General features: G+C 50.3%; 11 protein-coding genes across 22 annotated transcripts in view; 6 read left to right on the top strand and 5 right to left on the bottom strand.

Moving 5' to 3' along the window:
- Nucleotides 1–3,974, bottom strand: part of BEST2 (bestrophin 2) — a gene marked incomplete at its 5' end in the record, with an annotated part of 4,088 nt that extends 114 nt beyond the window's left edge. The window contains 9 exons of the mRNA XM_079770219.1: nt 1–427; nt 1,178–1,332; nt 1,517–1,597; nt 1,683–1,835; nt 2,001–2,078; nt 2,352–2,506; nt 2,606–2,839; nt 3,596–3,690; nt 3,823–3,974. The exon at nt 1–427 is cut by the window's left edge and continues 114 nt beyond it. Coding sequence (XP_079626345.1) covers nt 4–427; nt 1,178–1,332; nt 1,517–1,597; nt 1,683–1,835; nt 2,001–2,078; nt 2,352–2,506; nt 2,606–2,839; nt 3,596–3,690; nt 3,823–3,974 — 1,527 coding nt within the window. The 3' untranslated portion in view covers nt 1–3. The remainder of the gene's footprint in view (nt 428–1,177; nt 1,333–1,516; nt 1,598–1,682; nt 1,836–2,000; nt 2,079–2,351; nt 2,507–2,605; nt 2,840–3,595; nt 3,691–3,822) is intronic.
- Nucleotides 3,975–7,390: 3,416 nt separating this feature from the next.
- Nucleotides 7,391–15,491, bottom strand: GET3 (guided entry of tail-anchored proteins factor 3, ATPase). Of its 2 annotated transcripts, XM_079772627.1 has the most exons (7): nt 15,327–15,491; nt 14,364–14,511; nt 9,446–9,594; nt 9,215–9,365; nt 8,394–8,501; nt 8,119–8,316; nt 7,392–7,708 (listed from the first exon to the last, which is right to left on the bottom strand). In XM_079772627.1, the coding sequence occupies exons 1-7, from the start codon at nt 15,485–15,487 to the stop codon at nt 7,577–7,579; spliced, it is 1,047 nt and encodes a 348-aa protein (XP_079628753.1). In that variant the 5' UTR covers nt 15,488–15,491; the 3' UTR covers nt 7,392–7,576. The 2 variants fall into 2 exon arrangements, with proteins under 2 accessions (XP_079628754.1, XP_079628753.1); XM_079772628.1 differs by lacking the exon at nt 14,364–14,511 and having other exon boundaries at nt 7,391–7,708.
- A 1,756-nt stretch (nt 15,492–17,247) lies between these two features.
- TRIR (telomerase RNA component interacting RNase) lies at nt 17,248–20,569 on the top strand. The gene is made up of 3 exons (XM_079771864.1): nt 17,248–17,657; nt 19,750–19,827; nt 20,136–20,569. Exons 1-3 carry the CDS (start codon nt 17,319–17,321, stop codon nt 20,241–20,243), a joined length of 525 nt encoding a protein of 174 aa, XP_079627990.1. The 5' UTR covers nt 17,248–17,318; the 3' UTR covers nt 20,244–20,569.
- Nucleotides 20,570–24,754: 4,185 nt separating this feature from the next.
- TNPO2 (transportin 2) lies at nt 24,755–41,064 on the top strand. 7 transcript variants are annotated; one of them, XM_079771860.1, is made up of 25 exons: nt 24,755–24,883; nt 26,388–26,499; nt 27,807–27,882; nt 27,969–28,118; nt 29,925–30,031; nt 30,134–30,267; nt 30,347–30,428; nt 30,503–30,625; nt 30,733–30,851; nt 31,901–31,961; nt 32,061–32,226; nt 32,406–32,558; nt 34,837–35,062; nt 35,256–35,427; nt 35,794–35,880; nt 35,959–36,066; nt 36,152–36,310; nt 36,798–36,885; nt 37,070–37,168; nt 37,708–37,803; nt 38,109–38,214; nt 38,482–38,581; nt 38,661–38,735; nt 38,859–38,985; nt 39,065–41,064. In XM_079771860.1, exons 2-24 carry the CDS (start codon nt 26,401–26,403, stop codon nt 38,964–38,966), a joined length of 2,694 nt encoding a protein of 897 aa, XP_079627986.1. In that variant the 5' UTR covers nt 24,755–24,883; nt 26,388–26,400; the 3' UTR covers nt 38,967–38,985; nt 39,065–41,064. The 7 variants fall into 7 exon arrangements, with proteins under 7 accessions (XP_079627986.1, XP_079627985.1, XP_079627983.1 ...); XM_079771859.1 differs by having other exon boundaries at nt 24,801–24,883; nt 26,268–26,499; XM_079771857.1 differs by having other exon boundaries at nt 24,879–25,005.
- Nucleotides 41,065–42,196: 1,132 nt separating this feature from the next.
- FBXW9 (F-box and WD repeat domain containing 9) lies at nt 42,197–47,885 on the top strand. Its single transcript, XM_079771863.1, has 10 exons — nt 42,197–43,196; nt 44,397–44,536; nt 44,615–44,740; nt 45,639–45,751; nt 45,835–45,926; nt 46,768–46,916; nt 46,998–47,111; nt 47,243–47,332; nt 47,414–47,479; nt 47,562–47,885. Exons 1-10 carry the CDS (start codon nt 42,788–42,790, stop codon nt 47,634–47,636), a joined length of 1,374 nt encoding a protein of 457 aa, XP_079627989.1. The 5' UTR covers nt 42,197–42,787; the 3' UTR covers nt 47,637–47,885.
- Nucleotides 47,886–48,414: 529 nt separating this feature from the next.
- Nucleotides 48,415–48,790, bottom strand: GNG14 (G protein subunit gamma 14; the record flags this gene model as incomplete). The annotated part of the gene is made up of 2 exons (XM_079771866.1): nt 48,415–48,616; nt 48,698–48,790. 2 exons carry the CDS (start codon nt 48,788–48,790, stop codon nt 48,491–48,493), a joined length of 219 nt encoding a protein of 72 aa, XP_079627992.1. The 3' UTR covers nt 48,415–48,490.
- A 4,570-nt stretch (nt 48,791–53,360) lies between these two features.
- DHPS (deoxyhypusine synthase) lies at nt 53,361–57,558 on the top strand. Of its 3 annotated transcripts, none has more exons than XR_013813562.1 (9): nt 53,361–54,031; nt 54,639–54,803; nt 55,049–55,170; nt 55,252–55,348; nt 55,430–55,516; nt 55,968–56,113; nt 56,206–56,309; nt 57,125–57,250; nt 57,340–57,490. XR_013813562.1 is itself a non-coding variant. In XM_079771774.1 (9 exons), exons 1-9 carry the CDS (start codon nt 53,825–53,827, stop codon nt 57,433–57,435), a joined length of 1,110 nt encoding a protein of 369 aa, XP_079627900.1. In that variant the 5' UTR covers nt 53,366–53,824; the 3' UTR covers nt 57,436–57,553. The 3 variants fall into 3 exon arrangements, 2 of the variants coding, with proteins under 2 accessions (XP_079627900.1, XP_079627901.1); XM_079771774.1 differs by having other exon boundaries at nt 53,366–54,031; nt 56,008–56,113; nt 57,340–57,553; XM_079771775.1 differs by lacking the exons at nt 53,361–54,031; nt 54,639–54,803 and having other exon boundaries at nt 55,098–55,151; nt 56,008–56,113; nt 57,340–57,558.
- WDR83 (WD repeat domain 83) lies at nt 57,453–62,044 on the bottom strand. The gene is made up of 9 exons (XM_079771776.1): nt 61,911–62,044; nt 61,707–61,827; nt 61,520–61,625; nt 61,226–61,274; nt 61,028–61,154; nt 59,620–59,687; nt 59,411–59,519; nt 59,212–59,326; nt 57,453–57,725 (listed from the first exon to the last, which is right to left on the bottom strand). Exons 1-9 carry the CDS (start codon nt 62,011–62,013, stop codon nt 57,576–57,578), a joined length of 948 nt encoding a protein of 315 aa, XP_079627902.1. The 5' UTR covers nt 62,014–62,044; the 3' UTR covers nt 57,453–57,575.
- A 159-nt stretch (nt 62,045–62,203) lies between these two features.
- On the top strand, nt 62,204–63,660 carry WDR83OS (WD repeat domain 83 opposite strand). The gene is made up of 4 exons (XM_079771777.1): nt 62,204–62,392; nt 62,507–62,612; nt 63,085–63,182; nt 63,276–63,660. Exons 1-4 carry the CDS (start codon nt 62,343–62,345, stop codon nt 63,340–63,342), a joined length of 321 nt encoding a protein of 106 aa, XP_079627903.1. The 5' UTR covers nt 62,204–62,342; the 3' UTR covers nt 63,343–63,660.
- Nucleotides 63,661–77,862: 14,202 nt separating this feature from the next.
- Nucleotides 77,863–91,865, top strand: MAN2B1 (mannosidase alpha class 2B member 1). Of its 2 annotated transcripts, none has more exons than XM_079771173.1 (24): nt 77,863–78,089; nt 78,806–78,908; nt 79,070–79,243; nt 79,592–79,785; nt 80,239–80,371; nt 80,575–80,720; nt 81,136–81,252; nt 83,556–83,638; nt 83,723–83,843; nt 83,923–84,001; nt 84,204–84,313; nt 84,684–84,791; nt 85,095–85,211; nt 85,878–86,105; nt 87,143–87,240; nt 87,322–87,439; nt 88,545–88,663; nt 88,754–88,855; nt 89,058–89,145; nt 89,323–89,403; nt 89,867–90,097; nt 90,767–90,922; nt 91,031–91,133; nt 91,630–91,865. In XM_079771173.1, exons 1-24 carry the CDS (start codon nt 77,931–77,933, stop codon nt 91,737–91,739), a joined length of 3,078 nt encoding a protein of 1,025 aa, XP_079627299.1. In that variant the 5' UTR covers nt 77,863–77,930; the 3' UTR covers nt 91,740–91,865. The 2 variants fall into 2 exon arrangements, with proteins under 2 accessions (XP_079627299.1, XP_079627298.1); XM_079771172.1 differs by having other exon boundaries at nt 83,553–83,638.
- Nucleotides 91,866–101,810: 9,945 nt separating this feature from the next.
- On the bottom strand, nt 101,811–125,682 carry LOC307099161 (putative KRAB domain-containing protein ZNF788). 2 transcript variants are annotated; one of them, XM_079770358.1, is made up of 4 exons: nt 125,554–125,682; nt 106,075–106,201; nt 105,822–105,882; nt 101,811–104,461 (listed from the first exon to the last, which is right to left on the bottom strand). In XM_079770358.1, the coding sequence occupies exons 1-4, from the start codon at nt 125,554–125,556 to the stop codon at nt 102,811–102,813; spliced, it is 1,842 nt and encodes a 613-aa protein (XP_079626484.1). In that variant the 5' UTR covers nt 125,557–125,682; the 3' UTR covers nt 101,811–102,810. The 2 variants fall into 2 exon arrangements, with proteins under 2 accessions (XP_079626484.1, XP_079626485.1); XM_079770359.1 differs by lacking the exons at nt 101,811–104,461; nt 105,822–105,882 and having other exon boundaries at nt 105,895–106,201.
- Nucleotides 125,683–136,303: the final 10,621 nt, after the last annotated feature.

Genomic DNA, 136,303 nt, shown 5'->3' with positions numbered 1-136,303 from the left:
GTCTCAAGCTAGATTCTCCTCTTCCTCGCCAATGGGGCTGGGCAGCCAGGGCGGAGCCGGCCCTCTGGGTGCGGGCATGGGCACTGTGGTGAAGGGCTCAGCGTCCAGCCCGGGGGCTGGCGGCTCTGGCCCAGTGTGGGGCTCGGGTTCCGGCTCTCGAAGTCCGGAGTCCAACAGTAGGTCCCCACAGTCACACTCCGGGGCTACGCCATCCAGGGCGCTGGTGCCCGCGCAGCTGGCGGCTGTGGACGCCTCCGACACGCAGCTGTTCTTGCGGCGCAACAAGGACAGGCGCCGGCCCAGCAGGCTTCCTGCAGCCATGCCCGGACCCACCGGCAGGAGGCGCTGCAAGAAATCGCCATGCGCCTCGCCAAGCGGCAAGTCCGCGCCATCCGGCCGCTCAAACTGCATGTCCTCCTTGGCCAGCCTGTGGGACGGAGCGTGGGTCAGCACTGCTACCTCGCCCCTCTCCTTGGTTGACAGAGGTGGGACCGAGGCCCACTGCTTTTCCTGGCTCCACTCACCCGTTTGTCTCACTTGTCCCAAAAGACCTTGGCCGCTCACCCAACAGCCAGGCCTTATCCTCTGGCTCTGGCTCTGGCTCTGCTCAAATTAGGCCTCAAAGCCGTAGTTGTGGCATCGTATTGCCTCTGACCACCCATCCAATCCTCACACACCTTAGCCCTTAGCTCTGACCCCAATTAGTGGCCTGATCCCAGACCTTGACCCCAATCACTATCCTCATAGACTTTATTATTTTTTTAAAAGAAGCAATAGTTTATTTCTATCTCACTTTATATGTGTCTAGAAATTTGTTTTTTTTTAAGTATATTTTTATTTATTTCAGAGAGGAAGGGAGAGGAAGAGAGAGATAGAAACATCAGTGATGAAAGGGACTCATTGATTGGCTGTCTCCTGCACACTGGACCGAGCCCGCAACAGGGTCATGTGCCCTTGGCCGGAATCGAACCTGGGACCCTTTGGTCTGCAGGCCGATGCTCTATCCACTGAGCCAAACCGGCTAGGGCTATCCTCATAGACTTTAGCTCTTAGCCCCAAATTTCCAGCTTAGCCGTTAGCCCTGTTGTGGGGTCCCACAGACGCCCCCCCCCCTCAATTAGTCCCCACAGTGCCATGAGCCTAGCACCCAGCAGGCCCCGCCCACCCGCTGGCTCACGTGATGTCGAAGGTGGAGCCCTGGAAGGAGGGCTGCAGCCTCAGGAAGGCGGTGGCCGCGGTGTAGGGGGCCCGAGCCTCCGCTGCGTCCCAGTACACGTCCCTCTCCAGCACGGCCAGGTCATCGTACATCTCGTCCACCGCCAGCATGGACACCTGCAGCCGGGGACACCGCGCGAGGTGGGGGTAGCAAAGCACCGGCGCCGAGGCGTGGGCCCGCAGGAGTGTGATGCCAAGGAGACAAGGATGGTTCAGAGGCGAGGCCTGGGCAAGTCGTGGCCGGGTTGACTGAGGCCAGGGCCCCTTGGGGAGCCTGGGTGTGGGCTCAAGGGAGTCTCACCTGGAAGTTGCGGTCGATCAGAAAGTTGGTCTCAAAATCGTCGTCGTCCTCACCAAAGGGGTTGATGAGCTGCTCTGCTACCTTAGTGGGGAGAAGGGAGGTAAGCAGAGACCTGAGAGCCCCTGCCCGCCCCACTCCCGGAGCCCAGGCTCAGGGCCCCAGCCACCTTGAGCCAGCCGGCATAGAAGAAGAACTGCAGCAGAGTGAAGACGGGCACAAACAGGTCAAGGTTGTGGTCTTTGTAGCCCTGCGCAGGGTCTAGGAACTGGCGACCGATGAGGCAGGCCAGGAAGTAACTGTACACTGCGATTGTCACCACCTGGGGGCAGGCAGTGGCCAGGTCAGGGCTCTCCTGGCCTCGGGTTCTCGGAGAGACCAGGGCTAGCATCAGGAGTCCCTGTGATGGGGCCCTAGCTGGCCCTCCATTTCCCCTTGAGACCAGTGTATCTGAGGACGGATCCACGTGGAGGCGCTGCGGGATTACCTGGGTGTAGACGAGGGGTATGCTGATCCAGTCGTAGTGAAAGAGCATCGAACACTTGCCCCGAAACACAGTCAGCTCCTGGGGGCAGATGCAAGTTATGGGCGGGCCTGGGGATTAGGAGTGGGGATTGGGATGGAGGTGAGTGGTCACCGTGCGCATCGGGCAGCGCCAGGGAGAGTACCGTGTTTAGTGGTGAGTGTGCACCTGGGGTGAGATAGCCGTGCACCTGGGGCTGCTAGGTAAGGGTGTTTGGAATCAGCCTCGTGGGAGGCGCGTGGCGAGGTCTGACACAGTTCCGGGGCGGGTACAATTTCTCTGGTCTTTTGTGTGAATGACCAGCTGGGAGCCCACCTCCAGCAGCAGTTTCAGGGCGCTGTTGTCACGGATGCGGCCCTCCCGCCGGGCCTGTGCCGCCAGGTTAGAGAACCAGACGCAGGGCACCCAATACTTGTTGTAGGATGAGTTCAGGTTCTCAAACTTCTTGCGCTCCTCGCGGGTCATAAACCCTGGAGGGGTGAGACGGAGGAGGGGGGCGGGTCACTCGCCCCGCCCTCCGCCCTCCGCCCTCCGCCTGGCCCAGCTCCCGCTTCCAGCCCGGGCCTCACCGGCCTCCACCACGTGGTCTATGGTGGGGAAGCGCTTGAAGACCGCGGTGCTGACCGAGCGCAGGATGAGGACTGCCGAGAGCCCCGCGTAGCGCATGAGCGTGCGCCGGTAGAGGCGGCCGCGCTCGTCGCGTCCGTGCACCGTGCCCGACACGATGCACATGAGCGCGTCGGGCAGCGGCATGCAGAGGTACTGGTTCCACCAGCGGTGCACCACCAGGTTCACGTAGAAGCCTGCGGCAGAGCCGGGAGGGGGCGCTCGGTGGGGACACGGGCCAGGGGTGTGTGGGCCCGGGGTGTGGGGAGAGGAGTGACACAGAGCCTGCATCAGCAACACCCTGCCCCCGCGGGGCCACCTGGGCTGGGAACTTGGGGGTCTAGCCCTGAGGTCAGAGTGGCTCGGGCAGCGGGCTGGGTCACTCTGGCTACTTACTTGGGAGTCACCTGAGATGGGGCCTAGGGTCTCAGTACGGAGGCAGAGGCAAAGGGCCCACGGGCAGCCTGCACCGAGGCCACAGGTCGCCCCTGAGCCAGAGACATAGGAAGGGGGTGGGCACAGGATCTATGTCCTGGCGTAGCCGGTCACCCCACCGCGTGGGCAGAGAACATGGAAGGAGGCTGGGAGCCAGGCTTGCCAGAGAAATACTTTCTAGGCTGGACTTGAGGGGACAGATTCCTGTGAGGTCCCTGGAGGAGGCTCCTGGGGCCGGGACACGGGAGGGGAGGGGGCACTAGTGTCTTACGCAGACACAGCCGAAGGCCCCGAGGCGACCAGGGGTAAGCATGTGGGTGACATGGGATTCTCAGGGGGCACTGTGGCCAGGTCATATCCAAGGGGCCACGTTTGTATAAAGGACGCAGAAATGGGGGTCTGTGGGGCTGGATTTGAGGGGCGTCTCAGCGAGGCAGGAATGGGGGTGTCTCCAAAAGGCATGAATGGTTTCTCGGGATGGGGGGGTCGGCACAGGGAACTCTGGAGCGCGAACACACCGAGCACGAAAGAGACGGGGATGAGGCTGGCGTACTGGTCGCAGTAGATGACAAGCTTCTCGAAGTAGCGCTTGTGCCCTTCGGTCAGCACGAAGCTGCGGGCAGGGGTGCGGGGTCACGGGCGAGCTCCCTCCCGAGCGCGCGCTCTCTTCCCGCTCCGGTCCCCGCACCCCGGGCCCTCCCTCCCCCCCCCTCCCCCCCCCCCCCCCCCCCCCCCCGGGCCTCACCGATAGGCCGCGCTCAGCGCCATGTAGAGTCCGAGGAAGCAGAGCAGCTCCCGCCACAGGAGCTTGTAGATGCTGCCGCGCCACAGCAGCAGCAGCTGCGAGAAGCCGCCGAAGCGCGCGTTGGCCACGCGGGCCGTGTACGTGACGGTCATTGCGGCGCCGGCCGGGCTGGCCAGAGGCGGTGGGGTGGGACCGAACGCCCACCTGTGGCGGAGGAGCGGGGAGGGGGGACCGGAGGGAGGGCCGGGGGCTACGGGCGGGGTGAAGGTGTGGGTATGACTCAGCTCTACGTGTCCTCCCCTGCCCAGCCACCTCCTCAGTCCGGTCTCCTCCCAGCCTTGCTCAGTCCCGTCTCTCGCTGCCAGGCCTCCCCAAGCCTTATCCGGCCACCCACCCCTTTCTGGACTCTGTTCCCCTCACCTTGCGCCTACCTCCTCAGGCCGTCTCACCGGCCTCCACATCTCAAACTCTTGAGTCAACCGAGGTGCCTTCTATCCCATCCCATCCCATCCCCTTACCTGGGCTCCATCTACAGCTTCCCCTACTCCCGGAGTCCCCAGTGCCTCCGTTTCTGGGTTCTCAGACTGCCCCACCCCCATTCCTCTTTCTCAGATCCCACCCGTCCCACCCCCCTCCCCTAGCTCCCAGTCTCTGCCCTTCCTCCCGCCCTGCACTCCCTTTTGAAGCCCTAGGAAGCCATCCTCAAGCCTCCAGGCCCCCAGGTTCCCTCCTGCAGCACCCCCCACCCCCACCCCAAGCTGGCCCCTTCCCCTGCACAGCTGCCCCGCCTCTCACCCTACCCACTTAATTATCCTTCCCCTTCTTCTGGGTCTCCTTGATCTTTCCTCTCTTCATTCTCCAGCCTTCCAAGCTCTCCACCCCATACCTTGAGGATTCTGATGGATCGCTGCCTGATTCCTGCCCACAAGCCCACCTGTCCTCAGGGTCCCCTATTCCCCTGGCCTGGGCCCTTCTCACCTGGTGGCAGGCGCAGGACACAAGATGGGCAGGTGGCTTCGACGTTGGGTGTAGCTTAAGCCAGACCCTGGAGTGGGAGGGGGCTGAGGAATGGGCGTGGACAGGCCCTCCCTGGCCCGCACCCCTGGGCTGCAGCCTCAGAAATGTGTAGAAGTCTGGCCAGTTAGTTACCTGGAGCAGGGGGAGAACTCCAACCAGGCCTCCCTCGATCCTCCTTGTCTCTCTCCCTGGCAGTCACTGGCAGGTCCAAGGGATCTTGGACCCAGAGCTGGGGGAGGGGGCGGGGACTGTGTCCTTCCCAGTCACACACACACACAACACACACACACACACACACACACACACAGCCACACGCCATCCCACAGCAGGTGGTAGCACACATTTACTCCTGATCTTCCCTGCACGAAGATACACCCGTGGTCACACAACGGATGTGGGAATGCCTGCCCTCTACACAGCTGCACACGCTCCTGGGGGGCCTTAGATCTATCAGTGTTGCAAGGACACACTCATACAACAGTGACCCCTCCTCAACAGTCACAGACCCTCAACAGTCCCATCCAGACAGGTCATACCCATAACCCATGAAACGCGCCTGCATTTGCACATGGATGAGACACCCCTCTCTAATGCCCCCTTAGTGTGGGGTGCAGACACCCTCCTCCCCCATAGACGCACCTCAGATCTCAGGCCCTCTCAGCATTGCCGTGAACACACAAGCTTGGGGACATAAGAACATGTCCCCACATTTGGCATGGATGCAGGAGAGATGTCCCCCCTTCACACACACACCTACAAAGTGGACACTCCTAGCCTGGCACAGGCAGCCTCCCTGTCCCATTCCTCAAACACGCAGCCTGGTGTGGGAGGGATGAAAGCTCTGAGGTCCAGACCCTGGGCCCCTCCAGTCTACCTTGTACGCTAGGAATGTGGATAGCTTTACGCGGCTCCACCCGGAAGCCCTGCCAGCCAGGACACCTTGTTCCAAGCCTGGCATATGTCTGCCCCGCCTGGGGTAATTAGGAACTGGCCCAGGCTGGCTACCCTCAAACCCGCTTCTCGCTGTCCAGCTGCCGGACAGCCCATAAAAGTGGATGCAGGTTGGCACTGCTAGCTGTTGGCTCCGGGGTGGGGTGGGGGGCAGGGGACAGGCTTCAAGTTGATGCAGCTCCATTCCTGTCCAGAGGCCCCCCCTCCCTAGGATGTATATTTATACACACTGCAGCCAGCTTCTCCCCTCCCCGTGCCCATCTCCCTCCTCCAGTTCACAGGGTCCCCACACACTTCTGACTGCCGGACGCCCGCTGGGCTAGGGGCAGGTTGCCCAAGCTAGTTCCCAGGCTTAATTGTAACAACGAATAGTAACAATTGTAAAGACGTTACTTACTTCACCTCCCTGAGTCCTTACAAGCAGGCTTATGAAGTTGGTGTTCGTCATTCCCACTATCTGGTAGGGAAACTGAGGCTCAAATGACACCAACCTTTGACGGCACAGCTGGGATTTGAACCCAGGTGGTTCAGCTGGGAGCCAGGGGTCTTTGCCACAGGCTGCACTACTGTTTGTTTACAAATGCACCCCAACATGCCCACACCCGCTTGTGCACACCCAGTACAATCGAGTCCAGGACACGTTTGGGCTTGTGGCTGGGTTCCCTTACATGCACGCACATCCTCACACACCCAGACCCTGGGTGTGCACAATTTGAACACTTCCTGACTCATGCGTGTCCTCAGGTACCTCTTGTCCATTTCCTCCACCCCCACCCAGCTCTAGCTTGGAACCTGCAAACACAAGGTCATGCCAGTGCTGGGTCCCCCAGGTGGGGATGAATGTGGCTGTCCAGGCAGCTGCAGAGTGAAGGGGATAAGGGGGCCCACTGGATGCCTTCAGGGTGCTGTGCCAACTGATGCTTCCAGGGTCAGGTGAATTTGTCCCGTGGCTCTGTGACTGGCCACACTTGCCTCCATTTTAGAGATGAAGCTCAAACTATAGGAAAACGTGAGGCCACTCAGTGAGATGGCTCTAAGTTAGGATAGGACTTCAGGGATACCTTCAGCCTGAGTCCTCTACCATCATGTCACCTAATCTGTTCCTGGTTGTAGTTGTGCTGGGTGCAGTGGATTCCATCTCACGGGGGGGGGGGGGGGGGGGGGAGGGCTAGGAATTGGGGGGTGGAGACTGTTAATCCCTAGTCTGGCCAGCCCAGCCTCTGCCCAGGGTGCCCACTAATTTCCAAACCAAACAGCAGGCAGTACTGGGCCACTGCCTGCCTAATCCGCCCCCCACCTGCCTGAGGTTCTCCAGTGGGCCTCCTGGTTCCCACACCCATTGAGCCTCAAAGGAAGGGGGTATATGCCAATTCAGGCGTTATGGCAGGGACACCCCTACCCCTACAGAGCTAGAAAAAGCATCCCCTTACTGAAGACACCCACCTTCCAAAATTGCCATGATAAACACACATCTTTGTTAGTCTGTTGTGACTGCGTCCCTCTAGCTGTGACATCTTTGTGCAGTGTACAACTGTTCATGGAGGCGCTGACTCCAAAATCCTTGTATCAATACCCACAGTAGTTTAAGATCATTTTATTGAGAAGCGAGAGGCGGGGAGAGGTGAGGGGTAGCTACAGCCACCCCAGCCCCACCAGGGGGAACAGACCCCCTCCCCGCCTCCCACCTCAAGTGGCTCCCCCTGTACTATGGGGGGGACTTTGTGCAAACTCTACCCCGGTGGGGTGGAGTGGGTGGAAATGGTAGCGGCTGGGGCTGGCAGCAGTGCTACTGGGTGCTGGGCGGCTTGTAGGGCTCCAGGAGGAGGGCAGAGAAGGTGTTGACCTTGTCCGCCCCCCGCACCTCATGGGGAAGCAGAGGCAGCTTCACAATGTGGAAGTCTTCATACAGGTCCTCCATCTGTGGCCAGGGCAGGGAGCAGAGGACATTGGTCAGGGGGCTGGCTGCAGGCAGGGACAGAATGTGGGTAGATCCAAGGGGTTGAGATGGGGGCCTCCTAGGGTCAGTCTTCATAGGGTCACAGGTGGGAGTGGTGCCAGTGAGGTCAGAGTTTCCAGGGTTGGACCGCTGGCTCCCCAGGGTCAGAGGTATCCAGGCCAGGCCAGCCATATTCCTTCATGGCCAGAATTAGGGGGAAGGGACTGAAGTAGGGGTGAAGAGCAGGAGGCTCGGGCAAAGGTCAGAGGGAGGATGGAGCAAAGATTCAGAGCGCAGAATAAATGACCGGGGGTGCCATGGTTAGGATGGGCTGGGTCCCCACTGCCAAGATCAGAGGTTTGAGGGCTGGGTGGATGGCTGGGCATGCACACCTGGTCCAGGTACTTGGCCTGGATCTTATGGCGGGCCTCACACATCTTGCAGGGCTTCTCAGGGTCTGGGAAGACGAGCTGGTTGACAATGATGTTGTGCGTGTCGATCTTGCATTTGGCCAGCTCTTGGATCAGCCGCTCCGTCTCGTACAGAGACAGGAACTCGGCGATGCACACACAGATGAAAGTCGTCTGCTCCTGCAGGATGTGAGAGGACAGTGAGGGCCAGGTGCTGGCCCCGGGGCCTCTCACTGTCTATGTGCACCATGACTCACAGGATCCTTGAACTGCTCGCTGACAGAGCGGATGACAGGCAGCGTCTCTTCCAGCTTGGAGGCCAGCTGGTCTGCGTTCATATCCCCTAGGCCCAGCATGTTGCACATCTGGGGGGAAGACATGGGAGGGCTTGAGGCTTACCTGGGGCCATTATACCTCCTAGGTTGGGGGCCTGCTAACCACCTCCCAGTGGTTAAAAGCCTGGGCCCTTGAACAGACCACAGGGGGCAAATCCCAGCTCTGCCTCTTTTGGGGGACTATAGCCAGGTGGCTTGACCGGAATGCTTAGTTTCCCCATGTGTAGGCCTTACCTCCAAGGGCTGGTATGCTAGATGAACTGAAACATGTCACGTGCTCCGAACAGTGCCTGGCACAAAGTAAGCGCTCTACAAATGTGACTGATCTGGGACACAGGTACCCAGAGGGGGATCACACACACCACCTTGGAGGTGGGATGTGTGTAGAAGTGGGGTTGTCATGTGATCATGCTAATAACAACAGGGACACCTGCATGCTCTCCATTTGACAGACAAGGAAGGTGAGGCCCAGAGAGATGAAGTGACCTGCCTTAGGTCATGTTAGAGTGCAAAACATTTGAATCTGGGCTGTCTGGCTCTGGAATATGTGCTTTCAAGCTGTCTGGGGTACTCAGCAGGTAGGGACAGGGACACCAAGTCCCCTATAATGAAGATCCCCTCCCCCCCATTGGGAATCGTGGACCCAGAGGAGTTGTGAGAAACGCTTTTGTCACTGCACATCTGGTGGCCTGGGGACTGGCTCCCACTCAGGGGACACCTGGATGCCCTGGGGCCCTGCCTGCCTGTGAGATGAAGGGGCTGATCTGGTTCTTGATCTGCATGAGGCGGCCTAGGCCCCGCTCCACGATGGTGGGGAAGTTGAGCAGCCTCAGCGTGTGACCCGTGGGCGCCGTGTCAAACACCACCACTGAGAAGTTCATGCCCTTCACCAGCCTGTGGGGAGATGAAGGTCAGGCCCACTCTGCTCCCTCTTCCACCCCAGTCCCAGGCAGCACTAGCCTGCTGGGCCTGACCTCATGACCTCTGCATAGCTCATGGCCTCGTCAATGCCTGGGAAAGCGCTCATGGCCTCCTGCATCATCTTCTTGCCCATGCTCAACATGTTGTCCTCCTCGAAGAACTCGTCAGGCAGCTCTGCCACTCCAAGGCTGGGGTCAATCTCCTGGGGGGGGGAACACAAGGGATCGAGACTCAGGCTGCTACTGCTACTCCAGGGCCTTCTCACCTGGGTGGGCACCAGAGCCAGGGGAGCCCGTAGCGGGCCCCAACCTCAGCCCTGCATCAGCTCCCATCAGGGAAGAGGCTGGGGAGGCCCCCAAGGTGCCATGGCCCTCCCTCAGGCATTAAGGTCTTCCAATTGCACAAAGGGCCAAACAATTTTAACCTTCTGCACTCAGATGTCGAGTGTGACGCGACACGGTTAGCATCGTTAGCAGCTCGTATGTCGAGCCACACTCAACACGTAGTTTCACCGCGGGGGGAAGGGGGATTTTTGTCTATTTTTCCAGTATCTTTTCTTGTTTTCATTAGCATGAAAGGACAAGTAAAATGTAAATGCCGTCCCAACTGATGCCAAAAAAGAAAAAATGAAAAACCGATAACGCATGTGAAATTTATTAGGAAACTATTACATGATCTTGTTGGAGAATTCAGAGATGGTACACTAACTTCCAGGGGTAGATTATTATCCACTAACGTAGAGCAACGTTTAGATGGAAAGCTCCATATAATCACACCTCACCCTAACAAAAAACACAAAGATTGTGTTGTTTGTTCTAACAAAAAAATCAAAGGAGGAAGAAGAGAGACGATTTATATTTGCGAAACATGTGAGTGTTAACCAGGTCTTCATGTGGGTGAATGTTTCAAAAAATATCACACCATGAAAAATTATAGAGATTAAAATTACTCTTGGAATGTATCAATAATTTGAAATATAAAAAAATCCAAATAAATAAGTTTGTATGAAAAGAAACTCCAGTTTTTTATTCTACTGCCGTGCTTTGTAAAATCTGGGGTATTTAAAAAATTAAATCCCGAGTAGAATAAAGGAATCGAGAAAAAAGCAAGCGAGTGCAAAGGGTTAAAAAACAGATGGAAAATTGCAAACTGGGATCAGTGTCCACAGAGGGAAGCCAAAGCCCTCCGCAGGGCTTTCACCGGCCCCTGACTGCTTCCAGATTTCCTCTAATGTGAGTCTTCCCTCACCATCTCACCTAACAGGGCAGACACAGTCCTCACTGTCCCGCCTTCCTTTCTCCTTAACATCCAGCCTCCCTTCACATGATATGCTCATCACATTTCTCATCTGTCTCCCCACCCAGAATGTCAGCCCCATGAGGACACCAGGAACTGTCTGGCACACAGGACGTCCTCAACATAGATGTGGAATCCACAAAGATATGATCATCCTTGGGGACTCTGGCCAGTCCTGGACTCGATGCCTCCTTCTCTCTCCTCCTCCTATGTCACCTCTTCTTGGTGACTTCACAGGTCCTGTGATGAAGTCCCCCTCACTGGCCTCAGAGGTCCACTTCCCTGCATAGAGCTTGTGTATCCACTGCCCCACCTATCACACCCAGTCACACCCTTGATGGGTTATTCCTAGACACTGGGTCACGTCTGAGCTCACATACCCCATTCTCTGACCTGGGCCTCCTTGCCTCCTGCTTCAGTTATTATTATTATTTTAGAATATATTTTTATTTATTTCAGACAGGAAGGGAAAGAGAGAGAGATAGAAACATCAACGATGTGAGGGAATCATTGATCGGCTGCTTCCTGCATGCCCCACATTGGGGATGGAGTCCACAACCCATGCATATGCCCTGACTGGGAATTGAACCGTGACTTCCTGGTTCATAGGTCAATGCTCAACCTCTGAGCCACACCGGTCGGGCTATTATTTTTTAAATATGTTTATATTGATTTCAGAGAGGAAGGGAGAGATAGAAACATTAATGATGAGAGAATCATCTATTGGCTATCTCCTGCAAGCCGCCTACTGGGAATCAAGCTCGAAATCAGGGCACATGCCCTGCCTGGGAATCAAACTGTGACCTCCTGGTTCATGGGTGAATGCTCCACCACTGAGCCACGCCAGCTGGGCCTGCTTCAGTTATTTAAACCTCTTGGGCCACCTCATTCCCTCTCCCCTGACCCCAGTTCACTGTCAGTGTCCCTCTTGGCTGGCACCCTTATCCAGCCCAGGCTCCATAGGCTGCCTCTACAAACACTCCCCCTTCCCTCTGTGGTTGGCAAAATCCCCATCCTGGTTATTCCTGGGTCTCTGATGGCTACACTGAGGTGAACACGAGAGGAGCACACCTGACAACTCCCACCTTGCTCCCCATTCCTAATCACAAACTCCAATGGGCACTCAACAGCCAGACAATCCACTCTGGCGAGTGTTTATGTCACATCTTATGCTCCTCAACCCCCTTCTGTCCCATTCGCTCCTTGCTCTCTGCTGAGACTTGTGCCTCACCTGGGCCTCAGAGAGAAAGAAAAGCCATTGGCTGTCAACACCCTTATCCCATCCCCCCAGGAAATGCCCCAGTCCCTCCACCTTGCCTCCGCATCCCTGGCCCTGGAGGAGTCCATGTAATAGGTCTGTGCGCTGTATGTAGCTCACTCCCACCTGAGGGCAGTCCTCTCTGTCAGCATCCTCACTCCTTCCTGCAACATTACTGTCCCTCCCTGGTAAAGTACTTGCATTGACAAACATGCTCCAGCATCTCCTTTCTCAAAAAAGCCCTCCTCAACCCCCCTTCTGTCTCCCTCTAGTGATGGCCCCATTTCTCAGCCCCCCATCACGGCGATCAGTCTCCATTTCCTCAGCTCACCCATTCCAGACAGGCTTTTGCCCCCACTCACCAGCGGTCTCTCTAAAACTGATGTACCCGCTGGAGCAGACAACCTCTTTCTGCCCAAGCTCCTTTGTCCTCCTGGCGCTCAGGAGACAATAACCTCTGGCTCTCCTCCCACCTCCCTGGTGACTCCTTCTCAGCCTCCTTCACTTCTGGACCCTAAATGCTGACATGCCCTCAGGTTGTTTCCGGGCCTCTCTGTTCTCTCATTTTCTCCTTTACTCACACAGCTTTAAATACCACCCTTGGGACAATGACCCCCAAATCACTATCAGCTTCCTCTGAGCCCCAGGCTCACATAGTTAAGCCACTGTCCTGGTATCCCCACTGAGATGTCCAGTGGGCACCTTGGATTCACTGGGGTCAAAATAGAATTCTTGACTTGTCCCTTCTAAACCTGCTTCTCTCCTAGTCTTCCTCATCCCAGCTGCTCAGGGGCCAACCAAGAGATGTATTTAGCCCTAGACCAGTGGTCGGCAAACTCATTAGTCAACAGAGCCAAATATCAACAGTACAACGATTGAAATTTCTTTTGAGAGCCAAATTTTTTAAATTTAAACTTCTTCTAACACCACTTCTTCAAAATAGACTTGCCCAAGCCGTGGTATTTTGTGGAAGAGCCACACTCAAGGGGCCAAAGAGCCGCATGTGGCTTGAGAGCCACATTTTGCCAACCACGGCCCTAGACAGTTTGGCTCAGTGGATAGTGTCGGCCTGAGGACTAAAGGGTGCCAGGTTCGTTTCCGGTCAAAGGCACGTACCTCAGGTGCAGGCTTGATCCTCGGCCCCAATCAGGGAGTGTGTGGGTGGCAACCAATCGATGTGAGAGAGACACATTGATGTTTCTCTCTCTGTCTCCCCCCTCCCTTAAAGTAAAAATTTATTTCTTTCTCTCACCCATTACAACCAAGCAGCTGTATTGCTTTATTTCCAAGAGACATCCCAAAACCAACCTTTCTCCCCCAACACTCTGCTTCCATCTTAGTACTGGCTGCCATCATCTCTTGCCTGGTCACTGCCCCAGGCTCCTTGTTAATTCCTTACTTCCAGCCTCAACTTATAATCCACTAGAGGCCCAGTGCACAAAATTCGTGCATGGGGGTGGGGGGGAGGCAGGCGGCAGGAGGGGGGTATCCCTCAGCCCGGCCTGCACCCTCTCCAATCTGGGACCCTTTTAGGTATGTCCAACTGCCGGTTTAGATTGGGCCCGATCTAAACTGGCAATTGGACATCCCTCTCACAATCCCGGACTGCTGGCTCCTAGCCGCTCACCTGTCTGCCTGCCTGATCACCCCCTAACCGCTCCCCTGCCGGCCTGATGGCCCCCAACTGCCCTCCCCTGCAGGCCTGGTCCCCCCCAACTGTCCTTCCCTGTCAGCCATCTTGTGGCGGCCATCTTGCGACAACATGAGGGTGGCCATCTTGTGGCAGTGTCACATGAGGGTGTTGTGCAAGGGCGTAAAGCCACCTAGGCTTTTTTTTTGTATGTTTTCATTTGATTTTTTTTTTTTTTTTTTTTTTGCGACTGTCTGAAATTTCTATAACCTTGCTCTGGATGCAGCAGGGCAAGGCCTCAAACCGTTCCAAAATGTTCTCGCAAGCACTGTAGGAATGCACAGGGTCACCCCAGACCCAAGCACGCTGGAGGCTTGCAGGGCTTTTTTTTTTTTTAGGCTTTTATTATATAGGATTCTCCGCTTGGCAGCCACAGGCAACTTGTCAAGGCTATGACATTGCCCTGCTCAAAATGAACAGCTTCCTATTAAACTTGGATTCAAGGCCAAACTGCTCCCAGTGACCTACAAAGTCCTACACCACATGGCTCTGACTGACCTCTCCGATGTCTCCCTCCCCTTGCTCACTAAGCTCCAGTCACTCTGGCTTCCTTTTTGCTCCACAAGCATTCCTCAGTTGTTTCCCTGTGGGTATGTTGAAGAAGGGGTGAAATTGGAATGACAAAGGATGTAGACGGGGCAAAACATTGTAGCGGATGGTAGATGTTCACAGGAAAGACCTGAATGGGCCTTGGCCAGAATGGGGAGCTGAGCCTTGCTCTACTCACCATGGCAAAGAGGTTGTCATAGCCTTTGACCTTGGTGGGCACCTTGGAGAACTTCTGGTCAAATGCATCGGAGATGTTGTGGGCTGGGTCCGTAGAAATGATAAGAACACTCTCCCGCCCCTTGGATAGCTGGACTGCTAGGCTGCAGCTGGGCAAGGAAAAGGTCAAAAGGCAGGGAGTAAGGGGTCAGGGTCTGCTCCCTAGGTCTGCATGGGGAGACGTGAGGCTCAGAAGCAGCGGCCCTGAGAATAGGGTAATTGCGGGATCAATCCTCAATTTCTGTACAGGGGCCTTCTCAGACCTTATCTAAGACCACTCCAGCGAGGTTCAGTCTGGCCTGATGCCTGCTTCTTGTTTGCTGGCACAGAATGGCATGGTCCAGCTGTCCAGCCAGCATCACTAAGGGGTCCTTTGCACACCCTCAACGCTAAGCTAATGGGTCCCTTGAACCTCCTACTACACTCGGGATGGTTCAGTCCCATTTGTTCAGGATAATTTGCCCCCAGGAATCCCTCCCTCTCCTACCGGTTGACTGGAATAGTCTGATCACGTACCCTCTTTCCCTCCCTTCACCACAACCCCACCCCCACGTGGACACAGAATAGCAAGTTTCACCAGACTAGGATCGTTTGTTCCGGTGCCCGTCCCCGGACCCTGAGCTCACTGGGGTATGGCCCGGCAGACGGGGACATGTAAGTGCTCTCCCGGCCCCTGGGCGCTGGGTTCAGTGTGATTCGGCCCTTGAGCCCTAACGGGAATGGTCCAACGCAGAGGGTGCCAGGCCTGAATTCAGGAGGTATCTCCCATTTGCTCCAGGGAGCTTCTGGAGAGAACATCCCGGAAGACCCCGGCGCACCGCCCGTGGCCCGGCTCGGGGTGGGAAAGCCGGCCCCTGGCCGTCCGTCCCCTTCGCCTAGTGGTACACCCCACCGGTCTTCCCGGCTCCCGCCGCGGCCTCCTCACCTGCAGGTGGTCTTGCCAACGCCACCTTTGCCCCCGACGAAGATCCATTTAAGGCTGCGCTGCTCGATGATGTTGCTAAGCGTGGGTTCCAGCGGCTCCACATCAGGCGCATCCTCGAACTCCTCCGCTTCAACCCCCCACCCGGCCACCCCTGCCGCCATCTTGGAACCGGCTCATGTGATCAAGCGGAGCGCACCACGCCAAGCACCTACAGGGGGAATTCTCTGTCATACCTCCATCAGGACTAGCAGCCCGAGGGAAGTTCCTCTTACCCTGACTTTTAGGCGCCATAGAAGCTATATTTCCAATGTTCTCCTTTTCCAAGGTTTACCTTGTTGATCTCTCGGTTATGTTTTCTCCCAGATGCCCCCTGCTTAATTAACATATTGGTACGTTCCAGAATACTCCCCCTCACTGATTGGACCCCAAGTCTTGCAGCACTCTTTTCATTGGCTACTTTTTTTTTTTTTTTTTTTTACTTTCACCCAGCACTCGCATGTTCCGGTAGTCTCCAACCTCTCCTTAGCAACCAACCAAACACCCGGTCCATACCCTTTCCCTGAAGTTAAGATCCCAGATTCGCCCGCCCTGGCCTGACTCTTATCTATAGGCTCAACCTCATGTCGATCATTTCCCCCAATTCTCTAAACTGGGTCCCCAAATCGTCTCCTGTCCGTCTCCTTTGTGAGCCACCTGGGCTCCTCACGCAAAGCAAACAGACAAATTGATTAGTTGACTGCAGACGTATCCTGAGGCTGCGAATGAGGGAGAACGACTCCAGTTGTGTGCAAGGTCCGCAGATCCTTGTCCAGTGCTCCCAGAACCCCCATGCTGGGCAGATCAGAGCAGGGATCACACTTGCAACTGCGCTCCTTGTGTTTCCTATTCCCGAAAACCTTGCAGTTTGCTCCCCATGGAAGGGGAGACTCCAGTTTAGCGAATCCCCCCTGTTGGATCTCGGCAATGGACAGGAATACAAGCTGGGTACCAGGCCCTTGACGGACACTTTGTGTGTGTGTGTGTGTTTAAGATATTTTACTGCTCTGGCCGGTGTGGTTCAGTTGGTTGAGACTGGTTCCATGTACCAAAAGGTCGCCGGTTCCATTCCCAGTCAGGGTAGCGGGCTCTATCCCTGGTTGGGGGTGGTGGTGGCTGGAGGCAGCTGATCATATCGATGTTCTCTCTCTCTCTCCCTTTTTCTCTAAAATAAATTTTAAAACTATTTTTATTGGTTTTTAGAGAGAGAGAGGAAGAAACATGGATGGGCTGCCTCCTGCACGCCCCCTACCGGAGGCTCCAGCCCACAATCCGGGCAGGTGCCCCGACGGGAATGGAACTAACAACCTTTCCGGGGGACGGGACGACGCTCAACCAACTGAGCCACACTGGCCAGGTCTTGGCGGACACTCTTGATCATAAGCTGGGGGACTCCCGTTTAGAAATCCCAAATTATACCCTGATTCTGAGATGGGACCCCCAGCTCCACGGAGCTCCCAAATGAGAGCTCCATCCCAGGGACAGGTAATCAACCCAGAACAACCTCATTTCTCGTCCGGAGATCCAGGCTAGATTTGCTCTCTAGACTTAGTTAGGGACCTATGTTCCAAGGTGTCAGTTGAGCACACAGCCTCAAAAGGGATCCCTCTCCTCACTGAGATGATCTCTGGAGCCAAGAAGGGGGTCCTAGCCACGGAAAGCTATGCCCCCCAGTCTCAAGCGGAAACCTCATTCCTGAGAGCCAGCTCCACCTTGTCTCCGTAATGCCCGCCCGAGTCTAGCTGAACGTAAAAGTCCGCGGAGCGGAGCCCGCGGGTCCGCCGGCCAGTTTTTACCCCTCCTTCGCTCCGCCCCTCAGGTTCCGCCTCCACTGCTGACGCTTTTAGGGCCAGACCGCTCTTCCCGGCATGCATTGCCTGGGACCTGGCTAGTCGGGCGCCAAGCGCGGGCCGGAGCGGCCTTCCCGGAATCCTTTGCGCAGCACCTGGTGACAAAATGGCTGCCCGAGGGAGACGGGCGGAGCCTCCTGGCCGGGAGGCGCCGGGCCCCGCGGCGGCCAGCGGCGGCGGGAGCCGATGGGCCGAGTCGGGGCCTGGGACATCGCCCGAGAGCGGGGACGAGGAAATGTCGAGCCAGGTGTCGGGCGGCGTGAACTTGTTCGCCAACGACGGCAGCTTCCTCGAACTGTTCAAGCGGAAGATGGAGGAGGAGCAGCGGCAGCGGCAGGAGGAGCCGCCTCCGGGCCCGCCGCGATCCGATCAGCCAGCTACCGCCGCCGCCGGGGGTCCCGGGGATCCGAAGAGGAAGGGCGGCCCGGGCCCCACGCTCAGCTTCGTAAGGAGCCGCGGGGGTGGGGGAGGGCGCCAGGGCCTTCCTTGGCCGGGGGAATCGGGCCCGAGAAAGGGAATCGGGAGCCAGGGCCACCCTCCGGCCCCGAGGAGGGTTACATCCAGGTCTCTCGCTGAAGATGCGGAACCTGGATTCCCCACGAGAGAGGTTTGGGGGCGAAGGTAGAGCTTCCCCGTAGCCTGCCCGTGAGAACCGGGAGCCGGGAGTGGGGAAACCAGGATACCAGGATTCCTGTTTGAGTGGTGCCATAACTGTGGATACTGGGACCATCTTCCGCTACTCGGAAGGGGAGCAAATGCAGATCTGGAGCCTCAGATGTGTGGATTAGAAACTCAAACCGCTTACTGTGTGACCTTAGGAAATTTGCTTAGCTTCCCTGAGTCTCATTCGTCCAGTGTCCGTTTATTGAGCACCTCACCTTGTGCTGGGCATTGTGCTAGGTGTTGGATATGCCCTGGTGAACCTGACAGACAAGATCGCTGCTTTCCTGGAGCGTCTGTGATGACCTACCTTTATTTTTTGTATTTGGAAAAATGGACATCTCTTCTGATGTGATGAGAATTCAATGAGGCCATCCTGGAAAAGTATCATGGGGCTTGTCTGATAGAAAGGGCTAAACCAGTTGTTCTCTTTTTACTTTTTTAAATTAAAAATATATATATATATATATATATTTTTTAAACTAGGAAAAGGAGAGAGAGAGAGTTAGACAGACAGTGATTTGTTCCACTTATTTATGCATTCATTGGTTGATTCTTGTATGTGCCCTGACCCAAGATCAAACCTGAAACCTTGGCGAGTTGGGTCCATGCTCTAACCAATGAGTGACCCAGCCATGGTCAGTCCTTCTCAATTGGAGATGATCTTCCTATTTAGGGAAGCGTGGAGACATTTTTGGTGTCAGAACTGGGGCAGAGGGAGCTGCTGACATCTGAGTGGAGACCAGGGACAGGGATGTTGCTCAACATTGTTCAAATGCCCTCCTTGAACCCCCACTCCAAACTCCCCAGCAAAGAATGATCCAGCTCCAAAAGTCATTAGTGCGAGATTGAGAAACTTTGGGTTAAATAAATGGCATCTCTATTGATTGTTCATTCTGAGCTTGCTTTGTCTCTGGTGTTGAGATCAAGTCCCTGTGGTGTGGGGGAAAAAAATACCAAAACTTGAGAATAACGGACTGGGGGTCAAGTTTCTTCATCCACCAAAAATGGGTGTGAGAGTAGTCCCAGCTATGCAGGTCACTTAATGCCTGGTTGATGGGTGGAGAGAGAGGATGATGCCTTTCAGGCTTGTTGCTGCCTGTGGGGCACAGAAAGCATCAGTCAATGGGAGAAGATGGAGGACCAGGACAAGAGCCCGGAGTGAGGCTTCTGTTTGAGGAAGGGGAAATGTCAGGAGCTGGGTTGGTGTGAGAACTGTGGAAGCTGAGTGGGAGTAGTAGTCCCTGCCTTTTCATTTATTCATTGAGGGGCTGTTTCAGAGCACCCTCAACGAGGCCAGGCCAGATTAGGTTCAGGGGACACACTGTTGCTTGGTGGTTAAGGGTGCTTGGACCCACTCGACCCTAATTCAGTCCCATTATTTGCTGCCAGCATGACCAAGGGTACAGGCCTCTCCTTCTCAAAAATGTTTCCTCATGTATACAATTGGTGTGGTTGTAACTGTGAAAGTGAAAGGAGGATGCATGCAAGGGCTTGATACATGGCACAGGACTTGGCATACAGTAAGTGCTTAATAAAAGGAGCTGTTGTTACCTGCGCGGTCACTGCTAGGGGAGGGTGAGGCTTCAGCATGGAGAGTGAGGACAGAGCCTGTCCCCACTGGGGTGGGGGTTCTTCTCGCTCCCTGGGAGGGCATCCTGGGGGCCCAGGACTGCCTGGGTATCATGGGCCCAGGGCAGGCGCTAAGAGTCGCGTGTGCTCCTTTCTGATTGCTGCGCAGGTTGGCCGGCTGGCGGAGCTGGGCGCGGCGTCAGGACGGGCCACCGGGCCGGGCTAGGAAGGTGTAGTGGGCCTCAGCGCCGCCAAGGGCGGGCCCGACTCCTGTAACCGTTGCAGTCTTCTGTCCCTTCACCCAGGTGGGCAAGCGCAGAGGCGGGAACAAACTAGCCCTCAAGACGGGAATAGTAGCCAAGAAGCAGAAGACGGAGGATGAGGTGAGCAGGCCAGGTTTGGGGGCTACCCATGCGGCCTTTCCTTAACAGCCTCAGCACTGGCTAACCAGCCCTGTCCCTCCCTATCTAGCATCTGGACCTTGGATGTGGGGGTACTGGGTGGGGGAGGAGGGCTTTCAACAAGGTCTCCAGATAACGTTTGACTCTGAATGTCTTTACCTCAAATCCAGGACCTCTGGGTGGTGACACTGGGGTGGGTCAGCTGTCTCAGGACAGTCCTGACCCCAGTTCCTGGCCTCCCTGGTATCCCCTTCCCAACCTCCTGTGTGCCCCTGCCCCCCTCCCCACAGGTATTAACAAGTAAAGGTGATGCATGGGCCAAGTACATGGCAGAAGTGAAAAAGTACAAAGCCCACCAGTGCGGCGATGATGATAAAACTCGGCCCCTGGTGAAATGACCCCCTTCCCCCGTCTGCCCACGGCCTGGGACTCTCTGCGATGTACATAACTATTTAATGCGGCAGCGGCGGCGGCGGCGGCCCTTCCCCCCAAGGACTTACACACAGAAGGAAACCAAGATGCTTCCCGCAGCCGCGGAAGATCCTCCAGGACTCTTTTTTACCTTGAGCACTTGCCTCCTGAGACTTCATAGAACAGTGGTTTACTGTCCCCTCTCTTCCCACCTCCTTGCTCTCTCTGGCTCTTTCTGTCTTCCTTTTCTCACCCTCCCCTTCCTCCCCTTAGCCATCACTTCTGGGAAGTAAAGAACTTGACTTAGTGCCGGAGCTGTGTGCTTGGTTTGCCTTCTTTGCTCCTTCCAACCTAAAGCCTCCCCTGCTACACTTTCCAGAGTCTGGATCTGGCCTGGCGAGAGGGACTTTGGGGTCTGGGGAGGATGGGGTATGCCCCGTCAGTAGGCCTGGACTCTTCCTTAGACCCTTTCCCCCCCACCCCTGACTGTACCCCCCACTGTTGCTCCTGATGTTCAGTCCCAGTTGGCTGGGCCAAAGCTGTTATTCAGCAGACATTGAGTACCTATTCTGTGCCTTGGCTGGAGCCACAGCAATGAACAGAACAGATGATGCTTGCCCTGCCCTTGTGGAAGGAAACAGACAAAAAGGGGAAGCCATTTTTGGAGGTGCCTGTGAAGAAGTACAGGGTAGAGGCTGGGGGAGGGTGTCTATTTTCATTGACATATGATCAGGGGCCTGAGCGAGGTGAGGAAATGAGTTCTAGTTGGAGGGATCAGCCAGTGTAAAGACAGGCCAGAGAGTGCCTGGCCCTTATGGGGAGCTTTGAAGAGGCCCATATGACAAGCCAGGTGAGTGAGAAGGGTAAGTGGATTACATATAGAGCCTTGTGTGTTAGGGTGGAAACTTGGGACTTTATTCTTAGTGAGAAGAAGCCTTGGGGGGTTTTGAGCCAAGGAGCAACACAGTGTTTTATATTAACAGGAGAGGCTGGGATTGACCCTGCTCGGCTGTATATATGATCAGGAAAAGGAGTACATAGGAGAAGGAGCACACGGGCTTGTTTGTCCCACCTTGCAGGCATGACTATTGACATGTTAGGGAACAGGGTGTCCTAAAGGAAGTCTCATTTCCCTAGTGCCCCTCTAATGCCTCCTGGCCCCTTTGTTAATCCTGGTGGAGCTGGAATGTTTTATGATGCCCTTGCCTTCCAACCTCTTCTCAAACCTCATAGACCTGGGATTCCCCAACATGGCCCAAATACTGAGCAGCTCAGCACTCCAGTCTATCCCATGGCCAGGTTCCTGTAACCCTTCCATCAGGGGAAGACCAGGACTTGGAGGATCGTGGTGGCCCCTGGGACCTGTGGAGGAAGGACAGATAGCTGTGGTCCTTCCTGGGAGAGGGCAGAGGTGGTACTTGCCTGGCTTCAGACTGCCAGAATCCAGCCTGTGGGAGTTGGGGTGGAGCACCACAACAGACAAAACTCCCTGTCCTAGTGGAGCTAACATTCTAGTTGGGGAAAACAGACGAGCGAGAAACAAACATAGGACACATCAGATGGTAATACATTTGGGGTCGGGTATGAAAGGGGGACTGATATAAGAGTGGCAGAGATGGCAATTTTAAGTAGGTCATGGATGGCCTGCCTCCCTGAGAAGGTGGCATTTGTCCTGAGTTCTGAAGAAGGTGGGACTGGCAGTGAAGAGTCTTTGGAAGTATTCCAGGTGGAAGGAGCTGCAGGTACAAAAACCTCAAGCTGAAACCATCCCTGACTTGAAGAGGAGAGAGCAAGCAGACTTTGGAACAGGAGACATACCCTCTCTCATTTTCTGCTAATACACAGTAAAGTCATTTTTTATTTTGTTTATAATCCTCACCTAAGGATATTTTTCCATTGATTTTTAGAGAGTGGGAGAGGGAGAAACAAACATCTGTGTGAGAGAGGGACATCGACTGATTGCCTCCTGCAGATGCCTGATCAGGGCCTGGGCTGGGAAGGAGCCTGCAACTGAGGTACATGCCCTTGACCGAAATTGAACCCGGACCCTTTAGTCCACAGGCCAACACTCTGTTCCCTGAGCCAAAACTTCTAGGGCTGGTTTATTTTTTACATTGACCCACAGTGCTTTCCTTCCTACTTTGGGGATGCTGAGCTGACCTAGGTGTGACTAGTGGGGGGAGGGGACATAGCCCACGGAGCCACCTCTACAGCCATGGGCATTGGTTGGATCTTTAAAAAGAAACTCGTGGGAGAAGTAGGTCGCCTCTGCAGCAGCTCAGCTTCTATTCCGAAGTGTCAAGCGGCAGGAGAAGCTGATGGAGTCCTGGCACCTCCCTTAATGGTGCTCACCAGCTCTGACCTGGGGAAAGTCTGAAGGGGGAGGACAATAAAATTTCAGGTTTTGGTGAGTCAAATAGTTTGGCTTCAAACTATTCTGATGCCTGTTAGCAGTTTGATCTTGGGTAAGTCACTTAGCCTTTCTGTGGTTCAGCTTTTTCATCTATAAAATAGGTGTAAAATGCAGAACCATCTCTAGAGTCAGGTTCTAATGTTCATGTAGTCAATGGTAACCCTGACATTTCGAGCAGCTGTCATTGCTTTCCTGGGTGAAGCAACTGGCCTGTGTTTGGTGGTCGTGTTTGAGAAATGCTGACCTTTAAACGCTGGTTCAGTGAGATGAGATGCACAGGCAGAGAGGCTATTGTAAAGTGATAGGCGTTTGCCATCTCAGATTCATGGTTGGACATCAGCTCCTTGAGTGTCTTTTTGCCCTAGAGCTTCTAGATGAAGTAAGTTTGCCATGCACATGGCTGTTGTGAGAATTACATTTAGAAACTGCCTGACAGACTGTAGTAGGTGCTTAAGAAATGGGGTGGGGCCCTAACCGGTTTGGCTCAGTGGATAGAGCATCCGCCTGCGGACTGAAGGGTCCCAGGTTCGATTCCAGTCAAGGGCATGTACCTTGGTTGAGGGCACATCCCCAGTAGGGGGTGTGCAGGAGGCAGCTGATCGATGTTTCTAACTATCCCTCTCCCTTCCTCTCTGTAAAAAATCAATAAAATATATATTAAAAAAAGAAATGGGGTGGGTAGTCCCAATTCAGTATCAAATCCACCAGCTGGGGAGGGGAAATTTACCAGTACTGTGGACCATACAGGTAGCAGGGGCCACTTTATTCTGCCCCAATCCCCTCTCTCGAGGCTTGTGCAGAGTCGCTGGAAACTACGTGTTAAAAGGGAGGTGAACCCTAACAAATTCTCTCCTGCATCTCTTAACTCGCTCCCCACCTGGCCCTTTTCTGGGGCAATCCCCAACCCTGAGCAGAAAATCCCCACCGTTCGTTACTCTTTCCGGTAACCTATACACATAGTGCCAGCCCCTCAACCGCACTCTTCTGTTTAACGCCATCTCCAGGCCTCTACAAATCCCCAGGTTTTGAGTCTCAGCTAGAGCCATAAACCGCGGGTGCCGGGAGGGAATTGTAGTTCCAGATAATTGCCGGCGCTATGGAAGGCCACTGCGCATGCGTAGACAGCGGCTTCTCGCACGTGTCTCTCAAGTCGGCTATCTCTCCAAATTAGCCCGCTATGGTGGGAATCCAGGCTGCTTCTTCAGTGGCTGGAGCCTCGAAACCTTAGGGCCTGTCGGGTGGAGCTAGGCGCCAGCCGACCTTTCCCAAGCCAGTGCTCGGCAAGAGGGGTCTTAAGCACCTGTTCTTCATGAATGAACGGAACCAGGACTGACTGTCAACGGAAAGTGGGCTGAGAAACCTATCCCCTTCCTCCAGGCTGGGACAAAAATTGACCTTGTGTCTCTCAGGGCAGGGCTGGATTGTCCTTGGAGCACTAGGGTCTCCAGCTCTTTCCTGCTCTTAAGAGGAAGAGGGCCCCACTTTGCCCTATGCCGGCGCAAACATCACAAAAATGTCTTCTTTATGACCCTGCCCTCGTCCAAATTTCGTGGGCCGTTCCACTTCATTCAGCTTCAAGTGGGGAAAGGGATTAGGGCGTTTTGCTCCAGTGTTTATTTTATTAGTTTATTCATTAAAAATTTTATATCCTTATTTTTTTCATATCCCTGTAAAAATTGTTAAACTGGAATTTAATCTGGGGAGTATATAATGTAGCAGAGGCGTCTATAGGAACTCCGCCTGTCTCCGGCACTCCCTTTGTCTGGCTTTTTTTGTGTGTGTCTCTGGGGTATAAAGTCCACCCCCGGCTGTTCCCTCTCAACTTGAGCACACTGACTACTCCTACCAAGTACCCTCTGGATGGGGAGAGGGAGGCACAGTTAAATTCTGAGAGGAGGGGGTGACAGGCACAGCAGCTGGCTCTGGCGGAGCGGTCCGGTGTCTACTACACAGCCAAAGTCCCCAGGTTCCATCCACCAAACTTAGCGAGAGCTTCCACGTGAGAGCCGCTGAGGAAAACGAGACGATGGGAGGACCGGCCGGCCAGAGAGGCCTAGAGAGGCGCGCACTCTTTGGTCACGTGACCCAACTCGGCGGGGCCTGGGTCTCCCGGGTGCAAGGCCACGTGCGACAGCTGCTCCTTCCGATTGGCTTGGTTGGGCCAATTTGAACAGCGTACGGGAGCCGCCGCGGCTCATCTAGGGCCGCGTTTGTGTATGTATGAGTGTGTGGTTCTTTTTTTTTTTTTTTTAATTCCCTTGCTTTGGCTCCCTCCTTCCGCGCGAGTCTCACGAGAAGCCGCAGCACAAGGCGCCGCCGCTGCTGCCTCGGGCCGGGTAAGTGGGCCTCACCCGGAACCGGACCTGCTCGGCTCCAGCTGCTGTTGACCCCCGTCAGGGTCTGTGCCTGTGCCTGTGCCGCGTGCTGCCCGGGCGTCAGGGCCGCGCCTGACCCGTAAAGGCCGAGAACCTTGGGTTCTCGGGTTGGGCCCGATTCTCGAGGCAGCAGGAACGGGTGGCGGGGGGAGGGAGAAACCGAGCCGGGCTTAGGGGGTGGGGCCTCGGAGCCCGGTCAGCTCTTGGTGCCGAGAGAATCCGGCCAGTGGGGCGCCTAGGGTCGGGCTGGAGATCATCTGATTGGGGGACGTCGCGAGGATCGGGTGTGTGCGGGGTGGGGGGTGCTCTTTCGGTGGGGCTTGGTTGGGTCTGATTGGGAGAGGCCGCATGGAAAAGTTGGGGGCTCTGATAGGGAGGGTCGTCAGACTTCGGCCTAGAGGGCTTTTCTGGGTCTGACTACAAGGCGTCTCTAGGATCCGTTGGGGGGAGTGCCCCGGGGGTTGTTCGGCCAGGCCTAATTGGGGGGAATCCGCAGGGATCTGACGAAGGGGGTTTCCGGCTCGAGATGGTGTGGGGGCTTGTCCAAACTTGATTGGGGGAAGCCGCGGAGATCCGTCGGCAGGAGATACTGCTGACTGGGGCGGAGGGCGGGAATGGGGGAAAGGCTTGGCCAGACCCGACCGGGGGAAAGGGACAGGGACCTACCTGCTTCTGTCGCCGGGAGGGCATACTTCACTGGCTCTCTTTCGGAGAGGCAAGCGGGCCTGATTCAGGGGAATCGCAGGTCCAGCTAGGCCTGAAACGGCTGAGCTTGGATTAGGGCAGGCGGCCGGGATCATGAATATCGGAGCGCCTTGGGATGGTGCACCTAGGGAGGCTCAGGGACCAGACCCCCAGACCGCAGCAGAGGAGGCGTCAGGATGTGGCGGAGCTTGAGGTCTCAATTTCGGGAGAAGGGAGATCTGCTTGCACTGGGGAGACCACGGGGCCCGGAGGTTGTCGAGGTCTGGGGCAGGATACCTGGTTGGAGAAGTGGCTGGACCCTCGAAACCTTAAGGCCTGCATCCGGGGGCGGCAGACCCCTCTCCCCCCCGCCCTCGCCACCAAGGTTCTGCCCGCCGGGTGATGATCCACCTGGCCCAGCCACTGCCTCCCATGCCCCATTTCCACATCTCCCTGCCTGTTCTCCCAAGCTCGCTACTGTGCCACCGTGAATGGTGCAGATTGCTGAGACCACCCCCCCCACCCCACCCCGCACTTAGGTTGGCTGGATTGGCAGCAGCATCCTCTGGTTACACTTCGGCGGCCAACTCTCGGGTCTCAGTCCGGTCTCACACGGAGCTGCGGTGACCCAGCCCTGACCCTAGCCCCTATCCCTGCAGCTTGCCTTGCACCATGGACTGGCAGCCAGACGAGCAGGGTCTGCAGCAGGTCCTACAGCTGCTTAAAGACTCGCAGTCACCCAATACAGCCACTCAGCGAATCGTGCAGGATGTATCCTTCCTTCTGGGCCTGGGGGAACTGGGCAGACATCTGCGTCCCCTGAAGGCCACAGAGGATGGGGCCCATCCCCCAGTCCCCAGGCTTTCTGCTGGCCTTGGCAGAGAATTAAGGGTTAGAATTTTTGGGTCCCATTTCCAGAAGAAATGTGACTCTGGGGTTGGGGGGATGACACCTCTAGTTGGGATTCAACTTTTGTTTAGGTTCATGGTTAAAATTTTTGTTTCGATTGGTTCTTTAAAAGACTTTTTTAAAAAGTTAAACTTAAAAATTTTTTTTTTTTTATTGATTTCAGAGAGGAAGGGAGAGAGAGAGAAACATCAATGATGAGAGAGAATCATTGATCGCCTGCCTCCTGCACACCCCCCACTGGGGAGAGCCTGCAACCCAGGCATATGCCCTAACTAGGAATCAAACTGTGACCTGGTTCATAGGTCAACACTCAACCACTGAGCCATGCCAACCGGGCCTATAAATTAAACTTAAAATACTTAAACCATTGGCAAGTTTCCTTTTTGTTGTTGTTGTTAATACTCACCTGAGGATATTTTCCCATTGATTTTTGGAGAGAGTGAAAGGAGGGAAGGGAGGAGGTTGAGAAAGAGAGATTGATTGGTTGCCTCTCCACCAGGGTAGGGATCGAACCTTGCAACCCATGAATGTGCCCTTGACTGGAAATCAAACCCGTCTGTGTGTTGGCCAACGTGCTCTCACTTCTTTTCTTTTTTAAAAAAATATGTTTTTATTGATTTCAGAGAGAGAGAGAGAAACATTAATGATGAGAGAGAATCATTGGTTGGCTGCCTGCTACACGCCTCCTAGTGTGGATCAAGCCTGGAACCCAGGCATGTGCCCTTGACAGGAATTGAACCCGGGACTCTTCAGTCCACAGGCCGATGCTCTATCCACTGAGCCAAACCAGCTAGGGCAACACTCTCACTTCTGAGCCACACTGGCCAGGGCTCGGATTCCTTTTTTTTTTTTTTTTTTTTTTTTAAGCAGACAACATTGGATTGCTAGTAAGCAGAGCTGCGTAGCAGCTGCCACCTTCACACACAGAGCCAGGTCTGCTAATCCTTTTCCTGCTCTGGCCAGGTCTTCAAGCGTGGTGGGGAGCTCAGGGATGCTCCCTCACCTCCTGGGTGAATTTGACATGCCTGAAATACTGCATTGTTCTAGGCATGGGGATTGACAGGTGGCTGCCTGGACCCAGAGGTCAGAGGTTCTGTCAGCTACATGGTAGTAAGGGGACCCCACCTGGGGAAGGCCCTCGTCTCCCAAGTCCCTTAACAACCTGACAGAAACTCAAACAACTGAACCAGTTTCCCGACTTCAACAACTACCTGATCTTCGTCCTGACCAGACTCAAGTCAGAAGGTATGATGCCCTCGATGCCCCTCCATGCGGGCTAGACCCCCACTCTCTCCCCTGTGGTCCTCTGAGCTGCAGCTCTCATCCCCCAGATGAGCCTACTCGCTCTCTCAGTGGCCTCATCCTCAAGAACAATGTGAAGGCGCATTACCAGAGCTTTCCGCCGCCTGTGGCGGACTTCATCAAACAGGAGTGTCTCAACAACATCGGAGATGCCTCATCCCTCATCCGAGCCACCATAGGTAAGGGGGCGGGGGGCCGCAGGAGTCAGCCTGTGATGACGCCCTGAGCCCTTGCTCTCAGCCAGGAAGCATCTCAAAATGTTAAGGCTATTGATTCACCACGGATGGTAGAACTATTACTATTGCCATTTTGCAGATGAGGAAACTGAGGCACAGAGAGGTTAAGGGACTTGTCTGGTAAGTAGCAGAGCTCAGAAGTGACCATTGCAGGTCCATGCTCTGAACCACTCCTTCCTGAAATAGCCATTCTTGCTTCAGAGGCAGTCATCCAATGTGGAGGATTTTATGTAAGGTCCTGAGGGTTTAGCAGATTAAAATCAGAGCTCCCTACCCTTGCGGAGCTTCCTATCACTAATGAGTTAGCTTTGCCTTGGAGACTTCCTGATTCCTGGAAGGCTGCCTGAGGGAGTTAACCGAAGGATGACCACAATTTTCCAGCACTTTATCTTAAGCCTTTTTACTGTTGATAAATACATCCCTACTATTTGTTACTGACTTACATTTCTCCCCAGTTTTATTGAGGTTAGTTGACATATAATGACTTACGTTTTTGTTTCTTTAAAATCTTTGTCAACTCTTAAAACTTGCTTTTCAAAGGGTGTTGTATGGTATGTAACGATTTTAAGTGAAAAGACAGATGCGCTTACCCTAAGGGAAGGTAGTCTTAAAATGAAATAAAGACAGAAAAATAGTGTTAAGTTTGAGATAGATGCTGAGGCCTACCACAAGATCAGCCCTTGCTTTTGTTAAGAGACCCATAGCCCCAACAATAAACCCTCACTCCACACATGCCAGCAGAAGGATCTGAATTTACCAAGTGCATTCTGGGTGTCAGGCTCTGCTCTGAATACTTGATTTAAGTCACTGAAGTTTCCCAAGAGCCCTAGTAGGCTGGTGGTCTTTGTCCCCATTGAGGCACAGAAAGGTTAGGTGATGTGGCCAACGTCACACAGACAGGGATGGGACTGGGACTGCATTCACAGTCTACCTCAGGGAGCACCTTTACTAGCAGAGCTGTAAGCCCGGGTCATCTGGAGTGCTGGCACTGGCAGCAGCTTCCTCTAGGAAAGACTGCCACCTGCTGGCTTTAAATATCTCTGCACTGACATCATCCACATTCAGCCCAGCTGCCAAACCCCTGTACTGCCTTCATACTTCATTCAGATGCCTACTGCAGGTTGTACTTGGGTTTCTAGTGAGCAGTACAAGCTCTCAGGAAGCCATGTGGCCCTGTTGGACCTGCTCCCTGCCCCTCCCAGCCCTCACCTCCTTCTGCTCAGGCCCTGTGGTTCCTTATCCATCTGTAATCTCTCCAGGCATGCCCCTGCCCCCAGGCCTTTGCACCTGCCATTCTCTGCCTGGGATGCTCTTTACCCAGGGACCTGGATGCTTCTCCCTCGTTTCCTTCAGGACTTTGCTCAGATATCAAGATGTCACTTGGAGGAGACTCTGGACACCCAGTTTTAAGTTGCTACCCCCGTCCTCAGCCCTTGCTAGCCATCTTCTCTGCTTTATTTTCCCCTTTAGCTCTTGGCATATAGCCTCCCAGGTTGCTTTGCATGTTTATGTTGACCTTGCAGCCTCCCTCACTAGACAGTCAGCTCCTGTGGGCAGGGACTTTGTATTTAGTTCTGTGCTGCATCCCGAGACCTGGAACAGAGTTGATTTACAGTAAGGCTCAGAGGATCTCTAAAGGTGTGTGTGGGGCTCACAGGGAGAGCATCCTAAGAGTGGCAGGGAGAACTGGGGTGCCGAGCAAGCCCACCTGCACCCAGCCTGAGGCAGCGTCCTTTCCTGGCCGCCCAGGCATTCTCATCACCACCATCGCTTCCAAGGGTGAGCTGCAGATGTGGCCTGAGCTGCTGCCCCAGCTGTGCAACCTGCTCAACTCGGAGGATTACAACACATGTGAGGTAGGCCGCAGGCCATGCCAGCCCCCCGACCCCCACCCCCACCCCAAGTGGCAACCGGGACTGGACCTAGACCCGCATCCATGTATGTTCCTCACTATTCAGGGAGCCTTTGGAGCCCTGCAGAAGATCTGTGAAGACTCGTCTGAGCTCCTGGATAGCGATGCCCTCAACAGGCCCCTCAACATCATGATCCCCAAGTTCCTGCAGTTCTTCAAGCACTGCAGCCCCAAGATCCGGTGGGTGCGGCTCCCCAGGGCTCTGCCGGGGGCCTGGAGTAGGCAGGGCGGGGGTGACCACATGCCCACTCCCTGCCAGGTCCCATGCCATCGCCTGTGTGAACCAGTTCATCATGGACCGGGCCCAGGCGCTGATGGACAATATTGACACTTTCATTGAGGTGGGCTGCCAGGCTGGGGGTGAGCAGGGTGAGGGCCAGGGTCCCTGCTGTGGCTGACCCTACCTTCCCTGCAGCACCTGTTTGCCCTGGCTGTGGACGATGACCCTGAGGTGCGGAAGAATGTGTGCCGTGCCCTGGTGATGCTGCTGGAAGTGCGGATCGACAGGCTTATCCCCCACATGCATAGCATTATCCAGGTGTGCACACCTAGGCCAGCCCGGGTGGGTGCAGTGGGGCTGGGGGCACAGCGGGTGTCACCCCTAGCTAGGCAGGGCCTTCAGCTTTTCTCACCCCACTCCCCTAGTATATGCTGCAGAGGACCCAGGACCATGATGAGAATGTGGCCCTTGAGGCCTGTGAGTTCTGGCTGACGCTGGCCGAACAGCCCATCTGCAAGGATGTCCTGGCCTCCCATCTGGTTCAGTGAGTGTCTCTCCTGTGTGCTGTCCCACCCCAGCCTCCACCTCTCCGATTTCAGTTTACTTTCTATACCTGCATACATTTTTGTTTGGTTTGTATTGATTTCAGAGGGGAAGGGAGAAGGAGACAGAGAGAGAAGTATCAATGATGAAAGTGAATCATTGATTGGCTGCCTCCTGCTTTTCCCCTACTTGGGATCCAGCCCACAACACAGGCATGTGCCCTGATCAGGAATGGACCTGTGACCTCCTGGTTAATAGGTCGATGCTTAACCAATGAGCAACACTGGCTGGGTGCCTGCATATATTTTGCAAGTGATATGAATGTAGCTTTAGTGACTTAAAGGTTAATTAAGTTATAAGTGGAATAAATGAGAAATCAAGAGAGGCTTTAGGCATAGTTGGGTCCCGGTGCTCAAAGGATGTGAAAGGCATCTGTCTAGTCTCAGATCTACTTCCTCTCCATTGGCTTTGTTCTCAGGCATGACCTTCCCTCCTGGCTGTGGCCTTCTACAGCTTTACAGCTTAGGAACCTCTGAAAAAAGAATTCCCTCTTGACCAGTATCTCCAGCAAAACTCCTAGGGTCAGCTTGGATCACTCACCTATCCCCAAGTCAGCGAAGACTAATCAAAGTTTCCAATCCCAAGGTACATGGGCGCCAGCTGATGGGGCTGGCTGCCTTGCCTGTTTGCTCCCCTCACCTGCCCCATCCCAGGGAAGTTCCTGGTGACTGGGCCACATGTCCCTGCCTTAGGTGAACTAGGGGTCAGGCACTGTTCTAAGCTTCGCAGTGTATTCCGAGGTGTCCAGGTCTGGGTCAAGAGCCTTCCTGTGGAGCCAGGAGTGGTGTCAGCTCTGTGCCTGTCACAGTGGCTGAGACTAGGTTGGCGTAGCTCCCATTAAGGGAAATGAATGGATGCGGGGCCAGCAGAATCACTGCGCTGTACAGTCCGCCCTTGACACTCCCATCTGTTCCTCTGCTTCCCACTTGCCCAGGCTTTCAACCCCCCCAGGGCACCCTGCCTCCCAGTGAATAGCCTCTCCCCCAACAGGTTGATCCCTATCCTGGTGAATGGGATGAAGTACTCGGAAATCGACATTATCCTGCTCAAGGTCAGCTGGGCTGACCACCGGGCACAGGCAGGTGGGTGAGGGCGGTGGGGGGTTGGGGCTGGGGCTCTGGTGGTGCTTAGTGGCTTGTCTGGCCCACAGGGAGATGTGGAAGAGGACGAGGCAGTCCCCGACAGCGAGCAGGACATTAAGCCACGCTTCCACAAGTCGCGCACTGTGACGCTGCCCCATGAGGCCGAGAGGCCTGACGGCTCTGAGGATGCTGAGGATGACGATGACGATGATGCTCTATCTGATTGGAATCTGAGTGCGTGGCCCGGCAGGAGGGGGGGTGGGGCGGTAGGGCTGGGAGGTGAGGAGAAGCTTACTTGGAGCAGATTGTGAAGATGATCCTAATCGTGATCTCTGATCTGGGGGTATGGTTGAGGAGGCCCTGCCTGATGGGCTTCCCTGAGCCTGCTCCCCCAATTTCCCTTCCTGTCTCAGGAAAGTGCTCGGCGGCTGCACTGGATGTCCTGGCCAATGTCTTCCGGGAGGAACTATTGCCCCACCTCCTTCCCCTGCTCAAGGGCCTCCTCTTTCACCCTGAATGGGTGGTCAAGGAGTCGGGCATCCTGGTGCTGGGCGCCATCGCTGAAGGTGAGTGCCCTTGCTGTCCTGACTGCCTGACCTCTGACCCTTGTGCTAGCATGAGATGGGCTGGCCTAGGCGGAGCTGCCTGGGGGCAGGGAGTGGTAATGGACATCATCTCTGAGTTCTCTCCAGAGCCCTGCTCAGCCCCTCCAGACAGATCTGGGATTTGAATCTTCCCCGCAGCCTATGAACCTGAAAGGAACCCCAAACCCTGAAATGCAAACCCTCTCCTTAATTCTCATGGACATGCAATTCTATGAGGTCATAGGCATAATTATAGCTACAGCAATAAGTCACTTCCGCAGTGCATGTCCCGTGACAGGCAGCCTGTTCTATGGGCTCAGTCCGACCTGATGAGATGGGATTTATAGATGGGGAAGCTAAGGTTCAGAGGGATGTACATCACCTCCCCAGTTACCCAGGGTGCAGCTGAGCCTCCAACCTGCTCCCTGGCCGTGGGGCTGGCCTGCCAGAATGAGAAGTGTGCTGGGGTGGTGTTTCTCCAAATTTCACACCGTGGGCTGTTACTGATGGGCTTTCGAGCGCCCTTTGTCCTGATGGAATGTACAGCTTGAATGAACCAGAGGGCTTTTCGAGTCTGTTATGGGCATCACTTGTGACCACCTCAGCATCCAGGCCTGTCCTAGAAAATAAGTTCAGCCCTAGCTGGTTTGGCTGAGTGGATAGAGCGTTGGCCTGCGGACTGAAGGGTCCTGGATTCGATTCCAGTCAAGGGCACATGCCTGGGTTGTGCGCTGGATCCCCAGTGGGGCACACGCAGGAGGCAGCTGATCAGTGATTCTCTCATCATTGATGTTTCTACTTATCTCTCCCCCTCCCTCTCTGAAATCAATAAAATTTTTAAAAAATTAAAATAAAAAGTTTAGGAGCCCTCACCCAGGAGATCTTTCAAAATTTATCCAAGGAGAGGTTCTCTCACATTCATGAGAAAGAACTGGAGAAACTAACCTTAAGCCAGTAAAAACAGATCTTTAAAAGACTTATTTGCCACTGAGCCACACTGGCTCAGTGGTTTAGCATTGACCTATGAACCAGGAGGTCAGGGCACATGCCCAGGTTATAGGCTTGAGCCCTAGGAGAGGTCATGCAGGAGGCAGCTGATCGATGATTATCTCTCATCATTGATGTTTCTATATCTCTCTCCCTCTCCCTTCCTCTCTCTGAAATCCATAAAAACATACTTAAAAAAAAAGAAAAAGATAGCCTTGGCCAGTTTGCCTCAGTGGTAGAGCATCAGCCCGGGGACCAAGGAGTTTCAGTTTGATTCCCTGCCCTGGTTGGTAGGGGCTTGTGAGGGAGGCAACCAATGGATGTGTGTCTCGCGTTGATGTTTCTCTATCTCTATCTCTATCTCTATATATGCCTCCCTGCCTTTTTCCACTCTAAAAATCAATGGAAAAAATAACCTCAGGTGAGGATTAAAAAAAAAAAAAAAAAGACATACTCATGGTTTTTTAAAAAGGGAGGATGAAAAATAGAGAAAGAATTAACACCAACATTCAGGAAAACTTTCAAAAGAAACCTTTGTGGTCACTGCTGCCCACAAAGCCTGAGTGAGTGTGGAGTCCAGTCACCTATGAATTAATGAGTGACCGTGTTGGGGTGGGGCTGATGGCAAAGAAAGGTTTGCCATGTTGTGCCTTCCCCTCCTGACCCTACTTTTCACTGACTCAAACTTTTTTCATTACTGATTTTAGAGAGTGGAAGAGAAAAACACTGATTGTTGTCCCACTTATTTATGCATTCATTGGTTGATTCTTTTTGTTGTTAATCCTCATCTGAGGATATTTTTCCATTGATTTTTAGAGAGGGTGGAAGGGAGGGACGAAGGGAGGGAAGGAGGATGGGGAGAGAGAGAGAAAGAAATTTCCATGTGAGAGACACATCAATTGGTTGCCTCCTGCACCCGCCCCCAACCAGGGCAGGGAATCAAATTGTAGGAATTCAACCTACAATCCAGGTATGTGCCCTTGATCGGGAATCGAACCCATGACCTTTGGTGCACGGATTGACTAACCACTGAGTCACACAGAACAGGGCCATTGGTTGATTCTTGTATGTGCCCTGACGGGAGATGGATCACATAACCTTGGCATATTAGGACACTGCTCTAACCTGACCTACCGGGTCAGGGCTCTGATCTGGTTATTTAACCTCTGAGCCTCAGTTTCCCCATCTAACAGGTTGGGCTGATCCTCTTCCCTAAGAGTGGGTGTGGCTGGGCCCAACTGGACTCAGGATTGTCCCTGTGCTGTCCTTACAGGCTGTATGCAGGGGATGGTACCCTACCTCCCTGAGCTGATCCCACACCTCATCCAGTGCCTGTCGGACAAGAAGGCCCTGGTTCGTTCCATTGCCTGCTGGACACTGAGTCGCTACGCTCACTGGGTGGTCAGCCAGCCGCCAGACATGCACCTCAAGCCTCTGATGACAGAACTGCTCAAGCGCATCCTGGATGGCAACAAGAGGGTGCAGGAGGCAGCCTGCAGGTGACCCCTGACCCCTGGCCCCACAGTCCTTACCTCCTGCAACGCTGGCTGCCATCTGGGAAGTGATGACACTCATTACCTCTGATATTTGCTGATTTCTAACGTATTCGTACTGGCTGATCCCGGGTGCTCTATCTGCCTCTGGCCCAGCCCCCACCTGTAGATGCCCACTGAGCCCTTTCCTCCCTTCTAGTGCCTTTGCCACCCTGGAGGAGGAGGCCTGCACAGAGCTGGTGCCCTACCTCAGCTATATCCTGGACACTCTTGTCTTTGCCTTTGGCAAGTACCAGCATAAGAACCTGCTCATCCTCTATGATGCCATCGGCACCCTGGCTGACTCTGTGGGCCACCATCTCAACCAGCCGGTGAGGCCCCACAGCACCTCCCTCTTCCCGATTCCCTGCTTACCTCTGGCATCCAGGGACCTGGCGGCGACCCCGCGTTGCACGCCAGGGACATGGCCATGACCTCAACAGGTAGACAGACCTGGCCCCTGCCCTCTCCCTTTCCCAGTCTAGTGGGGGAGACAAACAGTTAGGAGACAGTGTGGTAAGTGCTGTGCTGGGGAGCTCAGGGGCCTGCGGGTCCCAGGAGGCTGACCCAGGCTCCTGAAGGGGCAGTGGTGGATAGATTGGGGCTTGGGGTGGGTGAGAAGAACTGGTGGTCTCGCTGGATGGTTCCCAGAGTGCCACCTCTGCCCAGAGAGCCCCAACTTCCTGCTCCCCCTCCAGGAATACATCCAGAAGCTGATGCCTCCGCTCATCCAGAAGTGGAACGAGCTCAAGGATGAAGACAAGGACCTCTTTCCTCTGCTGGAGGTGGGTGGGCTTCCGGCTCCCTCCCACAGTCCTGCCCCACCCCACCTAAGTTCACCTCTCCTGCCTTCCTTCCACCAGTGTCTGTCATCTGTGGCCACTGCCCTGCAGAGTGGCTTCCTGCCCTACTGCGAGCCTGTCTACCAGCGCTGCGTCACCCTAGTGCAGAAGACACTGGCCCAGGCCATGGTGAGCACCCCCCTGCCCGCTCCTCTGCTGCTGCTCCAGCCCTGGCCTACCGCCCTCACCTTCCTGCCCTCCCCACTGTGCCCAGATGTACACCCAGCACCCTGAGCAGTACGAGGCTCCCGATAAGGACTTTATGATCGTGGCACTAGACCTGCTCAGCGGCCTGGCCGAGGGCCTGGGTGGCCACGTGGAGCAGCTGGTGGCCCGCAGCAACATCATGACACTGCTCTTCCAGTGCATGCAGGTGGGTGGGCACCCTGTGCTGACCTCTCACAGTGATGACACCGAGCAGCCCGTGTGGGCCACCCTGGGGGGTCGGGGTCCCCAAGGACATCAGGGAAAGGGGCCTATTAAAAAACTTGTAATTCTTTTAAAAAGGGATTTAATTAAGACAAGAGTAAAAACTCATTTTCAAGGCAACAATGTAGAAAACTTAGAAGTAGAAAATAGAAAACGTGAGAGCACAGCCCCTTCACCATCCCCCCAGCCCATGTGTCAGCAGTCACATGTGCCTTTCCTTCTGCCCCAGTGCCCTGGGCAAGGCACTGGTTCACATGGCCCCTGAGCCCTGGTGTATGTGGGGGCCCGCAGCCTTGGTGCTGGGAAGTGGAAGGGTTAGGCTGTGTTCCTGGGACTGCTCCCCTAGCTGCCCTGAGCTGAGGGATTAGTTGGGACCCCAGCTGGTTGGGGGAGGGGAGCCACGCCATGCTGACCCTGCTCTGACCCTCCAGGACTCGATGCCCGAAGTTCGGCAGAGCTCCTTTGCCCTCCTGGGAGACCTCACCAAAGCCTGCTTCATCCATGTCAAGCCCTGTATTGGTACGACACCCATCTCATCCTCACCTCACAGCCCCAGCCCTGGCCTCAAGTGATGGAACAATGACCAGGGAGGACTGTGACCGAACTAGGATGTGTTCGTACTGTCTGATGGGGCCTGCCCAGCCCGGTCCGGGAGCTCACCCTGCAGGTCCTCCCGCTCAGCACCCCTCTTTTCCCCCACCAGCTGAGTTCATGCCCATCCTGGGCACCAACCTGAACCCCGAGTTCATCTCTGTCTGCAACAATGCCACCTGGGCCATTGGCGAGATCTGCATGCAGATGGGTGAGTGCCCTGCAGGTGGGCAGGCCCTGCCCCTCCCCATTGACCTGTTCCTGGCCTGGAGCCTGGCTCTGAGTGACAGGTCCCCTTGAGAGGGTGCTGGTGCTCCTTGAGGAAGGCTCCCATGGGCCAGGGGCAAGAGGGTACCTCTGAGCATTTTCATCAGAGATGGGCCGAATGGCTGAAAGGCCATCTGTGATTGGCTTCTGTAAAGAGGCAGGACAGGAGTCTTGTTCTAATTGGACGATTTGCCACCTCCCCACCCCAACTGCCGTTGGCTAGGATTGGTAGGGAGACTGTCAGCTTCCCCTCTCCCCGCAAAGGAGCTGGCCATCTGGCCTCACCTTGGTGTTCATCAGTGACTCCAGGGAAGCTTCTGGTGTTTAGAGGGTGTGGATCTACCTCTGGTTGGCTATGGGTCCTGGCCCAGGAACCAGCTAAAAGTTTTTTTGCTCGGTCACTGGGTGTGATTGGCCAGTGTCTAGATGCAGTTGGAGTGGGTGGGGTGGGCTGTGTGTGGCTCTGACTGTCTGGTCCCCCAGGGGCAGAGATGCAGCCCTACGTGCAGATGGTCCTCAACAACCTGGTGGAGATCATTAACCGGCCCAACACACCCAAGACCCTGCTGGAAAATACAGGTGGGCGCCCGGTCTGGGCTGCTGCCGCCCCCTTGCTCGCCTCCGGGAGGTGGGCTTCTTGGCTGGGAGTGTAGTTAAGTGGCCTTGGGAAAGAACCAGGGAAGGCATCTGGAAGGCCCTGGAAGGGGTTCTGGGAGGTGAGGCAAGAAAGATAATGCTGGCCTCCAGGGAAGACCCAAGCTGGGCCGAGCTCCAGGCCCTGGTGGCTGGCAGGAGCTATTCCCCTGTGGCCCGTGGGACGGGGCTTGGTGCCTGGTGCCAGAGGCCCCCCCCATGTACTGTCCCGGGGCCACTCGGGGTTGCAGGTCGCCTGACGCGTCCCTCTGCCATTCCAGCCATTACCATCGGCCGCCTGGGCTACGTGTGCCCTCAGGAGGTGGCACCCATGCTGCAGCAGTTCATCCGGCCTTGGTGTGTGCTCATCTGTGTGGGGCCTGCCGTAGGGTGGGCCGGGCGGCTGAGTGGGTGGGACAGGCCCAGTCCGTTCCCTTGCCTGTGCCCACCCAGCCCTGCTCACCCTCAGATGCACGTCCCAGCCCCATCACCCTCTGACCCCCTGCTTCCTCCATGCCCCGTAGACACATGACCCACCCCAGCCCCTCCACCCACTGCTCCTGTGGATGCCCCTCCTGCCCCACCCCTGCCGGCTGATTCCCCCCCTGCTCACCTTCCCCACAGGTGCACATCCCTCAGGAACATCAGGGACAATGAGGAGAAGGACTCAGCCTTCCGAGGCATCTGCATGATGATAGGCGTCAACCCCGGGGGCGTCGTGCAGGTTGGGGCGGCTGGGCTCTGAGGGAAGGCACTGGGGCTGGGCTCGGGCGGCCCCTCACATAGGATCCGTCACATTTCAGGACTTTATTTTCTTCTGCGATGCTGTAGCCTCCTGGGTGAGCCCTAAGGATGACCTTCGGGACATGTTTTATAAGGTGAGGCTCCTGCTTCGCCCTGATGGAGTCCCAGGAGGCAGCAGGGGGAAGGCTCTCTGGGGAGAGAGGCTGAGTTCATCTGCTCTCTTCTGGGTGTCCCTCTCCAACCCCCCCGACCCGCAGATTCTCCATGGCTTCAAAGACCAAGTTGGGGAGGAAAACTGGCAGCAGTTCTCAGAGCAGTTCCCGCCGCTGCTCAAGGAGAGGTTGGCTGCCTTCTACGGGGTCTAGAGGAGCATTGAGACTGCCGGTGAGGAGGCTGCATGTAGGGGCTGGGGCTGTCATCCGGGCCGAGGGAGCACAGGCCCTGATTCTTCCTCTCCCTGCAGGTTTCTGTCTGTGTCGTCATCGGAGGGGTGGCTGGGGAGCACACCGCGTCCAGAAGTTGCCGTGCCCTGGTCGAGGGGGGTTAGGGAGGAGTGAGTGGGACCCAAATCCAGATGCCTTCCCTGCCCATCTACCTGCCATGCCTGGCCTGTGTGGCCGGCCAGTGGTGGGCAGGTGGGTGGGGCCTCCACACTCATCCTACAAATGGGAGGGGGGTGGGACTTCTTGGCAGCAAGGGCCCCTTTCTCTAAGTGAGGTCACCATAGGCAGCCCACGTGGGCCAGCCATGTGGGAGGGAAGACTCAATACGGCCGACTGAATCCAGCTTAGGATGAGGCAGGGGGAAAGCAGGCGGGGAGGGGGGGGTCCCTGTAGAGATGCGTACACACACGTACACACGTGGCTACACGCATGTGTGGGCGCTGCAGCCAGCTAGGCTGGGTCAGCTGCCCCACCATTTCCCTGACTGCATGGAGACAGTAGAATTAGTGAACCCCTGAGTTAACCCATGAGGCCTTCCGTGTAACCTGCATCTAGAGTTTAAGACGCTTCAGCCGTTTTACCAGAATTGATGATTGGGGAGGGCTGGGTGGGTTGGGGTCCTTTGCTGGGAACCCAGGGCGGGATAAGACGATGGTCACCTTGGGGCTGCCCTGTCAGCACACACACACTTTGGACCTGCTCAGCACACTTCCTGCCAGCTCTATGGCAGCCGCAGCCCCATGTCCCTCCCCTTGTCTCATCCCAGCCAGAAGAGGGGACCACTGGAGTGGCCAGGGCTGGCCAGAGGTCTCCCTTTCTCCCTCCCTTGTGCTCCAGTGACATGAAGACACTGGGCTGGAGCCTTTTTCTGGAAGAGAGCTGCAGTGGCCAGAGCTGCTGACATCTACCCCTGCCTCTCTCCATAAGCATGTCCATTTAAAGGGCAGTCTATTTCTCTGTGCTCCTGAGAGCCCTCCTCAAGTTCCAGGCCCAAGTTTTTAAAATAAGGGCTGGGGCATTTAATTTTTGTTGATGAGACAAAAGCTTATGCTTTGCCAGCAATAAGGAAAGCAAGGGCTTAGAGGAGGGGTGGTGAGGCCCTGAGTCTTCCTGTTCATCACTGTTCCCAGTGGCCCCAAAAGCCCACCAGATTGGGGCAGTGATTCTAGGAATCCTGGGATTGGCCAGGGATGTGGTCACAGCGAGAGAGGATCCCCTAGGACCAGAGGGAATGTGATTCTGAGTTGGCCTAGAAATGAAGCTGGGCCCTGCAGCCCCCCTAATGTTTTCTTTTTTCTCCTCCCCTGTTTTTTACTTTAGGGGCCCCTTTAGGGGCTTTGGGGGGGTCTGATAATTCCTGCATTTTGGGGCCTGCTCCATCCATCCCACTGGGTTCTTGGACCCTACCCCCATCATAGTCCTGTCTTCTCAGACAGGTCAGGCCCTGCCTCTATTCCAAGGGGCACTTGGTGCACATTCCATAAACTCAGCTGGTTCCCCCTCCCCCCTTGAAACTCCAGCAGGTCTCTGGAAGCCATTTGTAAAAAAGAAAAAAGAAAAAAAAATTTAATACCATTTAATTTCCTGGTAATTCCAATTCTTTGGAGCATCCTCTGCTGGGTCTTGGGGTGTGTGGATTGGCTGGCTGATGGGTTTGGAAACTCCTCCACCCAGGATGAGGGTCTCCAGTTGCCTTCAGGGAAGTGGGAGTCTGGTTCATTGTCTTATTTTTTTTTAACTATTTAATTTTAATTTATTTTTGGTTGATTTTTGCACAACGAAGTTGTAGCTTCTCAACCTTCTCCCCTGCCCTGGGCTGTGGACCCTGACTGGCCTCGATCCACAGCCCCACTTGCTCCCATGTCCCTCCTTTCCCTTCACCCTCTTCCTCCTGCGGGCTCCAGGGTCTGTCCATTTGTTACTGTGCTGTGCTGGGGATTGGCGCCGAGGTGGCGTGAGATTCCACTTGTGTAGACCTTTGTTGAGTAAAGATCAGTTTCTTGTGAAACCTTGGTCTCCACCTGGTCTCCTGTGTCCTTGTCTTTGGCAGCAGAGATGTTGAAGGGAACTGGGAAGCTTTATAAATGGGGGTGCACAAGATTCAGGAAATAATTGGAGTGGGGGAAGGAACTAAGCAGTAACAAGGCATATTTCTTGGGAGCCTCAGTTTTCCTCCCTGGAGAATGGTTAGGTTAAACGTAAAAGGTAAAGATTAAATGTAATAACAAATACATGGGAGTGCATTCTCTCAGCCGTAATTACAGCTCACTAAATGTCCTGAGCTCACTAAAGGGGAACCATTAATAGAGCTTAGGTTCAAGATCCCCCCCTGCCTTAGACTGAACTGAGTGGCAAGCGGCAAAGCCTTGCAGGGCTGTCGTCTTTGGCCGACTTCCACACTGGATAGCTGGGCATGTGTTATGTACAAAGTGCTAAGGTCCCAGAAAACTTCAGTGTTATGTTCACAGATTCCAAAGAAATAACCCGGATGACTGGCTGTGAAAGACATGGGTTTATTAGGACTTACATGCGTACCTGTGGTGGCCAACCAGTGGCGATGAACTAAGTCCCATCAGCCTGTGCACGGGCAGCACCAGGGGCGGCTGGCTGGTGCTTTATAGAGTACAAAAAAATCGAGGGGGACATGTCTGAGATCAAAGCACTAGCTGTTTACAATTCAGGCTCACATCTGAAAGCAGCTTCTCTTTGGCTGTTCTTAGCCTGAGTTGCTGGCCAAGTTCCCAAGGTCTCACAGTCCTCTTACAGATGGCCTTCACTATATTTCCCACAGGGTGGCAGGGGGAGTTGGAACATGGGGAGGGCCCATGTTCCCATTTTCCATATGGCAAGTGAGACATTTTTGTAGAAAGCTCAGCCCAGCGCCAGGCTTGTGGGTGATAGGTAAAATAGTTAGTTACTAAGGCAAATGAGAAACTGCTCCGCTCTGGAGATGGGCAAGCCTTAGAATAAAATGTGGCAACCTCAGGATGGCCCAAGGATCACCTGCATCAACCTGGGGATAATGCTGACACATCCGACATTAACCCAAATGTATACATCTTAGTGAGGGGACATAGAATATAAACAAGGAAACAGTGACATGTCCCATAGAGAAAAATACAGCGGGAGGGGAGAGCACAGTGGGGAAGACGGTCGCAATCTTACAGTAGGTACTCTGGGGAGATAATGTTTGAACAAAGCTTTGTGCATCTGAGGAGTCTGGCGGAGGGCACAAGTGTTATGTGTGAGCGCTGCCTGGCTCAAAGGCTGTCAGTCAGGTGCTATTTTTGTCAGTATGATTCAGAGTACTGGTCCACCGAAGCCTCTGCAGTGTAACAGCGCGTTTCTAGCTACGGAAAGAGAGAGGAGTTCGAATCGCTGCCCCGGACAACCCGGAAAAGGGGCTTCGCTTTTCTAATCTTGGTGTCACCTGTGAAAGGTGCCTTCCAGAGGCCGCGTTTTTCAAACCAGAGTCGGCTGGCCTGCCTCGGCACCACCGGAGGTGCTTGTTTTAAAAACGCAGGAGCCAGAAATCTGCATTTGCCAGTCCTATGCAGCTCCAGAACGAGACCGCAGGAGCGAGGAGGTTGACGGTATCCAGCCAGTTTCACGCGAACCGCTCACTTCCGGTCGGCGCCTTGACGTCATCAGGCAGAGCCGAAAGTGCCCTCGCGCTGCCTAGGAGACAGGACGCGGGGGCCTGCCGCTGACAGGGCACCACCGGCCGCGCCCACTCGGTCGCCATGGAGCTGCCCCCAGGGCCGCGCGACGATCCCAACGCCTGGGACGATGACTCGGACCCGGAGCCGGAGCCTGACCCAGACGCGCAGGCCGAGGCTTACGTGGCCCGCTTGCTCGGTCCACCGAAACTAGGACTGGCACCCCTGCGCGACCCTCCGCTGTCCGCGTCCGCCCGGTCCCCTGGCGCCCTGGAGCCGCGGGCCGCGCCCAAGAGCCGAGCCGTGGGGGTCCCGGGCCTGCTGAGCCTTCCCCCGGAGCTGCTACTCGAGATTTGCGCCTACCTGGACGCGCGCCTCGTGCTCCATGTCCTGCCGCGCGTGTGCCACGCGCTGCGCGACCTTGTGCGTGACCATGTCACCTGGAGGCTACGCGCGCAGCGCCGCGTACGCGCACCCTATCCAGTGGTGGAAGGTGCGCACGCGGGGGGCCAGGGTCGCCCGCCCAGGTCAGCTTTAGGGCCAGGGAGGGTGTATCTGGGATGCTGTGAGCACAGCCCCTAGAGCAGACTTCCTGTCTGTCGCAGCTCCTGTGGAGGCTGAGGTAGTTACTGGTGGTGCCGAAGTCCCTGAATTCTGAGTGGACCATGAGGCAGACATCCGGGGTCCTGAAGCTGTAGAAACCTGTCTGGGGGTGTGGGGTCCTGTGAACTCAGGATCCAGCGATCATCAGGCTTGGGTTCTGGTGGTGGTACAAAGGCCCTGATCCCTGGCTGGGGGTTGACACAGGGACTTGAAAGTCTCAGATTGTAGGAATCTGCTTGGGGCTCAGGGTAAACCCAAGAATCTTCAGGTTCTGGGTCAAGATGCTTAGGCAGCAACTAGTGATTCCCTTACCCCTAGAGCCCTGACCTAGGTGGTGGTGAGGCAGGGACTCTTGAACCTGCAACTCTTGAGCCTAAGGTAGGGTTTGGGGGTTAGGAATCTCTGATGCCAAAATCACAGATCCTCAAGCCCAGGGTCTAGCCTGGGATCTTAGGTAGGGTCTTGTGGTCATCACCCCTTCCCCCGAGGTCATTGGTCCCTCGGGGATAAGACAGCTTGGTGGCCTTGAAGTGATGGGACGCTCCCGAGTAGCTTGATAAACAGAGATGCCTGGGCTCCATCCATATCACTGAATCTCTGCACCTAGGGCTTGGTTTCTGCATCTTGACAACTCTCCCAGGTTTATAGTTTGAGAAGAAACACTCTCCTGGGTCTGGTTTGGATGGCTGAGGCAGAAAGTCCTAGCTCCTGTGCCCAGACCGAAGGATTGAGGTCAGACCTCAGTCAGGGGTGAGGAAGGACCTTAATGTCCTGAGGCTGCTATCTCCCAGACATGGGTTGGGTGATGAGGCCTGAAAAGGTGGTCTGAGACTCCACTCCCCCAGTTTCTGGAAACAGAGGTGACCTGCGGGAGGGGAGAGAACACTGGGGACCTGCTTCGAAGGTGGGTGAGGCAGTGGTCCCAAAGCTAGAGCCTGGGCCTCCTTGGAGTGGGGGAAGGGATCCAGATGGGGGGTTTCTCCAAGTCTGGTGCTGGTTGGGCTCCCTGGGAACCAGGGGCAGGCTTGGATACCTGGTGTGGGTAGCAGAGTTCCTGCCCACCAGAGACCCCACTTGTGGTACCCCACAGAGGAGGACTTTGACTGGCCGGCGGCCTGTATTGAGCTGGAGCAGCACCTGTCACGCTGGGCGGAGGATGGGCGCTGGGCTGAGTACTTCTGCCTGGCTGATGGGCACTTTGCTTCCATTGACTCAGTGCTGCTGTTCCAGGTGAGATGGGGTTTGGTGAGAGGCCAGGCAGGGGTGGGCCAGGGTGACCCCAACAATATCACCTTACTCCCCTCCCAGGGTGGGACATTCTGTCTGTCGGGCTCCCGGGATCGCAATGTCAACCTGTGGGACCTGCGGCAGCTTGGGGTGGAACCCAGCCGGGTTCTGGTCAAGGCCCTTGGCACCCAGAACAGCACCCACAAGGTAAGGCTGTAGGAAGCATGAGGCCTAGGTGGGGTGCTGTGACTAAGGGCTTGGGTTTTAGCACCAGACCTGACAGATGACTATCTTACTCTGCTATTATTAGTGTGATTTTGGGTGTGATGTATGACTTCTCGGGGCCTCAGTTTCTACTTCTGTCCAGGGTCAGTTAGGCTGAATGAAATGAACAGCCATTAAGAGCGTCACTCAGACTTGGATACACAGTAGGTGCTCAGTAGATGTCAGGCATGCCTTGAGAGGCCCAGGGCAGGGTGTTAGGAGGCTGCTCTGAGCATGACTGTCGTCTTGTGTGAAGTGGCCATGGAGAGGCACCTTCACCAGTCAGTGGGGTGATCTAGGCTGGTGGCCAAGAGCTTGGTCTCCGAGCCAGGCTGCTGGGTTCAATTCCTCATTCTGCTGTTTCCTGGCTGTGTGACCTTGGGCAAGGAACTCAACCTCTCTGTGCCCTCAGTTTTCTCATTTGTAGAATGGGACACTTGACAGTATTCTCAGAGGGTCTGGTGAGGAATAAATCAGTCATCAGCCAGCACTCTGTAAATTATCCCCTGAGACAGGGACTGTTTTTATGCCCATTTTCCCAATGAGGAAACTGAGGGAGGGGGCGTCATTTACCCAAGCCATGGAATGGAGGCCCTATATTTAATCTCATTGTGATGTGGCCTCAAACCATCGCAGGTTCTGAGTCTCCGCAGAACTCGATTTGGGAATATTGTTGGGTGAGGGGGTATGTGTATCCTGAGCTCGGCAGAGGGACAGACCTGCAGACTTCAGCTCTAATCTCTGCGGTTGCTCTGGGTTCTTGGGTTGGTTGTCTTCCTCCTCTGGCCTCCCATCTAGTTATCTGTGAAATGAGGACGGTCACATGGATCTGGTCCTACAGGGTTGGGTGTGGTCGCTGGCAGCGCTGGACCACCGAGTGTGCTCCGGTTCCTGGGACAGCACGGTGAAGCTCTGGGACATGGCAGCTGACGGGCAGCAGTTTGGCGAGATAAAGTATGAGGGGTCTTGAGGAGGGGCGGGAGGGGGGCAGGGCTCTGCCTGGCCACCGCCCAGCCTCGTGCTCTGTGTGTCCCCAGGGGCAAGGCGGCTGTGCTGTGCCTTTCCTACCAGCCTGACATCCTGGTGACTGGCACCTATGACAAGAAGGTGACAGTCTACGACCCCAGAGGTGGGCCAGGGGCCTGGACTGGGGAGAACAGGGCTGCCTGGGGGTCCCAGGGTCATGCTGGGGAAGGAGGCACTTGGGCTTCACAGCCTGGCTGGGTGACAGGCACGTACGCCGATGTTAACCCCTCAGAATGGCCTGTGCTGTGCTGCGGGCAGCAAAGGGGACTTTTGGGTGGGGGTGGAGTAAAGGACATAGAGGGTACCCGGCGGAGGGCCTCTGAGCCGGAATCCCGTGGGGTGGGAGGCAGACGGCCCCCGAGAATCCTGGCTTTCCCACTCCCTAGCTGTACGACCCCAGTCAAACTTGAACCTCAGTTTTCCTACCTGTAAAATCAGATAACAACTCGAGCCCTTTAGGGTTAATGGGAGGAGATGATAATAAGAACATTGGTGGCTTGTTAGTTTCATAAAATCCCTAGAACAAACATTGCCCGGCATATAAGTCTTTTCTGTTATTTCTTTATTCTTATGTTGTTTAATTGAAGGGCCAGTGCACCTCATCCAGGCAGAGCTGAGTGGGGGTAGGGGTGGCGGGGACTCTGCTGGCATTAGTTGGCATTTTATGCTGGGACTTGCCTGTCTACTCTGTACTGGGAGCAGATGGGACAGGAGGAGAGATGTGGGACAGGAGATGGGGTGGCACAGGCCTGGGGGCCTGGGAGGCCTGGATTCAGCTGGAGCAGGAGAGGAAAGACAGGTCATTTGTAGGATAGGGAGTGGGGGCCGGAAGCTGACCAAGGGTTTTGCCATAGACCACAGAGGCCCTGGATCCTGGGGTTGGCTTGGGGGTGCCTCTGAGGGGCTCTGATGTCACCTCCCTCCCTGGCCCATCACCCACAAAGTCGGCCCAGCGCTGCTGAAGAGCCGGCGACTGCACTCCAGCGCGGTGCTGGCGTTGCTGGCGGATGACCGGCACATCATCTCGGGCAGTGAGGACCACACGCTCGTTGTGTTCGACCGCCGGGCCAACAGCGTCCTGCAGCGGCTTCAGGTGAGCCCTCCCCAGCGTCCCCAGGGAGCAGGGCTGCGGCATGGCCCAGCCTGAGCTGCTCGTCCCGTGTCCCTCCCACAGCTGGACTCCTACCTGCTCTGCATGTCCTACCAAGAGCCCCAGCTCTGGGCTGGTGACAACCATGGTCTGCTGCACGTCTTCGCCAACCGGGACGGCTGCTTCCAACTTGTCCGGGTCTGCCAGGGCCTTTGCCCCTGCCAGCCCCCCTTCCTGAGCCTCCTCCCTACCCCTAGACCCCCCGTGGCGATGGGTGGCTGGCCTGAGGAGAGCCTTGTCTGAGTGTCACCTGTCCCTCCTTCCTGCAGTCCTTCGATGTGGGCCACAGGTCTCAGATCACAGGGATCAAACACTCGCTGGGGGCCTTGTACACCACGTCCACTGATAAGACCATCCGGGTGAGGCCCCATGACAGCCCCCTCCCACTCCACCCCCACCGGTGGGGGGCACACCTCTTGACCTTTGTTGCGCGTCACCAGGTTCACGTGCCCACAGACCCACCAAGGACCATCTGCACCCGAAGCCACGACAACGTGCTGAATGGGGTAAGGCCCTATGTCACGTGCCCTGCCCCACATGCCCTGCTGGCTGCCTAGAGCGCCCCTGAGTCTTCATGTCCCTGCCCAGATCTGTGCTGAGGGCAACCTGGTGGTGGCCGCCTCTGGGGGCCTGTCGCTGGAAGTCTGGAGGCTCCAGTCCTGAGCAGGCAGACATGGATATGGATGTGGATCTGCTGGCCGGCAGGCTGGGTCAAGGCCTCTGTTCTCGGGGGTGGCCCTCCCCTTTTCTGGTGCTGCCCTGGGCTCAGGCCTGGGGCACAAGGACTCCAGGCTACTGTTGGGCAGGGTCCCTGGTCTGTGCTCCATGTTCCAGCCCACCCTCAGGTCCTGTTTACAATTGGACGCCTGCTTTCCCTTGAGAGCGAAGGAGAAATAAACCTGATGTACTGGTGCTGTGGCCTGGACTGGTGCCTGCTTGGGGCTAGGATGCTGGGGATGCCCCCAAATTCATCACCATCCACCCAGCTACCCTGGCCTCTGCTGTGTATGTCCGGGCGCGCCTGTGTCCACCCAAGTGCATTCCTGGGATCATGTGTGTCTGTGCATCCCTAGGGAGGCGAGTTAGCTGGCTGTGTGTGATGTCACTGTAACCCCATCTGTGACTGTCTGCATGCCCGTGAGTGTGCACGTGTGAGAGGAAGAGGGAGATTCTGGAGGATGTGGGCACCTGTCTGTGTGATGACACCTCTGTGTTTGTGTGTGTTGTGGATGTATCAGTGTGCAGTGGCGTGTAGAAAGGAGCTGCCCCTGAATGTGTTTGTGCAGAGGGAGAGGGGACGTGCTAAGGCTAGCCCATAGGTGTGGGCAGGGAGTGGTGAGAAAAGTGTGTCCTCTTCCGTCCAGAGTCCAGGGGGTGTGCCCCTGTGGCAGTGACCCCGGAGTGGGCCGGGCTAGGTGCCCCTATAAGCCTGTAGCTCCCCACTGCCCCCCACTGCAGCTCACCAAGCCCTGAGGAGCCTTTACTTCATGTTTATTGAGGGGCCCTCGGGGCCAGTATCATAGGATGGCGCAAGGCTTCTTCTCCTTGAAGGGGTTGGTAGCAGCTGGGATGCCCACCAGGAACGGGTCGCTCTTGGCCTGCTCCATGCAGAACTGCAGCAGGTCAGCGGCTGCCTTGGACACCTGCAGGCCAGCTCAGTCAGCCAGACCGTGGCTGTCCCTCCGTCCCCTCGCCCAGACGTGCCCGTCTGGCCTCAGCCTCACCTTTATGCGATCGATGCCAGCCTCCATCCTCAGCTGCTCCACTGCCTGGCGGGCCTGCCCGATGTCGCAGCCAATGGCTTCCCTGCTGGACATCTGCGGGAGGGGGAGAAGGGCCGAGGGTCCCTGCACCTCTTCTGGTGTCCCCTGAGAACTGGGATAGGGGTGGATGCTCCCCACCCATCAGAACCACTTACCTCAGCTGAGGACTCTGGCCGACTCCTGGCTGCTCAGGTCTCCTGTGGCCCTGCTCTGCCTCTCTCCCTCCCCCCCTCCCCACCTGGCCTCTCCAGTCCCCTCCTCCCTGACCCCCGCAGAGACTTTGAAGCCAGGACACTCATGGAGTGAAATGTCACCAGTGACAGCAGCAGCAGCTGCCTCAGCCCAGGGGCTCCGTGCCCAGGAGGCCTGGTGGGCACCCTGTGGTCTGTGTTACCTCGGCGGAGGGAGTGTGTGGCCCTGGTCTCTCACTGACCTGCTTAATTCACTGCTAACTGGCCCCAACACCCCTCTTTTACCAGCCTCTGTACCCCAATGTGCAGTGTCCCCAGGCTCAGGTGCATCCCTGTCTCTCCTCTCTATCTACACTCACTGTCCCGTGATCCACAACATGGATGACTCAGTCCACGGGCTTATGCTGATGGCTTCCTTTGCCCCAACCCAGCCCTTCCCTGACCTCGGTCCACATGGGGACCCTCCAGCCTCCTTGGTCCATCCCACCCATCTCTCTGGTGTCTCTCACCTACCTAGGCCAATGCTGGATTCTGGATTGCCTTCTCCCCAGACCTTCTGCCCCCGGATTCACCCCATCCACTAAACTGCCCTGGCCCAATCTCAAACTCCTTTATTCCTCTCTTTCCAGTATCCCCACTTCTAATCCTTTCTCAAGTGCCAGCCAATGAACCTTCAAATTAGGTCCTGAACCTGGACACTTCTCTCCACCGCCACATGGGTCCCATCTCCATCCTTGCTCACTTGGACCAGTCCACCCTGGTCCACCCCACCCCACCCCCACCACTGTTCTCAAGGCAGCCAGTGGGAAATGTTAAAAAATAAATCAGAGTAACATGGGTGAACCAACCTCGAGGGCATTATGCCGAGTGAAATCAGCCAGTCACAAACCGACACATGATTCCATTCATATGAGGTCCCTAGAGGAATCAAATTTATAGAGACAGAACGTAAAATGGTAGGTACTAGGGGCTGGGATAAGGGAATGGGGAGCTGGTGTTTAATATGATCAGAGTTTGGGAAGATAAAAAAGTTCTGAAGATGGATAGTGCTTGCAACTGTTTGCATAACCATGTGATGTGCTTAATGCTGCTGACCTATACACTAAAAATGGTTAAGATGATGAATCTTATTTTTAGTCTCTCACTTCCTTTTTTAAAAAAGATTTTAAATTGATTTTGGGAGAGAGAGGAAAGGAGAGGGAGAGGGAAACACTGATGTAAGAGTGAAACATCAATTGGCTGCCTCCTGCGTGCCCCCTACTGGGGATAGAGCCTGGAAACCTGGGCATGTGCCTTGACCAGGAATTGAACCGGCAACCTTGTGGTGAACGGGATGACACGCAACCAACTGCCACATTGGCCGGGGCCCTCACTTCCTTTTTAAAACTCTCCAGTGGTTTCTCAGCCTCTTAAGACTAAAACCCACCCTTCTTACTCCAGCCCATAGGGTCCTGCCTGGTCTGGCACCTCCTGCCCACTCTGAATTCATTTATCAACTTTGCCCTCCTTCATTCTTCATGGATCACACGGATGCCCTTGAATTCGTTTGTTCGTTCATTCATTCATTCATTCATGCATTCATTCATTATCTTTGCTGAGATTCCAATATGAGTCCAGCACTGCTTAGGGTAAGGGGATCAGCAGTGGAACCAGACAAAATCCTGCATTCATGGAGCTGTCGTTCTGGTCAGAGACAGGCAACAGCAAACACAATGTATTAAGTGCTATGAAAGACAACACAAGTAAGGTAGGGGCAAGACTGGGTAATTGGGGCAGGCCTCCTGGAGGAAGTGATTTAAAAAATTTTTTTATTTATTGATTGATTTTAGAAAGAGAAAAGAAGGGAGAGGGAGGGAGGGGGAGAAAGAGAAAGAGAGAGAGAAACATTGATTTTTTGGTCCATTAATTGATGCATTCATTTGATTCTCGTATGTGCCCTGACTGGGGACCAAACCCACAACCATGGTTCATAAGGACAACCCTCTAACCACCTGAGCTACCCAGCTAGGGCTGGAAGCGACATTTTGAAAAACATGTTATTTATTTTAAAAAGAGGGAGGGCCGGACCAGTGTGGCTCAGTGATTGAGTGTCAACCTTTGAACCAGGAGGTCACGGTTCGATTCCCGGTCAGGGCACATGCCCGGGTTTCAGGCTTGATCCCCAATAGGGGGCATGCAGGAGGCAGCCAATCAATGATTCTTTCTCATCATTGATGTTTCTATCTCTATATCCCTCTTCCTTTCTCTCTGAAATAAAAAAAAATATATCCAAAAAAATAAAAAAGGGGGGGGGAGGGAGGGAGAGAGACTTGTTCCCCTTATTTATGCATTTATTGATTGGTTCTTCTATGTGCCCTGACGGGATCAAACCTGAAACCTTGTGCATTGGGAATGTGTTCTAATCAACGGAGCCACCTGGCCAGGGTGGAAGTGACATTTTGAACTGAGGCCCAGAAGAAAAGGAGCTGGGGAAGGCATGTTCCAGGCAGAGAGAGAGCAGCAGGTGCATTGTCCCTTGGTCAGGAAAGAGCTTGTTGGGTTCTAGAACAGTGAGGGGCTCAGTGTAGCTAGAGAGGAGTGAGTGAGGGCAGTGGTGGGAGATGCGGGAGGGAAGTCAGCAAGTGCCCTTGTAGGCCACGGTGAAGGTGAAAGCCCAGATTCTACTCCCAGGGGGAAGCCACTGCTGTTAGAAGGAACGATGCACCTGGTTTCTGTTTAAGGCGCTCTCTGGCCACAGCTTGGAGATGGACTGGAGGGGAGTGAGTGCAGTGTGGAGGCCGTGGAGGCTTTGGGGATGATGATAAGCACCTGGATACAAATTCTGATGCATGTTGTACACTTGAAACTAATGTAATAATGTAATGCTATATAACAATTAGACCTCAAAAAACAAAAAAACAACAACAATTAGACCTCAATTCTAAAAAAGCCACAAGAAAGCTCTTGGACTTGGGACCTATTTTATAGTTAGAATTTGGTGGATGTGCTGGGGCCGTGGTCGGCAAACTGCGGCTCTTTGGGCCCTTGAGTGTGGCTCTTCCACAAAATACTATGGCCTGGGCGAGTCTATTCTGAAGAAGTGGCGTTAGAAGAAGTTTAAGTTTAAAAAATTTGGCTCTCAAAAGAAATTTCAATCATTGTACTGTTGATATTTGGCTCTGTTGACTAATGAGTTTGCTGACCACTGTGCTGGGGGATAGGTGGGGGTGTGAGACAAGGGGAGCCATCAAGCTCAGCTCCCCAGTTTTTAGCCTGGTAGGTGAGGGTTGTTTGCTGAGATGTGGGAGACTGCAGCATGATCAGGGTTAGGTGGAGAAAAAGCTGAGGTGGTGAATGTGAGATCCAAGCAGGGAATTTCAAGAATGCCCAGGAGGATGTTTCTTCTTCCAATTGAGTAGGCTCATTTCCAGCCCCAGGGCCTTTACACTGGCTGTTCCCTCCCAATGGGGGGCAGGGGGAGAATGGCCTCCCCCCATAAGTTCACATATGGGGCCTTTCTTGGCCTTTTGCCTTTGGCTCAAATGTTACCTCCTGCCCTAACCAGTTTGGCTCAGTGGATAGAGCGTTGGCCTGTAGACTGAGGGTCCCAGGTTTGATTCCAGTCAAGGGCACATGCCCGGGTTGTGGGCTCAATCCCCTGTAGGGGGCGTGCAGGAGGCAGCTGATCAATTATTCTCACCATTGATTTTTAAAAATATATATATTTTATTGATTTTTTACAGAGAGGAAGGGCGGGATAGAGAGTTAGAGAAATATCGATCAGCTGCATACCCCCTGCTGGAGATGTGCCTGCAACCAAGGTACATGCCCTTGACTGGAATCGAACCTGAGACCCTTCAGTCCGCAGGCCGACGCTCTATCCACTGAGCCAAACTGGTTAGGGCTCTCATCATTGATGTTTCTCCCTCTCCCTCCTCTCCCTCCTCTCCCTCCTCTCCCTCCTCTCCCTCCTCTCCCTCCTCTCCCTCTCCGAAATCAATTTTAAAAAAGTCACCTCCTTCGTTTCCTTCCTCAACCACCTGTCCCTCCAAGGCCACCAAACCCTTCATCCACCCCATGCTAAAGGCTCTTGCATCATCCTGTTGAAATCCTGAATAGCACGTAGCACTATTGTTAACTTTCTGTCTCACCAAACTGTGGGCTCTAGAAGGGCAGGGTCTGCACCTTATTCACTGCTTAATCTGCACCAACACAGACTCCATAAATGTAGAGTGAGTGATTTAAGGGGTCCACTCTGGACCAGACCCTGTGCACAGTTAGAAGGACCCATGAGATACAGTCCCCACCCTTGAGGGTCTCAGTCTTGCTGGAGGGAAAGAGATGTCAGCCCGGGATCCCAGAGGAGATCCCTTACCCAGAGGAAGGTCAGGGCAGGCTTCCCAGAGGAGATGACAGCTGGGGCTGCCTGGGGAAGACTAGAGGGCTGTGCAGCATGTGGAGGCTCTGGAGACTTGCGAGGTACGGACAAGGATGAATGTCCTATTTGATAAGAGATGCTCAGTGGCAGGAACTGTCTGACAGTTCCCGATGACTTGAATTCTGTCCAAGGGGACGTTGAAGAAGCCATTCTCTCACTCCAGGGGACAGCAACGAAAAGGACAAGCGCCCGCAACGCGGTGGGTCTCCAGTAGGCGGCGATGAAAGTAGTCCTTCCTGTGAGGCGCGTCGCGAAAGGAATAACGGCTCTAAGCGGCTTCCGTATTTCGCAACAGGCCACGCCCCGGACTAGAGGCCTCGAGGACGGTCATGTGACTAAACATCTTCCGGTCTATCGCTCCAGTTTTTTTCCGAGCCCTGTTTCCTGTGCACTCGCAGAGAAGCGCGTGCCAGGCACAGCGTTTGCGGCCACTGAAGGCCTGGCTTGGGACTGCTCTGAGCTGAGCGCGGCGGCAGGAGCATGGAGGGCCCCCCGGAAGGGGAGGCGCCGGCGGCGGCGCTGGCCGCTGTGCTGAAGCACAGCTCGGCGCTGCCGTCCGAGAGCGCCCAGGTCCGGGGTTACGATTTCAACCGTGGCGTGGACTACCACGCGATGCTGGAAGCCTTCGGCACCACTGGCTTTCAGGCTACCAACTTCGGGCGCGCGGTGCAGCAAATCAATGCCATGGTGAGGCTGGGCGGGACTTCCAGGGTTTAGGGGGCGTGGCCTCTAGTAGCACCAACGCAGTGCAGTTCCTGGAGAGGGCGGGGCTTACCTGAGAAAGAGGCGTGTCCTCCGTTGGGGCGGCCCAATAGTTGGAGAGAGGTGGGCCTTACCGGGGGTTGGAGTTTCTGTGTTAAGGAGGGGAAATTGCCCCCGCAGCAGCGACATCCTAACTTCAATAAGGGGGCGGGGACTGATTCTAGGTAGAGGGCGGTTTATAGTCTTCGTGTGTGTTCTGAAATGGAAGGAGCCTAGGGCTAGAGCGTGCCCTGGAAGGAGGAATTGGAAGAGCCTAAGTCAGGGTAGGCCCTGGATTTGCTCCTCCCAGGGGAAAGGCGGCTGAATCCTAAAAGATGCTGATTCCCGAGTGAGGCAAAGCGTGAGTGTGTATGTGCCCCAGAGCCAACCTGTGAAAGGGGCGGAGTTGCACTCCCTCCCCTGGTTCCTGGTATAAGTGGTCCTTTTTCTCTGAGTGGGCAGGGCTTGGGAGCAGAGTGTAATTCTGAAAACCACTGGGGTCCTTGGGCTGGAGTTTGGGTTCAGAGGTTAATTTGACCCCTTTTACACACAGATAGAGAAGAAGCTGGAGCCTCTGCCGGAGGATGAAGACCAGCACGAAGACCTGACCCAGAGCCGCCGCCCACTCACTGGCTGCACCATTTTCCTGGGCTACACGTCCAACCTCATCAGTTCAGGCATCCGTGAGACCATCCGTTATCTCGTGCAGCACAACATGGTGAGGAGCTGATGGGCTGGGCTGTGGCCTTGACCTCTCTGGGTCTCAATGGGCAATAAGATTACTGGTCATTTTAGTGAGATAGGGAGATATGGGTCAGTTTTAAGCAGAGGGACAGGGTTGAGTTTTGTTTTGCAGCAGACATTCCTGTAAAGTTACTAGATGAGGGTTGGGAGTTTGGAGCCCTGCCCAGAATGTGGGCAGGGTCCTCCTATCTGGGCCAACCTCATTGCATGTGGCTGCAGGTGGATGTCTTGGTTACTACGGCTGGGGGCGTGGAGGAGGATCTCATCAAGTGCCTGGCACCCACATACCTGGGCGAGTTCAGCCTCAGGGGGAAGGAGCTACGTGAGAACGGGATTAACAGGTGGGGGGCCTAAGTGGTGTTGGGCAGGGGAGCTGGACTGAGGGTCCTGGGGCCTGATGCCTATCTGCCTCCTGTCTCCAGGATTGGGAACCTGCTGGTGCCCAATGACAATTACTGCAAGTTTGAGGACTGGCTAATGCCCATTCTGGACCAGATGGTGCTGGAGCAGAACACAGAGGTGGGGTTGGAACAACCTGGGGGGCTAGCCTGGTGGCAGTAAGGGAAGGCACCATTGACTGGAGCTGATGTCCCCTCCCAGGGTGTGAAGTGGACGCCTTCCAAGATGATTGCCCGCCTCGGCAAGGAGATCAACAACCCAGAGTCAGTGTATTACTGGGCCCAGAAGGTGAGGAGCTGGACTTGTTTCACCTTCAGAGTTACCTAGGGAGTCAGTGCTGTTCTCATCACCTGCACTCTTAGATGAGGAATTTCAGACACGGGCTAAGCAGCTTTTCTGAGGTCACACAGCTATTGAGTGTGGTCCTCATTTCCTGGCTCTACTCCTACACCACCTGGGAGCAGTTGGGCAGTGCTTAGCAACCCCCCCGGGGCCTGTCTTAGGGTCCACTGCCCCTCAGAGGCTATCAAGTCCAGCAATGGGAAAAATAACACAGCCTACTATTCTTTGTGTGCTCGGGTGGGTTTTCTTATAAATGCTTCCTCATCTGTGAGGGAGGTACTGTTGTTACTGTCATTTTACAGTCATGGAAACTGAGGCCCAGAAAAGTTAAACACCATGCCCAGAATCAGGCAGAGAGGGAATGCTGCCAGAATGGGGACTTGCCTATCCCCACCAGGATCTGACTCCTGCTGCTGTCCTGTCCTGCACTCCCCCAGAACCACATCCCCGTATTGAGCCCGGCACTCACAGATGGCTCGCTGGGCGACATGATCTTTTTCCATTCCTACAAGAACCCGGGCCTGGTCTTGGACATCGTGGAGGGTGAGGTGCTGGGGCCAGAGTAGTGGGGAGGGGGGCGGGCGCGGGGGGAGGACTGGCTGGGCCCGGGGCCTGATCACAGTGCTCTTCCCCAGATCTGAGGCTCATCAACACACAGGCCATCTTTGCCAAGCGCTCTGGCATGATTATCCTGGGTGGGGGTTTGGTCAAGCACCACATCGCAAATGCCAACCTCATGGTGAGTGGGGATGGAGCACCTGGTCCCTAGTGTGGGGGTGGCATTTGGGTCTGCCATGTAGAGATGTCTGTGTGCTAGGCCTAGGCCCCGTGCTGGAGACACAGCCATGGACAGGCCAGGATCCCTGCCTTCCTGAGACTGATGTTTTAGTGGGGGGAGACAGACAGTAAGTTAGGTGGCAGTCATTGCCATGGAGAAAAAGGAGGGGTGACAAGATGGTAATAAAAAGGCACACTGTTCCAAAAAGGGAAGCCTTTCTGGGAAATGTGACCTGTGAGTAGAGCAAATTTAGTAGATGCTCCCTTGAGCCATGCGGTTGCCTTGAGGAAGAGGTCCCAGCAGAGGGAACAGCCAGTGTAAAGGCTCTGAGGTGGCTGAAATAAGTTAAGGAACAGCTAGGAGGCCTGTGAAGGGGAGAGAGGGAGGTGAGGTGGGATGGTGAGAGGCAAGACTTGCAGGGCCTTGAGGGCTGTGACTCAGGTGCTCACGGGTGCCCTCTGGCTGCCGCAGGGGGAACAGCTAGGGCCAGGACCAGTGTAGGAACCAAGGCAGGGAAGTGATTGGGTTCAGAGGTCTTCTGAAGATAGAGTTGGTGGCATATGTGACAGGGTTATTGCTATCTAGTGGGGCAACACTACCTATCATTTTACTAGTAACTCTCCAACCCCTAACTGCCCAGCATTGATGGAGGGGCCCCCAAGGGGCCCTCCTTTATCTAGGACACATGGCTCAGCCTCTCTAGCTGCAGTGCTCTGCCTCTGTATGTATGTGTGTGTCTGTCTCCTGTGATTGGCTGACTCTGCCCCCCCCCCTAGCGGAATGGGGCTGACTATGCTGTCTACATCAACACGGCCCAGGAGTTTGATGGCTCTGACTCTGGTGCTCGGCCGGACGAAGCTGTCTCTTGGGGCAAGATCAAGGTGGATGCAGAGCCTGTCAAGGTGAGGGCCAGGGCCAGCCAGCCTGCTGGGGTGTAGGGTCTCCCAAGCTGTAGCTTTGGGTTCCATGGTTACCTGGGTCCCCTCCACAGGTCTATGCTGATGCCTCCCTGGTCTTCCCCTTGCTTGTGGCTGAAACCTTTGCCCAGAAGGTAGATGCCTTCACACCTGAGAAGAACAAAGACTGACAGCTGTGGCCCTCCCCCTATTTATTTGTTTTCAGACCCGGCCCCTCCCCCACTCCTTGGTCAGTAGCACATCTGGAATAAATGGTCTCAGTGGTCCAGAATCTGCATCTGTGTCCTTAGTGGTGGTGGGTCCCCTGGCCTCAACCTGTGCCACCCTCAGTCTCGTAGGCCTCTTCCCGCCAGCAATGGATGCTGCCCCCCATGGCAGTCAGCAGGCAGGGCTCTGTTGGGTGGTAGGCCAGTGACTGCACCACACCAGGACCCACCTGTAGGGCCAGCGCCAGGACACCCTGTGGAACAAGAGGGAGGGGAGCAGTTATCAGTGAGCCTCCCATCCCCTGACCTTCAGCCATCTGCTTCTAATGCAGTGGTTCTCAACCTTCCTAATGCTGCGACCCTTTAATACAGTTCCTCATGTTGTGGTGACCCCCAACCATAAAATTATTTTCGTTGCTACTTCATAACTGTAATTTTGCTACTGTTATGAATCGTAATGTAAATATCTGTGTTTTCCAATGGTCTTAGGCGACCCCTGACAGCAGTTCTCAACCTGTGGGTCGCGACCCCTTTCACAGGGGTCGCCTAAGACCATCGGAAAACATAGATATTTACATTACGATTCATAACAGTAGCAAAATTACAGTTATGAAGTAGCAACGAAAATAATTTTATGGTTGGGGGTCACCACAACATGAGGAACTGTATTAAAGGGTCGCGGCATTAGAAAGGTTGAGAACCACTGTTCTAATGGCGTTCCATTCACTGCAAAACTAGTCTGCCCAAAAATGAGCCCCTCAGTGGCTCTGCCCTTCCAGGTGTTCAAGCCAAAACCTTGGGAAGTCTTTTTCACACCTCTTTATCTGTAAATCCTCTTGGTTCTGCCTTTAGACCAGTGGTCGCCAACTGTGAGGTCCGAAAGGTTGGCGACCGCTGCTTTAGACTGTATTCAGAGGCCACCACCCCGCCCTGAGCCAGTTATGTCCGGCTTTCAGCTGCCCTCCCCCTGCCGCCATGGGGGCGCTATTGGTCTACTTGGCAGCATCAGAGCTTGCACTTCCTTCCTCAACCCACAGACACAGCAGCTCCCCATACAACTGTAGACCACGGTTCCTCTTTACATTGAAATGTCCCCTTCCTCCAGTGTGACCTCTGCTCTATCAGATCTTCAAGAAGTAGGCAGAATATTGGCTCTTTCTCAGTCCCCCGAGTGAGAGCTGGCACCTCAAGTTCCCAACGTCCCCCAGTTCCCTCCATCCTCTTAAGGGACTCGTTTCCCCTGGCCAAGCCCCAGCACCCACATCTTCTCCCATGAGACTCTAGCCCTGGAACCCCTAAGCCCAGCCTGTCTGTTCTCAGCCTGATGCCACCACCAGGCTGGGACATATCAGGATAGGGCTCACAGGGCTGTGAGCTAGAAACCACAGGGATGCTCAGAAGTAGCTCAGGTTTCCTGAACAACTACAGCCTCATCCCCCCCAGGGTTAGATGTCGCTGTTGGTTCCCCCACCCTCAGGGTCAGTCCCAGTGGCTCAGCCTGGCATTGGTGGCCCTGCCTGACGTGGCTCCTGCTGCTGCCACTGCCATCCTGAAGTGCTGCCATTTCCTGACCAATGCGTGCCACACTTTCAAGCCTTAGCACACACTGTTCCCTTTGCTGGAATGCCTTTCCTGCCCTCCTTCTAGCCACTGTTCTAATAGCACTCCCTTTTTCAGGTCTGGGAATGACTGAGGTAAAGACAAAGTGGGGACAGAGTGCAGTGTGGGGGAGAGGCTCACCTCCACAAGGTCCCAAAAGAACACCTTCCCATCCTCGGAGCAGCTGACTACATGCGTGTCACGCTCACTCAGGCAGCAGTCCAGCTTGTACTCTTGGTTCTTATGGCCTGTGTACCTGGGGGTGGATGGGATCAGTGGGGCCTTGGGCCTTACCAGGGGCAGAGGTGGGGGGAGGGGCCCCACAACCCCAAGGACTCACTCCCCTAGCAGCTCCCCTGTGTCCTTGTCTAGAAGCCTCAACGTGGAGTCCAGGCTGGACATCAGGGTGCACTGGCCATCCCGGCTGAAGCAGGTGCAAGTGATGGGGCCTGCGGGGAGGGGAGAGGTGGATAGGCAGGTGGGCTGGGGCCCCTTTGGCTGCCTCTGCCTCTGCCTCCCCTGCCTGGCCCACAGCCTGGCCACACTCACTGCCCACGTAGTCTGAGAAGAGTTGTCCCATCCTCAGGTCATAGCGTCTGACCCGGCCATCCACGGAGCTACAAGAGAGGGTGGATCCAATTAAAGTTTCAGCTGGGGCCAGTGGCTCCATGGCTCTAGGTAACCTCAGTGTCCCTCTACACTTCCACCTGGCCAGGGCCCTAAGGACAAGGCTGAGCCTATCCTTTCTGTGCACCCCTCACTGTCATACTCCCTTCTCAGGGCTAGCCAGTTTTCTCAGCGGTTAAAGTGTTGATCTTTGGACTAAAGCAGTGATGGCAAACCTATGACATGCGTGTCAGCACTGACATGCATAGCCATTTCTGATGACACACGGCCGCTGAGGTGGCCGCATGCCAAGGATGAAACATTTGCTGCTCCTGAGGATGAAACATTTGCGAAATAATGTTTTTTCCTCAAAGTGACACACTACCCGAGTTATGCTCAGTTTTTTGGCGAAGTTTGACACACCAAGCTCAAAAGGTTGCCCATCACTGGACTAAAGGGTTGAGGGTTCAATTCTGGATCAAGGGCTCATTCCTCACTTGTAGTTCCCCCACCCCTGTAGGGGTGAGTTCAGGAGGTAACCAGTTGATGTGTCTCTCCCACATCGATGTTTTTCTCTCTGTCTCTCTTCCCTTCCACCCTCTCTAAAAATCAACGGAAAAAATATCCTTGGGTGAGGATTAACAAAAAAAGAAAACATACACTGAAGTGAATTCGTGAATGGAATTCTGAGGCACTGGCTTTGAGACCCAGACCCACGGACCAATCAGGAACTACCCAATTCGTTTCTGATAGGCACCGAGCATCCTCTCTGGGCCAGATTCTATAGCAGGAAGGGATGGCTTGGGACACAGCTTCGACCAAGCCAGGAGAAATTTCTGGAGCCTCACTGACTGAGGGTAATATAGGAAGTCCTTCCCAAGGTGACATCTGAACTGGGACTTGAAGGAGCCAACCTTGTGGGAAGATGCATGGGAACGGCCAGTCAACAGGCTGGACAGTCCAAACTCCCCCCATGGTGGGAATGGCACTCTCTTGGGCTGTGGCAACACTTGAGCAGCTCTGCATGGGAATTTTTTCTTTTTTAAATATCAACTCTGTAGGCAGGAATTTTTCCTTATTTCCCTGTCATATTCACTGCTACATGCTCATTGCCTAAAAAAGTGGCCTGTGGGAGGTGCTCAAAAACACTTGCAATAAGTAGTAGAAAGGCAGTCCAGGCAGAGGAAGAGCAGTTGCAAAGCATGCTTGGCATATTTACCTGAAATGAGGCTGGGAATGCATAAAAGCTGAGAGGTCAGGGTCTTGGAAGGCACGGTGAGGAGAGTGGACTTTTAAGCACAGAGGCAGCTATGATACGCAGGGGGAGGGGCAATGATCTAGCTCCACTCACCCTGCCAGGACCTCATGGTCTGACACCTTCACACTGGACACACCATCCTTGGCTTCGTCCAGCTTCTGCACTGGGTCCGGCCTCCGAGAGCGGCAGTCCCAGCAGCGGATAGTGGAATCGATAGAGCCTGTGAGGCCAGCAGGTAGGTGAGGTCAGGTTTTGGGGGCAGGGGCTCCCCTGCCGAGGCCACATACTCACCTGACAGGATGACTGTGGCCTCTTCATTAAACTGCACCGTATTCACCTTCTGAGAAACAGAAACTACCACTCAGAGGTGGCAGGTCTTTGAAGGATTGGGATAAAGACAGGGTTCCCAGTGCAGATTAAAGTGAGGACAAAGGGGAGGTGAAAGGTTTCAGGGTACTGCAAGGAAGGGGCCTGGTGAGTGCGCTGTAATATGTGTGTGGGGAGGGTAACTGTCACCCCTGCACACTAATGCGGGTCCCCTCCGCTATCCCTGCTCTAATGAGGCTTCTTTCTGCTCGTACTCACCCCTGCGTGACCCCGGAATTTACGCACGACCTGCCCAGACGCCACATCCCACAGCACCACCGCCTTGTCCCCGCCGCCGGAGCAGAGATTGCTGTTGTCAAAGGACCTAGAGGGCAGGGGAGGGAAGGTCAGCATCGACCTGGGATCCCCGCCTCAATGCCCCTTTCCCGGCCTGGCCCCGGCTCACCCGGCCGCGTCCAGCACCTCGTAGCCGTGGCCGCTGTACGTCCGCAGCAGCGTCCCCCGCAGCGGGTTCCACAGCTTCAGGGTCTTGTCGCTGCCGCACGTCAGGCAGTAATTGCCATCCACTTGGGAAGACCAGGCGGGGGTTACCGGGCTGCTGACCTCGAGAGGCCACAGGCCGACTCGGAATGAAGATGAGGGCGCTCACCATTAAATCGCACGGCTCGCACCGCTCCCTGCCCGCAGTCTAGCGTCTTCAGCCGTTTCTGCGGCAGCACCGGGCCAAGCGGCTTTGGCTCAGGGAAAGACATGGCTCCGGGATGCCTTCCTCGCCGCCTCACATCGGTCTGGACAGAGGTTTGCGAGCTTCTCTGGCTTGGTGCAACCTTATTATTGTCCCTACGGTCTACTTCCGGTTTCCCACTTCCGGACTCAAAGTTTCGGCTTTTTGGAGGTAATGTTGGGAAATACCATTACTGCAGGCTGCCTCTAGGTTCCAGGCTTCTCCCGCCACCACCTGGCCCCCCGCCGCTAGGTACGGAAGCGCGAGGGCTGCGGGTGTGACTGTAAAAAGCACCCTCGGTTTCCACGCCGGAAGGGGCAACTCCGGCAGCGGAACAGGGGCGTTCTCCGCCTCGCTATGTCCACGAACAATATGTCGGACCCACGGAGGCCCAACAAAGTGCTGAGGTAAGGACCCCAGCGTCATGGGAACGAGGCTCGGACTGTGGGTCGGGGCGCAGGGAAGCGCTCGTCCATCCGGGGGCGGGACGTGAGTGCCCCTGACCCTCAATCCCGCCGCAGGTACAAGCCTCCGCCGAGCGAGTGTAACCCGGCCTTGGACGACCCGACGCCGGACTACATGAACCTGCTCGGCATGATCTTCAGCATGTGCGGCCTCATGCTTAAGGTGGGCAGGCTGCGTGTCTCCGCTGGACTACGAGGCCAGGGGCGGATTCGGAATGAAGCGGGGCCGGCGCGGAGGGGGCGGGGCTGGGGTGCGCTGGACGGAGGAAGCCAAAGCCTCGGGGGAAGTCAGGAATCCGGGTCAGGGTGGGTACGTGGGCGGTTGGTGTGAGGGTGGGGCCAGACTCCAAAGCAACTTGGAGGGGATGGAGAAAGAGAGGGGTCATTAGCATGATGGGCTAGGTCGAAGTCTAGTCTTTTTAGGTCTGAGGGTGGGGTCAGAGGCACTGGCCCGGGGGTAGGGCAAGAAACGCTGTACCTGGAGTAGGCTATGGGTGGATGAGACAGTGACACCTGGGGGTTAGGGGGACAAGGTTTAAGCTGCCCCAGTTGAAACCAGTGGGTTGGAACCAGTGCCTGGGAATGCCCCTTGTCTTCCACTGACCTAACCCGCCCATCTACCTACCTTTCCCCAGCTGAAGTGGTGCGCTTGGGTTGCTGTCTACTGCTCCTTCATCAGCTTCGCCAACTCCCGGAGCTCTGAAGACACTAAGCAAATGATGAGTAGCTTCATGTGAGGCTGGGCCTAGAGAAGGAGGGACTCCTAAGTAAGGGGAGGGAGGACCCAAGCCTTCCCGTCTTGACTGACACCTTTCTCCGGTCTCAGGCTGTCCATCTCTGCCGTGGTGATGTCATATCTTCAGAACCCTCAGCCCATGACACCCCCTTGGTGACTGATGTCAGCCTAGAGGGGTCACATCCTGGACCTCTCCATACACCTCCCTCCAGGGCTGGTCCTTAGCTGCTCAGCCTCCTGCCCGCAGCTGCTGGCTGTCCTGGGTGAGGTAGCCGCAGGGCCTCCAGCTGGATGGAAGGAACTTGGACCTTTCCGTGGGGTCCCACTTCTACTGGGGCAGGGAGGGGAAAACCCTAGATATACTCCTGCCTGCCTTCCCCACCCTGGGTGCTGCTGGGGGAGAGCTGTCCATGTTTCTAGGTATAAACACTCATTTTCTTGTTGAAACCAGTTCGTAATAAAGATTTGCATTCTGGCTGTTCTCTGAGACCTCTCCTTCTGTGCACTGTGGGTGATCTCCTAGAAGGGCTCCAGTTCCTCCACTTACTCAGGCCTGGGGTGAGGCCGGTCTGGAGCCTTCTGCTTCACTTGCTTATTCACAACCTTCATGCCTTAAGTCAGCTGCTGGAGACAGGACAGTGACCCTCACCTCTGGCAACTCAGCAGGTGGCCCTGCTGATCTGAGGAATCTGGGCTTTGATTTTCTTTTTGTTCTTATTAATCCTCACCCCAGGATATTTTTCCATTGATCTTTTGAGAGAGTGGAAGGGAGAAGGAGAGACAGAGTGAGAGAAACATCAGTGTGAGATGGGGGACAAGCCTGCAACCGAGGTACATGCCCTTGACCGGAATCGAAACTGGGCCCCCTCAGTCTGCAGGCCAATGCTCCATCCACTGAGCCAAACCAGTTAGGGCAGGGCTTTGATTTTCTTATCAAAGGAGTGAGATAATGTCATTGAACTAGATGGACTGATAGGGAATTAGGCACGAAAGACTGTCTTCCCCCAGAGGGGAAGAGACTGTTCCAAGACTTGACTGCTGTAGGACCTGAGAGCTGACCTGGATTAGAACGGGGAAATTGCTTAGTAAACCTCCCCCACCCCCCGAAAAAAACCTTTCTGATTGTACTTGATGTTCATTCTGACACAAATCACCCCTCTTTTGCCTTCTGCTATGTGCCAGTTCCTGGGACAGATTGTCCTGACATGTTCAAGTATGTGAAGTAATTTCCCATACCTAGCAGCATTCACATATCCTATATAATAAAAGCCTAATATGCGAAGTGTCCGCTTGTCCGGTTGGCCTTTCAACCAATTGAAGCGTAATATGCTAATGATGTGCTAAGGCTGCTCAACTGCTCACTATGATGTGTGCACTGACCACCAGGGGGCAGATGCTCTGGTAAGTTAGCTTGCTGCTGGGGTCCGGCCAATCAGGACTGAGCAAGATGGGCTGAACATGCCCTGGAGCCCTCCCACGGCCCCTCCCCGCTGGCCAACCTCCCGCTGGTGGGGTCCCTCGGCTTGGCCTGCGCCCTCTCACAATCTGGGATCCCTCAGGGGATGTCGGAGAGCTGGTTTTGGCCTGATCCCGCAGGCCAGGCCAAGGGACCCCATTGGTGCAGGAATTCATGCACCAGGCCTCTAGTTAGTGTATATGACTATTCCTCCCTTTACCCTGTACAATTCTTTGGCACCTGCCAAGCAGCATGGGGATCAATTTCAACTTGCAGCCACTCAAGACACACCTCTATGTCAGTTTCCCTTTAAAAACCATTATTAGAGAGGAGTGGCAGCTTTCTTTGGTCTTTCCCCACCCTCTGCTTATGGAGGTAGGTTTTCAGTCTTGGGGCTTTTTCCTGGGTGTGTGTATACTAACCATTGGCAAGCCAGCCAGGAGACCAAAGAAATGGGCTTTGGTAAAGGGGGTCGACCTGGCCATTGACCTCTATGTGGGGAGGGATGAGCTGTATGCTAGACACAAGTGGACTGTGCATGAGTATGGGGGCCACTCTGAAAATGCTGGCTGGTCTCATACTTGTTTAAGGAACTGCACTGTTTAAGGACATTTATGGATGCAACTGTAGGCTGGTCACAGATGCCCACTTAGAGGCAAAAGACAGGGTTAGAAAGGAAGAACTGAAACTAGAAAAAGATGTTAGAATGTCTACACCTCTGTTAGCATAGGGACTGGCAGATAAAGGCGGGTGGGCGGGCAGAAGCTCCTTTGAACAGATCCCACCTCTTTTTTAGAAGCCATATGTTCAAGTGTGTCTATATATGTGTTATTTTGGTGTCGTAGTTTCTACCTTGGAATGGTGTTGCTAACTTGTAAAACAGCTATGTTTAATTGGTTTAATGGAATTAAGTGCTTCTATAAATTAAGTATTGGGTATTCTAAAATTCTCAGAGATACAGAAATTAACCCAAATGCTTTCTCAGAATCACATGATCTGGGAACATATTTGTCATTAAAGCTAGTTTAAGTGTGTTGGTTTAATTAAAACAGATATGTCATGCCCGGCTGGTGTGGCTCAGTGGTTGAGCATTGACCTATGAACCAGGAGGTCATGGTTCGATTCCCGGTCAGGGCGGGGGGATTGTGGGCTTGATCCCCAGTAGAGGATGTGCAGAAGATTCTCATCATTGATGTTTCTATCTCTCCCTTCTTCTTTTAAATCAATAAAAATATTTTATTTATTTATTTATTTATTTATTTATTTATTTTTCAATATACAAAATAAATCTATTACCAGGTTATAGATAAAAATAATTAGCCATTTACATGCAATAAACATTAATATTTCAAGAAAAATGATTTTAAATATAATAATGTTACCAAAGCTGTACTAACAGTATAATATCACAAAAGTTGTAGGAGATATTAAAAATCTGCAAATAATAAGATTACTTCTAAAATATTTTTTTTCCACTGGCTCTATTTTTGTTCATCAGTTTATATTGTTCACTAGAGGCCCAGTGCATGAATTTGTGCAGCGGTAGGGGTGGGGGTGGGAGGTCTGGCCGGCTCACCCACCCCATGGGGCTGATTGGGCTGGGTCGGCTCGGGGAGGGGATGTGGGCAGTTGGCTGGCTGGCCCCACCCCCTGGTCGAACTCCTGGTTGAACCCCCTGTGGAACTCCAGGTCGGGACAATTTGCATATTAGCCTTTTATTATATAGGATTATATTCCACAAATGAGTGCAGTCATGTGATATTTATCTTTCTCTGACTGGCTTATTTCACTTAGCATAATGCTTTCTGGGTCCATCCATGCTGTTGCAAATGGTAAGAGTTCCTTCTTTTTATAGCAGTGTGGTATTCCACTGTGTAGATGTACCACAATTTTTTTAATTCATACATCTGCTGATGGGCACTTAGGCTGTTTCCAAATCTTAGCTATTGTAAATTGTGCTGCTATGAACATAGGAGTGCATATATCCTTTCTGATTGGTGTTTCTGGTTTCTTGGGATATAGTCCTAGGAGTGGGATTACTGGGTCAAATGGCAGTTCCATTTTTAATTTTTTGAGAAAACTTCATACTGTCTTCCACAGTGGCTACACCAGTCTGCATTCCCACCAGCAGTGCAGGAGGGTTCCTTTTTCTCCACATCCTCACCAGCACTTGGTTTGTTGATTTGTTGATGATAGCCATTCTGACAGGTGTGCGATGGTATCTCATTGTTGTTTTGATTTGCATCTCTCGGATGATTAGTGACTTTGAGTATGTGTTTATATGTCTTTTGGCTTTCTGTATGTCCTCTTTCGAAAAGTGTCTATTTAGATTATTTGACCATTTTATGATTGAATCGTTTATCTTCCTTTTGTTAAGTTGTATGAGTTCCCTGTAAATTTTGGATATTAAACCCTTATCGGAGATTACATTGGCAAATATGTTCTCCCATGCAGTGGGCTTTCTTGTTGTTTTGTTGATGGTTTCTTTTGCTGGGCAGAATCTTTTTTTCTTTTTTTTCGCTTTTTTTAAAAAATTGCTTTATTGATTAAGGTGTCACATATTTGTCCTCATCCCCCCCATTCCCATCCCGCACCCCTCCCCACGGATCCCCCAACCCCCTGTTGACCTTAACCATTGGTTAGGCTCGTATGCATGCACACAAGTCCTTTGGTTGATCTCTCCCCCCTCCCCTCCCCTCCCTCTGAGGCCCAACAGTCCGATTGATGCCTCCTTGTTTCTGGGTCTGTTCTTGTTCATCAGTCTATGTTGTTCATCATTTCCCCTAGATGAGTGAGATCATGTGTTACTAGAAATATACTTATAAGAACCGAATGTGAGACGAGCAATAATAGTTATGCTGACAGGCAAATGAATCAGTCTGTAGTGAGTTTCTTTCTGGACCAACAGTTCTTTTGAGACCCAATTTCAATGTCCACCAGTTCCTTATGTGTACATGTCGGCACTGACTTTTCAGCTCTGGATGGTGGACAAATGGTGGTAATGCAGGTCCAACTCCCTCTGGTTTGGTCTCGCCCGGATGCAGGGGCGCGGCCTCACCCAGACCCGTGACCCAGCCTCACCCGGATCCAGGGGCGCACGGCTTCACCCGGCCCCGGGATCCGGCTTCACCCGGACCCGGACTTTTTTTTTTAATGGAGCGCTTCACAAATTTGCGTGTCATCCTTGCACAGGGGCCATGCTAATATTTTCTGTATCGTTCCAATTTTAGTATATGTGCTGCCAGAGCGAGCACTGTGCAGCAGCTTTTTATTTTGATGTAGTCCCATTTGTTTATTTTCTCTTTAGTTTCCATTGCCCTAGGAGTTGTATTGGTAAAGATATTGCTACGACATATGTCTGATATTTTGCTGCCTGTGGATTCCTCTAAGATTTTTATGGTTTTGTGTCTTACATTTAAGTCCTTTATCCATCTTGAGTTTATTTTTGTGTATGGTGTAAGTTGGTGGTCTAGTTTCATTTTTTTGCATGTATTTGTCCAATTTTCCCAACACCATTTACTGAAGAGACTATCTTGACTCCATTGTATGCTCTTGCCTCCTTTGTCAAATATTAATTGAGCATAATGGCTTGGGTCGGTTTCTGGGTTCTCTGTTTGGTTCCATTGGTCTATATGTCTGTTCTTGTGCCAGTACCAGGCAGTTTTGAGAACAATGGCTTTGAAATATAGCTTGATATCTGGTATTGTGATCCCTCAACTTTGTTCTTTCTCAGGATTGCTGCGGCTATTTGGTGTCTTTTCTATCTCATGAATTTTTGGAGAGTTTGTTCTAGGTCTGTGAAATATTCTGTTGGTATCTTAGTAGGGAGTGCATTGAATCTATAGATTGCTTTCAGTAGTATGGATATTTTAATGATGTGGATTCTACCAATCCATGAACACAGTATATTCTTCCATTTGTTTATGTCTTCCTCTATCTCTTTTTTCAATGTCCTGCAGTTTTTTCGTCCTATAGTTTACCTCCTTAGTTAAGTTTATACTTAGGTGTGTTACTTTTTTTTGTTGCAATGGTAAATGGGATTGTTTTTTTAGTTTCTCTTTCTGTGAGTTCATTATTGGTGTATAAAAAAGCCATAGATTTCTGGGTGTTAATTTTGTATCCTGGCTACATTGCCGAATTTATTTATTAAGTCTAGTAGGTTTTTCCCCCTGTTTTAAAAATATATTTTTATTGATTCCAGAGAGGAAGGAGAGGGAGAGAAAGGTAGATGAGAGAGAATCATTGATTGACTGCCTTCTGCACTCCCCCTATTTGGGATTGAACCTGCAACTAGGGCATGTGCCCTTGACTGGAATGGAACCTGGGACCCTTCAATCTTCAGGCGGATGCTCTATCCACTGAGGCAAACCAGGTAGGGCTCAGATAAGTTTCTTTTTTAAAAACATATTTTATTGATTTTAGAGAGGAAGGGAGAGGGAGAGATGGAAACATCAATGATGAGAGAGAATCATTGATTGGCTGCCTCTTGCACGCCCCCTACTGGGGCTCGAGCCTGCAACCCAGGCATGTGCTCTTGGCTGGAATCAAACCTAGGACCTTTCAGTCCATAGGCTGACCCTCTATCCATTGAGCCAAACCAGCTAGGGCTCAGATAAATTTCTTATCTCTCCTTCATTTATCTCCTCTTCTGGAGAATTCTCTGTTCTTTCATTTGGGTGTTGTTTCTTTGTATCCTCATTTTGGCTGTCTGTTTGGGTTTGTGACTATGTTTTAGGGAGATCCTCTAAACCTCTCAATCTCTAGCGCAGGACAGTGTTAAAGGCTGTTTCTGACTAATTGGATCAGGCAAAGACTCAAAGCCTCCAGACTGATAGGATTCCACCTGAATTGCCTCCCAGGCAATGGTCCTCAGGTGTGGCAAGAGTTTTTTTTCCAACAGGCAGGGGCAGTTTTCCAATAGGGTGTGTCTACTGTCTTCCCCCCAGGCAAGGCAAATGTCTATGTGGGAAAGATGTCCTCCTCTGTGTGAGGGAATGACTCAGCCCAGGAAACTTGAGGTGTCTGCCTTCTCAGCTCTATACCCCAAGTCCTCAGTCCTGGGTTCTGTTCTCATAGCTCCAGTGCACTTCACCCTCCCTCTGCTGGAGCACAAGTTGGGTGGCTCCACAGGGAATTTTGTGCATTGGCCCTTTAAGAGGGTGCCTGAATTTTCAGCTGTTACTCCCTGGCAGACAGCACCCTGCTGCTTTTCACAGCTAGATGTTATGTGGATATCCTCCTCAGTTTTGGTGCTCTTTATTAGGGGACCCAGCTTGTGGATTAGACTACAGAGTTCTCAGTACCAACCCCCCACAGCTGAGATATCTCTCAGGAACTTCAGTTGCTGTCTGTGGGCGCTGCCCTTTCGTGCCTCCCCCTCTCCTTCTAGTCTCTATGTGGTCTCCACTTTCGGTCTTTGGATATCAGGGTTCTCTCCTGCAAATTTTCCGTTGATTATTCAGGAAGTTTTTCTATATTTTAGTTGTAATTCCAGTTTGTTCCTGGGAGCATGTCTATGCATCATCCACTTACTCTGCCGCCATTTTTAATCTCTTAAAATCACAATCTTAATGCCATACAAGTTGCCCCTCTGTTTTTTCTATTAGTAATAAAAATATTTTTTTAAAAAATCAAACAGAACCCTAGCCGGTTTGGCTCAGTGGATAGAGTATCAGCCTGCGGATTGAAGAGTCCCAGGTTCGATTCTGGCCAAGGGCACATACCCGGGTTGCGGGCTCGCTCCCTAGTATGGGGTGTGCAGGAGGCAGCCAATCAATGATTCTCCCTCATCATTGATGTTTCTATCTCTCCCTCTCCCTTCCTGTCTGAAATCAATAAAAATATATTTAAAAAAATAAAAAAAACAAAAAATCAAACAGATATGTCTTTAGAGTTATCAGAATTAAGTATGATACCTTTATTTTACCTAGGCTTATACATTTGTCAGCAAAAGTAATAACTTAGCCCTAGCCGGTTTGACTCAGTGGATAGAGTGTAGGCCTGCATACCAAAGGGCCAGGTTCAATTCCAGTCAAGGGCACGTACCTTGGTTGCTGACTCCTTCCCAGCCTGGGACCTGGGTGGGGCTCATGCAGGAGGCAGCCAATCAATGTGTTCTTCTCACATTGATGTTTCTCTGTCCCTCTCTCTTCAACTCTCTCTAATCTAAAAAAAAAAAAAAAAAAAAATCAATGGAAAAATATCCTTGGGTGGGGATTACCAACAATGACAAAAAAGTAATAACTTAGAATATGGGCTGAATAAAAAAAAGGGGGCTGATTGTATCTAAAGTCTCATGAAATTTTTGTGGGTAACCTAAACATAATTGTTAACTAATAAATTAAATAGATGAAGTAGAATAAAAGTTTTTTAGGTGAGACCTTTAGCAGTAATTGTAGAAGGTTTGTGAAAATATTTTTTGAAAAAAAATTTTAATATGTGGTCAAGCTAAGATTAGTATAGATTTAATTAAGTGGATTTAAGCATCAAAAGTAATAGAGTTTGGGTCTCTTTCTGTTAAATGGACAAACTTTTCTTGGACTGTGGGTTTGCTCCTGATCTTGTAATAAGTTTTCTGTTTTGAATGCACAGATTCTAGTTTTATCAAAATAATTTTCTGTGTTTTATGTTGTCTTACCATGTCTTTGATTACTTAAGAAAATGGAATCTTTTCAATGTAAAAGCTAACCTTCTGTATTTGAAATGCCCTAGCTGACTTCATGAAAACTCAGCCACAAAACAAACAAACAAATCTCTCTATATATAAAAGCCTAATATGCAAATTGTCCCTGCGGGAGTTTGACTGGGAGACCAATTGCTCCAGGAAGCATCGTGGAACGAAGGAAGACCCCGGCCAGCAGCCAGGGAAGGGAGGCCCCGGCGGGCAGCCGGAAGGCCCCAATCGGGCCTGATCGCTGGCCAGGCCTAGGGACCCTACCTGTGCACGAATTTCGTGCACCGGGCCTCTAGTAAATGTATAAATATTGTGGTATATGTAGATGAAGCCCATTCTACTTTTGCAAAAATGACCCATTAGTGCTATACTTTTGCCATCTTGATGTTCTTGTAATGTGGCAATTATCAGCTTCTCAGTCAGGAAAATTAAGATGGGTAAACATCCCTGGCTGGTTTGGCTCAATGGATAGAGCATCGGCCTGTGGACCAAAGAGTCCCGGGTTCGATTCCAGTCAAGGGCACATGCCCAGGTTGTGGGCTCGATCCTCAGTGGGGGGCGAGCAGGAGGCAGCTGATCAATGATTTTCTCTCATCATTGGTGTTTCTATCTCTCTCTTCTCCCTTCCTCTCTCTGAAATCAATAAAAATATATTTTTTAAAAAGGGTAAACAATGGGCAGTTTCCCTCTGGGATGCACCCATACCTTTCCCTCCTCCCTCTTCTCCCAGGATCAGTCCCTTTGCTTTTCTCTCAACTAAGTTTCAAGGGCCCTTCTTTTGCTTCTGTTCTTATTTCTTGAGTCTATTCAGCCCAGCTGGCTCACTTATACTACCTCCAAAACTTTCTAAACTCCCTTATAATTTGAAAAAACAAAACAAAGGGTAAACAATGATTGTGAATTAAATAAACAGTGGGATTAAGGGAAACCCAAGACAGTTGCTGGGTTCTTCCTGGCTCCCTGGTAAGCCCCATTTAAAAAATATATATTTTATTGTTTTTTTTTTACAGAGAGGAAGGGAGAGGGATAGAGAGTTAGAAACATCGATGAGAGAGAAACATTGACCAGCTGCCTCCTGCACACCTTCTACTGGGGATATGCCTGCAACCGAGGTACATGCCTTGACTGGAATCGAACCCGGGACCTCTCAGTCCGCAAGCCGACGCTCTATCCATTGAGCCAAACCAGTCAGGGCAAGCCCCATTTTTTGTTATCGCATTCCTCCATGCACCATAGGGCATTTAAGCTGGACTTTTATGTAAGTGCCACTTAGTATGGGTTATCAATATGTTCTTGTTGTTGTAAGTATATTTTCTGGATGGGTTGAAGCCTTCCCTGCCACAAGGCTGATGCCCTCACAGTAACGAACTATGAGAAAATGTGTTTTGCACTTGGGGTATATATGTTCCAAGTGCTTCTTCAAGGCTATGTACATAGCCCCACTATATGCCATGCGATGGTGGTTCACCGTTTTCCTTCCTGATCTCTATGAAATGGAATCGTATTGATGATATAATGCTATCCTATGCAGATTTGCCTCTGCTGCAGGAAACCTTGCAGGATTTACTGGACCATCTGCAACAGAGAGGATGGGAGTGAATACATAGACAATTCTAGGCCTGGGCACTGCAGCAAAGTCGTTTGGAATCATATGGTTGGATAAGACCCGCATTGTCCCTGAGGCTGTCATAGACGAGGTGCAAGCCTACCCAATACCAAAAAATGTGAAAGAGGTGCAGCCTTTTGTGAGAATTTTGGGGTACCGGGGAACATTTATACTCCATTTAGCACATATCCTTTGCCCATTATATCGTCTAGTTAAGAAGGGACATATATGGTATATAGAGCATCGGCCTGTGGACCAGAGTCCTGGGTTCAATTCCAGTCAAGGGCACATGCCCATAGAAACATCAATGATGAGTGAGAATAATTGATCAGCTGCCTCCTGGCATGCCCCCTACTAGGGGGTTGAGTCCACAACCCGGGCATGTGCCCTTGACCAGAATTGAACCTGGGACTCTTCAGTCCGAAGAGTCATATATGGGGAGCCAAACAACAAGCTGCCTTTGAGAAAACAAAAATACTGGTCCAACAGATTAAAGACCTTGGAATCTCCCAGGCCAGGGTACCATTTGAATCAGATATTTCAATTACCCCAGAAGGCATGTTCAAAATCAGCAAAAGAAGCAAGTGCCCCATGGATTTTGGTCCCAATTGTGGAAGGGGGCAGAAATCAGATAATCTTTGATAGAAAATAATGATTGTCAGTGTATACAGCCCTTCATCAAGGGGTGGATAGATAACATGACCCACCAACTTTCCTCTGCTGTGGTTCGGACTCCAACGCTGACTTAGTGGCATGCCTACCTACAGCAGAGGAGTGCTTTGTCAAATAGGCCATTGTCTGTAGAGATGCAGCAACTCTTAGGTTCTGTTAAATATGTTGAGCCTCCAAATGCTCCTTCTCCCATCCCTGGATTGGACCCTGCAACCTGGGAAGAAGGACTAGGGGAACTTCTTGCTGGCACTTGGTATGCTAATAGCTCTAGGTAGGGTAATTCACCTACTTTGACTGCAGTTGCATTCAATTTCCCATTGACACTCTGGGTGGAAACAGGAACAAGCCACAATAGTCAGTGGGCTGAATTAAAAGCTGTGTGGTTGGTATCACACATTTTAAAGGGACTGATTTTATTTCTTGGATAATGGAAATGGAGGAGTGGATGATGATGAACAAACCTTTTTGGGGACAAAGAGGTGTGGAAAGATATCTGGGCTCACAAGAGCCCACGGAAGATCTTTGTATCGTCCATGTCCCTGCCCATAAGACAGCTCCAGGTACTCAGGAAGCAGATGCCTTGGCAAAAATACATGCCTTAGCAACTGACCCGTTAGTTGATACTGCAGATTGGGTGAGCTGGAAGAGTGGGCCCGGTAGTGCCCAAATAGGATGGTGCATAGCCAAGGAAGCAGGGCTGCCTTTAACATACAGTGACCTGGTCAATGCAGTTATTTTTTTCCACTAGAGTAAGAATTTTATATATATATACTAGAGGCCCAGTACATGAAATTCATGCACTCAGTGGGGGGGTCCCCCAGCCTGGCCTGTGCCCTCTCACAGTGCAGGAGCCCCGCGATAGATCACCCCAAAGAGGTAGGCCCCACCCACCCATCCAGGGCTCCTCGATGGATTGCCCCAAAGAGGCCGGAGCTGGGGGTCCCGCCTCTGCGCTGTGCATGTAGCGTCAAGCCCCCGCCCACCGCGCACACCTGCTGCGCATGCAGCCTCCTGGTGATCGTTCCTTACAGCGTGAGGCCGTCACAGCGTGAGGGCGTGATGAACACATAGGCTTTTGTTATATAGAATATATATATAAAATTGATTTCAGAGAGGAAGGGAGAGAAAGATAGAAACATCAATGATGAGCGAGAATAATTGATCAGCTGCCTCCTGGCATGCCCCCTACTAGGGGATTGAGTCCACAACCCGGGCATGTGCCCTTGACCAGAATTGAACCTGGGACTCTTCAGTCCGAAGGCTGACACTGTATCCACTGAACCAAACTGGCTAGGGCTCAATTCAGTTATTGAATGCAGATTCCATTTCCTAAATAACCCACAGGCAACTGGGTTTGTTAGAATGGGAAAAATGGGGTCCTTGCCTGGACATCGTGGCTCAGTGGGTGAGCATCAACCTATGAACCAGGTGGTCATGGTTTGATTCCTGGTCAGGGCACATACCCGGGTTTTGAGCTTGATCCCCAGTGTGGGGCATGCAGGAGGCAGCTGATCAATGATTCTCTCTCATCATTGATGCTTCTATCTCTCCTCTCTTCCTCTCTGAAATCAATAAAAAAAAATATATTTTTAAAAATTGGGTCCTTAACAGATTAACTTACTAACTGGAAAACCAATTTTGGCCAGTATACAAAGGTGTTTTCCCAAGTGTAAATACTCTTAAATGACCAGCAGTGGGGCCTATTGCTCTATATGCCGGGCTGGGAGCTCAAACGAGGCACCCAAGATGGTTAAGGTGTGAGAAACAAAGAACACAGTAATAGTCTTGATGCTTGTCATGGACCAGTGGGCCATGATATTGAAGGCACCGGGCCTTATTGTTCCTGGAACATTTACTGGAATCTGCAATGAGGTACTACCCTGCGATGGGTTGGTTACTTCATGCACCTGGGGGAGAGGAACTGCTCAGTCTCCCGTAGGACCCTGTTATCCGCATGCAGTCAGGAGCCATGGAGGCAGGCTATACCCAGACTGGTACATGCACCATTGAAAGAGGGGAGAAGGTAGGAGTCCTGATCTAATATAGTCCTCCCCCATTCACCTCCTTATCTGTTGGTCAGGAGGAGCACCGCTTCTTCCTGACCAACAAATATGGTTTACACAGCCTGGCCAGGTTCCAAACACTGTGGCTACATTAACATCTAAAGATCAGACTGCAAGTATAATTCTCACAGATCTCCCAATTCAGGTCCCTACTAAATATTTGTCTTCCTTTTAAATCTTCACCTGAGGATATTTTTCCATTGATTTATTTTTATTTTATTAAATATATTTCTTTATTGATTTCAGAGAGGAAGGGAGAAGGAGAGAGAGATAGAAACATCAATGATGAGAGAGAATCATTGATTGGCTGCCTCCTGCACGCCCCCTACTGGGGATTGAGCCCACAACCCAGGCATGTGCCCTTGGTTGGAATCGAACCTGGGACCCTTCAGTTCGCAGGCTGACGCTTTATCCACTGAGCCAAGGCGGCTAGGGCGATTTTTTTTTTTTAGAGAGCGTGGAAGAGCGAGGGAAAGACAGAAATATTGATGTGGCTGTGAGAGAAACACATCGATTGGTTGCCCCCTGCATGAGCCTGACCAGGGCCCAGGCTGGGGAGGAGCCTGCAACTGAGGTAAGTGCCCTTGACTGGAATCAAACCTGGGAACCTTCGGTCTGCAGGCCGATGCTCTATCCACTGAGCCAAACCAGGTAGGGCTAAATATTTGTCTTTCTGACCTTAGACTTCCTGCTGTTCCTGTAGCAATCAGTTACAGGCCTGTGTATGTGTGTGTTGGGGTTTGGGGGTGAGGGGACCTGTGCCATTATCCAAGCTGAATGCTGTGTTCTTATACCAGATGAATCTGCTAATATTTCTTCTTTGTTAGAAAGAAGAAATTTCTTAAATGCCTTAAATGACCCAGCCCAAACCTAGGTGACTTACTAACCCACCGGTTTAGGTCCTGACAGAGGGGAAGCATGATGGAAAAAGTTACTAATAGCCCTGGACGGTTTGGCCCAGTGGATAGAGCGACGGCCTGTGGACTGAAGAGTCTCAGGTTCGATTCCAGTCTAGGGCACATGCCTGGGTTTCGGGCTTGATCCCCAGTAGGGGGCGTGCAGGAGGCAGTCGATCAATGATTCTCATCATTGACGTTTCTATCTCTCTCTCCTTCTCCCTTCCTCTCTGAAATCAATAAAAATATTAAAAAAAGAAAAAGTTACTAATACTTGGACTGCTTCTTTTAACTCTTTTCTTGTATGTGTCTGTACTGTTGCTGCTGACTATGTCTCCAATGAGGTCAATTGGCAACTAAGAGAGCTACTTCCCTGCTACTGAAGCCCCTTGCCGACCACTCAGGGCACCTTGGGGAAGGGGGTCATGTGAGATTGTAAGAGCTGGTCATGAGGGGTAGAGTGTGGAGGAGAGACTGTGCCATGAAGTTACCACTGCTGGACCCGAGCCAGAAGGGGGAGATTGCTTACTGCAAACCTCCCTTAGACACTGTCTGACTGTATTTGATGTTCATTCTGCCATAAACCAGTATCTCCCCTTGCCCCTGCTATGCGCTGGTTCCGGAAACAGGTTATTGTTCTGACCCGTTCAAGCATGTGAAATAACTTCCATACCTGGTAGCATTCGTGTACTAGTACCTATGACTGTTCACCCCCTCCCCTTACCCTATATAATTCGTTGGCACCTGTCAAACTTCCTCTTAGGTAAGTTTCCCTTAATAAGCTCCATTAATTATTAGACTAGTGGGAAGACTCGTTCTTTGGTTTTCCCCTGCCCTCTGCTTATGGAGATAGGTTTTCAGCCTTGGGGCTTTTTCCTGGGTCTGCGTGTACTAACTTCTCTCAAGTAGGCTGGATGTCTCCCATTCCCAGCGCTCCAAGGACAGCTCCTTTACCCTACGTCTCCATTCCCATTGGACAGAATCGGACCCCATCAAACCCTCCCTGCTCCTAGCCCTGAAGGTTAATGTAACGCCGGAGGACCCCAGGCACACTTTCCACCTCCTAGGCAACCCGGCACTGGGAGGAAAACCTGAGACCTCTGCACTCACAGGGACAAAGGGGGTCCCCAAGTCCACACGAAGGCGGCGAAACGTTCCAGGCTCTTCTGCCAAACCAAGGGTGGGACGGGCCAGTGCCTCTAGGAGTATCCAGAACCACGGCCTCAATCCAATAACAGGCCGAGTTGCGCCCTAGCCCCGCCTCTACAAGCTCCCATTGGCTAGGCCGCAATATGGGGGCGGGGCCTTTGCTGGGCCTGTGCGAGCCGGGAAGTGGCTTTAGGCAGGGGTGGCGGCGAGGCGGCGGCGGCGGAGCAGCCATGGGTGCCGACGCGCGGCCTTTGGGGGAGCGCGCCGCCGGCGGCCGGGGCGCAGCGTGGCCCTGGACGAGCTCCGGTGCACTGTGCCCACCGCTCCCACTTCTTTCCTTCCTTTTTTTGTTTTTGGCTGCGCCCAGCGTTCGGGCCGCGGGATACGAGGTGAGCGGGAGTCCGCGAGCGGAAATGTCCACCAGCCAGAGGGAAGCCCCGAGTAGGGTCTGGAGGGGTGGGTGGGTCTGTTCTGGGGTTGCCTAGTTTATGGTTGCTAATGTGACTGTGTGGTCGGAGTGCGTGCTTTGTGTCAGTGGGAGGTCTGGCTCTGCGCGTCTGAGAATGGGGCTGCCGGTACCTGCTGTCCTGCTTCTGTGGGTCAGTTTGCCTGGACTTTGCATGCATTGAACCGTGCGATTGGGCGTGTGCGTGTGGGGGCTGGGGGGCGGGTGCTGGTTGAGAACTGGAACTCGAGTCAGCCGGCCTGGAGTTCCAGCCTGGCTCTTCCACTTCCTGTCTGCGTGACTGTCACTACACTTCTCTGATCTCAGCGCTCTCATCTGAAAACTGGAGATAATAGTGTCCCTGTCCCGCAAGGTGGCTGCTTGGCATTTATAAATGCGTAATAAATATTAGCTACTACTATTGTTTCCCCAGGGTGTGAATGAGAGCTGCCCTGAGGAGTGTGCCACTAGGGAGTTGTATCTGTCAGCGCAACTATGTGTGTGTCCTCCCTGGGAGTGCCTGTCCCGACCTCTCTGAGTTCCTCACCTCTAGATCAAGACTTTCCTCGTGTCCCCCACCCCTACTCCCACCCCAACCTGCCTCTTGACTTTGGGGTAGGTGACAGGGTGTGTGAGTGTGCATTTGGGGTCCCTGTGCAGACATGCCCCACGGTGAAGCCGAACATGCTCAATGTGCACCTGGTGGCCCACACACATGATGACGTGGGCTGGCTCAAGACAGTGGACCAGTACTTTTATGGCAGTGAGTAGAGGTGGGGACTGACGCCTGGGACTCCCATGACCCCTCCGAGCTCCCTGGGTCCTGGATATTAGGGAGGGGGCAATGCCCAGCTTGGGGTCCTGTGTCTAGGACTGTCCCCTTTGGCTTGCTGGTCCCTGATTGCTTGACCCCTGTGTCCACAGTCCACAATAGAATCCAACATGCAGGTGTTCAGTACATCCTAGACTCTGTCATCTCTTCCCTGCTGGCGGAGCCCACCCGTCGCTTCGTCTATGTGGAGATGGCCTTCTTCTCCCGTTGGTGGCATCAACAGACAAATGCAACACAGGATGTTGTGCGGGACCTGGTGCGCCAGGGTGAGCTGCCCCAAGGAAGTGAAAAGAGGAAGCCCAGTCTAGCTTCTGTTTTTGCCACCCTGCCTTCTGAGATTTCATCATGCTACATGCATGTGATCTGCCTGCCTGGAATTTCCCTTTCTTTGTAGAACTCTTATGCATCCTGCAAGGCCCCATCTCCAATAGATCCTCTGGGAAGCCTGCCATGCAGGAGGCCCTCTGTTCCATATCTGGCTAGACTGGCCTGGGAGAGACCTCTCATCTTCCAGGCCTGGGCATGCAGGCAGGTCTTCTCATCCCCTGCATTGCCAACCCCAGCCACACTCCTGGCCCTGACCGCCTACCTGGATTTTGCCCCTACTGGCACAGGGCGCCTGGAGTTTGCCAACGGTGGCTGGGTGATGAATGACGAGGCGGCCACCCACTACGGAGCCATCATAGACCAGATGACACTAGGGCTCCGCTTCCTTGAGGACACGTTTGGCAACGACGGGCGCCCCCGTGTGGCCTGGCACATCGACCCCTTTGGCCATTCTCGGGAGCAGGCCTCACTGTTTGCGCAGGTACTTTACCTGCCTCCCTTGGACCATCCCCTTCGTTGCTTTGACTCCTCCTTCGACCACTCAATCCCCGCCCATCCTTGGGACCTGTCCCTCTAACTTCTTGAGACTCTGCCCCAGCCCAGGCTGACCACCCCCCTCTAGCTGCCGACTCCCCCTCTCCTGGTCCTGCCCCATTTGCTAGGATCCTGGCTCCTCCCCAAGCCAGGTGGCAGGTGGAGGCCTGCCCTGTTTTGCTAGAGGCTTCTTGACCAGTGCCATGACCCCTTCCATCCTCAGCCTAGAGAGAATGTCAGAGAGAGGAAGGGAGAGGGAAAGAGGGATAGGCCTGCCTTTTTCTGTGCTCTGACCCCCCCCCCCCCTTTCATGCGGAGGGGGCTGGAGGGTGGTGGTGAGAAGGCCTCGCACTTAGTCATCCTGCCCTCCACTCCTGTCCTCATCCCCCACCACTCCCAGATGGGCTTTGACGGCTTCTTCTTCGGGCGCCTGGATTACCAAGATAAATTGGTGCGGAAGATGAACCTTGAGATGGAGCAGGTGTGGCGGGCCAGTGCCAGCCTGAAGCCCCCGACCGCCGACCTCTTCACCAGTAAGGGGGTGGATAGGTGGGGGCAGGGCTTTACACTCTGCTGTCATCATCTTGAAGTTTTTAATAATTTACCACCAAGGGCTCAGCACTTTGCGCTGGGCCCCTGCAAATTCTGAAGTCCGACTTGGGTGGGGCATGGCAGACTATGACTCCAGGGCAGGTCCGGGGTGCTGGGCTACCCCCTGAGTCAAGTGTGGCCACAGGTGTGCTCCCCAACATGTACAACCCACCGGAGAACCTGTGCTGGGACGTCCTGTGTGCTGACAAACCCATCGTGGATGACCGCCGCAGCCCTGAGTACAACGCCGAAGAGCTGGTTGATTACTTCCTAAAGTTAGCCAAAGACCAGGTAACCCCAGTGTCCAGAACCTGGAAAACAGGGGTGCATAATGCATCAGGCCCTTCTCACGCCCAGGGATTGATTCCCTGACACCTCCTCATACCCTCCGAGGAAGGTGATAGTCTCTTCACCTCACCATGTCCTCCTCCTGGGTTTCCGTGCTCCTGATTAGAAGCCCGTGGAGCCCTCCCCCACCACACACACTCACCGTGGTCATGAAACAGCATGGCAGGCCCAAGAGAATGCACTCAACAACTTGTGGCTATTTCTGTTCATGTCCCTATGTTCCCATGTGACCTACTTCTGCACACCCCTCTCCCCATGCTACTGTGCATTCACAATTGACCACATATATACCAAGACACAGCTGTGCAAGGGGTGGCCAGGACACTCTGGCCTGAGGACACCCCCACTCTGTCTGCAGGGCCAGTTCTACCGCACCAACCACACTGTGATGACCATGGGTTCGGACTTCCAATATGAGAATGCCAACATGTGGTTCAAGAACCTTGACAAGCTCATCCAGCTGGTCAATGCCCAGGTGAGTGTGTCCACCCTGTGTGCACATGCGTGCTTATATCCCTGGGCCTTGGGTCAAGAGGAGTAGCTATGGGTGCTCTCTTAGTTTTCTTTTGCTCCTGTAACAAGCTAATCACCAGAAACGTAGCAGCTCCAAACAACAGAAATGTATTATTTTATAGTTCTACAGGTCAGAAGTTCAACACTGGTCTCGGGGCTAAAATCAACATGTCAGCAGGGCTGCGTTCCTTCTGGAAGCTCTAGGGGAAAGTTTCCTTGCCTTGTTCATCTTCTGGAGGCCACCCACATTCCTTGGCTCATGGCACCTTCCCTCCATCTTAAAGTCTGATCCTGCTTCCACTGCCACATCTCCTTCTCTCACTCTTACTTCTTTCACTTCCCTCGTCCACTTTTAAAGACCCTTGTGATTACATTGGGGTCACCCAGATAATCTAGGATAATATCCGTTTTAAGTTCATCTGATTAGCAACTTAATTCCACATGCAAACTTAATTCCTGTTTGCCATGTCACAGGTATTAGGACATGGACATTTTTGGGTGGCCATTATTCAGATGTATTGGTGTGGCTCTTGTAATTGGCGTGTGGCTTGTGGCTGTGTGGGCAGGCAGTCACTCTCCTATCGCACAGAACCTGTCTCCCTTCTTCCATCTAAGATGTCCCTTCCCATCACTTCCATCCTCAGAGTTGTCTACCGGCACAATCCCCATGTCTTCAACTTCCACTTGCTCCCTGCACAGCTGTTTCACCAAAACAGCTCTCAGGACCATCACCAAGGACCTTCCAAAAGACATTTCTCAGTCTTCCCCATGTCCCCGAGGAGGCTTGAACAACCTGATCACTTCCTTCTGCAAATACCATGTTCCTGGGCTGTCAGGACATCACACTTCCTTGGTTTTTCTCCCGCCACTGACGGCTTCTTTGACCACTTCTTTCTACTGGAAGTGGGAATCTCTCAGTTCAGATCCTGGCTCTGCCACTAACTGGCTCTGTGACCTTCAGAAACGTTTAGCCCTCAGTGCCTCCCCGTATTCTTACCTAGAAAAAGGGCATAGTAGTGGTTCTTACCTGATAAGGCTGATTATTCCTGCCCTATATGTCAGATTTAATTTTTCCATGAAAGTTTTTAATAATACAAATGAAATTATTTAAAAGTTTAGTAAAGAGCTTAATGACTTCATTTACACAGATCAGTTACAACAGTGCTAGGTAAGTAATAAGTATTATGGTTTTGGTTTATTATTATTATTTGAGGCTGAAAACATTCTGCTTCTCCTTTAAGATACCAATGTCTCCTACTCCAGGAAGCCTTTACAAACCCCAGGCAGAGCTCTTGCTCTTCCTCTGTACTCACACCAGTCTTCACAAATACCTGTCCCGTCCAGGCTGACTGTAACCAACTGACTATCTGTCCAGTCTCTCTCCTGCACTTGGCTGTGAATTCCACAGCGGGGCTGGCCTGTGGTTCTAGATTGCGTCAGCCATCCTGAGCATCGAGTTGAAGAATGGAGTGATTGCTGAGTGAATACAGTGTGTATGTGGGTCTGTGTATGTAACGCTGTATATGACTGTGCTGAAGAAGTGTAGATGTGTGTCCGCCCATAGAGGCCTGTGGTCTCATGCACTTCCCTTCAAGTGAGTGAATGAGCATCTACTTGTACCATGTACTGGTACAAACATCCTTTCCTCATGGAAGATGTCACCTTCTTTCAAAAAAAAAAAAAGTTTTTATTGATTGATTTGAGAGGAAGAGAGAGAGAGAGAAAGAGCGGGGGGGAGGGGGACATTGATTTGTTGTTCCACTTATTGATGCATTCATTGGGTTGATTCTTGTATGTGCCCTGACCGGGGATCGAACCCACAACCTTGGCATATTGGGACGACACGCTAACCAACCGAGCTTGTTCCTCTACCTCCCTCAGTTGAAAGTGAGCCTCTATTCACTATGACAATTGTGTCATTTAGCAATAACCTGACAGTGCTGAGAAATGATTATTCCTGCCCTATATGTCAGATTTAATTTTTCCATGAAAGTTTTTAATAATACAATTGAAATTATTTAAAAGTTTAGTAATATTTCAGATTTATTCTTGCATCACTGAAATTCTTTCCAGGCTGGTAATATTTAGGTTTGGCCAAAATACATTTTCACGCTTGGTTATTGGTTTGCATTCAAAATGTGTATTAAGAGAATCTGCACCCACTGGATGCATAAATGTGTGTATGTGTTGCCCACCTGTGGGCCCACCCCCTCAGGAAGTTGCAGACTCCAGAGGGCTCACACATGCAACACCTTCCCCCAGCAGCAGGCCAATGGGAGCCGTGTCAACGTTCTCTACTCCACTCCGGCCTGCTACCTCTGGGAGCTGAACAAGGCCAAGCTCACCTGGTATTTGGGGGGCCTGGGGAGCTTGAGGGGGGTTTGCATGCCCTGTGGGTAGTGACTCTGCCCGCAATGCCTCTGCCGCTGCAGGTCGGTGAAACAGGATGACTTCTTCCCCTATGCCGATGGCCCCCACATGTTCTGGACTGGCTACTTTACCAGCCGGCCGGCCCTCAAACGCTACGAGCGCCTCAGCTATAACTTCCTGCAGGTGAGTGGGTGCTAGACTCAAGGGGGCAGCCCAGGGATCCTAGCTGGCCCCATGCCTCAACATACTCCCTGCCTCCTAGGTGTGCAACCAGCTGGAGGCACTGGCAGGTCCAGCGGCCAACATGGGACCCTATGGCGCTGGGGACAGTGCACCCCTCAGTAGGTGTATGGTTTGGTGAGGAGGTGGGGGCGGGGCCCAAGCTGGACACCAGACCATGGCCACATCCTTGAGTCCCTTCTGAAAGCCCCTAAGAATCCTGGCGCCCTGCATGTGACCATTCGCAGCTCTCTGAGATCAGGGCTCAGAGTCCTGCACAGACCCCACCCAGCTCCCCACTCGCTCACCACCATCTGCCTGCAGATGAGGCAATGGCTGTGCTCCAGCACCACGATGCAGTCAGTGGGACCTCCAAGCAACATGTGGCCGATGACTACGCTCGCCAGCTGGCAGCTGGCTGGAAACCCTGTGAGGTGCATGGGGCGGGGTCTGGGGCATAAGGGCGGAGACAGGAAGGGCGTGGTCAAGGCAGTGGGGTGGAGTCTAGAAGGGCTTGTGGGGCGGGGCTTGCGGCAGGCGGGGCATAGATAAGAATGGGGCAGGACAAGGCAGCAGGGCGGAGCCTATAAGAGCTAGTGGGGCGGGGCCTGGAATGAGGGATCTAGAATGGGGCGAGGCCTGGAAGGGCTACTAGTGGGGGCGGAGGGGGGGGGAGGTGGGGTGGGAGTGCGGAGACAGAAATGGGGCAGGGCCCCTAAGGTCTTGTAGGGCGGGGCCTGGGTGGGGCGAGGAAGCTCCCCGTGGGCTTGCAGAGTGGACCCAGGCCTTTCTGTTCCTCCCCAGGTTCTCCTGAGCAACGCGCTAGCGCGGCTCAGCGGCTCCAAGGAGGTGTTCTCTTTCTGCCACAATCTCAACACCAGCCTGTGTCCGCTCAGCCAGACTTCAAAGAGCGTGAGCCTCGCTTGGGATGGGTGGGCTAGGGTGGGGTGGGGTGGGGTGGGGGGCGGGGCCGGAAGGCAGGTCTAATGGGTGGGATGAGAGCTGCAAATCCGGGACTGGGAGAAGATGAGGTGGGACTGGTAGCCAAATTATTCTGAAGGATCCCTCTGGGCCAGATCACGTGGGCCACAGGGTAGCCGGGGCTGGATGGGGACCTCATAGGGCCTTGGATCGCCCAGGGTCGTTGCAGTGCATGGGGATGGGTTTGGGAAAGGCCGGCTGTGACTCATGCGCACTCTGATCCTCCCACTCCAGTTCCAGGTGATCGTGTATAACCCTTTGGGGCGGAAAGTAAATTGGATGGTGCGGCTTCCAGTCAGCAAACACGTTTTCCTTGTGAAGGATCCCAGTGGTGCAGTTGTGCCCAGCGATGTGAGCTCATTTAATGAATATCCCTCCCATGAACACCCTCCTCCAATGACTGCCTCCCCTCATGGGCATTTCTCCCTTCCCCCATGGACGCCTCCTCTCTTGGATGCCTGTCTTCATGGATACCTGCCCTTCCATGAGTACCTCCCGCCCAGAACTTTCTCTTCCTCCTCTGAATCTGCCCCCTCTGCCTCTTAATATCAAATCTCCTGGGAACATTCCTCCCCTGTAGCTCCCTCTTTTTAATATCTCCCCATGAAATATTTTTCTTTTTAAAAAAGTATGTTTTTATTGATTTCAGAGAGGAAGGGATAGAGAGGGAGAGAGAGAAAAATCAATAATGAGAGAGAATCATTGATTGGCTGCCTCCTGCACGCCTCCTACTAGGGATCCAGCCTGCAACCCAGGCCTGTGCCCTTGACTGGAATGGAACCCCGGACCCTTCGGTCTGCAGGCTGATGCTCTATCCACTGAGCCAAACCAGCTAGGGCTTCTCTGCAATCTTGAACTCAGAATTCCTCTCCCCCCTCATTATCCCGCCCCACACCTACATTTCTTCTCCCTGTCCTGGGACTCCTTCCCCTTCTGGAGCGTGACCCCTCCCTGTTATACGCCTCTATATGTGTACACACAGCCTCTTGACTCAGACTTCCTTCTCTCTGTCCTGAGGTGGTGACAATGCCCAGCTCAAATGTACAGGAGCTCCTTTTCTCAGCCTCAGTGCCTGCCCTCGGCTTCAGCATCTACTCAGTAACCCAGGTACCTGGCTGGAGCCCACGGGCTCACCCCCCTGAGCCCAGATTCCGGAAGTCCTTATCTTGGATCAAGTCCTCTTCTCACGTCAAGTCCTCATTACATGTCAAGCCCTCGTCCCGTGACTTGACCATCCAAAATGAGGTGAGAACCCATTCAGATCCCCTACTCTGCCCCAGCGACAAGTTTGAGATGTCATAGTGAGCTGCATTGACTCTGGGTCAGCAGGTCTTGGGTTCATGGTCTAATGTCACCCCCTTCCCCCGCCCCCCCCCCCCCCCCCCCATTGTGTGCCCTTGAGTGAGTGACTGCCTTCCTTTGAGTTTCAATGTTCTCTACCGGGGCTGTTTGGAGGGACTGGTGTGATTATGGGTGGCACTTGACAGATACATCAAAGCTGATGGTGGTAGGGGCCTGCAAATTAAGTGAAGGTGTGTCAGAGACCTGAGGGAGGAAGCCATGTGGCCACTTGGAGGACATTTTGGGGGAAGAGGAATCCAGGCAGACAAAGGCACTAAAATAAATTAAAATATATAAATTTTCTTTTTGTGTGTGGTAATCCTCACCTGAAGATATTTTTTCCCCATTGATTTTAGAGAGAGTGGAAGGGAGGGGAGAGACAGAGAGAATCATTGATGTGAGAGAGACACATTGATGGTTGCCTCCCCCATGCGCCCAGGCCCAGGGATCCCGCCTGCAACTGATGTATGTGCCCTTGACCGGAATCAAACCCATGACCCTTCAGTCCGAGGGCCAATACTCTAGCTACTGAGCCAAATCGGCTAGGGCTTCATGGGTCTTCAGAAGTCTGCTGGACCTTGGCACTGTGATTCTTGTCAGTTACACTAGCTGCCCTGGTTCCCCAGCAGACCAGCTAAAGATTGGATTTAGGGGTCGCAGTGACCTCTGGCAGTTCTGGGGGGAAACAGACCCGGGAGGCCAGGAATTGGTCAGCAGCACTCACTAGTCCAGGAAGGCCTTGGAGATGGTCAGAAAGGGCAGACTGATGATGAGGTAGAAGGTGGAGCTATTAGGATTTGCCAGTAGGGTCAGGAGTGAGGAGTGAGCAAGAGAGAGGAGGGGAGAGTGACTCTAGGGTTTTCTCCTGAGCCCCAGGAAGGAGGAAATTGCCCTTGGCTGAAGGGATGGTCATTAACATCTGTCCACCCTCTTCTGCCCAGTACATCTCGGCCAGGTTTGACCCTGACACGGGGCTCTTGGTGGAGATGAAGAACCTGGAGCAGGACCTCCTGCTGCCTGTTCGCCAGGCCTTCTACTGGTGAGGGATGGCCACTAGGCCAGGGAGGGGCTGGGAGGAGAGCTGGGGTCTCTTACCTGACACTACCTTTCCCGGCCCCAGGTACAACGCCAGTACAGGAAACAAACTAAGCTCCCAGGCCTCAGGTGCCTACATCTTCAGACCCAACCGACAGGAACCACTGTTCATCAGCCGTTGGGCTCAAACCCGCCTGGTGAAGGTGCGGGGCCAGGAATGATGAGTGGGCATTTGGGTTATGTATGTGTGTGTGTGCAGCCTGGGAGGGTGGTATGCAATGTGCGGGGTGGGAGTGCGGGAGAGGGAGGGCTCAGACGGAGGGGAAGATTGGAAATCCTTCCACAGGGCTGGGATTCATCAGCTTTTATGTTGACAAAGGCATTCACATCTGCTGCAGGGGTCAAAGGCATTCACATCTGCTGCAGGGGTCAGTAGAATACTTAGCTTTTGAAGCTGGGTGTGGAGTGAATGGGGGGAAATAGGTAGAGTATCTTGAAGAGTTCACCAAGGATCTGTGCTAGGACAGGATTCTATTTGGGGTGGATATTGGAGAATTCACACTTGGATAGGGCTTGGGTGGGTCTCACTAGGTGGGTAGCTGAGCATGCATCTGGTTGGGACAGGGGCTCATGCGTGTGGGGTTTCCCGGGGCTTCTTGTGGACATTTCCTGTTAGGATGGGGCAGGTAATGGTAAGACTCACCTTTGACGTGAAGGTTAGGATATAGTTTTACTGTTGTAACAGAATTACCCAAATTAACTGCCTAAAACAAGACAGGGTCTTTCCATGGGACAGGAAGTCTGGCTGCACCATCCAGGGTGGATGGGGTGGTTCCGCAGTCATCCAGGCCCCTTCTGTTTCATTGCTCTGCCTTCCTCAGCCTTCAGCTTCTACCTCATAACCCAAGATGGCTGCTCAAGCTCCAGCCATTACATTTGCATTTGAGCTAGCGGGAGGGGCAAGAAATGTTGTTTACACCACTTTAATCACTTTGTGTTGGGAAGACCACAGCTACTGATGGCCTCAGGGAAGGTTGGACGATACAGTCTTTATTTAGGTAGCCACATGCCCAGCTAGAATCGCATTCTAAGGAGGAGGATGGGGTAGCAAGCAAGAATTATGTGGCATTGACTGTGGCGGGAAGTATGGGCCTCACACCTAGGAGATGAGGCAGGTAGGTTGTGTTCTCATGCTCTTAGTGGGGTTGACCCTGATGTAGGCGTTTGTGAGGTTCACGGCAGGGGTGGGCATTTGTAGGGTTCCCCTCCGCTCAGGTGCAAGCTCACACTTGCCCAATGTGCCTGCAGACGGCCTTGGTGCAGGAGGTGCACCAGAACTTCTCAGCCTGGTGTTCCCAGGTGGTTCGCCTGTACCCGGGAAAGCGGCACCTGGAGCTGGAGTGGACGGTGGGACCAATACCCGTGGGGTGAGTGGCACAGCCTGGGCCTCCGGGGTAGGGGCCAGGGCAGAGTGATGGTAGGCCTGGCCCACAATTTTGCTGTTCCGTTGGGTCTAGTGATGGCTGGGGGAAGGAAGTCATCAGTCGTTTTGACACTGCGCTGGAGACAAAGGGACTCTTCTTCACCGACAGCAATGGCCGGGAGATCCTGGAGAGGAGGTGGGGTGACTGGGGGCACCCAGGAGTGGACTGCGGTGTGTTGGGGCCCATGGGTGATGGAGGCACCTGCCGATCCTATGAGTGTGGGTGGGAGAGTATGAAGGGGGAGTGAGGAGTGGGTGAGCCTGGGAAAGGGAGTTGGGGAAGGGGAGCCAGAACCCAGGTCTGACCAAACCCTCCCCCTCCCTCCCCCCCTCCCCAGGCGGGATTATCGTCCCACCTGGAAGCTGAACCAGACTGAGCCAGTGGCAGGAAACTACTATCCAGTCAACAGCCGCATTTACATTACGGTACCCCCTCCCCTGTCCTGCTCCCCACCTTTGCCAGACACTTCTACCCAGTGGTGTCACCCCTCATTCTTAGCATCTCCCAGCTGCCGTTGGCCGTGTCCACCATGCCCTGTGCTGCCTGCCTGGGGCCCGGGCTGGCTGGCCGTGTGCTTCCTCACTCTCATCCCTTGCCCCCAGGATGGGAACATGCAGCTGACAGTGCTGACTGACCGCTCCCAGGGGGGCAGCAGCCTGAGCGATGGCTCCATAGAGCTCATGGTGAGTGGTCCCAGCCCCATCTAAGCCTGGCTTCTCCCACCAGTGACCCCCCCCCCCTCCGGCCCCGGCCCCTGCTGGGCCTTGAAGCCAGGTTCTCTTCCAGTTCTCTGCTAGTTGCACCCTTCTGTTTGGGGTCCCACCAAGCTGAGACCTCCATTCCTATGTAAGAAGTTTACTCCATGTTTTTTTTTTTGAGGGTGAGATTGAGGGTTAGGGTTAGGGTGAGCTAACCCTAACTCAGGCGCCCCCTCCAATTCCTGACCTGCTCTACCCAGGCTTCCTTTAGGTCTCTACCTCCCTCTCTTCTGGTAGGTAGGATCCCCTCATCTGCTGGGGTCCCCCATACCATACCTTCATTCTCCTCTGATCCCCCCAATGTTCACTTTATCTGGAAGTTTCCACAATTTCTGGCCCTGAAATTGGCCAGAGGAGCCTTCACCCTCTTTTGGCCACTTTCCCGCAGGTGCACCGAAGGCTGCTGAGAGACGACGATCGCGGAGTTGGGGAGCCCCTGCTAGAGACAGAGAATACGGGGTTGTGGGTACGAGGGCGGCACCTCGTGCTGCTGGACAAGGCCCGGACCGCGGCCGTAGGGCACCGGTTGCAGGCGGAAAAGGAGCTCTTGGCCCCGCAGCTTGTGCTGGCCAGGGGCGGCGGCACCCCCTACCACTTGGAGGTCTCCCCGCGCAAGCAGGTGAGGGCTGGGGGGCCAGCAGAAAGAGAGGAGCTGGATGAAGCCTGAGGTGGGGGCGGATCTCTCTAGGCTCAGCCAGGACTCACGTCGCTGGCCCCCAGCTCTCCCCGGGGAGGCCGTGATCTAGCTAGCGTCCAGTCGCAGCTCAGTCCCAGCCCTCGTGGACTGGGTTCACACCCGCCGCTCCTGCCCCTTCCCGCACCTCTGCTCGCCCTTCCTACCTCCCCCAGGCTCCGCCCGCCCCTCGGCCAGCCCCGCCTCTCCGTGCTTCAGCCCCGCCCTCTCTGGGTCTCAGGCCAGATCAGTCGGACGGCCCCCCAGCCCAGCGCTGCCCCATCCTCTCATTAGCTCAGCCTTTCCGTTTCTGGCTGGGCCCCGTCCGTCCCACGTTCAATCCTGCCCCCTGACCACGGCTAAACCCCTCCCCTCGCTAAATCCCGCCCCTCACGTCGGGTCCTCGCCTTCTGGCTTGGCTCAGCCCCGCCCCTCCGGCCCCGCCCCGCCCCCGGCTCAGCCCCGCCCCTCCGGTCTAGCCCCGCCCCGCCCCTCCCCGCCCCTCCGGCTCAGCCCCGCCCCCGCTCAGCCCCGCCCCCGCTCAGCCCCGCCCCTCCGGCTCAGCCCCGCCCCTCCGGCTCAGCCCCGCCCCGCCCCCTTCCTCCCCTCCCTCAGTTCTCGGGATTGCGGCGCGAGCTGCCGCCCAATGTGCACCTGCTCACACTAGCCCGCTGGGGCCCGGAAATGCTGCTGCTGCGCTTGGAGCACCAGTTCGCCCTAGGGGAGGACATGGTCGGCAACTTGAGCTCTCCAGTTACCTTGGACTTGAGGGTGAGGAGGGCAGAGGTGGGAAGGAAACGGGAGAGACGCCAGAGAAGGGAGAGGGGAAACCTGGCGTGGACCCTCCCCCGCTCAGCCCCGCCCACCCGCTGCCTGCAGGACCTGTTCTCTGCCTTCACCATCACCGACCTTCAGGAGACCACGCTGGCTGCCAACCAGCTCCGGGCCAGGGCCTCCAGGCTCCAGTGGACACCGAACACGGGTGAGGGCTTGCCCGGGGTTGGGAGCTGGGGGCCGTGTGGGAGGTGTGGGAGTGTTGGCCAAGACCCAGTGCAGCTCCAGGGTCTGTGGTGGTGTTCAGATCCAGCTGGGGGTATAAGGGTCTTAAATAAGTACAGCAAACTAGTGGTGGATCTTCGGTGTTTGAGGTTGGAGTGCAGTCCCAAGAACAAGATCTGAGTCTCTGTCAGTGTCTAGTTTGGGAGTGGGGTGGGGCTTTTCATCAACCTTGGGGTTTGCCTGACAATCCCTGAGGTGGGACTTGAGGGTGTGAGGGCAGTGGCCAGGCATTGGGAGGGATTTGGGGACCTGGGGGTGGTATCCAGGCCCTGGGAAGCAATTGAAGAGTCTGGTAGTGAGGCCCTGGTGACAGATTTGAGGGTATATGGCTGTGTCCAGGCCCAGGGGAGGGAGCACAGCGGTGGGGGAGTGAGGCAGAGTAAGTCTGCGCCCCTCACTCTTCCCCTGCACCTCCCCAGGCCCCACACGCAAGCCCTCTCACCCCCGGCTGGACCCTGCCAGCATCACACTGCAGCCCATGGAAATCCGCACATTCCTGGCCTCCGTCCAATGGGAAGAGGAGAGCTAGACCTGCTGGGGGCAGGCTGCCCCCTTTCCAGCTGAGCCCCCTCCTGCAGGGGTCAGGCCACCTTCCTCTTCTCTTCTTGCTGCTGTTACACCAGTGAAAGCCATTAAAATGCCACTACCAAGCCTGGGTCAAGGTGTGACTGAAATTTTTTTTTGAGGGTGATAGAATTTATGACCCAGAAAGGTCTCCAGACTTGAGCTGACCCCTGACCTGAGGCCTTGCAGAGAGGTCACTGCCTGGATCCTTACACCAGTCTCTATACTGTTCACCCTGCCCCGCCCCCCCCCGCCTCATCGTCCACCACACCACACGCTCTGAACCAGACACACCTGGGGCCTCCTAGGCCTGGCCCTGAGGCGAGGAATCTGGCAGGTCCTGGGGGAGGAAGTGGATGCAGAAGTAGGTCCCAAAGTGGGGACTGGGACAGGTGGACATTGGAGTTGCAGACCTCCCAGGAGGCAGAGGCAGAGTCTGGCTTGCCCTCGTTCTGGTGTGCTCTGGGGTCAATTTTGGAAGGAGACCTTGTGATGAAATAGGAGGTTTAGAGTAAAAATGAAGTGACTTTGGTGCGCAGGCCCCTTGAAGGCTCATTGAGGCCAGGGAGGGGTGTGGCTTAACCCTGGTCAGAGGGCAGAATTTAATTGGGGAAGGTCTGAGCTCAGCTGGGAAGGGGAGGGCTGAACCAATAAGGAGGTGGGGCTGGAGCCCGGGAAAAGGCAGTGTCAGGTGGGGGCGGGTTCCACCTGCAGCCCATGAGAGACCAGCATTGCACCCTCTCCCCAAGTTGGATTTGCCTTCAGAAAATATTTCTGAGGCCACTTTGGGGCAGGATTGGGGAGTTGGAGAGGATAGGCATGGGCCTAGGCCAGCTAGGAACATCTGGGCAGTGTGTTCCCTCTATTCCCACTTTGCTGAGAGTTTTTATCATAAACTAGTAGCCCCGAACACGAATCCGTGCGCCAGTAGGTCACTGCCCACCTTCCTGTAGCTCTCTGCCCGCTGCTCCACCCTCCTGTAGCTCCCCCCCGCCCCCCTCTCATAGTTTGCTGCCCTGCCCCCTCCTGTAGCTCTCCGCCTCTCACTTGCTTGCTGCCCCACCCTCCTGTAGCTCCCCCTGCCCCCCCTCCCCTCTCCCCTCATAGCTTGCTGCCCTGCCCCCTCCTGTAGCTCTCCGCAGCCCACTTGTACTTCACTGCCCTACCCTCCTGCAGATCCGTGATCTGGTGGTTCCCCGGTTGGTCGTTACACCTCAGGGTGTAATGGATAATTAGCATATTCCTCTCTTATTATATAGGATAGCTGCTGGACTTTATCAAATGCTTATTCTGCATCTCTTGATATGATCATGTGTTGTTTTTTTAAAAAAATTTAAATTATTGTTTAAAGTATTACATAAGTCTCCTTTTTCCCCCATTGACCTCTCACCGGCCGCGCCCACCAGCACATGCACCCCCCCCCCCCCCCCCCACTGTCTGTGTCCATTGGTTATGCTCATATGCATGCATACAAGTCCTTTGGTTGATCTCTTACATAATCAGACTTTGAACAAGGCTGATTCTTAAATTTTTATGGAAATGTGAAGGGCCAACAATAATCAGGATATATCTAAAGAAGCTAGGAGAGGAGACATGTCCTGTCATATATCAGAATTTATGATGAGCCCTAGCTGGTTTGGCTCAGTGGATAGAGCGTCAGCCTGTGGACTGAAGGGTCCCAGGTTTGATTCCAGTCAAGGGCATGTGCCTGGGTTTCGGGCTTGATCCCCATTAAGGGACGTGCAGGAGGCAGCCAATCAATGATTCTCTCTCATCATTGATGTTTCTGTCTCTCTTTCCCTCTCTCTTCCTCTCTGAAGTCAATAAAGATATATTAAAAAAAAGAAAAGAATTTATGATGAAATTATAGCAATTAAGATCATGTGGCCCTAGCCGGTTTGGCTCAGTGGATAGAGTGTTGGCCTGCAGACTGAAGGGTTCCAGGTTCGATTCCGGTCAAGGGCACATGCCTGGGTTGTGGGCTTGATCCCCAGTAGGGGGTATGCAGGAGGCAGCTGATCAATGATTCTCTCTCATCATTGGTGTTTCTATTTCTCTTCCTCTCTGAAATCAATAAAAATATATTAAAAAAAAAAGCATGTGGTTTTTATCCTTTGTGTATGTGGTATGTCACATTTATGTTTTGTGGACATTCTGCCAACCTTGCACCCCTATAATAAATCCCACTTGATTATGGTGTATGTCTTTTATTAAAAAACTAGAGGCCCATTGCACGAAGAGATTCGTGCAATAGGCCTTACTTCCCTTGGCTTCCAGCACCAGTTTTCCTCCGACACCTAGGACCCAGGCCTTTGCTCCTGCTGGAGTTTGCCGACTTTGCTGCAGACTCTGGAGTCTGCAGTCTTGTCTTCGCTGTGGGGCCAGAGTGCTGCTCCTGTAGAGCCCCTCGCCCCTCGCCCTCCCTCTCATAGCAGGCATCCTGCCCTGCCTGGCCACTCCTTGCCTGGAGCATCTGGGCGGCCACCATCTTTGTCCTAATTTGTATATTCCCTCCTGATTGGCTGGTGGGCGTAGCAGAGGTATGGTCAATTTACATGTTTGTCTATTATTAGGTAAGATACATTTTTATTGATTTCAGAGATGAAGGGAGAGAGAGATAGAAACATCAACGATGAGAGAGAATCATTGATTGGCTGCCTCCTACATGCCCCACACGGGATAGAGCCTGCAACTGGGCATGTGCCCTGACCGGGAATTGAATGGTGAACTCCTGGTTCATAGGCCTACATTCAACCACTGAGGATATTTTTCCATTGATTTTTAGAGAGAGTGGAAGAGAGAGGGAGACAGTAACATTGATATGAGAGAAACACATTGATTGGTTGCCTCCTGCACTCACCCTGACCAGGGCCCTGTGTTGGGGAGGAGCCTGCAACCAAAGTATGTGCCCTTGACTAGAATCGAACCTGGGACCCTTTGTTCTGCAGGTCAATACTCTACCCACTGAGCAAAACTGTCTAGGGTGGAATTTATCAGTCTCTTCCAGATTGTCCAATTTGTTGGTGTTTGGTTGTCGTAATATTTTCTTACAATCCTTTGTATTTCTTTGGTGTCAGTTGTTACTCCTCTTTCATGTCTGATTTTATTTGGGGCCTCTCTCTTTTTTTCTTGATGAGTTTGGTTAAAGGTTTGCCAATCTTGTTTATCTTTTCAAAGAACCAGCTCTTGGTTTCATTGATCTTTTGTATTGTTTTTTAGACTATATTTCACTTATTTCGGTTCTGATCTTTATTATTTCCTTCCTTCTATGCACTGTGGGCTTTGTTTGTTCTTCTTCAAGTTCCTTTTTTTTTTTTTTTAAATATATTTTATTGATGTTTTACAGAGAGGAAGAGAGAGGGATAGAGAGTTAGAAACATCGATGAGAGAGAAACATCGATCAGCTGCCTCCTGCACACCCCCTACTGGGGATGTGCCCGCAACCAAGGTACATGCCCTTAACCGGAATCGAACCTGGGACCCTTGAGTCCGCAGGCCAACGCTCTATCCACTGAGCCAAACCGGTTTCGGCTTCTTCAAGTTCCTTTAAGTATAAAACTACATTGTTTATTTGAGCTTTTTCTTGTTTCTTGAGGTAGGCCTGTAAGGCTATGAAGTTTCCTCTTAAGACTGCTTTCCCTCTGTCCGACAGATTTTGGGTTGTTGTGTTCATTGGTTTTAAGGTATTTTTTTATTTCTTCCTTGATCTCCTTGTTAACCCATTCATTGTTTAGTAACATATTGTTCAGTGTCCATGTCTTTGTGCTTTTCAGTTTTCTTGTGATTGATTTCAAGTTTCATAGCATTATCGTCAGAGAAAGATGCTTGATATGATTTCAATTTTAAATTTACTGAGACTTGTTTTGTGTCCTAACATGTGGTCTATCCTAGAAAAAATTCCATGTGCATTTGAAAAGAATGCATAGTCTTCTGCTTTGGGGTGGAATGTTCTGAAGATATCAATTAAACCCATTTGATCCTGTGTCATTTAAGGCCACCATCTCCTTGTTGATTTTTCTGTCTGGAAGATAACTGAGTGGCCAGATTATTATGATCTCTGAACGCATAATAATCTGGCCACTCAGTGTAGACTGACCACAGAATTGGGATTTTAAAATAAGGTTTTTCCATGTATAAGAACTGCATTGTGGGTAGTTAGAAAGAAGCAGAGGACTTACTAGCAAGAGGATGGGGGCCTCTATCTCCTGGTCCCTTGACATATCAAGATTTGCAAGCTTTCCCTTATACATAAGTACACTGAGTGGCCAGATTATTATGCGGTCAGAGATCATAATAATCTGGCCACTCAGTGTATATACATTGATGTCAATGGGGTGTTAAAATCTACTAGAACTGTATTACTGTCAGTCTCTCCCTTTATGTTCATCAAGATTTGCTTTACATATTTAGGTGCTCCTATGTTGGGTGCATAAATGTTTACAAGGGTCATATCCTCTTGTTGGATTGATCCCTTTATCATTATGTACTGACTAGAGGCCCGATGCATGAAATTCGTGCAAGAGTAGGCCTTCCTTCCTCTGGCTGCCAGCACCGTCTTCCCTCTGGGACCTGGGTTTCCCTCCATCCACTGCAGGCACCTGGGACCTAGGCAGCTCCGGCTTTGTCTGGAAGGTCGTCCGGAAGGACATCAGGTCTAATTAGCGTATTACACTTTTATTATTACAGATAAATACACTATAGCCTTGGTTTTAAAGTCTATTTTTTTCAGATATACATATTGCTACTCCAGCTTTTTTTCCTTTCCATTTGCATGAAATATCTTTTCCATCCCTTTACTTTTAGTCTGTTTGTATTGTTTGTTCTGAGGTGGGTCTTTTGAAGACAGTATATACGTGGGTTTTGTTTTCTTAGCCATTTATATTTCCTAGTAAAGTGACTATTGATCCTCACTGTCTGTTAGTCTCAGTCACTTATTGAGTCTCTGGCTGTAGTCCTCAGCAGGGCATAAACTCAATAGGGTGGGGCAAGAGAGATCCCAATGGGTGGGACTATTGCTCCCCCAGGCTAATACTGCAGATGGGAAAGCTCTGAGAAAGATGGCTTCTATAGTATGGGGCAATGACTCAGCACAGGGATTTGGCTGTCCCTCAGCTCTCTTCCCAGAGCCACCAATTCCAGACTCTCCTCACACAGCTGTGGTCCACTCTGCCCTCACTCTACCAGAACCCAAGGTGAGTGGCTGCAAATGACACTTTGTGTGTTGGCCCTTTAAGAGGGTGCATGCGTTTCTAGCCATCTCTCACTGGCAGACAGAAACCCCTCTGCTATTTACAGTCAGATGTTATGTGGCTAACTTTCCCAGTTCTGGTGGTCTGAGCTGGGGTGCTCAGCTTAGAGTTTAGACCCTAGACTCCCTAGGGGACCCCTCCACAGCTGAGGGAATTTGTGCACAGGTGGGGTCCCTCTGGAACTTCAGGTGCTGTCTGTGGGAGCCTGGCCAGCCCTCTCGTACTTCCGCCGTTCCTACCAGTCTCAATGTGGCCTTCTCTTTAAGTACTTGGTTATAAGGCTTCTTTCCAGCTAGTCTTCAATTGGTTATTCAGGATGATTTTTCTATATTTTAGTTGTAATTCCAGTTGGGTTCTGGGAGAAGGAAGGTCAGTGTAGCTTCCACCTATTCCACCACCATCTTGGAATCCCTAAAATTTTTGACAGTACCCAGTAGAGGTGGTTGCAGGCCTTTAAAACAGAGCTGGCATTATCCTAAGCTATATGAGTTTAGTATGGCCTGCATTTAACTTTCATTTGTAAGACGAGATGAATGATTGGAAGGAGGCAAAATAACTGAGGCAAATAATTATGAAATCACATAATCTATACCATGCAAAGCAAACATCACTGGAAAAGTGGGTGAAGTTTGGATTTCCTTTGCTCTTTAATAAAACACAAAGCTGGCAATATCCACCATCCCCCTTCCATAATAAGTGCTGGAAGTCTAAGAATATGGAAATGAGTTCTGTGAACAGCAAAATGGACTTTGCAACTTCGTGGGCCATTGAAACAAAAAGCTTTTAGGTCTCCTCTTATGAAAACATGAAAAAACTGCCGAAACCGGTTTGGCTCAGTGGATAGAGCGTCGGCCTGCGGACTCAAGGGTCCCAGGTTCGATTCCGGTCAAGGGCATGTACCTTGGTTGCGGGCACATCCCCAGTAGGGGGTGTGCAAGAGGCAGCTGATCGATGTTTCTAACTCTCTATCCCTCTCTCTTCCTCTCTGTAAAAAATCAATAAAATATATTAAAAAAAAAAAGAAAACATGAAAAAACTCTCATTTTGAGGTTGTCAAACATACCTCTTTTCCATTAAATAAGGTATTACTCAAGATTATGCACTCACTGTCTGCAGCTTACCTGAACCATTCCTTGGATGACTGCCCTCTAAACTTCTGTAGACCTTTTTGGTGTTTTAACCAGAAAATTACATTGGACTTGAGTATCACTCGACTCACAGGAAAACCCATGATGGGTTACAACTGTGCGGATGACCAGAACCGTTCCCTGGCTCAGTCTGTGTAGCAGCAAAATGATAATGGAAACAAAAAAGGCAAATACCTGTGGCCCAAAGCAATACCAAGTCTTGTCTCAGATTACCTATGTCTAAACTTGTGATTACTATTATGTGCAATAAAACTTTTATTAATTAAAAAAAATTGATTTCAGAGAGGAAGGGCAAGGGAGAGAGATAGAAACATCAATGATGAGAGAGAATCATGGATCGGCTGCCTCCTGCATGCCCCACAATGCAACCTGGGCATGTGCCCTGACTGGGAATCGAACTATGATCTCCTGGTTCATAGGTTGACGCTCAACCACTGAGCCATTCTGGCTGGGCATGCAATAAAACTTTTAACCACATCTATACCTTTATTGGAACCATTACTGTTAATCACAGCCATCAACTGCCTGTATTGCTCCCCATGTTGATATCTGCACCGGAGTAATTCCTCCTCAGTGTTTAAAATGAATTACATGGTGGAAGTAAAAATGATCAACAAGGACATCCTCATCCACTGAGGCCCTGACCCTTCATAGAGAAGAGACACACACATATCCAGCCATCTATGACCTCACCAGATACTGTTTACTTTTCTTCAAAGCCTTTATTTCCTTCTTATATATCCAAAGTGTTGGCATGCAATGCTGTATTAGTTTCAGGCGTACAATATTTATATAGCTTACAATGTGATCACCACACTAAGCCTAATAATCATTTATCACCATGCAAATTTATCATATTAACTATATTTCCCTTATCTTTTCACCCATTCTCCCACTTCTCTCCTATCAAACATCAGTTTAATCCCCCCCTTTTTTTTTTAGATTCAACATGTAAGTGAATCCATATGATATTTATCTTTCTTGGATTTATATCACTTAGCATAATACCCTCTAGGTCCATTGTTGTTGCAAATGGCAAGATTTCATTCATTTTCATTGGTAATATTCCATTGTATATATGCACCACTTCTTTATCCATTTATTTATCAAATGGACACTTAGTTTGTTTCCATGTCTTGACTATTATAAACTAGAGGCCCAGTGCACGAATTCATGCACAGGTGGGGTCCCTCTGGGTGGCCTGCAGGGATTGGGCTGAAACCCGCAGTCCAACACTGCCTGCAGCTCCTACCTGCTGCTCTCGGTCATCCTGGCCCCACTGCGCCTGCCATGGGCTCACGCCCAATCAGTCCCCATCAGGAGAGGCTCGTGCTGCTGCAGAAGCTCTTGCCAGCCATGAGCCCTGTGTCTGGCGCCCTCCCAAGGGGAGTGGCCTGCGGGATCGGGCTGAAACCGGCTCTCTGACATCCCCCGAGGGGTCCCAGATTGAGAGAGGGCACAGGCCAGGCTGAGGGACCCCACCGGTGCGTGACCAGGCTGGGGAGGGGCTGTCGGGGGGCTCCAGGTCATGTTTGGCCCATCTTGCTCAGTCCCAATCTGCTGGACCCCAGCAGCAAGCTAACCTACCAGTTGGAGCATCTGCCCCTGGTGGTCAGTGCACATCATAGCAAGTGGTTGAGCAGCCTTAGCATATCATTAGCATATTATGCTTTGATTGTTCTGCCATTTGGTCTATTTGCATATTACCCTTTTATTATATAGGATAATGCTGCAATGAACATAGGGTCCATATATATATTTTTTGAGTGTTTTCATTTTCTTCATATATCCAGAAGTGGGATTGCTGGATCATATGATAGTTTCATTTTAGTTTTTGGAGGAATCTCTATACCGTTTTCCATAGTGGCTGTACAAAAAATGGTGGGTGTTTTGAGTCTAGTGCCTGACAGGAGAGGAACATTAAAAAACTGCATCAAGACCATAGTTTCTGAGCAAAAAAGGTTCAAATGGAATAGGGACCTTATCTTTCTCTCTTGCTAGGTTTGTGTTCTGACAATTTTTCTGAATCCAAAGGGTCAGTTGATATTATAAAGTTTGCTAAAGAGCAAGCGACTTTATACATTTTAACTGAGGTACTTTATATGAAACAGTGTCCCATATACCATAGGGAATAGTCCCATGTTTAGGTAAGAACTAATATGATGATCAAAGACAGAATTTAATTTTCTTCCTCACAGTATCCAATACAGAGGAACATTTCCCTTCCTGGAATACCTATCCCATCACTTACCACAAACCCAAACTGCGTAAGATTTCTCACTGATGCAGCCCATTATTGTTTATGGTTTGTGGTCATCCTTATCACAATTCATTGCACCGCTTTCTTTAGTATAGATGTGATCCTACAGTTTTTGACAAGAAGGCACCAACAAAACCACGATGTAAGGTTTTATTGAAGAATTAATGAGAGGTTAGTTTAATCACAAACATTTTTAACTATAGGAAAATAAAAAAAAACTTGCCTGAGGAAAAAATACATGATAACACTGATTTAAAATGTATGATTAACTTGACAAAACCCACAAAAATTGATCTAAAAATCCACAATTGCAATGGGATGTTTTATTAATATATCTTGTCAGGAAGTGTAACATATATGTTAGTACATAAGCTGTTTGAAACAATTGAAAATATTTCTAAGAAACATCTATAGAAGCATTTGTTTGACAAAAAACAACACTGTTTTAAATCATATACAAACATAATTGAAAATGTCCTAAGGACTTATGTTCAGCTGTGAGTAACTGGAAATATCCACAATCTGCCTGATGTGAGAAAGGTGCTAGTTCTCACATGGAAGGACCAAGTCAGAGCAGTCACTGCACACTGCAGCAGGGGAACAGACTCCATGTAGTTCTTTTTTTAAAAAATATATTTTATTGATTTTTTACAGAGAAAGGGAGAGGGACAGAGAGTTAGAAACATCGATCAGCGGCCTCCTGCACACCTCCCACAGGGGATGTGCCCGAAACCAAGGTACATGCCCTTGACTGGAATCAAACCCAGGACCTTTCAGTCCACAGGCCGACACTCTATCCACTGAGCCAAACCAGTTAGGGCTCCATGTAGTTCTTTTTGACAGCACCTCTGTAGCTGTCTTGGTGGAATCAGGAACACATAGTCACTAGCAATATTAACAGAATGAGTTGTTTACTTTGCAATTTAGACCTTATACAGTACAGTCTAGAGAAGTCAGCGTTTCAGAGAACATTATCAAACAGTCTGAATTTGTTGTTTGGTGGACACTTGAGAGCTTGTAGAAAAAGCCAAAAGGACAGATCTTTGCTATGGATCTTGTGGAGGCATCTGTGGAAACCTACAGTTCTGAGAAACTGGAAGTCATGTAGTTGCTGGTGGCATTGAGGAAACTCTTGACTGGCAGGACAAATAATGACAATGGGTTGGAAGCAGGTATATATGAAACGTCTATGCATCTTTCTCTCTGTGCTCTGTGGTTCAAAAACAGGCCTTCCAAATCTCATGCAAATGAGGTTAGTGAATTTTAACATGAAAGCATAAAATATATTGTAGCTGTGAATTTAAATATAAAATAATTATACTTGTAAACATCTTAAGATTATTCTGTAAGATTGACGCTGATGTTAATACAGGTAGCTCTTCTTTTTTTTTTTTTTGTTAATCCTCACCCAAGGATATTTTTTCCACTGATTTTTAGGGAGAGTGGAAGAGAGAGGGAAAGACAGAGAAAAACACTGATGTGAGAGAAACACACTGATTGGTTGCCTCCTGCAGGAGGCGACCAGGGCCTGGGCCTGGGAGGAGCCTGCAACCAAGGTACATGCCCTTGACTGGAATCGAACCTGGGACCTTTTGGTCCACAGGCCAATGCTCATTCACTGAGCCAAATTGGCTACAGCCAGGAAGCTCTTCTTAATGTTAAGTCTGCTTTCCAAATCACAGTCAGAGGGAATGACAGAGTGCAGGGAAAGATGTAAATAGTAATTCAAATGATATTATACTCTATAATAAACTTTGCTTATTTACAAATTTATGCCAATTATCCTTTAGTAAGGAAAATTAGTAAGGCTCTTTTGATGAAAGAAAAGGAAAGTTTTTCTCCTAAGAAAAGAGGAATATTTATCATGGTTAAGAAATATCCAGTACTTGCCACATAAGCCAATAGGAAAACCCTAACAAATACCAACATGTCACTATTCCCCTTAACTTACAGGGTTAGGTTTTTGTATAAAAATTAATCCTACTAGTATGTAGTACAATTATATTTCAACTCACCCATGGATCCAACAAACTTTAAAATGGAAAAACAAAAATCTTATAAGCTGATTTAAGAAAACCTACCTACTAAAAGCTTATACTGTTGCTTAAAGAGTACTTACAGAATTGTCTGTACTAATTGCTCATTTTCAAAAGTAACACACCCAGAGACTGAATTTCAGGATGAATCTCTGATAAAGAAAATATATTTTTAGCTTTGAAACATTTCTTTCATGTCACTGGAGTATTATATGTGAATTAATTTGCATCAGGCCTTCCCACATAACTTACATTTATAGCTATTTCTCTCCAGTGGAGTTTTCACATAATTTTGAGTGTATTTGTAAAGAGTGAAAACCTTCCTGCATTTATCAGTTATAATTTATCCAGTGTGCATTCTCATGACATGTTTATGTAAGGATGTGGGCCAATTGAAAGCTTTCCCACAATGCTTACAATGAAGAAGTTTCTCTCCAGTGTGAATTCTTTCATGGCTTCTAAATGAACTGGGTCGACTAAAGGCTTTCCCACATTCTTCGCATTTATACGGTTTTTCTCCAGTGTGCACTCTCATGTGACCTCGGAAGGTTGTGCGATAAATGAAAGCTTTCCCACATTCTTTACATTCATAGGGTTTCTCTCCAGTGTGAGTTCTTTCATGTACTTGAACATAACTTGAACAACTGAAGGCTTTACCACATATTTTACATTCATAAGGTTTCTCTCCAGTGTGAGTTCTTTCATGTATTCGAAATGAACTGGGACAGTTGAATGCTTTCCCACAATCCTTACATTTATAAGGGCCATCTCCAGTGTGCGTCATCATGTGTCTTCGAAAGCTTGTGAGAGACACAAATGCTTTCCCACATTCCTCACATTTATAGGGTTTCTCTCCAGTGTGAGTTCTTTCATGTATTTGCAAACCTAGAGCAGAACTGAAGGTTTTCTTACACTGTTTACATTCATAGGGTTTCTCGGCACTGTGAGTTCTTTCATGTCTTCGAAAGGAAGTGGAACAACTAAGGGCTTTACCACATAGCTTACATATATAGGGTTTCTCTCCGGTGTGAGTTCTCACATGGACTTGAAAAGTCGTAAGCCAGTGAAAAGCTTTTCCACACTCCTTACATTGATAGGGTTTCTCTCCAGTGTGAGTTCTTTCATGTGTTCGAAAGGAACTGGAACAACTGAAGGCTCTATCACATTGTTTACATTTGTAGGGTTTTTCTCCAGTGTGAGATCGTTCATGTATTCGATATGAACTGGGACAATTGAATGCTTTCCCACAGTCCTTACATTTATAACGTCCATCTCCAGTATGTGTTATCATGTGTCTTTGAAAGCTTCCGAGAGAAATAAAGGCTTTCCCACATTCCTTACAGTCATAGGGTTTCTCTCCAGTATGAGTTCTTTCATGTTTTCGAAGAGAACTGGGACAACTGAAGGCTTTACTACACTTTTTACATTCATAGGGTTTTTCTCCAGTGTGAGTTCTTTCATGACTTCGAAAGGAACTGGAACAACTGAGGGCTTTACCACATTGCTTACATTCATAGGGTTTCTCTCCTGTGTGAGTTCTTTCATGTGTTTGGAAGGTTTGATGATATCTAAAGGCTTTCCCACATTGTTTACATTGGTAGGGTTTCTCTCCCGTGTGAGTCCGTTCATGTTTGCGAACAGATTGACGATACCTAAAGGATTTCCCACATTCCTTACATTTATATGATTTCTCTACACTGTGATTTCTTTCATGTTTTTGAAAAGGTTGAAGATAACTGAAGGCTTTCCCACATATCTTACATTTGTAAGGTTTCTTTCCATATTCCTGATACTTGCATGGTTTGGGTGCAGTGTGAGATCTCATGTGCCTATTAAGGGATGAACGACTCATGAAAACTTTTCCACACACACTGCACTCCCATGGTTTTACTTTAGAAGTTTTCTTGTTCAGATTAAGATTTGAAATATGGTTGAAGTTTTCTCCACATTGACTACCTTCTTTACTTTCACAGAGTCTCTCTACCATATAATGTCTATAAAAAAAACAGGAGTACATGATTAGTGATTTATTTATTAAGTTACATTTATTCACAAACATTAGAATTATGTTTTTACAATTCATAGGGAAAGAGTAGGTTTTCTGCCCTGTCTGAATTGTTTGAAACTGAATACAATCAATGCTCTTAAGGAAGGTTTGACCATAGCTATTATTAAAATAGTACTATTCATATATGGGGTTTTTGAATACTGTTTCCAAGTAAACTATTTTGGAAACACTGAACATCTTATGTCACAATTTAGAAAACATTTTTGGTAAAATTTTTCTAAAATTAAATAAATTTAAAGCTGTGTCTGTTTTTATTATTTATTATTTCAATTACAGTTTACATATATTATTATTTTGTATTAGTGTCAAGTGTACAGCATAGTGGTTGTCCCCTTGATATTTCATACATAGCTATTACAAAATTATTGGCCACATTTCCTGTTATACCTTACATCCTTATGACTATTTTGTAACTACCAATTTGTACTTCTTTTTTTTTAAAAAATATTTTATTGATTTTTTACAGAGAAGAAGGGAGAGGGAGAGAGAGTTAGAAACATCGATGAGAGAGAAACATCAATCAGCTGCCTCCTGCACACCCCCTACTGAGGATGTGCCTGCAACCAAGGTACTTGCCCTTGACCGGAATCGAACCTGGGACCCTTGAGTCCGCAGGCCAGTGCTCTATCCACTGAGCCAAACTGGTTAGGGCCAATTTGTACTTCTTAATCCCTTCACCTTTTTCACCCAGCCTCCAACCCCACTCTGATCTGACAACCACCAGTCTGTTCTCTGTATCTATGAGTGTGTTTCTATTTCATTTATTTTGTTCTTTAGATTCCACATATAAGTGAAATCATATTGTATTTGTCTTTCTCTGTGTGACTTATTTCCATTAGCATAATACCCTCTAGGGCCATCTTTTGCTAGTGATAAGATTTTATTCTTTTTTTTATGTCTGAGTACCATATTTTCCAGCATATAAGACGACTGGGCGAATAGAAGATTTTCCTGGGTTAAAAAGTTGTCTTATACGCCGGAAAATATGGTAGTATGGCACTGTATATATGTACAATATTTTTATCCACTTGTCCACTGATGAGCGCTTGGGTTGCTTCCATATCTTGGCTATTGTAAAGAGTGCTGCAATGAGCATGGGAGTGCATATAGTATTTTGAATTAATGTTTTGGGTTTCCTAAGATATATACTCAGAAGTGGAGTCACTGGGTCATAAGGCAATTCCATTTTTTAATTTTTTGAGGAGTATGTCTGCTTGTTTTTAAATTTTCATGACATACGAAGATCCCCTTGTGGGACACTGATTTCTATTGTGAATATAACTTACCTTAGATTTCTTTCCTGATTTTTGTACAGATCGTCAGTGTTATGGTCTTCCAATTTTCTTCCTGAAATGCAGACCCAGAAAATTAAAAAAGTTACAGAAGAATTATTACATTGCAGGTCTGTGATGAGCCCTGACTATGCCTGGTTTGTTTACAAAAGTGTTCTCTTCCCCATTCCAAATCAGAGAACAATGCTAATAGACAAGAAACATCTGTTCTCTAAGTTGCTAAATGAAGGAATGTTGACACCCTTACCTATTGAGGCCAGGTTCTTCAAGGTTTCCCGCATCACATCTCTGTAGAGTTTCTTCTGTGAAGGATCCAGCAGAGCCCACTCTTCCAGGGTAAAGTTTACAGCCACATCTTCAAAGGCCACTGAATCCTAAAGCATCCCACATATGTATTGATAAGAAGTTCACATATGTTGTGATACCAAAATATTCTAGAAAAATGGCGGCAGAGTAGGAGGATGCTACATGAACATGCTCCCAAGAACAAGCTGGAATTACAACTGAAATATGGAAAGGCTTCCTGAATAATCAATGGAAAACTCACAGGAGAGAACCCTGATACCCAAGGACCAAAGGTGGAGACCACATAGAGACTGGTAGGAAGGGCAGAGGCACAAAAGGGCTGGCTGGGCACCCACAGATGGCAACTGAAGTCCCGGAGAGATTATCTCAGTTGTGTGTGTGGGGGTGCCACTGAGAACTCTGGGATCTAATCCCAAAGCTGGGCTCCCCAGCAGAGAGCACCAAACTGAGGAGAGTACCCACATAACATCTAGCTGTGAAAAGTGTCTGCCAGGGAGTGGCAGCTGAAAGTTTGGGCACCCTCTTAAAGGGCCAATGCACAAAAATTCCCAGTGGAGCCATCCACCTTGTGCTCTGGCAGAAGGAGGGAAAAATGGACTGGAGCTGTGAGAGTAGAAACCAGGACTGGGGACTCAGGAGATAGAGCTCAGAAGGCAGACAGCCCAAGTTTCCTGGACTGAGTCACTCCCTCACAAAGCAGAGGACATCTTTCCCATATAGACATCTGCCTTGCCTGAGGGGAAGACAGTGGACACACCCTATTGACAAACATCTTGCCCTGAGGCCACTTAAGAGACTGAAAGTAACAGCCTCCAGGCAGAAGCAACTGCCCCACCCTGTTGAAAAAACTCACCACACCTGAGGACGATTGCCTGGGGGCAATTCAAGTCAGAATCTTATTAGTCTGTACACAGAGGTGGTCTCTGGAGGCTTTGAATCTTTGCCTGATCCAATTAGTCAGAAAGAGCCTTTAACATTGTCCTGCATTGGGATTGAGAGGTATAGAGGATCTACCTAAAGCATAGTCACAAACCCAAACAGACAACCAAAATGAGGAAACAACAAAACAACCCCCAAATGAAAGAACTAGCAAATTCTCCAGGAGAAGAGATAAATGAAGCAGAGATAAGAAATTTATCTGAAACTGAGTTCAGAGTAATGATGTTAAAAATGTTCAACAGTATGAAAAAAGATATAGTAACTATGAAAAAAGAACAGTCTGAGATAAAGAATGACATAACACAAAGACCCTCCCTCTTCTGTTTTCAGAAAAAAAAAAAGAAAAAAAAAAGAATGACATAACACAAAGAACACATTGGAAAGAATACACAGCAGATTAGGGGGAGCTGAGGATCGAACCAGTGAATTAGAAGACAGAGTTGAAAATATCATTCAATTAGAGAACCAAAAAAACAATTAAGAAACAGGAGGACAGCTTAAGGGAGCTGTGGGACAATGTGAAACGTAACAATTTAGAATAGTGGTATGCCAGAAGAGGCAGAAAGGGAGAAAGGAATAGAAAAGGTGTTTGAAGAAATAATGGTAGAAAACTTCCCTAACCTGGTAAAGGAAAAACTCACACAAGTTCAGGAAGTACAGGGAACCCCAAACAAGAAGAACCCAAACACATAATTAAAATGCCAAAAATCAAAAGACAAAGAGAGAATCTGAAAGGCAGTAAGAGAAAACTGTTACCTACAAAGGAGTTCCCATAAGGCTGATACTGATTTCTCATCAGAAACTACAGGCCAGAAGGGAATGGCATGAAGTACTCAAGGTTATGGAAAGCAAGGATCTGAGACCAAGATTACTATATCCAGCAAGGCTATCATTCAAAATAGATGGTCAAATAAAGAGCTTCCCAGACAAAAGAAGGCTAAAGGAGTTCATCACCACCAAGCCAGAATTACAAGAAATGCTAAAGGGATTGCTGTAAGGGATTTCTGAGAAGAAGAAACAGAGAAACCTATCAATAAAGAATTAAAATGGCAATAAATAAGTACCTCTCAATAATAACCCTAAATGTAAGTCGATTAAATGCTCCAATCAAAAGGTGTAGGATTGTTGAATGGATACAAAAACATGACCCAACTACATGCTGTCTACAAGAGACCCACCTCAAAACAAAACACACACACAGGATGAAAGTGAAGGAATGGAAAAAAATTTTCCATGCAAATGGAAAAGAAAAAAAAGCTGGAGTAGCAATATTCATATCCGACAAAATAGACTTTAAAAGCATCATGCTAAAGCAAAATAAGCCAGTTGGAGAAAGATAAATATCATATGATCTCACTCATTTGTGGAATATAATGAAAAACATAAACTGATGAACAAAAATAGAGCCAGAGGAGTAGAAAATATTCTAGAATATAACAGAAGTAATCCTGTTACTTGCAGATTTTTAATATTTCCTACAACTTTTGTGATAGCATACTATGTTAGTACAGTTTTGGTAATATTATTATACTTAAAATCCTTTTATTCTTGAAATATTAATGTTTATTGCATGTAACATTATTATATTTAAGATAGTTTTTTTGAAAAAAAAATTCTATGACTTGGTCACCAGAATTCATATTCTCTATACATAACCACTTTCTCGTAACTTAATAGCATCTTCAATCGAGGAGAAACCAAGATGGCGGCCTAGGTAAACACCTGAACTTGCTGCCTCGCACAACCACTTCAAAACTACAACTAAAAGACAAAACGGACATCATCCAGAACCACAGGAAGGCTGGCTAAGTGGAAATTCTACAACTAGAAGGGAAGAGAAAAGCACACTGAGACTCAGAGGAGCTGTGGAAGTAAAGTGCAGAGGTACGAAGGCGCGCGCGCGCGCGCGCGGAGAGGGCTGGCAACTGAGTACACGACTGGCTTTTTCAATCCGCAGGGAGACACAAGCTCCCAACTGCTCTGAACTCCAGTTCCGGGCGAGACTCTGGGGACCCAGACTCATACGGGGAGAAACTGGACTGTCTGGCATCAGGCGGAACTCGAGGGTGGCTTTCTCTCAGAGGTGCTTGCGGCAAGTACCGAGGGACACTGAGACCCAGGGGCCTCTTAGGGCAGGGCTGATAGGAAGCCATTGCTGTTTGTTCTGCCCTGAGACTCTGCCCCACCCCAGCTGTGCACAGAGGCTTTTGCATATGAATGGCCTGGTCCTTTGAAATCTAAACTTACTTAACTGCAGCTGAGTCAGAGAGACACAGAACATCCAAAAGAAGGCCCAAGGCCCCATAGCAGCTTGCATTGCTTCACAGCTGGGCCTCATCTGGGCACCTCCAAAACCCAAACAATTAAGAGGAATCTGCAGATCTCTCTGTAGCTCCTGCTGGGTGGCCTCAGGCAGAGGCTAAATTAGCACCTTCTTGGAGATCCAAGAGCCAGTGTACCCAGGTGTTAGAGTAGGACCATCCAGATTACAACTCCTCAGATCCATAAGGGACACACTCAGGGGGCAGACTCAGTGAGCACCAAAGCCCCACTGAAGCAAGTCTTGCCTCATAAGGGTGTCTCCAGTGCTGGAAACCGACCATTGTCTCACTAATAGAAAAGATGTAAAAGGCTGGTCAACCTTGAAGCTCTGAAAGGTCAGAGCCAACCACTCCCTATCAATGGTAACTGAGGCAACTTCCCCATCTTGTAATCATGTAAATCCTTACTGATATGATAATCTGCTTATTACCTGCCTAAGGGCTATGGGTGTATCCCATAGTCTCAATAAAAGGGATAGCAAGGCCAGAGCCTAGCAGTAGTTCTCCCACTAGAGTTGGACTACCGCCTGGCCCCCCATATCGCCAAACTAAATTTCTTTTAGTCTCTTTTCATTTGCGTGCGGCCCTTCTCCAGAACCCGAACCCTGAACTGGAACCCTGAATCACGCGGGATGTGAAAGGGGCTCCATTACTCCAGCACAGAAGTTCTCCCATAGTAGACACAGCTGATCCTCACAGCCAATTGGCCTGGAGGTCAATTCCTCCCAGTGATACCAACAACAATCAAGGCTTAACTACAACAAGACTGTGCACACAGCCCACAAAGGGGTGCACCAAGAGTGTCCACCTCAGGTAACTGGGGAGGCTGAGCCACTGGGCCCTATAGGACACCTAGCACACAAAGCCACTCTAGCAACACAGGGAAGCAACCAAAATGTGGAGACAAACAGGTTACAAATGAAAGAAATGGAGGAAAGCAAACTACTGGATATAGAGTTCAAAACCACGGTTATAAGGTTTTTCATGAATTTTCTAGAAAAGGCCGATAAATTTAGTGAGACCCTCGAGGATATGAAAAAGGACCAACTAGAAATTAAGCATACACAGACTGAAATAAAGAATAATATACAGAGATCCAACAGCAGACTAGAGGATCGCAAGAATCAAGTCAAAGATTTGAAATACAAAGAAGCAAAAAACACCCAACCAGAAAAGCAAAAAGAAAAAAAGAATCCAAAAATATGAAGATAGTGTAAGGAGCCCCTGGGACAACTTCAAGCGTATGAACATCCAAATTATGGGGGTGCCAGAAGAAGAGAGAGAGCAAGATATTGAAAACCTATTTGAAGAAATAATGACAGAAGACTTCCCCCACCTGGTGAAAGAAATAGACTTACAAGTCCAGGAAGCACACAGAACCCCAAACAAAAGGAATCCAAAGTGGACCACACCAAGACACATCATAATTAAAATGCCAAGAGCAAAAGACAAAGAGAGAATATTAAAACCAGCAAGAGAAAAACAGTTAGTTACCTACAAGTGAGCACCCATACGATTGTCAGCTGATTTCTCAACAGAAACTATGCAGGCCAGACGGGAGTGGCAAGAAATATTCAAAGTGATGAATAGCAAGAACCTACAACCAAGATTACTCTACCCAGCAAAGCTATCATTCAGAATTGAAGGTCAGATAAAGAGCTTCACAGATAAGAAAAAGCTAAAGGAGTTCATCACCACCAAACCAGAATTACATGAAATGCTGAAGAGTATTCTTTAAGAAGAGGAAGAAGAAGAAAAAGGTGAAGATAAAAATTATGAACAACACATATCTATCAACAAGTGAATCTAAAAATCAAGTGAATAAAAAATCTGATGAACAGAATAATCTGGTGAATATAATAGAATCAGGGGCATAGAAAGGGAGTGGACTGACAATCCTTGAGGGGGAAGGGGTGTGGGGGGTGCGGGAAGAGACTGGACAAAAATCATATACCTATGGATGAGGACAGTGGGGGTTGGTAAGGCCATGGGGTGGGGTGGGAACTGGGTGGAGGGGAGCTATAGGGGGGGGGGAAATGAGGAACAACTGTAATAATCTGAACAATAAAAAATAGCATCTTCAATCTTTCAGGCACATAATTTCCCTAAACACTGGTCTCTGAAAAAGATCATTAACATCTACATGCATGGGATAGAGAAAATGCTTTCCACAGTAATTATGATGGTATAATTTACCCATTCAGTTAAAGAACAGAACAGGAAATCCCCACTTCTTGATGGGTATAGAGGCCAGTGTTTAGGTTCAGCTCTAGTGGAATTCACAGAAAGGACCACATTTCAGACCTTATTTAAGAAGCTTCTAGAGAATCCCAAAGATGACAGGAGAGAGAAAAGGAAGGACAGCAGATGTAGCCTGATACTTACAGGTATACAAATAGTAAACACAGGTTAAACCCTTGCTAGATAAACTTAAAAACCTCACACTAAAGGCCTATTTACCAGGATTCCTTCTTCACAGTACATCATGTCTGGGTTCCAACAACACCAAAATCACATAGCACACTAAAAGACTTAAGCTTGAAAGAAGCCAGGGGGGAAAACACATCTTAGGTATGAATAAACAACAGCAAGAATTAAGTCATACTTTTTTTTGGGTCTCAAATAATGCCAGCAAGAAGAGAATGGAATGAAATATTTAAAGTGTTGATGGAAAAACAAACAACCTAACTAAAACTGTGTTGAGTGAAATTATCCTTCAAAAGTGAGAGAAATTTCTGAGACAAATATTGAGAGAATTTTTCACCAGTACATCTGCTTTGCCTTGCAAAAAGTATTAAAGGAAATTATTCAAAAGGAAGGAAAATGAGCCCAGCCTGCATGGCTCAGTAGTTGACCTATGAACCAGGAGGTCATGGTTCAATTCCCAGTTAGGGCACATGCCCGGGTTGTGGCTCAAGCCCCAGTGTAGGGCATATAGGAGGTAGCCGATCAATGAATGTCTCTCATCATTGATGTTTCCATCTCTCTCTCCCTCTCCATCATCTCTGAAATTAAAAAATAGGGAAGGAAAATGATGAAGAAAGGGAGAGTACTGAGAAGGAATAAATGAAGGTAAAATAACATTACCTTAAACATTCTCAATTTGTAAGATAACTCTGTTCAAATAATACTAGCAACAAAGTATTCAGTAATTATATCTTATGGATAAGTGAAATGAACAGTAACAATGTTATAAGGTGCAGAGAGAGAGGAATTGGGAATACTCTGTTATGAGAAATGTATACAACCAGTGAAATGGTTTAGCATTGCTTGAAAGAGGACTTGGGTTAACTGTAACTATATACAGCAAATTTAAGGGCAACTAACAAGAAAGTTAAAAAAGAAGTATAAATATGCCAAGAAAGAAGAAAAAATAAAATCAGGTAAAATGCTTAAAGCCAGAGAAGGGAAAAAAAAAAAAAAAGTGAAAGGCAAAAGAGAAACAAAGAACAAGGGCAACAAATAGAAAACACCAAACATTATGGTAGATATTAATCCAACTATATCAACAATCATTTTAAAAGTCAATGTTATATATAAAAAAACAATTGAAAGATACTGTCATAGTGAATAAGAAATAACAACTTCCAATTATATGTTGTCTATAATACTAAAGTCACATTAACAATAAAGACAGATATATTGAAATTGAGGGATGGAAAAAGATATATGTTAACATTAAGAGAAAGTTGGCATGTCTATATTTTCAGACAAAGCACAGGGAAAAGAGAGGCTTTACAGTATGATCAAGTGGTCAAGTCTTTAAGGAGACACAGCACTCCTTAGTGCTCCTGTGCATAACAATACAGTGGTAAAATTCACCAGCATCAACCCATGAGCCAGGAGGTCACAGTTTGATACCTGGCCAGAGCACATGCTGGGATTTTGGGCTCTATCCCCAGTCGGGGGTGTGTACGAAGCAGCCAATCAATGATTCTCTCCCATCATCGATGTTTCTATCTCTCCTTCTCCCTTCCTCTCTGAAATCAATAAAAACAAAATTTTAAAAAATTAAGAAGAGGTAAATTTAAAAAAAGCAATTACCAGGACTAGCAAGAAGAAAATCAGAAAAGCCACAGCTGAATTGATCAGTGCCATCAAACAACTGAATTTACTAAAAACTGTGGAATACTTTATCATCAAGCAACAGCAGAATACACATTCTTCTCAAGTTCACATGGAAAATTAATAAAGATAGAACACATTCTAACATAAAACACACCTTAACATATTTGAAAGAAAAGAAGTAATACAAAATATGCTCTCAGACCACAAAGGTATTAATCTAGAAACCATTAACAGAAAGATTGGAAAACCCTCAAATACTTGGGAGATTAAACAACACACTTATAAATAACTCATGGATCAAAGAAGAAGTCTCAAAAGCAATGAAAACCTTTGAACTAAATGAAAATGAAAATACAATTTCCAAAAAACAGTGCCTGGAGGGAAATTTATAGTATTGAAGGTATACAATTGAAAAAAGAGATCTGTAATCAATTACTTAAGCCTCTACCTTACAAATCTAGAAAAAGAAGAGCAAATTAAACCTAAAGTAAGCACAAGAGTAGAAATAAAAACCAAAGGAATCAATGAAATTATAGGGAAATCGTGAAAAATCTACACAACCAAAAGCTGGTTCTTTGAAAATATTAATAAAATTGAGCAACACCTATACAAGCCAAGAAAAAAGTAGAAAAGACAAATTATTAATATCAAGAATGAGCCCTAGCTGGTTTGGCTGAGTGGACAGAGTGTCGGCCTGCGGACTGAAGGGTCCCAGGTTCGACTCCGGTCAAGGGCACATGCCTGGGTTGCAGTCTCAATCCCCAGTAGGGGGCATGCAGGAGGTGGCCAATCAATGATTCTCTTTCATCATTGATGTTTCTCTCTCTCTTCCTTCCTCTCTGAAATCAATAAAAAGATATTTTAAAAAAATGAGGAAGGGGCTGTGGAAATGTGAAAAAAAAAAGCATTTGACAACATTCAAATCAATTTATGGTAACAAACTAGGAAACACCCTCTATAAGAAACTTGCATTTAACCTACCTAATGGTGAGAAACTGGATGCTTTCTTGGTAAGATCAAGAAGGCAATGATGTTCCCTCACATCAGTACTAGTCGACACTGTAAAGTCTAAGCTAATACAGTAAAATAAGAAAAAGAAATAAAAGGTATACAGAATGAGAAGTAAGAAATTAAAGTTGTCTTTGTCACATATGACATGATTATTTATGGAGAAAATCTCAAAGAAGACAACAAAGAAAACCCCTTGAACTAATAAGAGAACAGAGTAAGACTGAAAAATTAAATGGTTAATACACAGAAGTCAATTTTTTCCTGTAGATCTAAACAAATATAATCAACTGATCTTTTAAAAATATTCTTAACTGAGGATATGTTCTTATTTTTTTTAGTGAGAGAGATAAAGGGGGAGAGGAAGGGAGAGAGGGAGAGAGAGAGAGAAAGAAACATCAATCAGTTGCCTCTGGTACGCGCCCCAACCAGGGATTGAACTGGCAACCTCGGTATGTGCCCTGACCTGGAACTGAATCCACCACCTTTTGGTGTATGGAATAACGCCCCAACTAACTGAGCTATTGGCCAGGGCTGATCAACTGATCTTCAACAAAGGATCGAAGGCAAGTCAATGGAGAAAACATAGCCTTTTCAACACAGAGTGTCAGGAAAAGTAAATATCCACATGCAAAAATCAATCCAATCAATCAATCTAGACACATATCTTACACTTTTCACAAAAACTAACTCAAAACAGATAATAGATCTTATGTAAAGTGCAAAACTATGAAACTCCTAAAAGATAACATAGGAGAAAATCTAGGAGACCCAAGGTTTGTGATGACTTTTTAGATACAACACCAAAAGCAAGACTGATGAGAGAAAAAAATAAGTTTGACTTCATTAAAATAAAACCTGCTCTGCGAAACAGTGTTAAGAGATTGAAAACACAAGCCACAGACTGGGAGAAAAATCTTTCCAAAACACTTACCTGATAAAGGATTGGTATCCAACAATAAGAAGACAAGCAACACAAATGGACAAAAGATCTGAACATCCACTTCACCAAAGAGACACAAATGGTAAATAAGCATAGGAAAAAATGCTCAACTTCATATATCTTTAGGAATTGCAAGTAAAAGAAGAATGAGATATCACTAGGCACTTATTACAATGACTAAAATTCAAAACATTGAGAGCCAACACTGAATAATGGCAAAGATGTGGAGCAATGGGAACCTTCATACATTGCTGGGGGAATGGAAGACAGTATGCCTACTTTTGAAGATAGGCAATTTCTTAAACTAAACCTATTCTTTTTTAAAAAAATATATTTTTGTTGATTTCAGAGAGGAAGAGAGAGGGAGAGAGAGAAACATCGATGATGAGAGAGAATCATTTATCTGCTGCCTCCTGCACGCCCCCTACTGGGGATTGAGCCTGAAACATAGGCATGTGCCCTTGACTGGAATAAAACCCGGGACCTTTCAGTCCGCAGGCTGACACTTTATCCACTAAGCCAAACCAGCTAGGGCAAACTAAACCTATTCTTATCATATAAGCAAGCAATCATACTCCTTATTTCCCCAAATAAGTTGAAAACTTATGTCTATAAAAAATTCTGAATGTTTACAAGAGCTTTATTCACGACTACTAAGACTTACAGGTAACAAAGATATCTTCCAATAGGTGAATGGAAAAATAATCATTGGCCCAGCCGGTGTGGCTCAGTGGTTGAGTGTCCACCCATGAATCAGGAGGTCATAGTTCGATTACCGGTCAGGGCACATGCCCGGGTGCAGACTTGATCCCTGGTTGGGGGGGGGGGCATGTGGGAGGCAGACGATTGATGATTCTCTCTCATCATTGATGTTTCTCTCTCTCCCTTCTCCCTTCCTCTCTCTGAAATCAATAAAAATATATTTAAAAATTAATCACTGGAACATCCATACAATGTAATATTCAGTGATAAAAGGAAATGAGGTATCGCCCTAACCGGTTTGGCTCAATGGATAGCGTGTCGGCCTGCGGACTCAAGGGTCACAGGTTCGATTCTGGTCAAGGGCATGTACCTTGGTTGTGGGCACATACCCAGTGGGGAGTGTGCAGGAGGCAGCTGATCGATGTTTCTCTCTCATCGATGTTTCTAATTCTCTATCCCTCTCCCTTCCTCTCTGTAAAAAATCAATAAAATATATTTTTTAAAAAAAGGAAATGAGGTATCAAGCCAAAAGGACATGGAAAAACCTTAAAACCATATTACTAAGTGAAAGCAGCCAATATGACATGGCAACACACGTATGATTCCAAGCATACTTCTGGAAAGGACAAAACTATGAGACAGTGAAAGATCTTTGGTTGCTAGGGATTTGGGGGTGGGAGGGAGAAATGAATGAATAGGTGGAGCACAGGATTTTTAGGGCAATGAAAGTTTTCTACATGATGCAGAAAAGATGGACACACATCATTTTACATTAGCCAAAGCCCAGAGACTGTACAACACTCAACACTAATATAAACTGTGGACTTTAATGCACGGATATAAAATGTACCACAGTAATATCCTATATACTAAAACCCTAATATGCATATCGACTGAACGGGGGAATGACTGGATGCTATGACGCACACTGACCACAGGGGGAACGCCACTTAGCCAGAAGCCAGGCTCAAGGCTGGTGAGCGTAGCAGTGGTGGCGGGAGCCTTTCCCCGCCGGCAGGTGGACATACCCCGAGGGGTCCCGGACTGCGAGAGGGCACAGGCCGGGCTGAGGGACCCCCTCCGCAGTGCACGAATATCGTGCACCAGGCCTCTAGTAAGATTTAAAAAATAAGGCAAACTATGTGGAGGCAGAGGGGTTATGTGGGAACTCTTTGCTTTCTGATCAAGTTTTTTGCAAACCTAGAATTGCTGTAAAGAAAAGCCAAGTCCACTAAGAAGAAGAAAAAAAGGCAAGATATACATTAATAATGATTGCTGATGACTGATGGCTGAAAGAAGCCATCTTTTATTCAACTGATTTGAAGTTATTTCAATAAGCCAGTGATGGGCAACCTTTTGAGCTTGGTGTGTCAAACTTCGCCAAAAAAACTGAGCATAACTCGGGTAGTGTGTCACTTTGAGGAAAAAACTAACCCCAAGACTCTAGTCGCAAATGTTTCATCCTCAGGAGCAGCAAATGTTTCATCCTCGGCATGTGGCCGCGTGTCATCAGAAATGGCTACATGTGTCAGTGCTGACACGCGTGTCATAGGTTCGCCATCACTGCATAAGCCATTACAGTGTTCTATGAGGACTGCACCCTGAGACTTGGAAGAGAAGAGAAACTTCCACTGAAGCCTTTTTCAAGAGCCTACTACCCTATATTCTGAGAAGCGAAATGAGTTCCTTTGTTACCAGTCCTAGTGTCTAGAACTCGCACCTGGAGGAGGAGCGTCTTGGGAAGATCTCACGTTATGGCCTTAGTAAATGTGGAGACAGGTGTTAACTTGATTTATACTGTGGCAAGCAAGAAAAATCATAGAATTTGTTTACCACAAAAGGGCAACTTGTAGGCAATCATCCAAGAGTCTGTAAACATGGCCAGCAAAGCCAGTTGCTGGTCAGTGCTAAGATGATTGCCTGATGTTTGGTCAGTCATGTTGACCCTTGAGTCCCATCCTTTAAAAGGATGTTCCAATTAAGGGATAACAGTAGTAAGTCTGCCTGAGCTCCATCATGTAGGAATGAGGTGATGTCATCCCAGAAGTCTGTAAACTCCCATTGCTTTTAACTCAGGGAATCCTGAGAAGCTCCCCAGTAAGTCTGGAGGTCTTAGAAAGGGGTGACCTCATTCAGCTCCATGGCATCTGGCAAGAAACTGAGGAGAGGAGAGGCCACCCCATCCTGCCGGTAGGATATGCCAAAGGGCACAGGTTTATTATTATTATTTTTTAATATTTTCTTATTGATTTCAGAGAGGAAGGGAGAGGGAGAGATATAAACACTAATGATAAGAGAGTATCATCAGCTGCCTTCTGCATACCCCACACTGGGATGGAGCCTGCAACCTGGGGACTATGCCCTGATTGGGAATCAAACAGTGACCTCCTGGTTCATAGGTTGACGCTCAACCACCGAGGCATGCCAGCTGGGCCAAAGGGCATAGGTTTAACAATATCTTGTCTGAAGGAGTCTCTACAGTGGAATTGAGTTCTTGAGGTGATGTTTACAGGTCCCAGGGCAAATGGGTAGCTTCCCAAGAGGTGATATTTTCAGGGTTATTTTTAGGATAGCTCTGTAAAAGCAGTGACAACTGTAGTTCTAAAGGCATACAGTTTGGAGCCATCATGGGTAATTCTAGGAGGCATGACAGGAAGTCACTGAAGCCTCTGTTGGGAAACAGTGTCTGACGGCGCTAAGGGAGTGCCTGTTGTATGGCAATTTGACCAAATCCAGAGCCTTTTTTTTTTTTAGGGGTACCTAGTCAAGGTGGGCCAGCTTGCAAGTAATAACATAAATAGATTCAAGTAAAATGTGTAAACAAAGACTATGTTGCCTCCAGAGCACCAAAAGAATCTAGACAATGTTGTGGGTGCTAAGAGAGATAATAGCAATATCTTCACTGTATCCAGGTTACCAGATACTTTCTGGGAATTTAAACAAGGCACTCACCTCATTTATGTGGCAATGGCCTCTCGCCTTTTTATGAGCTCTTTTTGCCACTATTTTTATGTCCTGAAAGAAGAGGATGTCATTGGTGTAGTGTCATACCTGTGCTCTTGGAGCAAGTGAAAACAGTTCAGATCCTGCTGCGGAGACTGTGGGTGCTGACAAAGGCGCTGAGGTTCCCTGAGGGTAACCAGGTAAAGGTGTACCATGTCCCTTCAGAGGTGAAGGGCAACTGCAGCTGAGAGGCTGCTGACATAGGTACTGAGCAGAACAAACAGTCAAATCTGTGATGACAGGATATTAACCAGTTGCTGAGTGGATAGAGGCAGTAATTTCTATGATGTTGGGGATGGAAAATAAGGGCTTATTTGGTTCGACCACAGCCTCAAGGTTGCAGTAATCCACTGTGAGGAGTCATTCTTTCTTGAAGAACAAGCCAAGTAAAAATTCACCTTTGCCAACCATAGTGAAATCATATAACTATTTATGATTTTAATATAAAGTTATAAACTATCCAGTTATTATAATCAATGCAATTAAAGACTGCTCTTCCATCAGTCAATGAAGGATCTTCAAGCATGTTAAGCTCATTTAGGAATTTATTCTATTAAGTTAAATTCAAACTGTCTATTTAAAAAAAAAGGAGAAATTTAGCTGTTCATAGGTAAAGCAGAGGGGATAATCACTTCTTCACTAAAGCGGTGTACAGTGGTTTTCAATCCTTCAAGGCCCTGTTTAGTTTACATTAGGCTGTATGAATTTAACTGGTGTTAAGGACAGTGGAGTCCCACTTTGTTAATATAATTTGAAAGTGCCAAAGACTAAATTACAATTTAACTTATAACTCATTGGTTTAAACCTTCCCTGCTGGTTGTGGTATACTTTAAGAAAATGGGTGCTATGACCATGGAGAAATTAGGTAAGACCATAGTTTTCATGGTTAAGGTGAAATATCCCTATTTGTATTCTATATTATATTCAGTAATTCCCTTATGGGGTATTTGCTTATTAAATTTAGTGGGATCCCTCTGGAATTAGGAGTGTGGATCAGTCTGCCACCTACTGGCTGCCTTTCCCCCGCTTTTCTCTCTTTAAAAACTGCTCTTCTAGAAACAACCAGCTGATGGCACCTCTTGCCCAGGGGACAGACCCCCTGTCCCACCTGTGCCCTACACATTGGGGCCAACCCAGCCTCTGTCACAGAATCACTCTAATAGATAAATCCCAACAAAGACCCAGGATTAAGTTAAGGAGGGCCCTGATCCCATACTCCTGTTTCCAAATGCCTCGGAATTTTTTTTTTCAAGTATTGATTTTTACAGAGAGAGGAAGGGAGGGCTAGAGAGATAGAAACATTGATGAGAGAGAAACATCATCCATCTGCTGCCTCCTGGATGCCCCCTATCTGGGATTGAGCCCGAAATCTGCGCATGTGCCCTGACTGGGAATAGACCCAGCACCTTCTGTGCCTGGGACAACGCCCAGCCAACTGGGGCACACTGACCAGGGCTCGGAATTCTTGAAACTGTCAATTCTGGTAGGCTGAACATCAATTTAAAGCTTGGTAGGTTCAGCAATGCTACAGGGGTTAGCACCGCTCACAGCACTAGCTCTCCAGCTGCACACAGCGAGGGCTGCCATCAGGCAGTAGAGCAGGTCAGAGCAAGAGAAGACAGATGCACCGGGTGGCTTGTGGCAGCAACTGTTATAGTCGGTTGGGGGTGGAGCTGGGGCAAGAATCCTTGTCCAAGGGCAGGGGCTTGTGTGATCTGAATTTCCTGCCATCTCTAGAGGAAAGACCACTCAGACCTTTTCATTAGTTTGTCCAGGTGGAAGACTGCAGGGCAGAGGGAGGGGGAACCAGTCATGAGCAGTCAAATATTAAAAAGTGTGGGGTTCAACTGCTCGTTATAAAGAAACACTAACAGGATGCTTAAGAAATTTAACATTGGCTAGTGCAGATGGCTGAAACAAGAGCTTGAAGGGGACCAGGATGTTTGAGCAGTGAGTTGACTTTAAACCTCATCTTACATAGACTTTTTTTAAAAAAATATATTTTATTGATTTTTTACAGAGAGGAAGAGAGAGAGATAGAGAGTTAGAAACATCAATGAGAAAGAAACATCAATCAGCCGCTTCCTGCACACCCCCCACTGGGGATGCGCCTGCAACCAAGGCACATGCCCTTGACCGGAATCGAACCTGGGACCCCTCAGTCCGCAGGCCGATGCTCTATCCACTGAGCCAAACTGGTCTTGGCTTACATAGACTTTTGCTAGCCATTGCATGCATTGTTTTTCTGAGTAATCCTATCTAATAAAAAGGGAATATGCTAATTAACCCTCAGGCTGTCGCAAAGATGGCAGCACCCACAGCCAATAAGGAGGGAATATGCTAATTGACTGTCCTGCCCTCAAAGATGGTGGTCACACAGCTACAAGATGGTGATGCCCAGTCCCCTCAGCCCCACTGGGGCGGCAGGTGCGCGGCACGGCCAGGCCTGCTCCCAGGCAGGTCCGGCCGCTCCATGCGCCTGCCTCTGGAGTCCCCCAGTCCCCTCAGCCGCCCAGGGCCGGCCCGAGGTGCAGGCAAGCCTTGAATGGCGGCTTCCCAGCCGCCCAGGGCCGGTCCGAGGCTTGTGCTGCCGGTAGTGGCAGCAGCAGAGGTGTGATGGGGTGTCGCCTTCCCTTGATCGCTGGGTTGCCTTCTGCCCCTAAGGGCTCCCGGACTGTGAGAGGGGGCAGGCCGGGCTGAGGGACCACCCCTCCAGTGCATGACTTTTCATGCACCGGGTCTCTAGTGTGTGTGTGTATTATATATATACACCATATATATATATATATACCATATTTTTCCTATTTAATAGTCATTATTTTAAATTAAACTACTTTTGCTTTTTAAATTTTAATTTAAAGTTTATTGTTTTTCTTTTCAACATAGAAAACAATTCTAAGATATAATCCTTTAAACACTAATGTTTATAAAAGTTTAAACCACAAAAATACAAGAAATCTCAAATCTTTTTCTAACCAAACTAACCAGAGGCATTATAGCTTCTTCTTACATATCACACTGGGGTATTATTTCAGGTATAAAAGGATATTATACTTTTTGTTGTTGTTGTTAATCCTCATCCGAGGATATTTTTCTATTGATTTTTAGGAAGGGTGGGAGAGGGAGAGACAGAAACATTGATGTGAGAGAGACACGTTGATTGGCTGGCTCCTGCATGCACCCTGACCAGGGCCGGGGAACCTGCAACTAGGGCATATGCCCTTGACTGGAATCAAACCTGGGACCCTTCAGTCCACGGGTTGATGCTCTATCCACTGAACCACACCGGCTAGGGCCATATTATACTTTTATTTATTTCAGAGAGGAAGGCAGAGAGATAGAAACATAAATGATGAGAATCATTGATTGGCTGCCTCCTGCACGCCTCACACTGGGAATCGAACTGTGACCTCCTGGTTCATAGGTTGACTCTCAACCACTGAGCCACATGGGCTGGGAAAACATACTTTTAAACAATTTTTATTTATTTATTTTAGAGAGAGGAAAGGAGAGAAGAGAAACATCGATTTGTTGTTCCACTTATTTGTGCATGCATTGGTTGGTTGATTCTTGTACGTGCCCTGACTAGGATGGACTCTGCCACCTTGGCTAGTGGGACAATGCTCTAACCAACTGAGCTGCCTGGCCAGGGCAAAGCATATCATAATTTTATTTGGGCCTAATCCATTAGATGTATCAGGATTTTCAAAGATTTATGTAAGTTTTGAGTTGTTTTTCTTCTATTTATTAAAGTAGGATTTCATTCCCCTTTTGCCTAAGCAATATTACAGCATTTAAAATGTAAAGCTCTCTAGGGGCATGCACATACAAAAACTGACCTAAAATGTAAAATCTACCTAAGAACTCAAATACACTCATCTCATATCTTGAGGATCTCTTGCCTAAAAGAAACATATTTTGTTTGGTTCCAGATTTTCTTACCTTACTCCCATGTCTCTCTCAATTAACTTACATTTTGAAAGCCCAAGAACTAAAAATCTTACACACTCACCCAGAAAATAATATTACAGACTGCTAAGGAAAACTAGAGTACAGAGCTTCAATATGCAATATTATGAGTATCCAAAGAAAGAAATGTAAATCTTCAAATCCGGTAAGATAAACTGCCTCCTTCCCCATAGTTCAGAAGAAAACCCACATTCTGAAGCTTGCAGTCCATACACCCCTATTAGGATACAACTCTTTTTAAGAAAAAAATATTTTTCTTGATTTCAGAGGTGGAGAGAGATAGAAACACCAATGATGAGAGAGAATCATCCATCTGCCGCCTCCTGCATGCCCCCTACTGGGGATTGAGTCTGCAACCCGGGACTGTGTGCCCAGACTGGGAATCGATGGAACAATGACCTCCTGGTTCAAGGTTGACGAGCGTCAACTGCCCAGGTGGAATACAACTCTTCAAGTGGGTCAGTCCCTGATGATGGAAGGTTGGGGGACTCTGGGAGCTCTACACACCCCTCTCCTGAGGTAATGGAAAGGCTTCCTGTCTCAGGCTTTAATTTTCACAAGCGAGGAAACTCTTAGCCAGATTCAATTTAAGGTCTCACCCCCTCAAAAAAAACTCCCAGATTCATAAACCAAGACAGAACTGACCTTCACAGACTTTCTCAATGTACACAAATTACTGAGTGCACCTACACAGTGGATGCAATCCTCAAGCCTGTATCTAGAAACAGGACCAAGGAAATCAGTTACAACCTTAGAAAGAATATCCTCCCGCCCTCTCCCCCTCCTTCCCCATCGCCAGCTTTCAGGGCTGTAGCTTCTCAGCATAAAGGCTCCTTCCCTGGTGGGTGTGAGCAGGTAGGACACCTATGAGGGAAGGCTCCCCAGGAAGAACAAACTGGGCCTTCAAGTACGTCCCTTTCAGGCTCAAGCCGGCCTAAGCTTGGAGACATTGACCTCAGGCTTCTGCTTCCCACCCAGTTGCTCTGGACACCGATATTTTATTTATTTTGGACACTGATATTTTATTTTATTTTAATTAAAAAATACATTTTATTGATTTTTTACAGAGAGGAAGGGAGAGGGATAGAGAGCTAGAAACATCGATCAGCTGCCTCCTGCACACCTCCCACTAGGGATGTGCCCGCAACCAATGTACGTGCCCTTGACCGGAATCGAACCTGGGACCTTTCAGTCTGCAGGCTGACGCTCTATCCACTGAGCCAAACCAGTTTCGGCTGGACACCGATATTTTAAATACACAAACCGAGTGTTTGACCAATCCAGCAAAATGACTCAAATCCAGTGTTTGTGTGTAAAGGATGGGAGAATATTGTAAGGCATTTTTCTGGTTCAACAAGAAATTCTGCAGATATCTATTCCTTTAGATAATAAATGTTAGTTTATTATTTCCATGGTAAGTAACTGTTTGGGAAACGATCATATTAAACACACTGTTAGATGTTGCGAGTCTCAGCCCTGATACTGCATTTGAAATCAACCAAAATAACAGATCTCATAATGTTCATCTGCTCACGGAAAAAGAGAAAGGAAAAAAAAAAATTAACAAATGGATGTAATAGTGGAGTTTTTTCCTGAAATTCACCTTTTCCTTGGAAATATTTTATAGTCTTTCAAGATCTATTGATTAAATACATTTATATTTATTGAAAAAAAAAAAGGAAAATTAAAGTGAATAAAACCACAAACTCAGAGACCTGGCACTGTGATGAAAAGGGCAGACCACCCAGGGAAGTTTCCAAACAGGGACACCCATGGATGTCTGCGCCCACAAAAGATCCTGGGGGAGAGACACGAGGCTTTGTACACAACACAATTCCAGGTGGTCATTCCACGCTTTCCTCTTCCATAAAACATCCATAGGAAAAAAAAAAAAATCTGTGAAAAGAGGAACATCCATGGCTGTGTGGAGAAATGACACTATTAAAATACTATGTGGTGTGAAATGCACCATGGCGGTCAAACAGTTAATGATGCTGTGGACTAGGGAGGGGAAGATGGCGTTTGGGAATGCGGGGAAAGATTTGGAAATTTAGGGGTTTACTGCCAGTCCCAGAAAGACCTAGGTTGGGGGGACAGAGTCGTAGATTTGAGGCCCTGCTCCCCAAACATCTGTAAAACTCAAGAGAGAACGGGTCCTCCTGGGGAGAAAGAGCGGCCTGGGGGCCACAGAGACCAGTTTTTCCCACACAGGAACCCCCGAGACTGAGCCACGACCGTCTCCTGACGGTCCTCCCGGTGACGCCGACCATTCCCGGGGACACGGCCGGTGGCCGGAGAAAACACCGGCGGGTCTGGTTGCCGCCGAGCCCCCGGCTGCGTGCCGCGCCACTGGCGGCCTCTCACCCCGACTCCGGAGTGCCCTCTGGGGGGCCGGGGCCGGCCACGGTGGTCCCACCAGCCCTCCTCCCCTGACTCCCACAGCCGGCCGGCCGGCCCACACACTCACCATTTTCCGACTTCAGGGGGTCCCCGTTGTCCACACTGACTCTCGCAGCAACTGCAGGTCTCAGGGGCGGAGGGTGTGGAGAAGCCACCTGACGCCTTTAAAAGCCGGCGGATGGCGAGAAGCCACGACACCACAGTCCACGCCGTCATCAGAGCGCCGCCCTCACGCACATTACCGGCGACTCCCCTGATTGGACAGTTTGCAAGGTCCCGCCCCCTCAGGCCCGAGCGACAGCAAGCTGGAGGTTACGTCTTTGAGGCGACCTTGTCTTAGCACTGGGTCCGAATCTGACCTGTAACCATAAGGCTGCCAGGCCACTCACGACCCTTCTTCAAACACAGGGACACTTAAAAACGACCTCTTCATATGTAATGATGACTGGTTCCATTTTGATGGTTGACCATTCCCAGCAAGGAGATGTCCGCCCTTCCGCCTCCCAACCCCCACTTATCTGGTACTTTAAAGGATCCCGTGGTCTCGGGGGCACTCGGCTCCGGTGGGAAGTTTGAAGCCCACAGTCGTAGACCAGGCCCCAAGCCCCAGATGCCAGCATCAACCTATGAACCAGGAGGTCTCCACGGGATTCCCAGTCAGGGTACATGTCCGGGTTTGCCCTGGATCTCCAGTAGGGGGCGTGCAGGAGGCAGCCGATCAATGATTCTCATCACTGAAGTTTCTATCTCACCTTTCTGAAATCAATAAAAATATATATTAAAAAAGAAAAGAAATTCATTTGTGATAGATTAGGGAGGTGGTAGAAAGCAAAGACATAGTGGGGGGGGGGGCTCTGGGATGGAACAAAAGATAAAATGACAGACATATACATCTTTTACATAGGTGGGTACAGGATAGTTAATAGTAAACAATTAATATGACAAAAATAACAATGAGAAGATTTGTAGTCTCTGCTCTGGTACCCCGAGGAGTCCAGAAAAAAAAGTTACCCTGACATTCCAAAGGTATGTTATCTTAAATGCAAAAGACAATAGACAAGTTCAGTTAAGGTAAAGATTGACTTTTGTTTGGGAAGATTCTAGCCTAGGACATGACTATCTGCCATAAACTGCTTTTAGTTAAAAAAGTTTTAAAAAATATTTGTATTGATTTCAGAGAGGAAGGGAGAGGGACAGAAAGATAGAAACATCAATGATGAGAGAGAATCACTGATCGGTTGCCTCCTGCACACCCCCAACTGGGGATCAAACTCGCAATCCGGGTATGTGCCCTTGACCAGAATAGAACCCGGGACCCTTCAGTCTGCAGGCCAATGCTCTATCCACTGAGCCAAACCAGCTAAGGCTAGTTAAGAAGTTTTAATTTCAGACCATCCTTTGTGGTTATTTTAGGTGTCTGAGTTTGCAAGGCTGCCATGCAGGCATTTCCCGAGCTTGTCAGGTTAGCATGTGTCCCCTTTTTGTCCACAGAGGCTAAGTATCCAAGGGAAAACCTTTTCAAGGAACTCCATTAATACTCACTCTTTGGAAGGTCAAAGGAGGCAAAACGGAAAGAACACTGCTTAGTGAAAAACAATAGATGACAAAGGAACGAAGAATAAATCAGGACAGTGGTCATCTAGGGGGCAGGACAGCAATGAGTCAGGGATGGGAACATCCAGAGACCCTCACCACTGCCCACAGGCCATTTATGAATCTTGATGATGATTCCAAGGGTGTTTGTTCTGTTATTACTAAGTCTTACCATAACTCAGCTTGTACAATCTTTTCTGAATATAGTTAATGATAAAATTAAGAAGTAATTAAGATTGGAAAAGAACATAATTTGTATATGTTTGTTTGCCCTGTAAAGTTGCAATCTGAGTTTTCATTCATGGTTTTGGCAGCAAAAATTGGTAACAAGCCAAGTGTCTATTTAGAAAGAATGCGTTACATAAATTCACTATATGTACTTTTTAAAAGCACAGGGTATTGCTATGAAAAGATCTGAAGGATTTATCAATAGAAAAAAAAGCAAAGTGTGTTGCAATATGTATATACACTATGTTACATTTCCTATAACCTGCATTGAAAGGTGGACCTCCAACCCCACCCAAAGTTCGGATGAATAGTTGAGAACAATACACACCTACCAGGAACGTATGAAAGGGTTTATAACTTCTGTAACTGAGGTCTCTAGGGAGAGCTGGGCAGGCCTCTCAAGCAAGTGGGAAATGGCTTGAGAGAGCAAGGAAAGAAGCCTGGACTGGGTTTAATATATATATATATATATATATATATATTTATGGATTTCAGAGATAGAGGTAGAGAATATTGGCTGCCTCCTGCATGCTCCCTACTGGGGATTGAGTCTGCAACCTGGGCAGTGCCCTGACTGGGAATTGAACCATGACCTCCAGGCTCACAGGTCCATGCCCAACCACTGAACCACGCCAGCTGGGCTGGACTGGGGTTTTTTTTTTATTGAGGTTAGGTATGGGCTAGGGTGAGAGTTCACACACACAGACACACAGAGAGTGCTTTCATGGACTGAATATCTTGTCAGCACCAAAGAAGTGAGGAGCCAGGCTTTTTTTAAATCACCTTGTACAGACATGGGACACAAGGGGGAAGAAGGAGGGCTAAGGCTTTCAAGTTGTCAGATGTTAGATAACAGAAAATATATACCTCAAAGATATTGCAGGTTTAGTTCCAGACTACCACAATGAGTATTGCAATAGAGCGAGTTAGAATCTTTTTACTGCTTGAGGGTCTTGCATTCAATTTGTAAAAAATGCAACATAAGTGCAACAAAGTGAGGTCTGCCTGTATATTCATCTCTGACCCTGACTCCTGGCAGGAAGATCATCTTTTGTTCTAATGAGGAGACTCTGGTTGGGCTGCTGATGGCTCCTGGAGGGCGACTATCACCAGAAGACCAAGCCATGATTTGGAGCTTGGAATTTTCAGCTACCCGCCTCTGTCCTTCAGAGCAGGGAGAAGGGTTGAAAATGGTGTTAATAATTGACCATGCCTATGTGAGGAAGATTGCACATTTCCAATAGTATGGGGTTCGGAGAGCGTCTGGGTTGGTGAGAACATTCATGCACCGGGAAGGTGATGCACCCAAATTCACAGGGAGCTTACAGCGCTTGCTGAGAGTATCTCTTCACCTATCTATTCATCTGTATCCTTTCATAAACTGGTAAACTTAAGTGTTTCCTGGAGTTCTAGAAAATTAATCAAACCCAACGAGGGGGTTTATAGGAACCTCTGATTTGTAACCAAGTCAGAAAGATGTTGTGAGTAACCTGCAGACCTACTACTTGTGATTGGCTAGAGCACTCTAGCAAATTAATCAAACCCAATGAGGGGTTTTATAGGGACCTTTGATTTGTAACCAAGTCAGATAGAAGTTGTGAATAACCTGCAGACCTACTACTGGTGACTGGCATCTGAAGTGGGGGTGGGGTGGGTGGGGCAGCCTCCTGGGACTGAGACCTTAACCTGTAGGATATGACAATATCTCCAGAGAGACAGTGTTATGATTAAATTGCAGGATACCAGCTGGTACCACAGATAATTGCTTGTTGTGGGGGAAAAACTTTACATATTTGGTGACCAGAAGTGTCAGAATTGAAGTGTTCTGAGTAAAAGTGGAGGAAAGAAGTGGGTTTTCTCTACGCAGGAGTAATACTGGTTTTTCCAACAGACCAGCAGTCAAACATTAAAACATGGAGTCAGAGACCGCTCGTCTGCATTGTAGGAGCTCAAGTGACAGTCCCATCTTCACCAGAAAAAAGCAAACAAACTTAAAATCAACAACTCTTTCTAGAGCTATCAAAGAATTGAGGTCACAGGGCAAACCGCTGTCTCCAAAATCGGAGAGAGAGGAAAATAGCCACTCTGAAATGTGCCCACATTATTCTTCTCTTCTCAACAAGGCCTGTCCTCAAAGATTCTGTTTCACCAGAGCCGAGCTGACTGGGATTTTACCAGAGCCAAACTGACATGGGGACGGAAGTTGCCAGCTGAAGTCCCCGCTAGCCTTTCTGCCTGACCTAACTTGAGGCTGGAGGCACAGACTCAGAAACACTTGAGAGGTCCACAGGCGATTTTTCCCTCCTGACAGCAAGTATGTGGTGTGTTTTCCAAACCATTTCTCCATCTCCCCAACATCAACGGGGTGGCCTACAAGTCAGTTCTACCAGTAACCAGAGTTAACTTCAGACTCTAGAGTTTAAGGGCTCAGTCCCACAAACTGCCACATGTCAGATGCCAGCTGCAAATGAGGCTCAGGCCATCGCCAACTACAAATTCGAAGTTTCCCAGGACACTCCCTCATGTTTGCTAATTTGCTAAAACTACTATCAGAACTAACAAAAGTGTTTTACTTATTATTATCACATTATTGTAAAACACGGGAGTCAGGAACAGCCAAGTGGAAAGGGTGCTCCAGGCAAGTGGGGGTGGGTACAGTAGGAGCTTCCATGCACTGTCCATGCATGACACCCTCCCAGCACACTGATGTGTTTGCCAATCAGATCTCTCTGAACCCCAAGGTTTAGGATTCAAATTAGGCTTCTTTATGTAGGCATGACTGATCAAATCACGGACCAATGGTGAATAACTCAATCAATAGCCTTCTCCCCTCCCCAGAGGTTAGGGCTAAGTTGAAAGTTTGAAGCCTCTAATCAAAGCTTGATCTTCCTGGTGAGCAACCCCCATCCTGAAGCGATTGAGAGGCCTGTGAACAGTCACCTCATCTATACTAATAAAAGGGTAATATGCTAATTAGACCGGGAGACCTTCTGGACATCCTTCTGGACAAAGCCATGGTGGTGGGGCCAAGGCAGAGGTGGTTAGGGGCGATCAGGCCAGGAGGAGAGGGCATTTGGCGGTGATCAGACTGGCGCGCGGCGGGGGGGGGGGGGGGGGGGGGGGGGCGGGGGGGGGAGACGGACAGTTGGGGGCGAGCAGGCTGGCAGGGGGGGCAGTTGGGGGTGAGCAGGCCGGCAGGCAGAGTGGTTAGGGGCAATCACGCAGGCAAGCAGGTGAGCAGTTAGGAGCCAGCGGTCCCAGATTCCGAGAGGGATGTCCGACTGCCAGTTTAGGCCCGATCCCACAGGGATCGGGGTCCCAGATTTGAGGGTGCAGACTGTGGGACACCCCCCCCCGCCCCTGTGCACAAGTTTCGTGCACTGGGCCACTAGTTAGAACATATTATGATCCTATCACTCTTATCATTCTGATAGTCCAAGGGCTTTGGGAGGTCTTTGCTAGGAACCATGGACAAAGATATAACATCTTTCTCATTATATCACAGAAGGACACTGCACAGGACACAGGCACATTAAAATACTGAGACCAAAAAAAAAATACTGAGACCAAATCCTAGGACTATAGAACACTTCCTCTCTACCACAACACAGCACTATAGCAGCAACACACCTGTTTAACAGCAGTGGAACACATTGGAAGAACTATAGTTTCAGAACTTATTTAAGAAGCCTCTGTAGAACCCTAAAGATGACATGGAGACAAAAGCAAGGACACCTGAAGATATCTGCCTCTGTTACAGCAAACAGTAAACACAGACTAAACCCTAGTCATCCTATATAATAAAGAGCTAATATGCAAATGGTCATCACACCCTCATGCCTTAATGGGGACCAGCCAGGCACAAATGAGCTCGTGAGAGAGGAATGGGGGACCAGCCAGGCTGCGGCCTGGGAGAGGGACAAGCCGCGCGCTCCGTGGTCCCTAGCGCCAGTGGCTGCGCCTGCAGCCCAGGAGAGGGACAAGCCGCACACCCCGCAGTCCCGGATGGTCCCAGGCACTAGTGGCTGGGGGCGGCCTGGGAGAGGAACAAGCCGCCCACCCCGCGATCCCAGGCGCCAATGGCTGCGCCTGCAGCCCAGGAGAGGGACAAGCCACACACCCCGTGGTCCTGGGCACCAGCGCCTGTTGGCTGCAGCCCGGGAGAGGGACAAGTTGCCTGCCCTGTGATCCCAGGCACCAGCACCTGTGGCTGCAGCCTGGGCGAAGCCGCCCACCCACGATCCCCTGTGGCTGCGGCTGGCCTGGGCAAAGCCAGACGGGGTCCTGGGTGCCTTCGGCCGGCCAGAGGGAGGGAAGCCCGGGTTCTGGGTGCCTGTAACCGGCCAGAGGAGGGAATCCTGGGTCCCGGGTGTGGGGCAAGGCAGAGGCAGTTAGGGGTAATCAGGCCAGCAGGGGAGCAGTTAGGGGTGATCAGGCCAGTAGGGGAGCAGTTAGGGGTGATCAGGCAGGCAGGCAGAGGTGGTTAGGGGTGATCAGGCAGGTAGGCAGGCAGAGGTGGTTAGGGGTGATCAGGCAGGCAGGCAGGTGAGTGGTTAGAAGCCAGCGGTCCCGGAGGCAGTCGGACATCCCCTGTGGGGTCCTGGATTGGAGAGGGTGCAGGCAGGCTGAAGGACTCCCTACCCCGTGCACAAATTTCATGCACCGGGCCTCTAATATAACTATAAAACCTCACACTAAAGGCCTACTTTCCTCAGTTCCTCTTTCAGTTCCGTTTTGTTATTTAATCTGGCAAATAACTTCATGTCCAGCATTCAACAAAAACTACAAGGCATGCTAAAAATTAAAACACAGTGTGAAAAGACAGAACAGGTAAGAGAACATAATTCAGATGTAGCAGACATGTTGGAATGATCAGACCAGAAATGTAAAGCAACCATGAGTAATGTGCCAAGCGCTAATGGAACTAGTGGACAACATGGAGAACAGATAGGTAATGTAGGCAGAGATGAAAACCCTAAGAAATAAAAAAAATGGGAAATGCAAGCAAAAATAAAAGAAAATGTTAAAACAACAGAACATAAATGAATTCCTTGGGGGGCTGGGGGCAGTAGCAGCTCATTGATACAGGGGAAATGTGAATACAACCTTCCAAAACGAAAATGCACAGAAAAAAAAAAAAGGAACCCCCCCCCCCCCCGAGAAACCCAAGAACTTTGGGACAATTACAAAAGGTGCAACATACACATGAAGGAGAATAAAGATTTAAAAAAAACAGTAAATAAGTAAAGCAATGATGACAGAGAATTCCCCCAAATTAATGATAGACACCAAACTACAAACCCAGGAATCTCAGAGGTCACCAAACAAGATAAAAACCAAAAAAATGCACACCTAGAATTATCATATTCAAACTTGAGAAAAATAAAATCAAAGATGAAGAGAACATCGTGAATAAAGCTGGGGAGGAGGAACCATAGTTATAGAGAAGTAAGGATGAGAATGAAATCAGACTTATTTTCAGAAACTATGCAAACAGGAAGAGAATCTGTGAAATGAATGTTGAAAGAAACACCACCCAAGAAGTCTGAGTAGAGCAATTTTATCTTTTAAATATAAGGGATAGTCCTAGCTTGTTTGGTTCAGTGGATAGAGCGTTGGCCTGCGGATTGAGGGGTCCCAGGTTCAATTCTGGTCAAGGGCACATGCCCGGGTTGTGGGCTCAATCCCCAGTAGGGGGCGTGCAGGAGGTGGCCAATCAATGAGTCTCTCTCATCACTGATGTTTCTCTCTTTCCCTCTCTCTTCCTCTCTGAAATTAAGAAAAAAAAGTATATACTAGAGGCCTGATGCATGAATTTGTGCACGGGTGGGGTCCCTTGGGGTGGCTTGCGGGGATCATGCCCCAGCTCGCGCCCTCAGGCTCGCAGCCCCACAGCCCTGCCTGGCACCCCACCTTGGCCTGGTGCCGCCCACCATCCTCCCTGTGGGACGATCAATCGGGGCCAGGCCCCCCGCCTGGCTCCCTCAGCGCCTGGGAGCCGGGTGGCAGCCCCGCCCCCTGCTTCCGCAGGATGCCATCTGTGGGGTGACTGGTGGGGTGATTGGGTCCCCACTTTGGCCTGGTGCTGCCTGCTCACTGCTCCACCATCCTGTTGTGGTTACGCTCTCGTTGGGGCCCATTGGGGCTGGCAGTGTCTCCACTGCCACCCGCTGCCAGTGCTGTGTCCCCGACGCCCGCCATGTTCTGCGCCACCCCCTGGTGGTCAGCACACATCATAGCAAGCAGTCGAACTCCCAGTCTCCTGCTCGAATTCCTGGTCGAACAACTGCCCAAGGAGACAAATTGCACATCAGGCTTTTATTATATCCAATACAAAAAAAGCCTAATATGCAAATCGACCAAATGACCAGTGGAACGACTGGTTGCTATGACGCGCAATGACCACCAGGGGGCAGACGCTCAATGCAGGAGCTGCTTCCAGACTGCAGGCCCCAGGCCAGCCAAGGCGGTTGACCAGTGGGGGCCCTCCCAATCGCCCCGCCAGTCGCCCCATAGATCAGCCCTGATTGCTGGCCAGGTCTAGGGACCCTACCCGTGCACGAATTTTGTGCACCAGGCCTCTAGGATAGGATTAAAAAAAGAGGGATAAATGATGACTTTCTGACAAACAAGAATTAGGGAATTTGTCACCTAATAAAGTACACCTGCTTTGTAAGAAATGTTAAATTTGTCAGGAAGAAGGTAATGATAAAGAAAGGTAGAGAAAGAATAAATGAAAGTAAAATAATTTACTTTTGTTATTTAATCTGACAAATAACACTATGTTCAAAGTCCTAATAGTAATAATATATTCAGTGATTATAGCTTATAGATAAGTGAAATGAGTAACAGCAATGTTACAAGAGACAGGGAGGGAGGGATTGGAAATACTCTTGCACCTCCAGTAGAGAGGTACAGTGTTACTTTACAGAGAACTTAGGTTAGTTGTATGTGTATACTGCAAACTCAAGCCCAACTGAAAAATGTAAAATGGTATACTAAGAGAGGAGAAAAATGGAATCAGATAAAATGCTCAGTAAAAGGCAGGGAAGGGCCCACTACTGCTGGGAATGTAGATTAGTACAGCCACTATGGAAAACAATATGGAGGTTCCTCAAAAAATTAAGAATAGATTTACCATATGACCTAGAAATTCCTCTTCTGGGTCTGAAAAATCTTAAAACACTTACTCATAAAGACATAATACCTCTATGTATATTGCAGCACTAGTCACAATAGCAAAGACATGGAAACAAGCTAAGTGCTCTTCGATGGATGAAGATAGAGAAAATGTGATACATATATACAATGGAATATTACCCTGCCATAAAAATGATGAAATACTGCCATTGTGACAACATGGGTGAATCTTGAGAGTATTATGCTAAAAAAAGTAAGTCGGATGGAAAAGGACAATAAGTATATGATTTCACTCATATGTGGGATATAAAATAAAAAGCAACACAAAACAAACAAACAAACTCATAGATACAGACAATAGATGTATGGTTAGCAAAGGGGGGAGGAAGAAAGCCAAGGGGGTCAAATACATGGTGACAGAAGGATGGTGACTTTATTTTATTTTTAAAAAAATATATGTTTTTAAACAATATATTTTTATTGATTTCAGAGAGGAAGGGAGAGGGATAGAGAGATAGAAACATCAATGCTGAGAGAGAATTATTGATCAGCTGCCTCCTGCACGCCCCACACTGGGGATCAAGCCTGCAACCTGGGCATGTGCCCTGACAGGAATCGAACCATGACCTCCCGGTTCATAGGTCGACGCTCAACCACTGAGCCACACCGGCCAGGTGAGGATGGTGACTTTAAATGGTTAACACCCAAAGGTGTATACAGATGTTGTATTATAAAGTTGTACACCTGAAATTTATATAATGTTATTAACAAATGTTACCCCAATAAATTTATTTAAAAAATTTACTTCAAATGCAACAAAAAGGCAGAGAAGGCAGAATAAAGACTGAAGTCAAAAAAGAAACAAAGGCCCTAACCGGTTTGGCTCAGTGGATAGAGTGTCGGCCTGCGGACTGAAGGGTCCCGGGTTCGATTCCGGTCAAGGGCATGTACCCTGGTTGTGGGCACATCCCCAGTAGGGGGTGTGCAGGAGGCAGCTGGTCGATGTTTCTCTCTCATTGATGTTTCTGGCTCTCTATCCCTTTCCCTTTCTCTCTGTAAAAAAATCAATAAAATATATTAAAAAAAAAGAAACAAAGTACAAAGGCAAAAAATAGAAAACAGTAAAAAATATGATAGATGTTAATTCAATGATACCAGTAATCATTTTAGACATTAATGGTCTAAATAGAACAAGGAAAAGACAAACTGTGACAGCAGATAATAAAATAATTATATATTGTCTACAAGAGTCACCCTTTAGTTATAAAGACAGAGACAGATTAAAAGGATGGAAAAGGATATACCACACCAACAAGAGAAAGCTGGCATAGGTGTATGAATTTCAGACGAAACCGACTTCAGAGGAGGTAAGATTCACAGCAATAAAAAAAGGCATTACATAATGATAAAAGGGTTAGTTCTCAAAGAGGACATAGCAATTCTTCATGTGTACATGCAAAACAGACAGGAGCAAAATACACAAGGCAAACACTGAGAGAACTGCAAGGAGGAATAAATACATTCACTATTATAGTTGGAGACTTCAATACCTGCCCTTGTCAATAATGAAGAATTCTGGCAGGCAGAAAATCAGGAAGGACATTGTGAAATGAAATATCACCATCACACAAGTGGACTTAACCGAAATCCATGCAACACTTTATCCAAAAATAGCAGCAGTATATACACTCTTTTTAGATTTACATGGAACACTCACCGAGACACACCATATTCTGGGACACAAAACATACCTCAACTAATTTGAAAAAAGAGAAATTATATAAGATATGCTGCAGAGCCCGGTCAGTGTGGCTCAGTGGTTGAGCATCCACCCAGGAACCAAGAGATTGCTGGTT

The sequence above is a fragment of the Cnephaeus nilssonii genome, assembly GCF_951640355.1.
Source record: "Cnephaeus nilssonii genome assembly, chromosome: 5".
Classification (NCBI taxonomy): domain Eukaryota; kingdom Metazoa; phylum Chordata; class Mammalia; order Chiroptera; family Vespertilionidae; genus Cnephaeus; species Cnephaeus nilssonii.
This window is presented reverse-complemented; position numbering and strand designations above follow the sequence as displayed.

Bases quoted from the DNA above. Each gene is read 5' to 3' on its own strand.
- GET3 (XM_079772627.1), bottom strand. From the start codon at position 15,487: ATGGCGGCAGGGGTGGCCGGGTGGGGGGTTGAAGCGGAGGAGTTCGAG. The intron at 9,595-14,363 runs GTGAGTAGAGCA...TCCCCCCCCCAG, and splicing joins ATGACAACCTCTTTGCCATG to GAGATTGACCCCAGCCTTGG. The intron at 9,366-9,445 runs GTCAGGCCCAGC...ATCTCCCCACAG, and splicing joins AGCTATGCAGAGGTCATGAG to GCTGGTGAAGGGCATGAACT.
- TRIR (XM_079771864.1), top strand. From the start codon at position 17,319: ATGGCTGCCCGAGGGAGACGGGCGGAGCCTCCTGGCCGGGAGGCGCCG. The intron at 17,658-19,749 runs GTAAGGAGCCGC...CCCTTCACCCAG, and splicing joins CGGGCCCCACGCTCAGCTTC to GTGGGCAAGCGCAGAGGCGG. The intron at 19,828-20,135 runs GTGAGCAGGCCA...CCCTCCCCACAG, and splicing joins AGCAGAAGACGGAGGATGAG to GTATTAACAAGTAAAGGTGA.
- TNPO2 (XM_079771860.1), top strand. From the start codon at position 26,401: ATGGACTGGCAGCCAGACGAGCAGGGTCTGCAGCAGGTCCTACAGCTG. The intron at 26,500-27,806 runs GTATCCTTCCTT...ACAACCTGACAG, and splicing joins CTCAGCGAATCGTGCAGGAT to AAACTCAAACAACTGAACCA. The intron at 32,559-34,836 runs GTGAGTGCCCTT...CTGTCCTTACAG, and splicing joins GCTGGGCGCCATCGCTGAAG to GCTGTATGCAGGGGATGGTA.
- FBXW9 (XM_079771863.1), top strand. From the start codon at position 42,788: ATGGAGCTGCCCCCAGGGCCGCGCGACGATCCCAACGCCTGGGACGAT. The intron at 47,112-47,242 runs GTCTGCCAGGGC...TCCTTCCTGCAG, and splicing joins GCTGCTTCCAACTTGTCCGG to TCCTTCGATGTGGGCCACAG. The intron at 47,333-47,413 runs GTGAGGCCCCAT...GCGCGTCACCAG, and splicing joins CCACTGATAAGACCATCCGG to GTTCACGTGCCCACAGACCC.
- DHPS (XM_079771774.1), top strand. From the start codon at position 53,825: ATGGAGGGCCCCCCGGAAGGGGAGGCGCCGGCGGCGGCGCTGGCCGCT. The intron at 54,804-55,048 runs GTGAGGAGCTGA...ATGTGGCTGCAG, and splicing joins ATCTCGTGCAGCACAACATG to GTGGATGTCTTGGTTACTAC. The intron at 55,171-55,251 runs GTGGGGGGCCTA...TCCTGTCTCCAG, and splicing joins CGTGAGAACGGGATTAACAG to GATTGGGAACCTGCTGGTGC.
- WDR83 (XM_079771776.1), bottom strand. From the start codon at position 62,013: ATGTCTTTCCCTGAGCCAAAGCCGCTTGGCCCGGTGCTGCCGCAGAAA. The intron at 59,520-59,619 runs GTGAGTGTGGCC...CCCTCCCCGCAG, and splicing joins CTTCTCAGACTACGTGGGCA to GCCCCATCACTTGCACCTGC. The intron at 59,327-59,410 runs GTGAGTCCTTGG...ATCCACCCCCAG, and splicing joins ACAGGGGAGCTGCTAGGGGA to GTACACAGGCCATAAGAACC.
- WDR83OS (XM_079771777.1), top strand. From the start codon at position 62,343: ATGTCCACGAACAATATGTCGGACCCACGGAGGCCCAACAAAGTGCTG. The intron at 62,393-62,506 runs GTAAGGACCCCA...ATCCCGCCGCAG, and splicing joins AGGCCCAACAAAGTGCTGAG to GTACAAGCCTCCGCCGAGCG. The intron at 62,613-63,084 runs GTGGGCAGGCTG...ACCTTTCCCCAG, and splicing joins TGTGCGGCCTCATGCTTAAG to CTGAAGTGGTGCGCTTGGGT.
- MAN2B1 (XM_079771172.1), top strand. From the start codon at position 77,931: ATGGGTGCCGACGCGCGGCCTTTGGGGGAGCGCGCCGCCGGCGGCCGG. The intron at 87,440-88,544 runs GTGCGGGGCCAG...ATGTGCCTGCAG, and splicing joins CTCAAACCCGCCTGGTGAAG to ACGGCCTTGGTGCAGGAGGT. The intron at 88,664-88,753 runs GTGAGTGGCACA...CGTTGGGTCTAG, and splicing joins GTGGGACCAATACCCGTGGG to TGATGGCTGGGGGAAGGAAG.
- LOC307099161 (XM_079770358.1), bottom strand. The intron at 105,883-106,074 runs GTAAGGGTGTCA...TCTGCATTTCAG, and splicing joins GAAGAACCTGGCCTCAATAG to GAAGAAAATTGGAAGACCAT. The intron at 104,462-105,821 runs GTAAGTTATATT...TTTTTTTTATAG, and splicing joins AATCAGGAAAGAAATCTAAG to ACATTATATGGTAGAGAGAC.